The following is a 141,008-nucleotide window of genomic DNA, read 5'->3' as shown; positions in this document are numbered from 1 at the left end:
GTCATGGCCATGGCATGCCAGCAATGTGACCCACTGCCTCTCAGGCTGGAGGAGGAGGGAGGGGACCCTGGGCTATAGATGTGCTGCTGGTGGTTTCAGTAGCAATCAAGCACTGTGGATGGCCAAAGGAGAAGACTTGCCTGCCCCAAAATGCTGACCAACAGGGCAGACAACAAAAGGGAAAGAGGGCACAGAGGGGTAAGTGACTGGTCCAAGGCCACCACAGAACCACAGTTATGACCAGTGTTCACACATCCCCAGCCAGTACCAGGGCCTCCATGTGTCATGCTGGGAGAGTTCAAATCGGAACATCCTGGCTTCATCTCTGCATTTCCCAGTGTACCTTCCTGAAGTGTCCTCCTCCTGCTTAGAGATACCCATGGGAGGTCTCCTACCACTTGCCCAGCCAGCCCTCTTCTCCAAACCTCTATAAATGATGCCCAGGGGAGAGGTCCCTCCAGACACTGTATCCAGGAAGATGAAGACAGTGAGGTCTGAGCAATTAAGGATGCCTAGATAAGAAACGTGCAAAACATCTCAACTGCTAGTTGCTTTTCTTCTGTGCACATGAACTTCCCTAATCTCATAAGGCATCTCTATCTTCCATCTAGGAATCTGAGCCATAGAACACATCCAGTGACTTGGACCTGGGTCACATACCAAGAAAAGGTGATTAAATCTGTCAGCCAAGAGCCAGGGGAGCCCCCTGCAGCCAGACAGTTCTTCCAGTGCAGGGGACCTGCAGCTGATTTTGTTGGGCACAGACTTTAACCACTATCCCTTGCCTTTGTACAGGACTGCGCACATGATTTCCTCTGAATCACAGAATTCTACAGCATTTACAATCCTCAAATCCTTAAAGTCATTAGGAGGAGAGGTAAGTATGGGTGTGGAGGAAGGAGGCAAAAAAACCAGAAAAAAATCATAAAAGTGACTTCAGAAATGCTCATTACCCAAATGCAGATTCTTTCCAAAATGTGTCTTGATGAAAAGTGCGGTCAAGCTGCAAGTGCCCATTTAAAGAGCTGGGGCTGTGCATTGGGCAGAAGTACACCAGACAATAGACTCTGCTTGTCGGTCCACCCAGCAAATTTCTGGAGTCCACCAAAAAAATCCCCAGAAGGTGATTTGTATGTAAACACAGAACACCCACTCCCTTTCGTAGAGAAGGTGTTCTTTGTCTTACAGCTTTCCCTGTAGACATCAGCTTGTTTACAAATCTTACAGCAGCCCACAGCCGTGGCATTAAACAGGTGAGGAGAATAACGCTTTTTTCTTATTGATTTAGGGTCGGTTTCATTTGTAAGCAAAAGGGCAGCTGTCAATAGACTGCATGATCTAAGGCACCAATCCAGAGAAATCTTAAGCACGTGAGCGCCGCGGAGCAAGGATCGGATTCAGGGTTGTTGAATCAGGGCCAGCAGCCTAAACCAGGCTTTATTTCATGTTGCATCATAATTCTATTGTTTGAATGAGAGGGAAGCATTAATAAATGGGAGGATGGAAGGGGAAGAAGAAGAAAACATGTCTATTTCTTGTTCAATAATGTTAGCGATGTATTTATAAAAACAAAATGAGACTAATCTTTACTCCTCTGTGCTTCTCAAGGAGCCTGTCTACTTTGTCTGTTTTGTTTAGATTGTGCACTCTTCATGAGAGAGATTATCTGTATTTCGTGTCTTGGAAAACACTGGGCACTTTTATATAACAGTAATCATTTATAAAATCCACTAAAAAATTATCAGAGCAAGCAAGTGATGTTGCCGAATTGTTTCTGCCTGAAAAGAGCAACAAAATTCCAGTTAAAAATACCTATGTTTACCTTTATAATAAAATACATGTATGTGATTGTGTATGCACATGCATATATATATATGCAAGCAGTAGGGAAAGAGAGTCAAGGAGGGAATAAGTTCATTAAATCTGTAAGTATGTAGCATCTCAGCATCATGCGACTACCCTGGACGCAATCAAAGCCCTCCAATGCGCCGAGGGACTCAGTGGAAGTGTGCAGGATATTAAGAGTGACAAGCCATCAGGACTGCACTATCAGACCAGTAGGGAAGGAAAACAGAAACAGGGTGTCAGCTTGAATTGTCATTATCCCCATTCAGGAAATGGCATTGGGTGAGGCGAAGTAGTGGCAGGAAGAAAGGAGGTTGGGACATCTGGAGACTAATCCCCCATCCCTAGGGATGCTGCACCCATTCAGGAGCTGGAACCCACTGACTTCTGCATCACTCCTGGTCCTGCTTTTGTCATCTTGAGCAGGGGAACTATTTGCTCCTGATTGCAGGGAGAAGCAAGGGTGCAGATGCATCCCTGTGTCCAGGGAAGGGTTTTGGGGTGGTGGGAGGAACTGTTCAGTGCAGTGTGAGTGTGCAGCACTGGGCAACGCCAGGGATGGAGGAGAGGAAGGGAGGGTGGGGAAGGGAAGGCCTATAATCCCCTTGGTAAATCCATGCCTGAGCTATAAAAGGATAATCCATGTGCAACCCTGGCCCCACTTATAGGATTTAGCTCTTAGTGTGGAATACTAATATTTGGCTGTTTGTTTACCCCTGTGAACTAATTTGGCAGATTCTTATGATTCTCACAGGGAGAATTTATTTCGATTTTGATATTACTCAAAGCCTTGGGTCCTGGAGTCATAGGATTATATGCAAAGCTCTGAGCAGACTTTTTTAATCCTTTTTCTTAAGAAATAACTATTTGTTGTGGATGCAGCAAAAAGCTTGAAAGCTGGCCTGCTGTTCCACAGCACAATGGCATCAGAAAGAAGCCACTTGCTAATTCTCTCTCTTTTTTTTTTAACATGGTGATTTTTAAGCCAGTTTTGCAACTGTGAAAGGTCAATGGGGATCAAGTCCATGATTTTTGAAGAGTCTGCATGGTCAAGCCAGGCTCTGCTTGTAGATTCACACTGGCTTGCTGAGCCTCACTGTCCGGTCACCTGCTCCTAACCAATGGCACTGCCTTGGGAGAGCAGTCTCACAAGCAGAAATTAGATCCTACCAGCTAAAATAATGTGCAGTATTTGGGGAAGAAGGAGGCATGGGAAGAAAAGGAGCATGTGTTAGGATCAGGAATTCAGCCTTCAATTAAAAAGTAACTTTCTAACCTTGGACAATGCAAAGAATGGCTTGAAAATGTGACACACACATCTCCTTAAAACAAAAAGCCAGTACAAGAATCCCAACAATGTTATTTTTACAATCTTGCTGGATTGAGAGTAAACTCTTTTGATTTTTGAACAGTTAAAGTTCTTAATACTAGGGGAGACACAACCTTTTTTAAATGCAAAAAGCAGCTTTCATTGCAACATGTAAAGAAATGGAAGGAAAACAACAGTTCTCTCTATATGTATTTATGGCTGTTCCTCTCCCACTGAAAGAAATTAAAGGTTTCAAATGTAGTCACAGCTCGGAGCAGGGCAAGAAGATTTGACTCTCAGTTTATGAAAATACTTAATTTTAATTCTGTGCCCAAGACCATTTCTTCTGAGGAGATTTAAGCACATGCCTGATGTGGAGTAAGTGCAGAGAGACTTCATGAAATCAGGGTCTTGAGGAGAACGCTGGTAGTAAAAACAAAATTTATCATAAGAAAAGATTCTCTCCCTTAGTCAAAGCCAAGCAATGCCTAAAAACCCAAACCTTCATAAATCAGGCAAACAAGACAGTCAGATGAGAATCTTATCAGACAGTGGAAATGAGGCAAAAATAATTTGAATTATTCACACATTTTGTAACTTTGCAGGACTGAGAAGAGAGGGTGAAACCTTGGCAAATAGATCAGGGACACAAGCAAAATTTGTGCCTAGCAGTTTAACCTGGAAACACACTAGATACAGATCCTTGAAGTCCAACAGCAGAAATTTTTTAGAGGATGCATCTGCATCATTGGTACCTGCCTTACATTCCTCCCTTTCAGATCCTCCTGTGTCTATGTCTCTTGCACAACTTCAGCTTCTCAGGCTGCCTCATTCCCAGGGCTGACCGGAGAGCAAACTCCCACCAGGGCCGGTTCGCTCCCTGCCTCAGCTGGGCTCTGTGGTGTAGCACAGAGAGGGGATGCTCGGGCTCTCCACAACCTGTCTTGTGATTCCCACCAATAACCTGAAAATCTACATGTGCTTAAATACACAGATCTGTTGTCATTTTACTCCCCACTCAAATGCTGACAGCTGGTTCCATCTCTGGCAATGGCTGTTAATAATTAGTCTGCAATGGTAGAGATTGGGAAAATACATCTTTTAGATGAGTGATATTTTCCCAAATTTGTTTCAAAGACAATGGGAAGGGAAGAAATATATTCATGCAGATGAAGAGGAAGGAGAGTTTGAGTGTCTGATTTTTCAATAGTTTGGACGTATTCCTGTGTCCTCTTCTCTCTGTCTCAGCTTGTTTCCTGGTGACAAGATTGAAGAACCCCAAATATTAAACAAAAGTGGGGGCAGAAATGTACTACACCAAGGATTTAAAGGGAATAATTTATTTAGATTATTAAAAAGATCAAAAGGTGACTTGGTTTCCACATGTAAATTTCTTCCTAGAGAAGAAATTCTAGGTACTAAAATACTCTATAATTTTCCAGAGAAAGCTGTAACAAGAGCCAATGGATAAATGCTGAAGCCAGACAAGTCCCAATTAAAAATAAAGTACTGGACCTTTTTAAATTTTTTTTATTTTGTCCGAGGAAGTCCGGGTGATTAACCATCAGAGCAGGCTGTTACGGGAAACACTGGAGTTTCCCTTTCTGAAAATCTTCGGCTCAAAGCTCATATTCTTTTGAGAAGAAAGTTACTGTGTTCCATAGATAAATAAATCTCTGGCCTGTGTTATGCAAGCAATGCAGTCAAATCATCAGAAAATGTTTTGTGAGCTTAAACTGAATAAACAACTTAGCACCCCTCCACTTATCTTTAAGCAGGAGTTTTATTTTAAAAAATCAGAAAAGTGAAAATAAAAATCCTTGACAATTGAATAATTATTTTTAATACAGGGGGGAAAAAAAGTGAAAAAATTGTAGAAGCAAAGAGGGATCTGAAGCAAAAAGGATGGCAGGATCTGGGACAGCAGGCTCAATGGTGGTCAGGGCTGGTGGGGCTCTCCCCCAGCACTGCGAGCCTTTGGGGAAGGAGCTGCTCAGGCTCCATGGAGAATCCTGCCTTGCTGATTTCCAGCTGAGCAGCTTTCTGCACTCAATGACCATCCCTGCTGCTTTCACGCAGGGATGTACTCTAGCTCAGAAGAGAGCGGTTCTGTTTAGATAGCCCCCAATCCTAGCTTTACCTCATCCCTTCCAGCAGAGTCACTGTAATTAAGATTTGTTAAGGTTTGGAAGAAATCTCATTAATCAGATAAGATCTGAACTTTATTTTCTTTTTAAAGACCCAATTTGATCTCTCTTGCTTGTGGTAATTGCTCTCCTCTTCTGACATGGAAATTCATTTTCCAGGCACATAAAACAAAATAGATTTCCATTGTCAACAGCAGTAACCCCAGGAGAGTTAAAAATATTCCTCCAAAGGCTAAAAAGATCATTGAGAGCAAATCCAGACACAGGCAGAGAGTGCTGGTGCTGTGAGATGGTACTCTCCGAGAGAGATGGGGTGGGAAAAAGAGGTTTGTGTGGCCAAAAAGGAATAGGGGTACGCCAGGGGCAGGAAGGGCAACAGGACACCGTGTTCCTCAGTACATCACATTAAGCTGACAGGTCCTACCAAGAGCCCATGCATAGAGAGAAGAAAAGCTGTTGCCAGTTCTGGTTCCTGATCTGGATGGGTAAAAGCATCCTTCTCCTAAGTTCAGCAGAAACCAGTACTTCAAAGAGCGATCAGAAAAGCTCTTGGACAGCTGACATTTCACATGAGGCAGCACCAGGATAAATGACACAGTGTGAAATATACTCCACCACATCAAATCCTATCCATCAGCAGGATTCCTGGTAACTAAATGTCAGGTGTAGAATGGGAACTCCTCAGGAACATCTGAATCTGAGTGTGGATTCCTTCCCTGCACCTGCTCCCCAGCTGCCCAGATTCTCTCAGCCTCCCCTGCCCATGCCTCAGTGGGTTCTGTCTCCCCATCCAAGCCATGGGCATGGCACCATGCCGAGCCCAGGCAGCCAAGCATTGTTGCCAGACTGGAAGATGTACATGGATCAATCAAGACAGCCCTGAACAGGGCTGGGTGTAGATATAGCACCTCTTGCCCAACAGACTGCAGTCCTCAGGAAGAACAACACAGGGGCATGTAGCAGCCCCCTGCACATCCTTCACTCTCAGCCCACCATGGTGTGGGCATCAAAGCAGGAACTGGGCTTACCACCTTCCCCCTGCCCAGGGCCTTCTGCCTTGTCCCCTGCTGGCATGCTGTTCCCCCCAGCCCCTGCCCTGCTCCTTACACCACCCCATCCCTGATTTCAACCTGGAACAGGAGAACCTGAGCCCCAATTACACCATGGGGCCAGTGGCTACAAGCAGCCTCCCTTGTCCTGAACTGTCACAGGGAGAATAAGGCTGAGCCTGAGTTTTCCAGCACTTTCAGGGGGCCACACAATCCTGCAGCAGCAGCAGCCTCTGCAGCAGCTCAGCCTGGCCACCTTCTGGAGATGCTGAAACTTTGGTGGAGCAGATGGAGATGGAAACCGCTACCAAGCTCATTGTGTGCTCCCAGAAATGGGCTTTCTCTGGAATGGCCAGCCCACAAGGCTGGCTGTGGGTGACTGGGATGGCTAAAGAAGGGAGAGTCCACTGCACTGCTGGGCATGGGAAGGCAAAGACCAGGCATGGTGGGTGCAGAGGTACTAATAGAGACCTAGGGCAAACGTACCGGCCCTGCCTGCCTCTCTCATTCTCTTTGCAAAGAGAATCTGCAAACATATTAATCTCATCTCACACACAAACCCTCTGTCCTGATCCCAGAATCCATATATTAGGAGATTTACATAAATTACCAGCTATCAATAGGGCACATGAGGTGCAGGGGCTGACAGCCAGCACCCTTGCCAAGAAAACAGTACAAGAGGATTGGAAAGGAGGGAAAGGGAGGGGGCTGTAAAGAAGGGCTAGGAGCACAGACCTGGTGAGCAGAGGTCTAGGATGTCAGTGGCTGGCTGTGCTGTCTGGGTCTCAAAGTCACTTGCTGCAGCCACTGTATGCTTGGCTGCAGTGGTAGGTACATAACTAGCAGGGGAAAAGGTATGAGCTCTTCACAGCACTGCTTTGCTTTATTTGGGGCTTTGCATTTGCAGCCCATGTTAGCTTAGCTTAGCTGCTGGCATCCCCAGGTCTCAGGAGCACTGGAGAACCAAAGCTGTATGGCTCCATTGGTGAGTTCAAGATTCTTGACTCTTTCTTATTTCCACCTGAGGGGCTTTGCCTCTGCTTGGAGAGGAGGAAAACAAGCTCAGCCGCCTATCACACCACCTGGCCAGAGTTGGGGTGCTTTCCACCTTAGGTGCACTGAAAAGGGCATTCAAGCCTCTTTGAGCCATGAGAAACATAGATGATGCTTGGTGAGTGTTGTGAAGGCCATGTACAGAGTCCTGGCATGCAGATGCAGAGAAAACCACCAAAACAGACTCCCTTTCAATGTGTTTCCCAGGACAGACCTGCTCTGGGTGTTGGGCAAGCATTGGGCAGACCCAGAAGTGCTTCTACAGATGCCATGGCAAGGGCACAGCACTGTGATGCCATTTTCTTAGATCCATCCCCTTGGCATCTGGGCCTGGGGCACAGGCCCATTCCTACTACCTGAAGTCTCAGATGTGAAAAACAGACTCTGGACAAACCTAGGGCAAGCCTTGGTCCAAGAGAGGACAGAGATGGGTCCTTCGATCCCAAGTGGGCAGTGTCCCTGACCTCTCCCACAGCATCTTCTAAGCCTCTCGGGCAGCAGCCCCGGACCCACCCAGCCTGTGAAGACCCTCGAGTCGAGGTCCCTTTTGTCACCAGCCCGCGGCCACCTCGGGCTAAGCCCGCTCCTCCCGCAGTGTTCTGCTGCCCTCGTGGGTCCAGCGCGCACACTGCACCCTCGCACCCCGCACCGGCCCCGCGGCTTCCGCGCCCGCACCCGCACCCTTCCCTGCGGAGAGCCAAGGTAGAGGTTGTTCCCTCTCCTGCCGGCAGGAAGAACAAGGTGAAAAAGGCAGGCAAGTCGCTGCTTTGGGTCTGGACCAAGGCAAGTGGGAGCACAAAGAGGGGCGAGCACAAAGAGGGGCTTTAGGACCTTGTCTCAACCCTTCTGGTGGTGTAAAAGAGGGTGGAGGACAAGAAACCCCTGCACTAGAGAGGGTGCTCACTGGAGTCAGAGCATCACATCTACTTTGGAAAGTCATCTGTCCCTCTTCTTTTCTGGAGAGGCAGACATCACAGCTGAGCCTAATGTATCCACAGGCTCCTGGGGCTGTTTGATGGACAGTTGTGAGTACAGTGAGGTCCTGGAAGTTTCTTGCAAGCTGTGGTGAGATACACCCCAGTGTTACCTCTGATGCAGAGAAGGATAGAAAAGCAGCCACTGATGCAAAGAATCAAGGCAATGTCAGCCTTGGAAAACAGTCCTGGACTTGATTTACCTGCTAGAGAAGCAGATTAAACAGTGGAGAATTTTTCTGTTGTTTTATGGTAGTGGGGGGGAAAAAACAGTAAGGGAAATGAGTGACCAACATTAGCATTCACACATACAAAATCTACCAGCAGTGTGACTAGAGTTACACACAGATCTCAACAAGTTTGTGTTGATATATGACAACATATGAAAATATGGCACAATGAAAATATGACTTGCACCATATGCTTGTAATTATACAACAACTAGCACAGCAGACAACATCCTTCCTGCAAAGCCAATGTTCAGGTGTAGATACCTGGTCTCACATACATCCCCACCACCTCTATGCATGGTCTAGAAGAGGCAAACTCAAACCAGATGTGTTCGAAACTGAGACCAAAACTGCATTCAGATTCTTGCTTAGTGTATCTGACACATCTGGGCTCTGTACCAGGGGAGAGGATTTTCATGGGAAAGATGCTCGTAAGGGACCATAGTTAAGAATTAGGATTTTAACCCTCCTGATAGCTCAGCTTGAAACCCCTGCAATAATGTGGGTCCCTCCGCAGGCCAAGAGCATCTCCCTTGCAGGGTGTTCACAGCAGACCCGTCCCCCGTGGCAGCCCCGCGGAGCCCCGCACGGAGCTCGGGCTCCACGCTGTGGCCATCCCGCAGCAGCACACGGCAGCTCCGGGACGGGACTGCCAGCACCTGGTGGGTGGGCTGCGGCTGTGCCCACACTTACAGCGCCCCGTATCACTGCCACACACCCCTAGAGCTGCCGGTCCCGATCCCTTCCCTCGCCGTCTTTCCTGCAAGGTAGAGGGGTAGTTTTGTCTGTCTGCCTTCCTACTAGGAGGGCTTTTTCGCTGCTCTCCCCCTTCACTTACCTCAGATACCTTCATCAGCACCGTTGTCCCCAAACTTGAACACAATCCAGACACTTCAAAACTCGGCCCCTTTGATCTCTTGTCTCTCAGACCCGGAGGATTAGTCCCTATTTGCTGACTAACCGATTATTTGGCTGTCTTTCAGCACTTGGAAAGTGCTGCCACTGTAAGATCTTGGGGCTTTCATATACCACCACAGCCACCACCTTTCACCGTAACCCTCATGCAGGGCCATAACATGGGAATTTGCCCACCCACCTCTGCTCTTTTATTGTCCCAGTGTGCAGACACATCCAGCATCAGGTAGATATGCTTGTCCAGTGCCTGGAAACTCCTGGGCAGTTACTGTCTGGTTGCACGCTGGGTGCAAGACCAGTATTTGACAGAGCCTTTCCAGGGCAACATCTAATAAACCAGCAACAACTACCCAGGCTCTTGAATGCAAGAGGCAATCCTGGCATTAGCAGGCACTCGCAGCAGCTCTGTCCTGCTGGGGAAGGAACAAGAGAGTCTGACAGCTGTACAGCAACTGCTAGAGGTGACAGCAAAGCCTTGGACACTGCACCAAGAGAGCTCATCACAGCTGCTTCTGAGGAGCAGAGTGACCCTCAAAGAGCTGGAAAGTCACTTTGGGAAAGCCAGGTTGTCATCATGTCACTGTAGGCTGCAGACGTGGATAAAGGCAGAAAGAAGCCTGATGGCAAATCCTCCCACATAACGGGCCAGGCCAACCAGCGAGGCCTGGCTGCTGTTCAGTAAGGGTAGCTACAGGCCAAATAAAGCAAAAATTAGCACAGCAGCTGGAGCAGCATCCAGAGGTTGAAGGCAATAACTTCAGTGCCAGGAGAGTGTGCCCCTTTCCATACAGGTTCCTGACACTGACAGAGAAAGAAAACAACCTACAGTAAACACAGACAAATTTCAGTCAAAAATGAGATTCGCTAGTGGGTTTTATAAGAAGTGATGGGAGCCTTTCAGCTCTGCAGCAAATTCTTCAGATTAGCAGTAAATTTTCTGTCCCAGTGCCTTCAAACTCTGACAGGAGGCTCTATGGGATGGAGGGGTTCAGACAAAAGAAACCAGGAGAATTCCCTTAGTTACACACAAGCTTACACCAAGTGACTGAACAGCTGCTTCTTGACTTAAGTTCTCTCCCTGGCTGTATTTGAGCTGTACAACTCTTTCAGGTGTGACAGGCAGACCTGCCTCGAGTACCATAGCCTCCATGTGGGTGGGGACAATGGGACAGTGACTCAGCTGGCTTCATAATCTGTCACAGCAACAGCCAGCACACGCACTCTATCAACCCTACCATTTCTAGATTGCCTATCTGAATATCAAATCACCTGCTACAACAAGCAAGAGGAGCATTTTTCTGCTCTTGACCTCCATAAAGACCACCACCATCAGTTGCCTGTCTCAGCAGAGTGCTTGAGGGAGCAGTGGAGGTGACTGTACCTACTCAAAAAGAGCAGTCTTCTGGTTCACCTGCTAATTACAAAGTCTCTCGCACAACTGCTAATGGACTTTCTCCCCTGCTCTGATCATAAGCCAGAAGTAAGACCCATGTGTCATCCTTCAAAGGACCTTCACCAGGGTGACAGCAACTGTACTGTCATCCCTGGGCACAGAAGCAACTTCCAGTGCAGGTAGGACCTAGTTGCAATTTAGGTCCAGGAGCAGATACCAGTTGTCCACTGGGAATCATAAAGTACCCTCTCTCTTGGTCTTCCTTAGAAGTACCTCATCCTTGTAAGCAGCTCAGCAAAGCCCACATTTTCCCAGCAAATCCCTGAGGAAACTGGCACACATAAGCTCAAGAGAACAGAGTCCAGCCTCAGTCTGTTGTTCATTTGCTCCTGCAATGCCATGACTGGGAGCTCATACAGAAGTCCCTTTGGATGCCAGACACTCCAGACCACTAGCTAGGCCAATGCATGCCTCGGGAGAACACATGACAAAAAATACTTCCAAAAAAATCCAGTCATCACACATTTACTTCCACTTGCACTTGAATCCCCTCAACCCTGGACCAGAGCTCTGCTCCCTTCACCCAGAGGCTTCCTGCCTGATCTGACTCCAGCTCTAGAGCAGGATAGATGAAATTACCTCTGATGCATTTGAAATCTGGGGAATTTGAAGCAAATGTCAATCACAGTGGAGAGCTTTGAGGGGTCTGTAGGTTCTAACAATTAACCATGCATGCAAGGCTCACAAGAGGATTTATGGATGGACAGAGAAGGCTGATAGTAGCAGGGACTGATGATACCAGGGTACCCAGAAAGAGAAAGCCTTACTGTTCTATAGTCCTGTACTTTCCTGTGGAAATTGAGCATTACATAACCACCCAAATCCCAACAGACATGATCCTCTCAGCTGGCAGGAGGTAAGAGTTGATGTTCTCAGAGGAAAGCTGAGGTGGACAAATAGGTAGACAGGTAAGTAAAGATTTTGTTGCTTTGGGCACCCTATGTACTTGGTCTAGGAGACCTCTGCCTCCAAATCTATGTGCAGACTGATGAGATCAAGCAGGCAAAGGACAGGGATTAGTAACACCTTTTTTCATTTGAGGAAGGGAGGCTTAAACCCACTGGATTTAGTGCTGCAGCAGCAAGGAAATAGTCAGAGAAAATATGAAGCTGGCTAAAAGCTACAGTCCATAGCCAGTAAAGCAGAGTGGAACAGGAAGGAAGATAGTTCAATCAAATGCAGAGCCCTTTAAAAGGGAAAAATCTTGAGAAGAACGTCACATTTGAAATTGACCACAGTAGACTACTTTGCAAGTTTTCTGAACAGTCCTTGGAGGGCTGACTTTATCTGATGGCTAAAAAGATAGAGGAATTCTGTAGGTAAAGCTGTACTCCATAGTTTTAGGCATGCCTCATTGGTTTGATTTGCCAGTTGGACGATGACTTCCCTATGGTACTCATGTATCAGAAAGAGCAGGAATGCTTGTAGATGTAAACAGCATGAGTGCCTAAAACAGCAGGTGACACAAGACAAAAAATACAATCTTCATTTCTAATATACCATGTTTAAGGAGATAAGATTAAAAGTAGGAATTTCTTAAATGGATAAAAACATGTACTGAAAAGAAACATTATTTAATAACAACTCATTAAAAGCTTCTCCCACCGCTATTCTCATCAATTTCATTTAGAATTGAATATGCAAGTGTGGCAGGTATGTTGCCTTGCCAAAGTCCAGTCCTAGGCAGTTTGCTAGATGAAGCCAAAGACATCATCACACACTTGCCTATAATCTCACCAAAGTTACACTTCGTTAATGAACCAGGTACTTGGATCTCAGTTTCCAGGACTGGACCCAAGAAAAGGCAAGTTTTGATTGTTGTGTATGAACCAGTGTGAAAATTACAGATTCTGTGCAGAGAGTTGAAGAGAACCTACTCATATCAGCTTAGGGCTCTATTGTGTCCCTTACACTCACAAAAAGCTGTCATTTATGGCCCTGAAACACTGATTTTGTTTATTTTTATTTCATTTTGGCAGATCTTAGTCACAGATTAGTTTGAAAAGATTTCTCCCCAGAGAGGATTGGAATCAGCCAGCGTTTGCTGAACCAAGCTGCCAATATCCATGGTTTTTCCATTTGGTGCCCTCTTCATTCCAGAAGGTGTTCCCCCATTAACTGCTGAGCAAGTTTGTCTACCAGATCCAGGACCTCAGGGCAGTCAGTAGTCACCAAGACTATATTCCTTCTAGTATCCAAGCTGCTTTCCTGTGTCCCTTGGGAAAAGTACAGCCAAGTGACACTGGCAAGGAGCTGTCCTGTCCCTACTCACAGGTAACCTTCTTTCTTGTCAGAAAAAGGGTAGTCATCATACAGTAAGAGAAGAAAAGCACCTTTCTGGAACTTCTGTCACTCAGAAAAAAAACACTTTCACATGACAGCATGTCCCCCTGTAAGCAGCAAGATTCAAGTGAGAGGTTTGGAGACAGAACATTAGCTCAGACAGGGTCCCATGGTGTCAGATGTGAAAGATGTACGTGCAGTTCCAGCAGATGACAGAGCTCCTTGGCAAGGTACAAAATAGTTACCCTGAGGAAGGATTTGGATTGCTGTGTGCTCTGCAGTATCTGGAAAGGTGCTACCCTGGACAGCATAAGCAGATGGAGCCCAAAGACACAGGAGATGAATGAGACTCAGCTCTCCCTTTCTGGGAGGCCAAGCCAGCCATTGACCTGCAGTGCCTCCACAGCTCCCAACCTGAGCCAGGCCTGATCCACCTAGCCCATCAGTTCTGCCTCATTGACCACATGCAACCTCTTCCAAATGCTGATGTAAACAGCAGGCTCTTGGAGGAGGCTGGAAGGTGGCACTGGTAAGGTTCATGGGCCACCTCCTGGCTCTCTCCTCTCCAAGCACAGCCACATTGCCATGTGGAGGAAACCTTTGGCAGCTGTCTTCTGCTGGAAGACAGAGCTTGTTGAGCTTGGCTGAGTAATCCCAGCCACTCCCGGCACTGCAGCCACATGCATCCTAGTAGTTCTCCCAAACCAAGGATCGCTGCCTCGCTGAATCACCCCATTAAATTGCTAATATCTTATTGTTCTTTAAGATTTTGAAACTTGCTGCGAAACGTTTACAGATAATTTTTTTTGCCTGCAGTCACTGTGCCTAATGCCCAGTCATTGAGTGCCATATGTGTTTATATGCACTGCAATTTTCCAGTTGATTACATTTTACCACAAACACTTTCATCCACTCGCAAAGACAGCAGCAACACATCCATAACGCTCAGAGCAGCCCAGCCAGACAGAGCCCAGACACAAATGTCTCCACTGGATGGGCATTTCAAAATGTGAGATTCCTAAAATCAGCTGACTCAGGCTCCAATTCCAAAGTCTCCAAGAGCACAAACACCTCAGTCACCTAAAGGAACATGCAGTTAACTTCATGCTCCAGCTTTCCCATTAAGCACTGGGTGTTGTTCATATGTCTGGAACAGCTACACAGCATGGAGACACTTGCCAATAACCAAGGAGATGACCCAGGCCACTACAAGGATGCCTAGCACTTGAACCTGAAACAATCCGTGGGGAGAGCAACAGCAAAGCATGCAGCATAGACCAATTCGGAAATTAGATCCTGAACCCCCAAAGTGGAGGCGAGTTCTTGTTCAGCCTTCAATTAACTGGACATAGTCCAGGTGGCCCATTGTGGGGGATTGCAACACCTGATTGCAACACTTTCCGATTTGCACACTCAGCAAGTCACCTTGTCACCTCATCACAGCACATGGCCAGGTCAGCCTCTGCCTGGGCACAGAGGTCCCCTTAACTCCAGCTGGCTCAGGGCCACAACAGTGCTGGTGCAACCAGGCCACAGACTTCCAGTAGAGGACAAGCAACATAATTTATACAGCAACACTTGCACCCCCATGTGAGCTCATCTTTTTCACCAGTTCAGCACAGCACTGAGCAGAGAACACTGGCTCAGCTGCAGCAGTGAACCAAGCCTCAAAACTATGCTGATGTGGCAATACTGCTTTGGTTCAGCTGTCCTTGCCCTGTGATGTCCCACCCTCTCCACTGCCTGGTATGGACACTCTCTGTGGGGAAGTGACAAGCATCTGCCATGTAATGACCAGGAGCTCTCAATCCATTACCATCTACCTGAGCCCACATTACTGATGGCTCTGCAGACAGATATGGTGCTAGTTTGGTGAGGAACCTCTTTATAACCCTGGAGACCAAAGAAAGTAGCCTACAACATCCTGCCACAAAGGATTCTACATAGAGAAGTGGAATAATCTGATACTTCCCTTACATCCTGGGTTATCTGGGCTCTATGATCACTTTATGAAATGCAGCACCTCAGCTGTTGCATTCTCTTAGGCAAACCCATAGCAACATAGTGTAACCTAGGTTGGAAGAGGCCTTAGGAGATCATCTAGTTCAAATTCTTGCTTAAATAAAATTAGATCATGTTGCTCAGGTCCTAGGCCAGTCAAATTAATATTTCTAAGTATGAAGACACCACAACCTCTCTGGGCAAGCAAAAGTGAATTTAACAAATGAAACTGACAGTGAGAATCCACTGCTGCTCACCTTCACACTCCTCTTTCCATGGTTTGGCCTCATAAAGAGAAAAGGAAAGCAGACAGCACTGAGTTTGGCTTGCTGCTTATGGCTTGGGAGGGCAAAGACACAAATTTTGCAAATGCAGTGCTATATGATTCAAAGTCCTGGGTGCTCACAACAGGCAGGTACTCTTAAAAACCTAAATTTCACCATCTGTTGATGATTTAGCTTTTAGGATGGTCAGCATTAATTGCCTTGGTTGGACTTAAATTCATACATTCTCTCTGAAAACTCCCAGCCTTGAAATAAGTTGTTTAAGACCTCACCATGTTTGTTTCTTATGTTATATCCAAGAAAGAAATGTTACTACTTCTTAATGGATGTAAACTGTCCAGGGACAGGCCATTTTCTGCAGCTAAGGAACATCTTGATCCTTGACCAAACACATGGGAGCAAACATAACGACTTCACACTAGAGAAGAGGCACTAAAGCCTTTAGTGGTCCCTACTCAGGAAGCCCAAAGCCAGTGTTCCTCACCCAGGACCCATGAGCATAAATATGCAGACAACAAGCCAGATCATAAGACTAGCTGCCAAAAATGGCCTCCACTGTTCTGCCAAGCATTTACAGCCTTTCGTTCAACAACACTGATTAGCACCACCAGCACAAAATCAGTATTTCCTGAGAGAAATGCTGGTTGAGAGAAACCCAGCAGTGACCTTGGCAGAGGTCACTCCCAAGACATGGGGCAGTATGTCTGTCAGAGGGAGCACACACTGCTGGCAGGAAAGTGCCTGTTAATTCCTCTTCTGTTTGAGACTTCCTAACTTCCGGATATCTGATGCAGTCAGGAAGGGGCAAAGGTGTTTATTCCAGATGACTTCACTACCCTCTTTTGGGACTTAGGCTGTATCAGCTTTTAGGTCTGTACCTGAAGGGCAACCTTTTTTAGGAGAAAACAAACAATAGGGAGGTGTAGGAGTGAGACTGTGATTTTTCCTTAGCACTTCCAGTGAACGTATTCAGCCTGCTACTAAAACTCTGCCTTTCATGTATTGCAAGAACTCAAGTTCACATGGCCAATAGTGAGCAGTGATGTTTCATAAGAGGCTTTCTAGAGTCAGCTGGGAACTATCACCTGGCTGACTGTTCCTCCCAGAAGTGAAGATGGATTGAGCTTTAGTGTTTGGTTTTGTGTTGCTACCTTGTCCCATGTCAAGAGGTGGTAACTTCAAAGCACAGCTCATTTCATCAACTATGTTATGTGATCTACATAAAGAGTACATCACTGCTCACCATTGGCCATGTGAACTTGAGTTCTTGCAATACATGAAAGGCAGAGTTTTAGTAGCAGGCTGAATACGTTCACTGGAAATGTTAAGGAAAAATCACAGTCTCACTCTAGGGCCTTTCATCCAGGATGAGCCTATTCACTCTCTTTTGGGCTCAGCTCAGGGCTTTTAGCTTGTTTAATACATGAGGCTAGAGAGGACACCTAAGGTGACTATTTCCAGTCTCCTACCTTACCTGACCACCTTATCCATGATTTTTACCTCACATTTCATCTTACTTCTAGTGCATCTCCTACAGCTTCTTTTTCTCCTTCACTGTCTCCTCCACTTCTGTAGATGTTAGTTACAATCCATTGCTCTGCACAAAGGGTCTCCAGTCATTCCCAGAGCCTCTAAGCAGCATGGTTATTCCTGGACCTTTCCTTCCCACTATGGACAATATTGCCTTTCATGTGTAAGTGGGGAAAGTGTAACTCTAGAAGTACAGCATTCCTTGGTTCCATGATGAGGAGACAGTGGATGCTGTAAAGCTTGATTACAGAAGACAATAAAATCCTTTTCGGAACATCATACACCCTGATCTATCCTATTTTCATGCTGGTTAGGTGGTGGGGCATTTACAATTGCATGTACTGTGACCTTAGAGCTTCTAAGACTGCAGGTGAATGGAAGGCATCCTTCTGACAACATGACAATTCCAGGTGAACCATGAGAGACTCAGAAGCAACTTCCTTCCTGCATAAGACAAAAGGGATTTCCCCAGGAAAACTTCCACATCCATTTGCAAAATCATCTCCATTCTTTTTCCCTTGATGTCCCAGCCTGCTCTTCTTTCTTCTCTGACAGCTTTTCCCTCCAGCCACTCTGTTGGAGACTGATATTTTTCTGAACAGCCTGATTTCTTCTCAACCGCCTCTGCACTGAAACCAAGATTTGAAGGGGAGCCTCGGGAGAGGGAGAGAGCAAAGTATGACACACTCAAGCTATAGTGAAATGACATATTCATCACAGCTAATGGGGACCCAAATGGCACCCTAACTGGATCCTGCCCCACTGTCCATTTCCCAGCTGACTCTGCTGGGTTTCCCCCCTGCCACTCCTCCCCCACGTTTCTGGTGGTGTCACTCCAAGGAATGTGGCTGATCTGATTGGTGAGAAAACACAAGGGGGTGTCAGAGAAGGTGTTCACAGACATTTCTTGGCTGCCTCAAGGAAATAAAGGCCATCGTCGAGCCTGTCAAAATGATTAATCGCTTACAGGGAATGAGGGGGAGGAGGGAAAGGGAGGGAAAAGGAAGGGGAGGAAGGAGAAGAGAAAGACAGATGGGATGGGGAGAGCTATAAACAAACAGCAAATGCAGGAGACACGGGATTGCCTCTCTGATAGGGAGAGATTGGAAGCAAAAGGCCCCAGGCTGTGCTTGGAGTGAATTGGTGGCAGATGAATGGGTCCTTCAGAGCCCTAAACTGCACTTGGAGATTCACACCCCAGGTCTGCACCACTCCCGAACACAGGCTCAAAGAGCACTAAGGTCTGCCCTACTAAAGCAATATTAGACCTGACGGCCCAAGTAGCATGGCCTTGTGACTCCTTAGCTTTACAAATCTCTACAGTTCCCATGAGCTGACAGACCGGAAGCTTATTACCTCAAAGGCCAAGCAAAGCCTTGCCTCCATTTCCATAACCTGTAGTGGTTGGCATTTGACTCAACTACCCACCAGCACCAGTAATTCTTTGCTGCCAAGGGGATTTTGCACCAATAAAACAGATGGTTAGGAGCAGCTTCAGAATGTCAGAAGTCCTGTCAGGGGAACTTGGAGCAGAATCAGGCCATTGCTTGTGGTACTAATCTCTTCCACAGAAACTACCCTCTTGGATGCTATTATAACGCCTCTCTGTGAGCACAGGAACTGTCCTTTTATAGAAGAAAATGGTTTGACTTCACACCTTTAGATGCTTTCAGCTCAGCTCTGCATGAGGCCAGCACTGCTTAAGCAGCTCAGGGAGCACAGAGCATGCAGCAGATCTTGTAACACAGATTACCTACACACAGAATAGCATACACTCTCCTCCCTTCCTGGCTTCCCAAGAAGTTTCAAGTCACATCCAAAGATCCTCCTGTCAAGGCATTCAATAGCAAATCCTGACTATTCAGGAAATTCCCCCTGCCACCTAAGACTCTGAGATGAAAGTCACACTTGTACTCCTGCCATCCAGCACAGGGACAGTTCCCAAAGCAAGGGCAATGCCCTGTTGTGTCAAAGTCTGGGATGGCTTAAAGTTTACTGCAAGTTTGTGAGGTGAATTCTGACAGCAATCTTACTATTTCACCTTACCATTCACAAAAAGCATGAGGTGCATGCCTCCAGATGTAAACACACATTTAACATGTTGCTGTGAATGAAATGCAGCCCTTCTGCCACCTGCTTAAGAGGGGACAGAAGCCGCTACCTGACACAACTCCCCAGCCCAAGTAACGTGACAAGTGACTCTCCTAACATCTGTCATAAGATGTGGATGAAAAGCCCTGTTAGATCCTGTCCTGGGATCCACTGTTTTCTTTCATTTTGAGTTCCTGTGGTGAACAGTAGCCATGGGAAGAGGGTGAAAATCCAAGCTGCTATCATTTGTCTGAGCTCAGAGCCAGCTGGGAACGAGGCAACATGGCTTCAGCTCTCCCCTTTGTAAGTATCTGCTTTGATTTCCAGTCACAGAAAGAATAATCACCCTGATGGAGACCTTCACCTCAAGCAAATGACCCAGCCTTGCAAAGACAGGAATTGCCACTGAAATCAATGAATTCAGTAAGCTTAAATCTTCAGATGAACCAACCAACATTAGATGCCCCACAAATGGTCACAACCCCTCCAAAGTTATAGCTGTTGATTTAATCAGAGGCAATACATCTTCATGTAAACTATACCAAAATGTTTAACCTGACAAGACTTTGAATAACAGATATAGGAAAACCAGGCAACATAGATTTCATTTGTACCAATAATTTGATCAAAACCCAAACAAATGCATATACTGGATTGTGCATGATTGGATGATGAGGTAAGACAGCAAATGATAGATCAGAGCAAGTTACCATTGCCTTCTTTTCTTTATCTGTCATGCAGTCCATCAGGTTCCTCCTTGCTCTTGTAGGAAATGACATTATTAGGAAAAGAGCCTAGAACTGCTTTCACATTGCTCATCCTAAGCTTTCTGCATGCCAGTCAAGGCCCCTGCCTACTCTCTTCCACACCAGAAACCACAAGGCCACATGCAAAGTGTGGAGAAAGGAGACTGGAAATTTTAGAAGTTGTTTCGGTGGGTTTTGATGGCAGTTTGTGGCCAGACACTGAGACGGGAGTGCCAGGTGTCAATGGGGCAAGGACTGAACTCCCAGATACGCTCTCTCCCTTATTAAGCAGATAGCTGAGAATCATTGACCAGGGCTGAAAGGATTTTGCCTAGCTGCCTTTCTCCACCGGCTTTCCAACCTAGCCAAGACCCTTGCTGCTGCTCTGTACTTAGGTGGAGAGGGCTCTGCAGAGTAACGGGAGCACTCAGTTATGCATCTTGTGGACTTCACTGTGGCTCTGGTGGCTGCCTCCATTGTTTGTGGGATATTCTCCCCCCTTTTTCCTCCTTCTAACAAAGATTCTGATTAATGATCACTCATTCCTAATTGTCAAATTTCTTTTCCTTCATCCTGTGTCTAATCACCAGTGACAGAAGCCATTACGCAAATGAGAGCAGACGACTTCCCACAACTGTTCTCGTTGGTAAAAGCCTTGTAATTTAAAGCTCTGATTTGTAGAGGAAAGCTGCGTTTCCCCAAGGCGTCCGGGCATCTGTTCCACTTACATTTCAAGAGCCTCGACTTCCGCTCCCTCCCCCCACAATTAGTCCTCTGCTTGCAACAAATATTTGACTTTGTGAGGCAGTAATTAGAACTTACTTTGCATGTGTTTGTCACAGTAACAGCGTATTTCCTTTCCCCTCTAAGCATCGCCAATGCAAAGAAGTGCCCAGGGAAGATGGTGGCTTCAGGACTCCCTAGGACGTTGATGGGAAAGCTGCTTTCTGCTCCAAAACAGGAACGGAAGATAAAGACCATAAAATAGAGTGCATGGAAGTTTCTCACACACAGAAGTGTGGCAGAAGGGAGGCTTAGAGAAAAGTACTTTGTGGAAACACACGTGCAAAGGCAGTACCCTCTACTGCAGTTGCTGCTCTGCTTTCAGGGCTGGGGCCAGGCATCAATAGACACCTGCCAGGAGATTGTTCCCAGATCCTGAGTGCACTACCCCTGTTCTAGGACTTTAAGGCAGTTTGCTGTGTTGAAGGTTGGCTTGCTCACTGATAAGAACCCATGCAAACAAAAGCAGCAACAGTCTGGGGTCAGGCCTGCCCATCTTACTTTCAAGTGCTGCTTTGATGCTGAGGGTGTCCCCTTCAGTCCCAGCTGTGTTAAGACTGCCCCTGCATTGCAGCTGTGTCTCATAACTCCTCAACCCCTACAGTGATCCTGACCTGTTGGCTTCACCTTGGACCCGATTTATCACTCCAAATGTCCATGAGCTGAATATGACCCTGATCACCAAGCAAGCGAATCAGTGCATCAATCTAAAAACCCATGAGCTCCCCTTTCCACAGTAAAGATCCCGCAGCCATAATTGACAAGGGTTAAGGCCTCTTCTTAGAAAAATCCCAATTTTCAAGGAATGGGGAAGTGGAGGCAGGGGAAAAAAGAGAAAAAAGTATTAATTAGACCCAAGTTACTAAAAGAAAACAAGACTAAAGATAAAAGTGAAAAATCTTGAAGTCTGCTCTAGTTTTCAAATGACACAGGTCTCAACCCTCAGTTCTCATCTGCACGACCTGAGACATTTCTGAGCTTTGTGGTGCCAGCTGTACACGTTACCCAAGAGGCAAGTCAGTCATAGCAGACCAGCAAGTTCAGTGAAACAGAAACAAGTGTTTTCAGAGATGATGATCCCAGCAGGTACAACAGGGAAGGATGAACACCCATGGTCACAGAGGACTTTATGCACTTGTCTTTCCTACTCCCTTCACATTTACCCTGTTCCCCATGGGCATGAGGAGAGAATGCCAAGTGGGGTAGCCCAGGCTCAGACATCTGTCTCTCCCTCCCTTCATCACCGCCAACGTCTCTTATGTCTATTCAACTCTTTCCCATTTTATTACAGGTTGGACATGTGATCACATTTAGCCAACATTCCATCAATGGTTAGATGCCAAGATTGCTGCAGAGTTAATATTACCATAAAATAACTGTATCTTTATTAGTTAGAGAGAACTCCACTACCCAAGGTGGCTAAAACAGGAAGCTTCCCTCTAAAATCTCCTTGATGAGAGTTCATTAGATTTGTGGTTTGCTCCATTACCTCATCACTGAACAGAGCATGGTGACACCATTCAGGTCAGCAGGAATGGGAATTTCTCCCTCCCCACCACCAATTGTTGATGTGATCCAAGGGCACCATGCTATTCACAACTTTCCTTTCAAGCTTACACAAGTAGTATGGAGAAAGTTATGAAGACACACAATTATGTAGCTGGTAGTGCTGTTTAGAAGGCAGTTTTAGAGATCAGCAGCTTTCACCAGCAAAGAGAAGTCGAGTATACACGTGTCCTTATAGAGCTCTCTGGTACAGCCATTCACAAAATAAAAGGCACACAGTTCTGTTGTTCAACATTGGTTGTATTTAAGAACTACACTTCAGAAGGTACCGTGTGTTTGTCACACCCCACCCCCTGCACACACACCCCTAGCAGAGAACACACAGCTTCCCAATACCATGGCAAGGGGCATTGAAAGCACAAGGTGAAAAGGGAAGGGGGGGAGTCAGTCCATCAGTGCATTGTAAATGAGCTTTCACAAAGTCAAGTGCAGCAAAACCTGTTCAGACACTTTAAAAGTTAGACCTTTGGCAAATCAAAGAAAAAAATAAAGGATCCTAAAAGTTCTGCAAGTACCATTCTCTCTCCACATGGGATATGAACTCCCACCCTGAGCTTCAAGAGTTGATGGTGCCTAACAAGCAGTACTGAAGACTACCATGTGCTGAATACATAGCGCAGGGATGGGACTTAATTTGAACATCTTTCAACCAAGGGCATGTGACCAAGATTCCTGGGAAGGCCTTGCTTTTGGCCAGCCAGGAGCTTAGCCTTCTTTCCCATATGCCCAAAGGCTGACTACTGGTAAGTATCCTTCATCTGTATCTAACCATGCTCTGTAGAGTCTGCAACATGGTAGTCAGACTACTCAATGACACAGATATATTTCTTGAACAAGGACCCTGTAGCTGCCAATTACACTTCATTTGTTCTGACCAGTACAGCAGCCAGAAAACTTGCCTCAGGATCTCCTGTAGCCTTTCATCTTCACGAAAGGTAAGCCCACTGCAAGTGGTGCATGAGTTGTCCCAGCAAAAGATGGGACCCGAGGCCAAGGATAGAGCACTTCTTGAGCAGCATGTTCCTAACACTTTTATCAGAATCCCACTTCAGAACAAACCCAGAAGAACAACAAGGAAAACACTGGGGAAGTCTCAAGAAAACAAACTCTCTACTATTTTCAGGGATGAGATATATGGGCTATGAAACAGCTTCTCCCATCTCTAGCTCTTGGGACCCATTACAACTGCATCAAATATACAAGACCTTTGCACCATTCTCCAAACCAGGGACAGCAGTGCAACACACTTCAGTTTATAAAAAGCCAGTCTCCATACGAGCCTATGGCTTCTGCATGGAAGGTGAGAAGGAAAGCAAAATTATTTTTCAGAAGGATTACTGAGGACTGTTATCTGGTTTGTGTGCCCTGGTCTTGTCAATTCCCAGCCTGTCATGTCCAGTCCCGGAACACAGAAAAGATCAAGATAAACTTAATCACATTTAAACAGAAAGCCCTGAACTCCTTCACATGACTGTACAAGGAAGGGAACCACACTGGCATGGATGTAACTGATGGACAGGAGCCACACAACACCATACAAACATGCGCACCTGTGCGCAGCCACATACACTTGAGTTCTTGCAGTTTCAGTAAAAAGGGCACTTTCCTGTGTTAGTCCGAGGAGCCAGCACCCTTGGTGGGGGAGGCTCAGCTCTGTACTCTGACACTGTGTTTTGACAGTCGAGCTCAGCAGCCCTGGGGAATTTAATTTAAAAATGTGGCTTAATAATTGCAAACTTGGAGAGTGCTTGCCATTTATGCATCTCCCTTCATAATGCTACATCCCCTTTTGACCACACTGCAGCTTCAGAAGAGCAGAAGAGAAGCCTTCACTCTCCAGAGAAAGCTATCAGAAAGGAGATTTATCTAGACTCATACAAGACGGATGTTATTTGGAGAGCATAGGATTTGGTGCTCATACACTAGATAAATTCATTCTCATCTCTACCCTGTACTATATCCAAAGTATAGATGTCTTAGGTTGAAGAAACTGAATCATTTGTCCAGTTGTTCAACACACACAAGCCATCTCACAGGTTAGTTTCCATTATACAAAAAGGTGCCAGAGTTGAGCATGGACAGGTCCTCTAACAACAGAGGACTGTGAAACCTATCACTTCCCACCTTATATTCACTGCAGGCACCAACACATGAACCCAGCCAGGAGGTCCAAGCCCCATGAGGCAGAGGAAAGAATATTGCTCCTGGTTATCCTCCAAGCTCTTCTTCAAATGCCTGAAAATTTTGAAGTAACACATCCAAGTGCTAGAAGCCATGCTCCTTGTTGTGGCAAACAGGGCAGAAGGAGGAAAACAAAACAAGTTAGTGAGCATGAATCCAGCTTCCAATAAGTGCAGACTCTTTCTTGGGAGGTTCAGTTAGATGAGAGTGGAGGATGAATGGGGTACTAATGGTTTTGCAGTTCCAGTAGCCCCCTTTATTGTAGTGGGGCCAGGACAGGCCAGGAAACCCATCAGTCTGTTAAGTGCTGCGTGCAATACTAGCGCTCAGAATCTTCCATTGCTTGTGAACAAAGCAGCTCCAAAAATCAGTCACCCAGGCAGCCAGGCATTAGTCATACCGTCCCTTAATCATCATATTCAACAGGGGACCCACCTGTTCAAAGCAAAAACAGGTCATTAGCCAGGACAGTTACACAGAAATGGCAGCTGCAGAGCCTGCTCCCGCTGCATCACAGAGTCCAAGGTACACTGAATCACTTTTGAATTATTTTCTAGATAAAACACTGGGGCAACCAAGAGCACATTCTTAAATACCCTACCAAAACTGCAGGATTCTCTGTCAACACACCCAACTTCGGTTGTCACCAAAACATTACACCTAGGGTGGAAAAATGTTTGAAACATTTTCACTTCCCACCCTAGATTTGTGTTTTCTCAGAAGATGCCATTAAAAGGAGCCAATAGCCATCAGTGGTTGCTTTTTGCAGGGCAGAGAAGGAACAGTCTTACTAATTGAATCCTCTCTGGTCCTTGGGGTGACTGGAAGGGAGGCTTGGACTGATGATTTTGCTAAGGTTTTGTTTTCAGTCAAGACTACCCCTCTGTGATCAGGCAGTGCTGAGACACAGGAAAGTTCAGCATGCTATGGCAGTAAAATAATCTCATAGGAGAGGCCAAAGAGGAGTTCCTGCACAGTAGTAAGGGTTACAGACCATGAAAACATTTCTATCGACATCCTGTACTTCCCATTTCAGATCAGCAAATCTTCAAAGGGATACTCTCAAATACTTCAGTCTGACGGGTTTTTTTATATACCAGTTGGTTAAAATTACACAGAATTTGAAGATGAGCACGGCATGTGTTAAAGAGGAAGCACACGACTTAATGCAGGAGATTTCTATTATTTAAGAGATTTGAATTCAACAGGTAAAACAGTTTCTTTTTTTGTTTTTTTGGCTAAGGAGATTTTGGGAGCAGCATTTTCCTGGCAGTACCCAAAGTCAAGATACACCCTTCCCCACATACAAGAACAACTACTTCATTGTGTGTAGTGCTCCTTTTCAAATTACAATGTAAGAGCTTGCCTTTTTGTAAGCAAAGGACCTTCTGAAGACTGCAGGAAGAACCATTCACAGCAAAAGAGCAATCCTGCTTTCTCCTACCTTCACTCTTGACACCTGCAGAGCCAAGTAACTTGTCATCTCGAGTTTGGCATGATGCCTTTAAGAATTTCAACAGCAGTGACCACATGGTTCTTTTTCATACCTCTTGTGGATTTCCTAAGGCTTCTCCCAGCATCTTCTCAATGTTTCTCATTATTGCCACTTTTTGATGAGCTTTTAATGGATATTCAATTCTCTTTGGGGTTGGGGCACCCTGAAATATCAAAAAGAGCTCATTTGCATGCTTCCTGAATTGCCAGATTATTCCACCTATTCCTAGTCACCCAGTTCTTCAGACACAACTCCAAAGAGAAAAAGTAGCTTTCAGCTTTAAAGCAAATGACTTGGTACCATGAAGTTCTCATATTGACAATGCATGCCAATACATCTCTATCTGAAAAATCGTGTGGGATGTAGCTATCCAACCTGTGCAGGAAGTGACTTATACTCACCTTGTACCAGAAGTTCACAGTGATGGTAATGCCCCCATTCAGGAGAGACTCAATGTGGTGCCACCTGTATGGAGATCACAAAAAAAAAAGAAACTATTGCTGTAGCTTACAGTGAAATACCTTGGATGGATGAGTTCAGACAGCACTAGACAAGCTTTACCTACACCTCCATCATGTAGCCCTCAGAACTTCTGGGAAGCTCTCCTTATTTAAATACAGATCCTTTTCACACACAATAGTGGAGTATATGTAAAATAACATGGTGTCAGGGAGAATTACTGTTCTCATTCAACAGACAGGAATTAAAAGCAGATTGGCCTGAGATATCACAGAAAATACCACAGTTGCCAGAGAAGTCAGAGCAAAATACTCCACAGCCAACCCAACACTTTAAGTAGAAAACCTTTTAAACCTCTGGGTTTTGTTTACTGTGCAGTTCTGCCATCCTTCTTACCAGTACATAGGTATGTACAGCACATCCCCCGGACCCACGACCGTCTCATAGCCAACCACATTCCGGAAGTTCGGAAACTTCTCATAGTCAGGATTGTCAAAGTCCACCTAACAGAAGAAAACATTAAAACCTCGGAAGATCTTCCTCCAATGACAGTCCTCGCTATTGGCTCTCAGTGTCAAATCATCCTGATTTTCCCTACATGGCTTTTATATTCTCATTTGTATCTTAACTTCATTATGAGATAGGAGTCCTGCAATTTGTCTCTCAGCAAATCTGCATTTGACCAAATGATCAATGAAACAGAACGGAGAAGGCAGTAACTGCATTCCAGCTGTGCTATCAGTAAGAAGATATTCATGGCCATAGCACCTGCAAGTCAGCACCAGACACAAACAGAAACAACACTGGTCCTTCCATCTATTCTCAGTGTATTCACCACTTAACAGATCTGAACATAGGTTTTGCAAAAGCTCAGCAAGTGTAGCTTTAACTCAAGTGCAGCTTCCTCCCTCCTAGCATCTTTACAACTGCCCTTTTGTGGCATGGAACAGAGAACAGATCTGCCACTCTCACCTGGCTCTGTCTGTCGCACGGATGGTGCACAGGATAAGGGTAGAGGCATTCAAACTGATCAGGAGGGAACAGGATACACCTCTTGTAACCCTTAATCTGCGCAAAGAAGTTCTGCTGCTCATCATAATGAGCGGGTGTCACATTCCCTACACAGAGAGAAAGGATGATAATCAACACACTCTCATGTACAGGTATGAAAGAGAGAAGCAAGTTATATTCCTTGCTACAGACAGAAAATACACTCTCACATATTCAGATAACTAAACAAGGAAAATGACTACAGGAACATTACAAAATGATCACTATATTAGTCAACCTTTATTGAGCAGTTGCTACTCCACTGATTTCCATTCTAAATCCATATTCAGCAACTTATGCTCTACAGGATTAGTATTTCCAGCTTGTTTCAAAGAACAGCAGATGGTGAATGTTGGCAGGAAGCTTTTTCATAAAACACTTTGGCTAAATGACAATGGAACGGACTTTCAAAAATTATTAGTCTAGAGAAAAGGAATTACACAGTTTTATTTTATAAAAAGTCCTAGAAGTTTTGCAGGAAAACAAGTAAAGAAATCTGTGTCACTGGGGCTCCCAATAGCACCCCCTCAGTGGGATTAATTACTCTTCATTGTCCCCACTAAATCTTCAATTTAATCAAAATCTTTAAATACAGTGGGGCATTTTGTACCTCCCACAACTGTTGTTCAGGCTGTTTGCCACTCTCTTGGCTTGCAAGAATTAAGATAACAGTTAACTCCATAACTTAATTAAATAGATTATACAATCATATGCTCCTGTAAAAACATTCTTTTTTCTAGACATACTGGTTCAAGACAATTCCTTGCCTCTTGTGCATAACCTGATTTAGCATTTTACACCTGTAAAGAAGTGGTGGTCCATTGCTTTTGCATGAAGTTCTCTTTTCTTAGCTAATAAAGCTAGTGGCAAAGACAAACAATTTTAAGTTGAGTGTGATTCACTGAAAAAGGGGGAAAACATCCAAGTTGTGTAACTGAATAATTATAACTGGATGCAATGGCCATATTAATTATAGACCATCCCACTTCACACAACTGTGTATGTTCCTTGCCCAGTTATTGAGATTATTTTCTGAAGAATGTTCTGCTTCTCCACAGTGCAGTCGTACCTCTGTCTTCTAAGGCACCTGCCTATGAGTCAGGCTCCACACAGATTTAGAATTCTATTCTACTCAGGTATTTTTAGAATTTACCCATCTTCCAAGTTCCCTAGTACCCTTTAACAACCTTTCAAGAAAAAATTCAGCTCAATCAAAAAAGAATTCCTCCCCACAGTGTACCAGCTCAAATAAGAAAAAAGGCTTCGCAAAGTAATAAAATTTCTTCTTGGGCAAATACAGGACACACCAAGAAAACCCAAAAGACTAACGGCTCAACTTGCAAACCCTTTTGCATTTTGAATCTGCAGGCTCTGAGCTTTTTAAATCTACAGCACCTGAAGAATGCAAACAGTAAACAGGTTCCTGAATACAATTAGGGGTTATTGGAAACAATCCTACCAGCATCACCCAGAGCCTCTCCATAAGCAGAGTACATCAAGGCATTTCATAGTATGTCCCAGGGCAAATACAGGCTATTCCTTTACTTGTTTCCTGTTCATAACCCAGGCTAAGTTGAGATATTAGTCCCTTTACAACATGAAGTTTTAAACTACCTTCTCTGAAAGAACGTTCAAAATTGAAAGGAAAATCCATTTGAAAGACCTTCTAGAACTGAAATACAGAACTGCTGACCAAATCTTCTCCCCTTCTCCCCAAGTCTGAGAATGCTGTTTACCTTCCATGCCAATAAGAAGCAAGTTAGAAGTCAATTGGCCCCAGCCACGTTTCCCTTGCTGCTTGTTAATCCAGTTCCAATTGAAGCCAAGAAAATCCACCACAATCTTCCTTCCAACTGTGTCATTCAGCGTTTGCTGCAGATATAGCCTGTATTTTACAGAGACAAGCAGAAACCAAGTATTAAAGCTTTGTCATAAACATAGACATAACTGCCTCTTCAGAAAGATTTCAAACCAAAGAGACATAATTCCTAGAGATTCTGTTCTATCACTACACACCCATTAACACCAGTGGAAGGAAACAGTTTCCAAAAAATCCCCAAAGTCTGCTGAAAGATTTCCTGGTACAAAAGAGAACAGAACTCAGTTCTGCTCGAACAATCAAGGGGAAAAGATAATTTTAAGCAAGAACAACCCTCCTGCAGTGCAGGAGGAAATTCTAAACAGACTGGTCATTATCAAATACCAGATACACTCGTGACTAATCCCTAGGTAAATGCCACCCCTTTAACTCATCTGCAGTATCAGTTACCTCTTCTAGTAGAAGTACGTAAGGGCACAAAAGGGCTCAGGAAAGCCTGCACATTTCAGGATCAAGTTACTTTAAAGCTATGCTTACATTTAGACACAGAGGATCAGAGGAACCAACATGTGCACTAACAATCACAGTCCACAATGCCGGAAGAAAAATCCATTTTTAAGCGCAAGGACTGCCTTCTCTCTTGGAAAAAGCACACCCGAAGTCAAGAAAGGCACAGCTTACAAGTGGCCATAGACACAGCATTGCTTCCAATTAAGACACGGTTAAGCATCCCTAAGTCCTTTTAGAGGAATGGTGACTTTTGATAAAATTAACTAAGGCTTCAAGAGCAGCTGCTGATAATTATATTCCATATCCACGTGAAGCTCCGCTCAGTAACTTACAGCTTTGTTAGTGGTATAGGGCATCACCACCAACAAATATGCAGCATAACACAACTTTGCCTTGTATTTCCCAAAGAGGGTTAGCACCAACTGCCTTGGGATTCTGTGATAAAGCCTGAGTGCCACAGCCTGTAACTTTACATCAGACAACTAAGCTTCTCTACCAATATCAGAGTCTGCCAAAAGAAACTGCAGCTCAATTCTTTCTCTATCCAAACCCTGCCTTAGACGGAGAAGAAAAAATAAACTAAACTTCCACAACAAGTGTGAACAGTTTGCTTAACTAATGGTATGACTTTTTAAATCAGGCAACAGGGCTCCTATCAACTAACAGGAGAGCTATTAAAAACAAACACAAAGTTTAAAAAGTTTGAGAGACTGTAATCATCAACACTCACTGAAGAGGAAGTTAGCCCCTATGCAGACCTGAAGAAATGAAGAAACCTCCATATTCCATCTATCACTTACCTCTCAGCACTCCCTTTTTGTTGTATTTCTTTGAGTCTGTCCACAAACTCAGCAAACTTCATCTCTTCCCTGCTAGACTTGGGTTTGAAGTTCTTAAAATTGGTCATCTTCTTCTCATCATAGTACAAAAACTTGTGTGTGCTGGCACTATACACTGAGAAGTCCCCATTGCCAATGTTTTCCTGGAGGTAGTCCAGGTCCCATTTCAGAGCAGGATAAACCAGATTTGTATCTGTCAGCACCACTGGCTCCTGGAGAGAAATAGGAAGTTTATTGATCCAAGGACCTGTTGAACTTGAGAACAATCACATTCATTGCTGCACCCACACACACACTCTTTGAAAATGAGGAATTGGAAAAGGCATGTGGAATAATTAGATACCTTGTCCTGGGGACAAAAACAAGGAAGACATGATAGGAAGTTTTGAGAAAGTGGTGGCAAAAAGATATCTCTACATCCAGAAATGGAAACAGCACTTTTCTCTTATCTCAGTAGAGTCCAAATAACCTTCAGCCAACAAAAAACTGATGCCACCCCATCTCTTCTACAGCAAAAAAAGATCTATTACAAAAGGAAGACAAAGGACTTATGTCCTCATCCATAATAAGCGACCTAACCAGGAACCGTAGCACCGTGTTCCCAAGGTGTGTATACACAACCTTCCTTCTTGCAGGCTTCCCTTAAAAACCCAACTAACAATCTTACCAGCAGAACCACTACCAGAGCCACCAGTGCAAAGCTACTTCACACCTGTGCTCACCCGCACTAAGAAAACAACGCGCACGTGCCCGTGGTTTTACACAACGTTCCCACGACTTCCACTGGGACAACAGAGAGCTCAGAGCAAACGTTTCCTGCAAATGTCACAACTCAACGCTGCAGCGCCGAAGCAAAATGTCCACTACAGCCAAGAGGAGCGGGACAGCGGCAACCACCCAGCCCGCGCGGTATCCCGGAGGGGCATGGCCAGGATGGGAAGGCGAGTGCGCCCGGGACACCCCGCACCTCGTTCTCGATGAGCTCCTCGGCGCGGGGGTCGCTGTGGCTGAGCCGCGGGATGGGCCGCGTCTCGAAGGAGTAGCGGCGGAACTGGGAGTCGCTCCAACCAGGCCCTGCCGCCACCGCCGGACCCTCCCGGCAGCCCGCGGCGGCGGCGGCGGCGGCGGCGGCGGCGGCTGCTGCTGCTGCTGCTGCTGCCGAGGAGGAGCAAGAGGAGGAGGGAGAAGAAGAGGAGGAGGACGAGGCCGCCGCCATCGCCGCCTCCGCCGGAGAGCCCGGTCCCAGCGAGCCGGAAGCGGAAGCTGCGCCCATAGCAACGCCGGAAGCGGGGGCGGGCGGGGGCAGCGGCGGGCGGCGGCCTCGGACCCTGCCCGAGGATCTTGGGAGTCTGTGGGGGCTGCGAGCGCAGGCAGGGAAAGACCCACCGCGGGAATCAGAAGGGATCGTGTGTGGAGCGTCGGTGCCGCCCCGCGTGCCTTCAGCCGCAGCCCCTTCCCCTCAGCGGGCAGGGCGCGGGCGCCGCTCCTCCGGCACTTCCAGTGTCCTGGTGCAAGGAGCACGCTGCCCGGTGCCTCTCTCTGCCCACGGGAAAGCCACCGCGGAGCTCTGCGCCTCAAAAGGAGTTTAATTAACACTTACTACCGAAAAGTATGTGTGACACTGCCCGTTGCAACCAATGCCCAACTTCCAATGGCGACTGCATCGTTCTAGCAAGATTTCATGAACTGTGTGATTGGGGCTGGAGCTGTTGAAATTATTTTCTTATTGAATGTTTATTACGTGAGACAAAGTCTGCATTTGGCATTTAGTCCACAAACAGCAAGAGTGATGATTGCTCTTTCCCAAGGACGTGTGCCACGCCAGGTGTCAGCACTTGGGAGAATTTCGGTCTCTGGCATTCTGTGGTTTTCAACAATTTTACAACATATTTGCAAACACACTTGAATGCTTAGGAAACTTGAGCCATGTCTGTAGAAAACTCAAACATAAGTCAGAAAAGGGGTGAAGAGCTGATATAACAAGCAGCTGACCAATCCAAGCCTGCAGGGAGGCCTGAGCCCAGTCCCCAGGAATCAAAGGTCCCCACTCTCAGCTCTGTCCCCACATTCTTGTCCCCAGCGCTGGTGCTGCAGAGCCAGGGCCAGCACTGAATGCTGCTCCATGGAAAACATTGGCAGCACCTACACTGGAGGGTTGGGTTAATAACTCAGTTAATAACTTCATTGGATAACCAAGTGAGTAACTTCTTTGCATAGTTGGTTGCAAGGGAGTTGGCCGAATTAAGGTACTGTCTCCAAAATTACATGATTAGGCCTTTCTTTGAGATAAGGGAAGGGATGGTGTTCTAGTTCACAACAAAGCCCCCAAATCAGGCATGCTGTATCTCAGATATATTTTTGGTTTTCGTCACTATCTTCATTCAGTCAGAAGGTTTACAATTAATGTTGTTATTAGAAGGAATGGCTTTAATGACAAATTGTGTGTGGTAGTTTTTGAGCTGCAAAGATTTATAATGTAAATCGTTATAGAGACATTACCCATTATGGCTGATGTGAATAACTGAAGGAAAATGAGTTCAACTACCACCGAGTTTACATAATGAAGTAAACTGCAAAATCCTTTAATGCTCATATTGATTTTATTTAGAATCATACATTGCTTACATTTGAAGAATCTCATTGCTAAATTAACGAGCCATTTCAGCTGTCTGCCTTTCCCTGGCTCCGTGGAGATAAGACGATTAAATTTGGTGTTAACTTTAATAACACTGATACTGATACGAAGAAGGCAATTCACATAACGCCAACAGCCACGGCATCGATCCCATCGAGCATCGATCCAGCTGCTCCACAGGAGGCTGCCCCGTGTCTGCAACACAGAGCCTGCCATAAATTGCCATTTCTCCGCTTCAGACGGTGACGGACAGGACGAAATATCGCACCAATACTCTCTGCATCCATTAGCTCTCGTGTCAATGTTACAATAACAGCGGCTGATTAATTAACGCCCCGGCGGGGGGTCGGGACCAGCGGCAAAGGCGGTGCCGGAGGCGGCCCCGCCTATGAGTCCCGCCCCTTTATGGCCACGCCCATCGAACCCCGCCCCTTCGTTGGCCACGCCCCACTAACACGCCCCTCCCCTGGCACACAACGATGCCCGTCCCGTGGCCCCGCCCCTCCGTGCCGCGGCGGACGCGCCTGCGCGCTGCGGACGATGATGGCGGCCGCGCTGCGCGGTGTCCTCTGTGCCCGGGCGGCCGCCGGCCTCAGGGCAGGCCGGGCCTCCGCGGCCGCGCCCCCGGGAGCACGGGCGGGTGAGCGGGGAGGAGGCAGCGAGGGGCATCGGCCGGCGGCGGGGCGAGTGGCTCCGGGGCGGCCGGGCGGTGGCTGCGGGGCCGGGGCGAGGGAGCGGCGCGACCTCCCAGGGCTGGCTGCGGGGGCCGGCGGGGCCCGCGCCCAACCTGCCGCTTTGCTCTCTCGCAGCCTCGGAGATGTCCAAGGACATGCTGCCCGGACCGTACCCGCGGACCCCGGAGGAGCGGGCAGCCGCCGCGAAGAAATACAACATGCGGGTGGAGGACTATCAGCCCTACCCCGACGACGGCTTCGGGTGAGCTGGGGATGCCGTATCCCATAGCCGGGAGTGCGCCGGGGCCAGCTCGGCCGCCCGGCTTTGTGGGGAGGTGCTGCAGGCTTGTAGTGCGTGGTGAACTCCTGGGTGTCAGCGTAGAGCTGTGAAGACACATCAGTGTTTTAAAATGGGAACGAACAGAAGGAGTTGGAGGCCTGTGTGAATAAAATACTGTACAAGAGACTTCATGGTCCATTGTATTGCAAGGCCAAGTGGGATTCTATGATTCTATGGTTGATTCTAACTGAAAGCTATCTCTAGAATAAATTTTTCAGTAGATGTTTAAGTGGTAGGAATACTGGGACATGTGCCAAGACAGCTAGCATTCTGTATTTCAGTCAAGCTTGCATTTTACTTAATGTAGCCCAAAAAGGCCACTTTGAGGAATTCTGTTTGTTCCAGTGTCTGGTATCAAAGTGATGATTGTTGCGCTATTTGCTTTAATGCATTTTTAAAATGTATATACATAAAAGGTATAAAAACAAAGTGATGTTTAATTCTTCCATTTCCGTGTGCATATCTTAGATTGTTTCCTACAAAATGTATCTGAATTAGTACAGATTTCGAATGTGTTTGCTGTGTTGTTTGTTTCTGGCAGGTATGGTGACTATCCCATGCTCCCAAATAAGTCTCAGCATGAGAGAGACCCCTGGTACCAGTGGGACCAGCCAGACATGAGGCATAACTGGGGAGAGCCGGTAGGAATGTTTCTCAAGTTGCTCACCAATGCTGCTGTGAATACATGCACATCTTGTTAAAGCTTTCTGTTGAATTCTGTGTGTAATTGCACCATCAGTGCATGTGTGTGTTGTCTGTGCGAGCAGGGACAGTCAGTTTGAGGGAAGCTTAGGCTATGGCCATCAGGATAAATATTTTGAAAGTACTGAGGACAGTTAATAATTTATCAGGAGGGAGACTTCCCAAACTTAACCTTCCCTGTAGGAAGAATGTCTCACCCGTTTTATTTGCCTAATCTGACTCAGTACTAGAGCCTGGTTCTGAATTGTTCAGCAAATCCTTTGAATGAAGTCCTTTTAATACAGTGGGAGTATCTTATTGCTGCTTTATTACTCAAAGGCTGTTTTGAAATAGAATACAAATAAGGGTGTTCTCTAAAGAAAGCCCTTGTCAGGAGTAATTCTTCCTTAAGTGCATGTTCTTTTTGTGAATGACCACAATCTGTCTGGGGTACTGAGCTTGGTAATCGACCTGAGCTCTCTTTATTAAAAGCAGAGTTTATGTAAGTATGTGTGCATAACTTATCATACTATAACATGCCAGAGCATTTCAACGTGTACCACAGCAAAATGCGTGTTGTAATGAAAGCACATGAAAAATCCCTGTGTTGATACTGTGTTGTTGTAGTGCTTGCTGTAGGAATCGTAGAATTAACCAGGTTGGAAAAGACCTCCAGGATCATCAAGTCCAACCTTTGATCCAACTATCATGCTTGTACACAAGCCCTTGCACTTGAAGTTGGAAGTGGGGAATCCAGAGGAATATACTGGTGCATTCCGGGTGTCAGCAGATGCCTCTGTTTAGGCAACTTTGATTTCTCCTCAGTCTGGCTCTCTTGGTTTGATAGCAAGGCTCTATGGGACCTAGAGCTGGGAATCTGGAGGCAGTACTTGAGCTGCAAATTAAAAAGTTCTCATTAATGTGAAAGGAGATTATAGAGAGAGCATGGTTGGCACTTTCTTAGGTATACTTGAAGGCAGAAGTTTTAAATGCCGTTCTGCTTCCATCGGGAAGGGCATTACCTTGTTACCAGTCCTGCTCTTTTCCTGGTGTCACAGCAGCAGGTGCTCTACCTGTTTTGAGGAACCAGCTTCCAAGTGTCAGGTAGTTGGTTCTTTGTTTGAAATAACACCACTATTTCTGTTTGGGTATGTGACTGAGCTTCCATAAATGAGGCTTCTGATTTATACTATGCTTTTCCAATGGTGCTGGGGAGCAAAACAGAGGTGGAATAAAAGCTGCTACTATCCTATGATTAAGCATGTTGTCTGATATAAGCATGAGATGAAATTTGGAGTCTTTTTGAGTTTTACTGTAAGCAACCATTTGTTGTGACTGTAGGTAAATCCTGTATCCCTTTTATGTCTTTATCTCCACTTTTGAGGTAGAGATTAAGCAGCCTCTGGCAGCTTTGTGAATGTTGGAAAGTACCACTTCCATTGAGAAAAGCAGCTTGACCACTATTGGTAAATGTGTAATGGTTTTCCTTTGTTCTTCAGATGCACTGGGACTTTGACATGTACATTCGGAGCCGGGTTGATACATCCCCCACTGTAGTTCCATGGCACACCATGCGCAATCACTTCCTTATCTTTTTGAGTACCATGCTGATCATGTTTGGTCTTGGAGAGATATATCCATCTTACAGGCCTGTGGTGAGTGAAACCCAAAGGTAAAGGGAGGAAAAGGAGCTGTGTTTCTTGTTGCTGCCAATGCCCAGAGGAGTGGTTTTGCTGAAGTTGAGTGATGTGTCTGAATGCAAAAGGGGGCTGGGCCAAAAGGATGTTCTTTGGCCTTACCCAGCCTGAGTTGTTCTCTTGACTGGCTTGGCTCAGCTGTCAGATTCTGTTTCATAGGGAGCAGTTCCTCCTCACAGGGCACTAATCTTAAGCTATGCTTCTTGCAGTATCCTTTCTTTGATCTAGATATTCTCCTTTTCTGTGTGCATCTGCTCAAGTGAAATGCTTTATCTCTTCTCCTGCCCTGTGTTTTTAGTTTTATCTCATGATTGGTATCATTTGGGGAATGTAGTCTTGAAAAATGCATCTGAATACACAAACAGCTTTTGCAATATATTATCCTCATTCTGTGAGATGAACTACTGATTAAGATTAAATGCAAGACCACCTTGATGTTTCTGTTAAAGGACATGGGTTTATACAAAGAACTCCTATTTTTGAATTTATTTTCCTCATACTCTGATATTCTGGCTGAAGCACCTAAGAAATAGGAATTGAAGTTGTAAATGATAAGCCTTGATTTGGGTGGGGTTGGGATGGAATGTGTTCCTCTTACCCTTAATTTGCTTGGTGAATGTGGTGAATTTGCCACTCTTTATCTCTCTTTGTAGGGACCGAAGCAATACCCCTTCAATGACCTGTATCTGGAGAGAGGAGGAGACCCAAATAAAGAGCCACCAGTGGTGACACACTATGAAATTTGAAAGTACGAGTCCTGTCAGCTCTGCTGGAAATTGAATCTTCTCTAGTGTTCACTGTGGCATATGTTAACATTTGGTCTTCAATGTTCAACCTCTAACTGCATTGAAATATATCAATGATACCTACTGTGCAAGTTGTCCTCTGTTGGTTTGAGAAGTCTGAATTATAGCAGATGAAACTGAATGACGTTTGTCATTTTTCTAAATATGATAGTATCTGTGGGGCAAAGTTCTGAGTGCAGTCCTAGGACTGCTGCTCATTTATGTACCTTGTGCACAAACGTAGCTCTGTCTGTTTATGTAGAGGATGCTGCCTGTTACCAAGTGGTGTACTGCAGGTGCTGCTTGGAGTTAAACTGGAGTGTCACCATATACTGTGAAATGACAGACAGAACCAGACTGGCAACTGCCTTGGGACTCCTTGGGAGTCTTACACTGTGTGAATAACTGTCTGCCCTTACTGGGAGTTGACTTTGATCTCTTCCTGGTCTAGATGCCCTCTCAGGTGAAGTTTGCACAACCCGTTGGAAGTACTGGTGAGGCACAGAGCCTTGCAGTGTGTAACTTGAAGCTGATAGCAGAGCTATGTGGATAGCAGTGGTATGAAAAGGCTAATGAGCACATCCAGCTCTGGCCGTACCTGTTCTGATGCACCTGGGCTTTGGTGCCCAAGTTGCTCCTGTATGGCCTGAGCTTACCCACCTGGACTGGAGTTATATCTGTTTCATGAAGTCTTCCTGTCTTGCTGCAAACCACTTGTCTAGGACCTCCTATGGCTTCAGTGACAGTTTGCTTGAGAAAGCTATGCATATGGTTAAATTAAACTCTTAGATTTGTCCAGCTCTACTCTTCCTTTAACATGTTTTTTTTTCTCCTTTTTACTGGAGAAGATGGTACCTTCAGTAATGAACATTTTTTCAACTCACCTGTGCTGTGCCTTAGACCCCACTGCAGGAGTTGGTGATCACAGAAGGCTGAGAGCTTCCTATAAACAGGATGCTGTGCTCTGCTCTCAACACCCTGTCATGACTGATACAGTTTTGTGCATTAAGAACAGCAGGTACATAGAGACAGTGATTCATGAGTTTTTGATCTCTAAAGATTTTTAACCCCAAATACTAAGGGATCTTTGTGTAGTGGTTTGTGTAAGGATGTACAAGGGAGTTACTGGATTGAATGCTAGGACATAGTTTTATTTACACCTAAGTATTTGTAACTCCTTTGGTGGTGCTGAACAATCAGCATTTCTCTTTTTTTTTTTAAGGTGTCACCTTCTCTTCTATTACAGAAATGCTTCCTTTTAAGTTATGGTCAATTATGTTTTATCCTAGAAGGATTATAAAGTGGTTTTTTGAGCTCTGGAGGCCTTAAAACTGAATTTTGTTTTGCAGGGTAAAACATTTCCTCGGGATACTCGAGTTAGTAATTACTATTCCACAGCAGTTATGTGAAAGCACTTTATACAGTGTTAGGAGAGTGGCGAGGCATCTTCACGTGAAATGATCAGAGCAGGAGCCTTGTCTCTGTGTGTCAGTGACAGTGCAGCACTTCCACCCAGGTGGGTCAAGGCCCATCCAGGTCATTGCCCAGTGTTCCAGCGCTGTCTGCTGCTGCCCCACTGGGGGACCTCCTGTCCCAGTGTGTTCTAACTGGTAACTTAATGATGATTTTCTTCACAGGGAAGGCATAGTGGGTTGGGCAGATAATGTGGCTCAGAAATCCTTAAAAACGGTGGTTTTAACATAGGCAGATTTTTCCAAAACCAGGAGAGAGATGAGGGAAGGTCTGGACCCTTCTGAATTTTCTTCCTGGCAATTAAACCGGTTTTAGAAAAATACATTCCTTTCCCTTATGCACGCTCTCTTAGGATGGCTTAAATGTGTAGCTGACGTGAAGTTCTGAGGGGGGTGAGTGCAGGGGCAGCAGAACCCGGCTGCAGCTGTGGTGTGAGCCATCGGGGACGGGCGGATGGGGCTCATGCAGGTACATCACACCCAGCGCAGGCACCGGGAGCGCCGCGGGGGCGCCCCGGGCCGGGCCGGGCCGGGCGAGGCGGGGCTGTGGAGCGGAGCCGGTTCCGGGGCGGGGCCGCGCAGGCGCGGGGCGCGCGCGGGCTCCCCGCGGCCACCGTCGAACGCTGCGCGAAGCGAGCGGCGCGGGAGGGACCGAGCGAGCGGTAAGGGCGGCCCGGCCGGGCCCGCGCCCTCAGACACGGAGCCGGCGGGGCCCGGGGCCGCCCCTGCCCTGTCGCGTCCCCAGCCCGCGGCTGCTGTGCTGCCCTGCCCGCCCCGCTGTCGCTGTCACGACTCCGGCCCCGCGTCCCGTGGCCCCGTCCTTGCCCCGGTAGCCCCGGACCCTGCTTCCCCTCGGGCGGTCGGCAGCAGTCAGGGAGCGGCCACGGAGCTCAGCTGAGTGACCTGGGCCGCGGAGAGGCCTCTGACGTAGCCCGGAGCCTGTGTGTGACACCTGATGTCCGAGGGCAGTGCTTTCCGCCCAGACCTCTCTTGGCCACCCCAGCTGTAATGGTGTTGTGCGGACAGGCTGACGTGAGACGTGTGTGCGCTGCCGGCTGAGCAGGGCTGTGCAGCGGGCAACAGCTTCTGAAAGTGCCCAGAGCACAAGAAGTTTCCTTATATACCATGAGACCTGTCATGAAGGAATGTGCTGAGCCCTGCCCTGCAACAACCCCACCTTGCACGCACCAGTGATTAGCTGAGATTAGCGTCTCTGTGCCTTCTGTAATCGGGGTTTATAATAAGCACGTAGAACAGCCTGTTGGGGAGCTGTGAGAGCGTCAGAGCAGTGCAAAGGGAAGGGACAGTACAGAGATTTTAAACTGATGCTGGGTTGAGGCTGTAGGGGCCATTTGTGCCTTAACCATTGTGTCATGGCTGAGGGGCCTTTTCCAGGTCTTTGGGTGGCTGCTTGTCACCCGGTGCCCTTGGACAAGTCTTTTTTGTTCTGCTCAAGTTTCACTTTTAACTAAGCAGGGGGAGGTCAGCTTATCAGCAACTTTTTGTCCAATGCTGGAAGTCCAATATCAGCAGGAACTGTTCAGAGAGGAATGTTTGTATGTCCAGTGGCAGGAGGAGGATCGTGAAAGTCAGTGGGAGTGGTTTCTTGATTGACAGTATTTAGGTGGTGCAAGGGGGAGAAGACATCACTGGAGTGACACCAGGGGTAATTATCATGACAGTTTTGAGCCATGAGTATTCAAGTTAACATAGGTGCGGAATTTTTGCCTTTGTCAGTATTGTTTGTGTGGTCACTGTGCTTTGAGATCCTGTGCTTTTAATCTGCACTGTTTAGTTATGTGCTCTCTATTTCTCTGGTGAGGAGTGCTCTGATCTGTCGGGTTTTGCTTTGGAGACACTATTACCCCTTAAGGTCACTGTGCAGGAAAGCCATGGTGGGGGAAAGCTGTGGGGAAATTCTGCTTCTGTCCTTCAATTCGCTTTGGGGCTGAGATTCCTTAATACATTAGATCTGTAATCAGATATACATCTGAGGAAGGAGTGTGAGGAATTGCTATGATTAATTAATTAGACATCCTGAAAAAAGCATGAGCTTTCTCAAAAGTCTTAAGTGCTATTTTGGAAGATGACGGCAGGTGGCAACCTCTCCCTAAAAATTCTACTGTGGAAGAGTTCAATACTGGTGACTTTCTCAGGCAGCCACAAGAGTTTGCTAAAGAAGGGCTTTTTCCTGGTTTAAGGATCGTGAGTCCTGTCATGGATACATGCACAGTGTATAGAAGGATCACTTCTCTAAGAGTAAGACTCAAAGCAGACTTTTTTTTCCCCTTCCAAACTCAGAGCTCACTCACTTAAGGAGGAGGTGCTGCTGCATCTCTGCAGAGCTCCAGCTGCAGTGGAACTGAACTGATAGAAGGTTTTAAGAGATGATGTATGATACTCTGATGTTTTGGCTTCTTACACATTTTCTGTCAGACTTCTCGAGTCTGTTGGAACCACTGCTAGTTTACCTTCAGGACCATGGACACAGAGTCTACCTGTTCAATACCCATGATCCAGCACTTCTACACTGAGCCACTCTAAATGGTGTCTTGTTTGCTTTCCTGCATGTAAGTGGGTCACCATGGCCAAGACACTTTACCTTCACATTCTGTCCTGACTTAAATTGGTAGAAAGAGAACAGTAATACTGTCTTATGTAAAACTCTGTATTGACAAGAGAAGATGAACAGTTTTGGTGCCTTGTCTTTGTTTGCGTGTTAAATGCAAATTATGCCAGCCATGCTGTCAGTCCAGCACAGGGGTAAGGAGTGGGAGCTTGTACCATTCACCTGACTAAGTCTGTGATAGTTGTACTCTTCTTTGTTTCCTTAGCAGTTAATTTTCTAGAGGGAAGAGGACTCTTGGCCATTGTCTATTATGTTCACAGGAAAGTTGCCCTCTCAAAAGCCAAGAGGCCTCTATGTAGTCAGCTCCTACAACTGATGGATTGTAACTGGAGAAGGAAGAGGCAGGAAAGGGACAGGTAAAGGAACATAACAGCTGTCCTGCCCCTCCAGTTATTGGAGTCAGGTAGAGCCTTGTGCAATAGGTTGTTTGTAGCAGATTCACCTGATTTCTCCTGGGGGCTATTTTCATTCCCCTCTGCCAATGAAGGGAGGACACCTGGACAGTGTTCCTGCAGTAGTCTGGGTCACAGATGAGTAGGCTCTGAAACATCCTTGTGTAGAGAGTATGGTGAACCCCTAACAAGTATCCCACAAAGTGTGCACTGGAAGATTAGAAAGTAAGCCTGCCATGGTGATGAGGAGATGACCTTTTCACTTTTGTTCCTAGAGAGCATGAAGAAATAGTTGCACTTGTTTAATTGTAAAAGAATTCTGTTCAGATGCCTTTGGGCCTTATCTGAGTTGGGGTAAGGTTAATGTAAGAATAGCAGGAGGCAGTTTGAGCTTTGGGGGAAACTGCTGCAGGGTAAGGCTAAAAAGCGTTAAATAGATTCCAGTAAAACAGCATATGCTGATAATGGGGAGAGAGAATGTTCTTAACTTCTGACTGGTGATGCAAAAGAAACCCTAAAAAGGGTGTGAAGTTACTAGCTAGAGGATCCAAGCCCACAAAGTAATGCTTACCAGACTCCCCTTGTGTGGACCTCAGTAAGCCATAGCTTCATATAAGTCACAAGATGATGGAAGGCTTTTTCAAAACTGAATTGTTTTCTGGGGTTTTTTTTGTTTTGAATGGTTTGCCAGACAGTGGGTAGGCCACAGTGACGTACATTTATGAGCTCACTTGTGAAAAACCACCTGTACTCTGGCCTTAGTAAAGCCAAACTGAAGCACTGAGACTTGTAGCACTGCAACTGAACAGAAGGCCCTGTGATACAGATTGTGGTTTGCACAGTGTCAAGTAATCACAGTAGGCTGACAAGATGCAGAGGGTTTTGCTGTGCTGCCTGCTGATAGTTTTACTTTATTCATCATGATACCATCTGAGTGCATAGTTGACAGTTCTGTTTATCTAAAGCTAAAAGACTGCAATGCAGCCAAGCCTGAAGGGTTCAGTAACTGCTCATGAGAGTGACCCTGCTACTCTGTGAATGCTGTGTCCACACATCATTTATGATGCTTAGAAGGCCTGTTTGTGGTCAGCAGTGGAGCAGTGCTGGGTGCTATCTCTTTGACAAGAATGGGATCCTGCACAGAACAGTAATTTGTATTTATATTCAGTTTTGCAGCCTCCTGGCTGGCTGCCGTTGATGTTTGACTTTCAGTTACCCAGCTCCATTATTGCCCAGCTAATCTCTCTTCAGTGGCATGGGGAAGTTTTGTTCTCCGTTCACAGGTGTCAGTTGATCTAGTGTGAGTAAATAAAAAGAATTGTCAGTGCTGAGATTGAAACCCAGTAGTTACTTGTGGATTACTTCTCCTTACTTTCTACCATTTGCAGACTCAAAGAGAAAGTAAAATGATTTTTTTCCTTCTGCTTTTTACAGGAGCAAGAACAAAGTACATTAACTGAATTGGCAGACGATAACATTGCACTTTGTTTTCTGTTGCCACGTCATTTTTCTGCTTGAAATTTAGTCTGCCCTGAGATTCCTTCTGCTTCCTTTCTGCATGTGTGTACACTGACATCTGCTTGTTCAGAGAGAACAACTGGTGCTAGAGTAAAATAATTTGTTTAAATTAATTCCTGCAGCTGATTTAAACCAGCTTGGACTGAAGACTTGAGTATGTTGTTTCCTTTAGATCCCCTTCCTTTTTCTGAAACTCTGCTGTAGTTGGGACATATGGAAAAGAGAATGAAAGAATTGAAATATGAAAGAGAATCTGGGATCAGATAGCTGGGATTGTGGGGGTTCTTTTTTAATGAACTTTAAAGTATCCTGATTCGTTCCAGTAAAACTCTATTCACTACCTCAGGAAGCAGCAAGTAACTTTACTCTGTTCAGAACAATTTGTTCTCATGTTATCTTGGTAAAGGGAATATTTTGTGTCTGATGTGATTATATTCATGTTGACTTTATTTGTCTATTCTAACCACTGTGTGAAATTTCTTTCAGGGCCTAGAAAATGAAGCTAAAAGAAATTGAACGAACAGCTGTGCAGGCATGGAGTCCAGCAAACAACCACCCTATTTATCTAGCAACAGGTAAAGTTCTTCACAATCTGTGAATATTAAAGTATGAATCACAGAGAGATTTTATGTAGACTTGTATTGGTTTTTTCTTTCTAAAGTTTCCACCTTAAAAGTCTCTGAAAAACTTACAAGTAATATACTGAAAACATTACAGCCTTTATGTTTTTTTAAAGTAACTGGTAGAGATTTACTTTTATGCCCAACCTTGACATTTTAAAGGCCTGTGGTTTTTCAGAGGTTGAATACATGACTTTTTGATGTAATTTCTAATTAAATCCATATGGACTCCAACATCTGCTCGCTATTGAAAAACAAAATAAGTTTACATACTTGCTACATCTGGGAAGGTGGGGGGGAAGTTAATGTTCATTTAATATCACTTTTACTTGTCTGTCTTCAGTCATTATCACATGACTTGACGATCAAATAATGAAACTTCTTCTCCCTAAAGTTGCCTGTTTTGGTTAATTGTCATTAGCCAAAACAGGCTTTTTGCAAAACCTTACATTTTGTTTTGTCTTTTTTATTAATTATTCACTATTATAGTAATTTTATCTCCTGAAGCAGAAAGTCAGCCTGTTCACTGAGTTTGCAACAGGCAAGTTTATTGTCTGTGTGGAGCTGACAGCTTGGGTGGTTTTGTTGCATTGGTGTGGTAGGGTTTTGGTAGCAGGGACAGCTTCTGTAAGAAGCTGCTAGAAGGTCCCGTGGTGTCCATTGGAGCCAACACCAGCTGACTCCAAGGTGGACCCACCGGTGTTCAAGGCTGTGGTGAAGGCCATGGTGAGGCAGGCTGTCCCACCACAGCCCATGGAGGCCCACTGTGAAACAGATAAACAGATACCCACCTGCAATCCACAGAGGACTCTGTGTTCTAGCAGGTGAATGCCCAAAGGATGCTGTAGCCCTTTGGAAAGCCCATGCTATAGCAGGCTCCTAGGAGGACCTGTGGCCCCATGGAGAGAGAAGCCCATGTTAGAACAGGTTTGCTGGCAGGACTTCTGACCTTGTGGGTGACTGAGGCTGGATCAGTCTGTTCCAGAAGGACTGTATCCATGGCAGGGACCCATGCTGGAGCAGTAGTGAAGAACTTCAGCCTATGGGAAGCATTTCTATTGGAGAAGTTTGTAGAGAACTCTCCTGTGGGAGAGGCCCCAAACTGGATCATGGGAAGAGTGTGAGGAGTTCTCCCCATGATGAAGAGGGAGCATCTGAAACGATGCATGATGAACTGACTGCAACCTTTGTCCCTCCTGCACTGCTGTAGGAGGGAGGAGGTAGATAGTTAGGGAGTAAAGGTAAGCCCTGGAAGAAGGGAGGGATAGAGGGAAAGGTGTTTTAAGATTCAGTTTTCATTTTCTCATTATTCTACTCTGATTTTGATTGGTGGTTAAACTACTTTCCCCAAGTCGAGTCTGTTTTGCTCATGGCAGTAACTGATGAGTGATCTCTCCCCGCCCTTTTCTCAAACCATAAGCCTTTCATTATGTTTCTTCTCCCCTGTCCGACTGAGGAGGGGAGTGACAGAGCAGCTTTGGTGAGCACCTGGTTTCTAGTCAGGCTCACCCCACCACAGTTGTCTGCCCGCCTGGGCAGCCCTGTTTCCTGCCTGGGTTGTGCAGCACTACCAGATTGGTTTAGGGGTTTTTTTCCCAGGGATGACTGTCAAAAGAAAGTAACAAAATATCAACTGTTGCCTTAAAACAACATTGTAATTTTTGGGATAGTTAGTCTATTTTGTGTTTCCATAACAAGGCCTGAGTTTTGGTTGAGCCTAAGGTCTTGGCTTCAGTCTGCTTTAGATCAGAAACAATGTAGTTTCATAATTTATACTGCTTTTTAATAGTCTCTTGGGCACTTTTCATGCCATAGGCATCTCTGTGGTAACTGGGGGACTGGGGGACTGTTTGCCTGGCAGTGTCCCACTAGGCAATGTGAAATCAATTTTTAGCTTTTATTCGCTAAGCTAGGGAGAAGGAAGGAAGCCACCATTGTGTGACTGCTGCCTGGCTGTGGGTCAGGGTTGAAGAACTTTAGCTATCGAGTAGGTTCAGAAGTTCTGATTAAGACGTGTGGTCATGGTTGAGCAGAAATACTTGGGATCACAATTGTAGCTGGATTTCATTATATGACTGCATTTGTAATTTAGAGAAGAACTTATTATCAGAAGCTAAGGTTGCTTGAAGGAGGGTACATGAATTATATGTATCCCAAGAGAGAAAGTTATCTCTGCAACAATGACCTTGGTGAAGAATTTCTTAAAGAACTAACTTCTTTCAAAGTCTTTGTCAGAATTGTCGGATTTTTTTCAAGAAGTATTCAGACATACTCTGTCTTTGAAGAGGCACAACACCAGGCTTATGCTGTCTTTGAAAAATAAGTTTTTCAGTGCCTTTGTCTTTTTGTATCTTGTGCTTTTGATAAAAGTGCCCACTTGTGTTGTCCTTGTATTTCTGATAGGAACATCTGCCCAGCAACTTGATGCATCCTTCAGTACAAATGCCACCTTGGAAATATTTGAGGTTGACTTCAGGGATCCCTCCCTGGACATGAAGCAGAAAGGAACGCTTCCTGCCTCAAACAGGTACTAGAAGCTCATATTGATTTATCAATCAATGAAACTGAAAAGGGTTTTCTAGTATGAGAAAGGAGAGAAAGAGATAATTTTTGCAATGTATAAAGCGATCTTTTAAATCAGTTGACCTCTGTCTTCAAAAATTGAACATTTTTGTTGACAGAGATCATGTTGGGTATAAAAGTAGAACAGTTGGACCAATTACTTGTGTGGTAGTCAGTCAGTCAGTAGAGACATTATGTATAAGGTAAATTTGCTGGGACTAACAATTTGCATTAAAGAGACTGGAGGCAGAGTGAAACTTATCTCCCAGCTTTTTAAGACAAGGTGATTTCTTAGGCTGATTATTGTGGGTAATGTTTGCAACCAGTGTAAAAGACAGACTTGATTTCTAACTAGCATATTTTAAAGGAGATAAACAGATTTTCCAGATAACAGCTCTGGGAATGAATGGACACAGTCCTCTAATATAATTTTCTATGTACTGTAGGCTAGAGCATTTCAGCCATCAAATCTCATGTGAAGTCCTTAAAAGTTTTAAACAAACAAAGCAAATTTAACCAAAAATAGAGACGAGCTCTTTCTTTTAAGCTCCTGTCAAAAGTCCTTGGAAGGAAGCTTATTTCTTTTCTTGCATTTAAAAGCCCAAGTCCTCTTGCATGCAAAAAGATTGTTTAGGGTGCAGACTGATGGATATGTTTGATAGGTCAGAACATGGATGTGGGTTTTGGTAGTTCAGAGGGTGTCTTGAATTCCACTGAACATGGTGGCCTATGCCAGCTTTATTTTCTTCTTTCTTTAGGTTTCATAAGCTGATCTGGGGGAGCTTCGGAAACGGGTCTCCAGAATCCTCTGGAGTGATCATTGGTGGAGGGGATAATGGTGTGCTGACAATGTACAGTGTGCACCACATCTTGACTTCCAAGAGAGAGCCTGTGATTGGGCAGACAGAGAAACATTCCGGTCCTGTTCGAGCTCTTGACTTCAACCCTTTTCAGGTATGTAACATTAAGGTATTTGTAACTGAAGGAAAGCTAACCTTCATGTTAGAAAATATGTTTTTCTTTTGTGAATAGAGATTTATAAAGTGAAGGAACAATTTTTAACTTACAAGAGGCATGGCAGTTGTAGCACAAGCCTAGTTTGAGGCTCATATTTGGGTTCTGTTCACAGCTTTGCCACTGAATTCCCCTGTGACTTTGATCAAGTCTCTTACCTCTCTATAAAAACATGCCTTGGAATATTATTACATGGTAAACTGTTGTCCATTTGAAATTAGAACTTCTCTTTTATTTGTTTGATTGGTGTTTAATTCAATGGGGCTTTGGTCACACTTAAAGCGACTGCAGCATAAACGAGAAGTCAACACGGTTCTTGTGACAGCACAAAGGCAAATTGAAAATTGTCTGCAGTCGGCTGTGGGAAACCTGCATCTACTCAGAAGAAGTGTTCTTGGTGCCAGGATACAGGGCAAAGGCTCAGCTGGCCAGAGACAGTGGCTTCCAGACCTGTATCAGAGTGTCATCCTGAGAAAGAGCAGCCACCTGCACAAAACAGACACATTTTAAATGGGTCTGTACCATGGCACACAGAAGGCACACAGGCCAGAGATGTGCTTGGTTTATAATTCAGTTAGTATCTTTCTGCTTACCAGTGACTGTGAAATATAGCTCTCATGTGACTTTGGAAGGTTATTTTTAAGAAATCCATCCTCGTTCCCTGTGATCAGGAAACTCAGCTGAGCTTTTCCTCTTTTTTTTTTTCTACAGAGTAATCTCTTGGCTTCTGGAGCCAATGATTCTGAAATTTTTATCTGGGACTTGAATAATTTCAGTGTGCCTATGACTCCTGGGACTAAATCACAGGTAAATGAGTTTTTCTCTGGGAAATACCCCTGCAGTTTTATATATCAGTAAGCAAGACAAAAAGATGTGTGTGGAGACATCCCAGCCTAGTCAGTCTGTGAATGACTTTGATGTCTGTCAGGAGAAAGATGAATCATAAGTGACTGATTGGTTTCATTCTGGGGAGGTGAAAGAAGTGTTGTAAAAGGAGGGGAGGTAGGCTGACAAGCTCTGGAAGGATGCACTTTGCATGGATGGGTAAGCTCTTCATGGATTTGAATCAAGTAACTGACTAGTTTATCTTGTGATCCAGCTGGAGCATGTGTGATGGATTAAGCAGGTTTACTGGACCTTCTCTGAGGAATGAATTTATGTCAGGCTTCAGCTGAGGCTTTTCATATCTCATGAAAGTCATATCCCTAGCACAGCCAGTGAGCCATTAAATGCATCTTGCCTATTGCTCCCAGATAATGTTTCCCAAGTTTGAAGATGAAGAAGCTTCTGATCTTCTGATGCTGATTATGTTATTCAGGGCAATCAAGATCTGAAAGTAGAAAAATCATAGTAAACCTGCCTAAAAGCAGGCCAAGTTTTTCCTTCAGTAAGTCTCCCATTTCTTTCCTTGCCTGACTCCTACATTGCAGTAGATACAATAACAACAATTAGCCTTTAATACTCCATCATTTTCCATCTCACTGCACTCCTGAAATGTTGCACAAGGTCACCTTTCCATCTAAGTTCATCTGAGAAGTCGGGGTAGAAGCATCTGTGTTCCCTCAGCTACAGTTCTCTCTGGAGTGGTTTATAACACATTTAGCCAATGCAGAAGCCAGAACCTGCTCTCAGAATGCTAAGGTGCTTTTCCAGGTGACATTGCTCCACAGAATTTTACTGTCCACTGTACTATCTGAGTAAAGGACTTTCTCTAGTCTTACTGGTCAGTGCTGCTCATATTTCCAGTTAGCTTGATCAGTGATTAGAGAGAGGAATCTATATATCGTCAAATCCCAAATCCCTTAGTTAAGCTAGTGACAGAATCCTGTGATTGATGTTTCCTCCACTTGGGAATAATGGATGTGTGGCCTTTCCTGTCTTTGCAGCCTCATGAAGACATCAGTGTGGTGGCCTGGAATCGGCAGGTGCAGCATATCTTGTCCTCTGCTCACCCCAGCGGCAAGGCTGTGGTTTGGGACCTCAGGAAGAATGAGCCTATCATCAAAGTCAGTGACCACAGCAACAGAGTGAGTGTTGAAAAGGCTGTGATTCTAACTAGTTTACAACATGCCGCATGTGACTACCAAGCAGTGGCACAGACTCTTGGGAATAAGTGTTTGTATTCTAAGAGCTGTTGAGACTAGTTGTCTTGGAGCTGTAGCATCAAAGCAACCTCTCTTTTATTTTTCCCCCTAATGAAATGGAGAAATAAGATGCCTTACTGCTCCTAAAATTCAGGCATTCTTGCATTCACTTTCTCTGTTCACAGCTCATTTATGGGAAGCCTCCTGTGTTTTAATCCCAGATGTCTTCTTAAGTCGACTTTGAATTTCAACTTTCTGTATGGTTAGTGGGAGGTTTATTGCTGTGTAGGGAAAACAGAAATACTTGCTGCCCAGAGCAAGACATTGGTAGACTTGCTTTCTGTCAAGCACTCTAGACGAGTTCAGTACAGAATGCCATGGCTCTGGGCCATTTGTGCTACTGCCAGCTTGCTTTGCTGAATTTTCAGCCTCTGCTATTTTTGTCCCTAGATGCATTGCTCAGGAATGGCCTGGCATCCTGAAGTTGCAACCCAGCTAGTCCTTTCCTCTGAGGATGATCGTTTGCCAGTGATCCAAATATGGGACTTGCGTTTTGCTACCTCTCCTCTGAGCCAGCTGGAAGGGCACACGAGGTGAGGGCTTGCATGTTGTGTTACCTTTTTCAAGGATCTCCATCTTTTAAATGGAGACATCTGGGAGACTGAACTTAGGACAACTGTGATTTTCTGTTGGGCCTGCTTTGTTTCACAGATGAATGTGGTTGAAGGCAGAGATGCGAACTAGCATTTCTGACCCTGGGTGCTGGTGCATGGTGCTTTCTGGATGACTGAGTGGCAGAGTGGATTGGATAGGAGATATGACTGACTTCTTCCTGATCTATTTTAGGGGAGTTCTCTCTGTCTCTTGGTGCCAGGCTGACCCTGAACTTCTGTTGAGTAGTGCCAAAGACAACCGGATCTTGTGCTGGAACCCAAGTATGGGGGAGGTACGTAACCACAGCTGTAAGGTCTGCTTTATAAAGTTGTGTGCTATCCGTGTGTGTGTCCCTCCTCTGTATTCCTACATTGTTCCAATATAATTTTCTCAAGTATGTCTTTCGCATTCTTTCTGTCTGGAGTGAATGAGAGTGTTGTCTGTATGCAGGCTGAAAACCACCCAGAGACAGGCAGAGATTTTCCTGGATATATCTGTGTTCAGAGATCATAAAGGGAAGAAAGCTTTAACTGGAACTTAAATTCAACTGATTATGATTACTCTTGCTAAGCTCACACATTAGTGTTCTCTGTTTCCATGTGTTTCTTATTCCTTCTCCTAGGGCAATAAGTCTTGGGAGAACAAGGAGCATTAGTTAGGATCACTAAGAGGGGAATAATGCAATTAAATAATGTGTGTAAACTTAATTCATAGTACAGTGGCTTCACGTGTATGTGGTTCTATAGTTATGTATCTCAGAATTACCATCTCTGGAATATTTAGGTATCATTTGAGTTAAAATAGGACCGTGTAAAAACTTTTTTATGCACACTTATTCATTCAGTGCTGAATTTCTGGATAAAACTGAATTTTGCACTTTGAACAAGATTCATGCAGTTGATCTTGTTGATAGCACGGGCAAAGTGCTCTTACAGTACTGAACAAAGTCCAACTGGGAGCCCACGGCTGGATTCATTTCACAGGACAATTTCACTTAGCTGACTGCTTTTGGCTTGGATTAAGTGCTGCCGTTACAATTTTATGGGATTTGAGGTTCACTTTGTACAGATCTCTAGTTGTTAGAAGAGAATCAGAATCTGAAATGTTCCTGATGTGCAATTTTTATAAAAGTACTTTCACTGTCTTTTAGCAGAAAAATTAGGAAAAAAACCCTGAACAATATTAGTGGAGCTGACTTGTTGTTATGCATGCTGCTGCAGATTTGCAGAGCCCAAATTCAAGTTAGACTTTCATGGATAAAATACTGTTATGGGTCTCTTCTTGACTTGGTATCAATTAACAGATAATTTTCCGGTGATCCAAAAGCTGGGAAGGTTTTCAGTAGTAAGGATAGTACAGTTACACAGAATGGCTAATCTGGTAAGTTTGGAGGAAGGGTTGGTTTCTTTAGTTTTGTGGAATATTTGGGTTTGGTTTGGGGGATTTTTTTGTTTGTTTGTTTTTCAATTTGGCAAACTAGATTTTAATATAAGCAATTTAAGCAAATTATACCTGGAAACAGAAAACACAGATCATGTTACCACAGAAAACAAAGCTGTGATTGTCTATGTTTTGTTCCAGTAAAGCATAAAGGAAATCTCTTAATTTTCCATACTGGAGGTTCAAAGTCAAGATTATTGTGTTAATGAGTTGCCCAACATAGGTGGGGAAGTCTGTGGGTAGGCCATGAATTGAACTTTACATTTTTTAGTGATAGACCATAAACTTGTTGGCTGCAATGACTTTCGTACTTCATATGCAGCTATGACAGTCCTCTCTTCTTGTATTTTTTTTTCTGTAGGCTCTTTATTTTCCATGTAACATTTGTTATTCCAGACTGTTCTTTCTGTTTATATGCTCTTGCTTATGACATCTTCTTGCCTCTTGACTTCTGCTTTGCTTTGTTGTTTTCTGCTTAACAGCAGATGTGGCAATGCCATAGTACTCTGTTACAATAGTACTTAGAGCAAAAGTGACTTACTGCTTTTGGATTTTGTTCTACAGTCAGAATTCTGTTTTGCAGGAGCTTTCTGTGGCTTTCTGCTGTTTGGACTCAATGCGCTATAACTTGGTTGCAAATGCATCCTTCAAGAAGTGAAAATAAGATATTTGTATACAGTGGTGATATGTAAATAAAGTATGACATGCTTGCTGTGGCAAGTAATTTGGGGAAAACCAGGGACTATTTGTGCTTCTGTCTTTTCTCTTTCTGTGACAGGTAGTTTATGACTTGCCCATTAGGAGTCAGTGGTGCTTTGATGTCCAGTGGTGCCCTAGGAATCCTTCAGTCTTCTCTGCTGCCAATTTTGATGGGTGGATCAACATTTATTCTGTTATGGGTGGGAACTTGGAAGCTCAGCAGAAGACACAGGCTGAGAAGGTAAAGTTCTGTGAACGTGTTACCGCCTGACAGATTGGCAGTTTCACACTGGCTGCTCAGAGCAGTAGAAGCACACTTGTGTCACAGTAGGATTTTTAAGCAGTACAGTCTGTCCCATGCACCAGGACGTATGACTGTATGGTGTGGGAACCAGACACTGCCTGTGTGGGGACTTAATATCCCACTAAATCCCAAAGGGACTGCATTGCTTCTTGACAAAGTGTGTAAAGAGAACCAAGATCAAGTGGAGTTTTGATGTCAGGTATATTTTATGGTTGTTACTACTAGAATAAAAATAAAGCAGCATACATATTAGATTAACAAGCTTGTCTTGTCATTAGGTTAAAATTAAATACATTAATTGGATATGTTATTCTTCATTAGTTTAGAAGATAATTTTATCAAGTAGCTTATAAGACACAATTAGTGATTTTCCTCAAGTCTATTGATTATAACTTGGAGTAAAGTAAAATTTTTGATGCTGAAACCCATTACTTGCTAGTGGATAGATGGACAAACTCTGAACAGACTAAATGCTACTACTGTCTAAAATTTTAGTTTTAATCTGGTGTCTAGTCTTTTAATTCTCTCCCTCTATGCCAGCCAACAAATGCCTTACAATACAGGTTTTAAGAGAATACGTATGAGCCAGCTTAAGTGTTATTTATATAGTCATTTACAGCTGACTGAGTTCAGTTTCACAGGATTTGCAAGAGGCAGAAAATACTTTGTGAAGCAACAGCTGAGGAAGATTAAGGATTTATTTAACCCATGGAGATTTTTTCTTTCTGTGCATTTGCTACATTTCAACTGTTGAAAATTGCAGAACAGTAGTGTAGAATAATTCCTAGATAAATAGAATAACAAGTAAGAACACAAGCAGAAGGAAATAATGACAGCTACAGTGGCAGAGAGCTTGTGACCAAGAGGTCTCTCTCTCATGAGTTCGGTGGTATAAGGACAGAAACTCTGTTACAGACCTGGTGGTTGATGATACTGATACCATGGTTGTGTATATTTATTTTTTTAAGGTTTAGGGTATTTGATCTCTTAGATATAAGCTGTTCCTCAAGAAATAGCCCTGCTTGCACTCTGGATCAGGGGCTACTTTTGACACACTTTCTTGTCTAGACAAGAAAGTTTATTTTATCAGTCTCATATAAGCCATAAAAGCTTGAGACAGTCTTTAAAACTAACCCATTTGAAAGACTCACGCAACTGAAAGGGAGTCAAAATTCCTCTGTGAGCAAAACAAGAAAAAGTTGGATAACTTTTGACCATATACTGTCACTGTCTTGCATAAAAGAAGTAATTTTGTAATTGCTGTGTTTAAGCTGGGTGCTGGGTCAAGCAGTGTTAGGAAATTTGCATCTTGCTAAGAAAAACTACTTGAAAATTTCTCAAGGTGAAATTTTCTTGAGAAGTGATTTCTGAATCTGTTTGGGAATACAATTTCTCTTGCATAGAGGCTTGGTGGTATTCCAGGAAGAGGTAGTGTACTCATTCCTCATTAGTGAGGAAAGTAACTAATTCCTGAGCAATAGGTTTTTGTCCATACAGAGAGGAATTGAATTGTATCTTTTTCCTATCTCCATATGATTCTAGATCTCTTCCTGCTTCAACAACCTGGACCGCTTTGGCACAGGACAGAGCCTCCCTCCTCTGCAGGTGCCAGAGCAAGTAACTCAGACCACCTTGATTCCACCATTAAAAAAGCCTCCCAAGTGGATTCGCAGACCTGTGGGGGTTTCATTTGCAGTAAGTGAATGGAGCATCCTTAGCTGAAAATGTAATAAATGTGTTGTCTTGTGACATAGTCCTTTCCTTTCACCGGAGAAACGTTTATCTTCCTGTTGGTAGTTGTTCTAATGTCTATTAAAGGTGCAGGGTGGTGTCCCAGGAAGTGAAGATCTTATACTCAACATTTAGGTATATTTCCATTAAGAAAGAGCCCTGTAACAGAGAATGGGAGACTGTAAGTAGGAGCTAAGTCTGGGGAAGACTCATAAAAGCTGTCCTTGTAGGCTGATGTGCATTGCCATTCTCCTCTGACTTTTTCCTATCCAGGTATTTAATTTTCTTGCATTTTTGCTCCTAAATTGAAAGGCTGAATTGTTCTTTTAGCCTGTGGCTTAACTTGTTCTTTGTCTGCCTTCTCTTCACCGGATGGTTTCTGTCATTGTAGTCTGTCTTTCCATGTCACAAAAGAACAAACAGTTCCAAATGTTACTTTCTCCTCTGTGCCTCTCTGGCACTTGGATTTGGCTAGACCTGATAGGATATGCACAAGTGCCAGTTTATCAGTTTTGAGTTGAAAGTCTTGTAATGTGAACTCCCTCCATGTCTGTCCCTACCATCCATACACATTAAACTCTTGGGTTCCTTGTGTTTATAGATGGCGCTTGAGTTTGTTGTGCTAAATGAAGAACTAAGTGAGTTGCTTTTACTTGTGTTTATGAAAATGCTTACTGTGTCTCCTTTTGTCTTTCTCAGTTTGGAGGAAAACTGATTACCTTTGGTCTTACCAAAGCTTCTGGACAGCAAATGCAGCAGACTTACCCACACCAGGTATTCATCAGCCAAGTCACTACTGAAACTGAATTCCTGCTCCGCTCCAAAGAACTGCAAATGGCATTGCAGTCAGGGAACCTCCTTGATTACTGTCAAGGCAAGATCCAGACAGCCAAGCTGCCATTTGATGAGAACGTTTGGAACTTCTTGAAGGTAGGATGGCGATGCTGAAATACAGAGGTCAGTTCTTTTATGGTCATGGAGAGAGTGTGTTAATTATGGTCTTCTCTAGCTCTTTATATTCCTGTTCTTTAAGATATAAAATGGAATTGAATGACTAGGCTAGTTACTTGTCTAAATAAAAGTTTTTGCAGTTAAGGTCTTGTAGGTTGTCTTGTTTTTCAGTAGGAATGGTCTTTTCAGTGAACTTGTTTGGGCTTCCTGAAACAGGATTTTCTCATCTCAACACACTGCAAGCTGTATCTGCCTGCTACCTGTGGAGCTCTACCATTATTATTTCTCAAAAGGCAAAGTCCAAATAGGCAGTGAGATTCCTCAAAATAAGGGAGAGAGCTGTGGTGGCACGAGGACTGACTAGCCCTACATTGACAATTGGTAGTACGAAAAAATTAAGTAATGGGGACTGGCCACCCTTCTGAAAAGGCAGGGCTTAGTCTTGGCGTACTCTGTGCAGGGCAAAATATTGGGATCTTTTTCATAGTATTACATTTGTATGGGGAATCTTGAATAGGATGGCCAGGTGTAGTCTAGGTGGTAACAATGGTGCTGCAATTGTCTGCAGTTGCATCGGATGAGATACATCAACGTGTCATGTTAGTCTCGGCACATGGTGCTGAGAGACCACTCCAGCACATACAAAATCTGTTATGATTGATTATCTTAAACTGCAAACCAGGCTTCTGTACAGAAGTGTCCTGCAGGACAATTTCTGCCTCTGCAGGAACAGTTTCTGAAATGGACTTTTTACAAGTATCTTCTCCATGTACAGTTTGATCAGTTTTGCAGTAGGAACAACATAGGACTTAACTTTGAGACAGACAGGTTCTCCTTGCAGAATGTTAATCATGCATTGAAGCATACAAATAGCACCTATCACTTAGGCTGTGTGCAGTCTATGGGAATCTTTGGGGCTGTCTGACCCAGAGAACTTCTGTAGAAAATTAGTTAGCTAATTCTTGTGAAGCCAGTTAGGAGTTCAGGCAACAACCTTGTCTCAGTGTCATTCAGACTCAGATCAGTCCGTTCTCTCTATGTAGAGACTAGCTTGGCAATTCCTAGACCATGCAGGGAATTAATGACCAAGTACACCAGGTATGTATACAGTCATAATCCCACAGTTGTACCTCAGTTGTAACTCTGGCATACTTGAATTTTGCTCCTTTGTCATGGTTATAACTTAAATTCCTTAAATTTTCCCACAGCAGTCATTAAGTAGACTTCTTGTAGTTGAGTTCCTTATGTATAAACTGAGCTCTAAACTTTGCTGCTACCAGAGGCAGCTAACCATTGGCAGTGTGTGGATGTCTGTGATCTTACATATTTTTTGTCTTTTTAATATCCTTTGGGACTCAGGTAAATTTGGAGCAGGATTCCAGGACTAAACTCCTCAAGCTGCTGGGCTACAGTAGAGAGGATCTGCAAGAAAAGGTAAGGGATCTTTCCAATAATGAAAAACCTTTAAAGGACTAAAGCTGCTGCAGGAAAGTTGTAGGGTCCTTGTTGGAACTCAGCAAATGATCTTATAGCACACAAAAGACCATTGTGAAATTTCAGCTGGGAGTCACCTGAATTATATCCCTTTAAAAAGCAAATGCAAGAACTTGCAAGGGCGTAACTGGTCTGAATCAAACCAGAGGGGTCTTGAGCCCAGTTATCTTGCTCTCAGTTGTTGATGTTCTGGGAAGTGTGTAACAACAGTGCAGTTGTGAGAGCTTCTTTTAGCATTCAGCTCTCTGCATCTAAGAGGGTTTTTCAGCCAAGAAGAAGGTGACAGGTGGAAGCAGTTTGGCATAGCACTGAAGGATGAATAGCCTCTGATAGTCAGCTGTACAGGAATAGGGTGAGGTGAAAGTTTTCAAACAGGTGGAAAAGGTGGGGGAATTGTGTCTGGGCCTTGCCAGTCACTTGGTAGCTTTGCTCCCCATGTGTTTACTTTGATAGGGACTTCACTGTGTGCATGTCTGTTACTTTTCTAGATTGCCTCATGTTTGAGTAATGGGATCCCAGATAAACAGCCTCTTTCTGAGGCAGGTGATACAGATGCTGCACAACCAGATCAGGTATGTCCTGTACATCTTGCTAGCCTGGGAGAGAAGAGGAGGGCAGAATGAACAGGAAGGTTTAATTCCAACCACAAGTTTTTGGGCTCAGTGCCAGCAGAGGACAGTTCAAGGGGCCTGTCAGACCCTCACAGGGTCAAACTAAATGATCATAATGGTCCCTCCTGCCTTTAAAACAAATGGGTGAATGATGATGAAGGACTCCTGGCTGTGAACACTGCAAGAAGGCCTGCTCCAACAGTGCTGATTTCTTCAGTGGTAGAATTAGCCTCATCCCAGCTTAACTTCATGGTACAGTTCTGGATTCCCTCTGTAAAGCTTCTGCTTTAGTATTACTTTTGCATTTCGTTCCTTTTCTTTCTCCTTTGAAGTGTATTTTCACATAATTTTAGGGTGTCCGTCTTCAGATGCCTTCCAAACCCTGGTTCACTGTAAACTTTGCTCCTCCAAAACTTAGATGTTCAAATCAGAAAACTTTATCCACAAACCTTAAACACTGCTGAGATAGTGTAGGGGTAGCAGTTGTGTCCTCCATTTCAGTAGAGCATGAGGCATGGCCGTGATCCATCCTATTAGTTACAGATTTCTCATGCTGATCTTGTCCCTGTTCCATCCAAAATTGTTCAGCTTACTCAAGGGCTGACAGTTGAGTTGATGAAAGCTGGCCAGCAGTTCTGTTGGCATTACATGGCTCACATTGCCAGTCTAGTAAGCTTTGTCAGTAGCAGCCCTGCTCTTGTTGGTGCCTTGGTGAAAGGCTAATAGAGCAGTCACAGGAGGCATGATGGGTTTCCAAGTTAAAATCAAATTTATATAAACATGTGCAACCAAAGGGAGAGCAGCCATATCCCACTCCATAATCCACTAAACTGTTTAGAGTACGATCATGGTATTCAGTGAATTAATTAACCTCTTTCATTTTTTGTACAGCTTTTGATGAAGCCCAGCAATGATGTAGCTGCTGTTTCCTCCTGTTCAGCCTTTTTTGATAACCTTATCCCACAGAATATGAGCACATTGGAGATTCCTGTCACAGAAGGTATGTTACTTGAAATGTTTTTCTGCCCTCTTAGGAAAAGGGGAGAGGAAGGAAACACAGAAAATTAAAGAGACCAAGAAGAATCTAGTCCACTCTAGCAGATGGATACTTTTAAAACACATGACCTCTCCAAGTGTCATGCAGCATATCTCAGCACTGAATAGAGAAATGCTTTTCCCAGATAAGAGATCCATTAAAAATATAGGAGAATATTGTAGATGATGGAACACTTAGAGTCAAGTCAGTGGGGTTTTTTCGAAGTGCAAAACCTAATTTGGGGTTCTTAATTTTCTTTTATCTGGTCTGCTCTTTAAAACAATCATCATCAGTGCATCTGGGTGGTGCCCCTTTGGGTTGACTCTGCTTCTCACCTCTGTAGATACAGATGGACTCATCAGCCAAGCCCTTTTGTTGGGGAATTTTGAGGGGGCAGTGGAGCTGTGCATGCAAGCAGAGCGCTTTGCTGATGCTATCATCTTAGCTATAGCTGGTGGGGAGAGCCTCCTAAAGGAGACCCAGAGGCGCTACTTTGCCAAGCGGAAAACAAATCTCTCCCTGGTAAGTGACAGTCTTGCGTGCCTTCTGAGCAGGGGAAAGTGTGCACTATCTTGAAAAATGTCTGTCTGATTATATGTGGAAATGCTTTAGCAGGAAGTAGAATGGCAGCAGAATCTCTGCATCCTCTCTTGATGTGGTACTTACTTTAATATCTTGTTTTATGACAACTGTATGTTGTCCACATAGAATGTCTATGTTCCAGGTTCCTTTTTCTTTCTAATGATTTCTGTCTTGACTCTTCATGCTTGTAGGAGCATACTGCCCCTTTACAGCGCAACTATGAAGTTTTTAGTTTATTAACTTAAAAATGAGGAAGTGTAACAAGAGGTTGGGATATCCTAACACTGTGTTTCCAGTCATTGATATCAGCTGCTCTGAAACAAGATATGTGTTAGATCTTTAGTCCTGTCTAGTGTGGCTGTTTCCATATTCTCTTAAGTGCTTTGTTGGACTTTTTTACTCTCCTTAGAGGCATCAGGTTCCAATTACTGTTAACATAGGGATGCTGAGATTGGTGGACCTTAATGTACAGTGGGGTAGTTGCTGTACAGTGGGAAGCATGCTTGAAAGTGAGCTGTCACTGTGGGTGCTCTTGCTTAGGCTGTCAGCTTATCTTTGGCTTCAGTGATTGACAGGCCTTCTGCTTCCCTTACAGCTGCTTTCCTCCATTGTGCAGCAGAACTGGCAAGACATTGTTTGCACATGTGATCTACATAGTTGGAAGGAGGCACTGGCCATCTTGTTAACATACTCAAAACATGAGGACTATTCCCAGCTCTGTGGTATGCAGCATACTATGTTTGATACAATTTCCCTTGGAGGGGCACCTCCAGACTGCTTACAGAAAGAACTGGATAGAGTTGAGGAAGGAACGTGCTTCTTACTCATTACAGCTAGCTGGAACTTATTGAATAAATGTGGACTCTTAAGTAAGGAGAATGATTGATGCACACTAGCTGAGAATCGTGGTGTAAAGTTGTATATGCAGATATTTCCTGTCACCTCCAGAAGTAGCATGGTAAAAAACAGGATAGGCTTTAGGCTGAGACATGAAGAAGGTGATATTTTCTTTTATTCTGTGGAGAAAGGTATTTCTTTGACAGTGAAAGGTCAGGTGGCGTCACTCCATCTTAAAATGGTATACCCTTCAAGGAGCCTACAATTGCCTGGAGATTCCCACACCTCTTTTGATTAAAAAAAAAAAGTGTTGGATTTTTTCACTGAATTCATCATGCGGGGAGACACAGAAATTGGCAGATATATAAAAACACTTTTTTTTCAACTAAGTTGTCTTTGGGAATCCTTCATGATGTCCATTTCTCTGTGTTATCCAAGAATTATGCAGTGGAGCTGTTGAGCACAAGTCTTACAAGGAGCAGCCAAGGGAACTGGGGTTGTTTAGCCTGGAGAAAAGGAGACTCAGGGGGCCTTATCACTCTCTACAACTACCTTACATGAGGTTGTCCTTCTCCCAAGTAGCAAGTGATAGGCCAAGAAGAAACCAGTCTCAAGTTGTACCAGGGGATGTTTAAATTGGGTATTAGAAAAGCCTTCTACACTCAAAAGGGTTGTCAAACATTGGAACAGGCTGCCCAGGGAAGTGGTGGAGCCACCATCCCTGGAGTTAAAGAACATCTAGATGTGGCACTTAGGGACATGGTTCAGTGGGACTTGGCAGAATTAGGTTTATAGTTAGACTCAGTCTTAAACATCTTTTCCAACCTAAATGACTCTGTGAGTCTAATGAAGTGCAAATCCAAAGCTGTCAACAGTTTTTCATGCTAAGCCAAAGTAGGAATGCTAAGAGATGAGCATTGTAGTTAATGAGCTCTTCACAAAGGGATGTGTTAAATTGCTGCATTTTTTCCTCTCTAGACATGCTGGGTGCCCGCCTGGAGTTGGAGGGAGATGGAGCTCTGTCCAATGATGCCTGCCTCTGCTATATCTCCTCAGGCAATGTGGAAAGGTTGGTGGAATGCTGGGTAAAAAACCATGAGACTTCATCACCTCTTGCACTCCAGGTACTAGTGCTATAATGTTGTTTTGACTCTTTAGGCTGGTCTGGTAGACCTGAACTGTTTGCATTATCCCATCAAACAGAGTATTTGGCTTCCAGCAGATGGTGGAGACCTGTTTGTACTCACTAAGGTGTCTCCTTCTAGCCTGGATTACAGGCTTACATCAAAAGGAGGCTTGCACTCCTAAACGTTCAGGGTCTGAGTGCTTAGACACTACTGACCACGTTGCACATAGATCCAGCCATGGACAGGAGTTACGGCCTAACCACCTCTCTTATCTACTGGTGTCATTTCTGAGCTTCCTTTTAGTCAGGTTAGTTTCACCTGTACCTGCCTTGTTACTGGTAATAGCCTGGGAGTACATTTGCTGCTGTGCTTATCGTGTATAACTTAATGCTCCAGTTATCTGGCTGTACCTTCAGAACAGCCTCTGGCAAAATAAAATGAAGTGTAAACTGTGTCATTCCCACAGCAAGTAGAATGAACATGTACAGGAAGTCATATGTTACAGTTGAATCAAGGCTTCCAAGTCAGTGGTATTACCTGTCTGTTACACTTAAACCAGTCCTGGCTAAGTTACTAACTCCTGTTGTGTGTCACTCAACAGAATAAACAAGACAACTCTTCCACTTGGATATCTGCAGATAATGCCCTCTGCTGCAGAGTTCCCTGGTTTTGCAATCCCACTAGAGAATAATAGCAACAAAAAGGCATCTTCAGGACTCCTGGTTATGTTTGAAACTGGCCTCCTTCCACTTAGCAGTTATCAGCATGTTTCATTCTACAGCTATAACCATTACTTTGGTTTCTAGGAGTTGAAGGATTCTGAAATAGCTAAAAAAGCCTTCTGATCCTTTTGTCCACTTGTCCACAGTAGTAATTTTTTGTAATTAAATGCTCCCAAGCTGACAGCTTGTAACTCCCAGAGTTAGTAGTAACTTCATAGTAAAAAGATCATAATTGATTGGGATGTCCTTGTGGCTTCTGATATTCTTTTTTTCCTTTACTATAAAAGTAGCAGTGTCAGGGTTTTCTTCCTGGTTCCTGGTTTTCTCCAAGTGTATCTGAGGAACTTGTCATCAGTGACAGTGTTTGGTAAAGAGTGGAGTAACTTCTGTTCTCACTGGACCCGATATCAACTGAAACTGGGGAGAGCCATCTGGTATGGTTTCAGCATACAGTGGACCAGTAAAACCAGTCAGATTCCGAGTGGTCTATTTCTTCCCTCCCCTGGCTTATTCAGGATCTCTTAGAGAAGGTGATGGTGCTGAGCAGGTCCATTGAGATGCTTCGAGGCACAGCAGCACCAGCACCAGGCCCTGTCTTGGCAGAACGCATCACTCAATATGCCAGCCTCCTGGCATCACAAGGATGCTTAGCAGCTGCAATGAATTACCTACCCAGCAGCTCTAAAGAGGTGAGTGAGAAGCAGGTGGTTGTGGAAAAGAGTGGCATATGGGGGAAATGATACTCTGTATGAAAGATCTTGGGTTTTGACATGCATCAGGACATGAGATTTCACCTTCGTTATGGTAACTTGAGAATAGAGGTGGGAGGGGGAGGCTCGAAGATACAGCTTTTATCTTCATTTGTGTTTTCTTTGTTGCATCTTTTATTCAGGGAAAAGGAAAGTAGCTATAGAACTGTAAAATGGTTGATAGGGAACAACCCTGGGAAGCAGCTTTCTAGGGAAACTGCCTCTTTTCCTGAAACCAGCTGGTAGAGGAAAGGGAGGTCACCTTGCAGTTTGAAGCAAATCCATTTAGTGCGTAAATGTGGGTACAGTTTGGGGAGGGAATACAAAAAGACTGGGGGAAGGATCAGTGAGACTGCATCTGCCTGGGAATATGGCAGGTGATGTCTCAGATTGTCATTTACTGTTGGTTGGTGTTTTTTTTCCAGGTGGCTGTTGGATAAGTGATTAGTTTTGCAGGTTGATTCACAGTGCTTTAGGTCAGGGTCTGCTTTAAATGCCTCCCCAGCATCTTCCGTCTGGGTCTCTCAAGGCACTTCTTCTAAAGCATAATTTGTTTCAGCTCCTGATCGAACAGCTCCGAGACCGGCTCTTTCACGCTCAAGGAGAGACTGTGGGTGATCAACAGCCACCCCCTTTTCCCTATACTCGTGTCAATGTAGGGGTCATTAAACACACATCTCCAGCAGCCAAGAGTGGTTCCACCTTTGAAGGAGCAGCCCACAAAACAAGTCCCAGACATCTAGAGAAGGTAGGCCTTAAGCTCAGGTGTTTATAGCTTGGGCAGAGGGAGGAAGGCTACTGGGTTGTGGAAGGCATGTGAAGTAATACGAGATGACACAGACTGCAGGCACTGAGGAACTCAGTGATGGCCTTCACTGGAGCAAACACAAGCTCTGTGATAATCCAAAAGTAAGCTTTCTGTCCTCTTTTCAGAAAGTACTGTCCTACATGGAGTCCCTGGAGGTGGCTGTTACAAATGTAGCAATCCACTGAGATCTCAAATCTGAGGGTAAAGGGGGCTGTGGTTCGCTCTCTTATACCCATCTTACCATCTTATCTTAATAAAATTAGTGCAGTCCGGCTTCATCTCTCTTCTTGCACAAGAAGACTACTCAGGAAGTTTTGCTTCCAGCCTCTATTACTTCATTATTGTTCCTTCATTATTTCCTCTGGTTGTGCTTCCAGGAGGTCACTATATGGGAACTGGCTCCTGAGGACTAATCCTTTTGAAAGCCAGAGAATACTCTTGAGTGTGATGCTCATCTTGTTGAGCAAGTTACGTGGTGGGAAAGATCCTGTCCATCCAGAGCACTGACAGCAGCAGCATCTCCTCTTGCCTAAGAAGTGACAAGGATAGAAAGTGCATCAGCTTGTGTGTGTATGCACATGACTCTGTTGGCCATTTGCAAGTTCTTTTCTTTTTTTTTAATTGCAGCCCCACTATCAGTCATCATTTGCCCCTTCAGCACCATCTCAGTCTTCAGTGCCTTCCCTCTTCACACCTCAGCCAGTGCCAGCCATGTCTGTGACACCTCACCACATTGCTGCTTCTCAGACCAGCACGGGTCCACAAACAATTGTCTATCCCAGAGGGCACCCATACCCACAGCACAACTTAGGCTTGAATCCAGGAGCTGTTTCAGGGCCAGGTGAGCATTGTTTGATAGTTGTGTCCATTTCCTACATTTTCTAAGACTAAAGCCTTCAACATGTATGGCTGCTCTACTTGCTTCCTCACAGGCCTGATGTACTGGCAAAGAGCAGGTCAGCTGTCTGAGAGGCTTCTCAGTGCTTCTGACACATCTAGTTCTAGTAATTGTTGCTGCACATCCGCTGATTCTAAACATATGTAGGGGTGGAGAAGCCACAGCTAACTTGGTGGCAGTTGGACTGATGTAGCCAGGATTGTGGGGGGATATGCCTGGCATGGATATTCTAGGGTGTGGCTCGAAGAAGGAAAGACTCACTAGCATGAAAGACAGCAAGGAGTAGTTTGCACATGAAACAAGCGATGCTGATACACTCTCTTTCTTGTCCATAGCTGTGTCACAGTCTCAGCCATTTGGACCAGTAGGAGTCAGACCTGTTGGTTCTGCTCCTTTCCCCAGCCAGCCTCCTCTGCTAGGACAGTCTATGCCCATGGCACCTCCTGCTATTCCACCACCCAGATCTGCTCTCTTCACTCCAGCTTCAGTCCCATCAGCTCAGCTTCCTGCAGCTTGTCCTCTCCCTGTGGCAAGCCAGTCTCCTCTAGATTTCTCTTCAGCACCTTTCAACTGCCCCATGAACATTGGTTACCCTCAGGGAGGTCCTGGAGCTCCATCTGCTAAACCCCTGCCAGCAGCCATTCCTCCTCCTCCAACAGGTAAGTACTGGTTGTGACTTGTGTGCCCAGGACATGCCTAGATGGCGTTTGCAGTACATAATGGGCATGGATCTTTTGAGGTCTGGTCTGTCACCATAAAGGCTGGATGTGGTGCTGAGGTAAACCTTACAGGCACATGATGCTGAGTCTCTTGCTGTGGTGGAGAAACACAACAATGATGACAGTTTCATTCAGGGTGTTCAGTTGTTCTGTCTCCCACGCTGTGGTTTTAGTGCACCCTGAATAGTCATCCACTCCAAAAGCATCTGCTCTGATGGAAAGGGTGGTGGTTCCCATGGAATGCCTGGTGGAAGGCTTGCTGATCTCACCCCTTCTTATGCAACTTACACAAGAAGTGCATTTGAAATGCTGGGAGAGCAGGATGCTGCTTGCCTGTCCATGAGGTACCCCTTGCTTACCTTCAGGATTAAATGCTGTGCTCTAGTTCTCCCATTTTTTGCTGTTGATATAAAGTGCTTGTCTGGGAATCACTTCTGGATTCCTCTGTGAATGCTTTAGGCCTTTCTCAGTCTATAGTTTGAATCCAGCCCAGTGTGCAAGTACTGTGCAGTCCTTGCTAGCTTTATGAAGAAAAAGTGTGTTGTTGGACCTAGTTCCTGGTGGATGGGCATTCCTTCTTTTTATTTCCCACAGTATTACCATGTCTGGTGTTTCTAAATTTTTTGCTGTCTCAGGGAACACATTTAGCCAGGCTGTGGAGATCCCTAACAACACTGACAATCCATAGAGGTTTTAGCAGTTGCTTCTCCAAACCACATGTATTCTGAGAGTGAAGGAGCTTAGGATATGAGGTTTACTTCCACCTGGAATCCTTTGCTGGACTTGTTTAACCAAGGATAGCAAATCCCACAGTGTGAAGCCTGTGGGGACTACACACAGAGGCTCTAAGCTACAGCTGGACGAATTCCTTCCTGAAGAGCTATTTAGGATAGTAGTCCAAAGACTCAGTAAAAGCTGTTGGTGATGATGACTTTTCCACCTTGCCTTGATTTTCAGGTTTCTTCCCTTGGCTAGATCCCCACGTGGATCATGCAGGTAGTATTGAGAGAAGCTTCTAGACCTGTGGGGGGAGGCAATGTTGCTGCTTCCAGTGAAATGTGGTGGGAGTGTGCACGTTTTGATGTGTGTGCATGCATGCATGGTCATTGCTATTTGTTGTTTCCTTGCATGCCTGGGGACCTCTACAGCTGGCGTAGGGAACATGCCTGTCCTGAGGGCTAGTAAGTGACAGCTGGGGATGTTGGAAGTGAAATGAAAGCTCTGTGCTCTTAATCGATATGGGTACAGAAAATGAGGTCTCCAGCTTCTTCCTTTGCTATATTCCTCCAGTTCTGGAGGAATTAGACCATTCTCAGTCTGTCTTTTCAGGCAGTTGCTGGGGCAGCAGGATGGGGAAGCAGCAAGTTTTCCTTGGTTCTTTAGGCAAGGAACAGACCAGTGGATGTAATTCATCTCTCATTTTCTCGTTGTAACACTCACAGCCTTGTGCATGGCTTTACTTGCACTTGTGCTTTCCCCATGTGGTTTGGAGGAGGTGAGTTCCAGCAGAAGCAGTGGTGGAGTAGAGCCTCCCAAGCAGAATTTGTGGGCTCTGTTCCAAGGGGAACTGGAAAGCCCTTTTGGCTTTAGTTGAAGTATGAAGTTTGGCTTTGAATTTTAGTTCATCTGTTGGGGAGAATTTGGACCATATAGGTTTCCTGTCCTGATTTCTCTCCTTGGTATTTAGTGATGTGGAAAGTATTCATCTTCTAGTCTACATTGTCAGTAGGGTAAGGCTCAATGTGTCAGTGGACTGTCACTGCTTGTTGCAGAGACCATCTGACAGAAACTAAACTCTCAGCCTTATTTAGGGAATCTGAGTACTTGATAGGCACTCACATCACCAAGTAAATCTGGCTGTGTGGAGTGGGATTCTAGAAAGGGAGTTGTCTGTTCAGCAGAGAAACAAAATACCCTTATTTTTTCCTGTTGAAGGAAAGATGATTCTATGGCAGAGATTTCAAGGACTTCCTCAGGCTGAAGATGCCCTTTGGGAATTCACTGCTGGGAAATTCCCTTCTCCTTGGCAGCATTTGCAATGGCAATGTATGGCATGCCCAGTTCAGGCAGTGCAAACTGTCTTCCTTGACAGTGCTTTCTTGCCTGCTGTCTTTGTTCTGTTTATGACTGGTACTATTCTTAATGTGAAAAAGGACTGTAAAATCACCCAATCTGACTGGCCAAAATTGATTGCTTTGGAAATTGCTGTCTGTGACCTCTACAGCTCATGAACATCATTACTAGTGCAATGAAGAGAGATACCCACTTGTAGGAATCCCACTTTCCTGGGGAATGACAGGGACAGGGTGAAGGACAGCAACTTGTTGGCTCATTTCCTTTCTGGCCAGGATAATCCGTGACTCCAGCCTGTGCTGGTCTTGTTTTTTCTAGGACAGACATTGCTGGAGATGCTGCCGTGGGGCACGCCTTTCAGGGGTGGTGAGAAATCCTATTTCACCAGTAGCATAGGCAGGATAGCATTTCACTCCAGCAAAATGCAGCAGGGTCCTGTTGTCTCATGGCTGATGATTAAGTGCCTGGGTTACAGACTGTAATTTAAATAGCTGTTTCCTGTGAGGATACAGAGTGCCACTGGGTTGGAATAATGCCAAGGACTGCTAGGCCACAGGCTCAGTGGGGGCCAGCAGAGTTCTAGGGCACAGAATCCCCAATCTAGAAAGAAGTGCCAACTTAATTAAAGTACTGATCCAAACTCATCAGAGAACAAGTCTTGAAATCATGGGAAAAAGGAAGGCAAAAAGAGGCTGCCAAAATGTTAATAATAAAGGTAATTAAAGTAATGAAGCACCTTTTCCATCTTTCCCCTGTGATTTTTAAAGCTCAGTTCAGAATCAGTGGCTCATTGTGTGTCACTGAGCTCCAGCAATTCTGATATTGCCTCTTAAAATTGTTCTATTTTCTCACAGATTATTGCTGTCTTATGAGTTTGAGATTATTAATACTGGGGTTTTGTCTAAAGACACAGGTACCTTTACAGGACAACAGCAGACAAGGTAGTTGCAATTTGACCTTTGCAGATTGAAGTGTGGAAGTCTTTTCATGTCATGTTGTCTGATGGATTTTTAATTACCTGGAGTGAGGTTAGAGGTTAGAGACACCCCTCTGCTCCCAAGGCATTTACTGGTTAAGTCTATTTCCTTCTCATTGGGAACTCAGCAAATTTTGCTAAGCTTTGGTTCTGAACATGATTTTGGAAGGACAAAATTTCAATGCACCCCTAATACTTCCCCCCGTTATCAGAGCAGCCTGCATTGCTGTGAGCTGCCACCGTGAGGCACTCCTGTAAGTAAGTGCTGGTGAGCAGCCCTGTCACCAGCAGCACGGCTCTCACTCTGGTACTGCAGTGCTTGGTTCTCTGGGGAACCCATAGAACACTCTGAACACACGTGCAGGTCCTGACCAAAGCTCAGGCCTGACTGAGACTCACTTCTGGAGCTTGTGCAGAATCTGAAAAGCTTCAGATAGTTGCAAAAGAGTTTTCTGTGTGGGAGTGTGTGCCAGTTCAGTCTGATCAGACATCACCTTATGAAGGCTGTGCAGATACTTGGATGCTAAGAATGCAGTTAAGAAAGAGAAAGAGAAGCAAGAGCAGTTCAGGAGACTGTGAGCTGGATCTGAAATTCCTTGGTTGAAACAGTCTAAAGATGTCATAATGGGGGAATTGGAGCCAAGGGCCCTTTTCCTGAAGGAAGTTCTAAACTATGCAAGCAACCATGAATTGTTGAACCTTCTCAAAATCTGACATTTGTGTCTTGTTCTCTGTTCTAGCAGCTCAGGAATCTTGGGGTGATCCCTCTCCTGGAAGAGGAGGCCTTCAAAAGAAAAAGGTAAACTTTCAGCTACAGCATGTGTTGGTTCTCTTTTAGCCAAGTAGCTTCATGTAACCGATACATTCCTATACATGCTTCCTGGCAAACTCAGCAGGTCTCTGTCCATGTTGGTCTGTCTACTTCTGCACTTTGTGCTTAGACTGGAGTCTTAAGTCATCTTGACTCTCTGCCATCCAAAGTCACATGCTGTTCTCCAGGGTGACTGTTTTGTAACATGGTTATCAGCTCTGATGTTGCATCCCCTGTCAGTACTTCCCATGCTGTGTACAATTGTTTGTTGTTAGAAATACAGATTTAATCTTATGCCCTCGCCTACACAACTTTTTTGACAGCAGCTGAGATCATGCTCCCTTGACACCTGACAGCTGGGGGCAGCATTTCCTCTCAGGACAGTGAGACCCACAGCGATTTTCCTCAGATGCTGATACCAACTGATGAGGCTCTTCTGCTAAAAGAAACCAGGACAGCTGAAGCTGAGAGGTGCCTGCTGTGTTGGTCCTGCAGCTCTCAGCCTTGTTGTGATTGCACTGGAGGACCTGTGAGCTGAGCAATTTTGCAACAAATGCTCTCAGTACCCTATTTCTGTTACTGCTGCCTGCTGGCAGGTGTGACAAGAAGCTTCTTTGGCACCATTCCCACCCCCCACTCCTCTTCTTTAGCTTGGAACAGACTTCTCACCCTTTTTTCTGGCACCTTAGCTGGGAACCTGCTTCAGGCTGTGCTCACTACAACAGGATTAGCCTCTTGTTAAAGCCATCTCCTTTTGATCTAGTCCCATTGGAATGAATCTGTCATGACTCTCGGGCTTAGCAGGGGCACGATGAAGTGTTTGCAAGAGGAATCTCCCCCCATGCTGTGGGATTTTCCCCAACACTTGCTCAGTTGGACACTTTACTGTTGCTAATCTCTACATTCAGGACTCGTGCCATTGCAGAGCCAAGGCAGCATTCTGAGGACCATTGCTTTCAAGGGTAACAGATCTGTTTGACTGAACAATTCCAGAGGAGTTTTCTTGTCGTTGCTTTGACTGTTCATCTAGGATGCAAGAGGAAGGGCCCCATTCTCTGAGTTAGGGGGCAGAAAGAACAGGGATGTGTTACACATCATCTTGAGAATTGGACACTCTTCAAGTTAGAAAGGAAGTTGAATCTGATTGTGGAGAATATAACCAACCTCTCTTTCTTGGACTTGATTGTCTTGATTTTTTTTCCTTTCTTCTTTCTAACAGTTGCCTGAGAAATTTACTCCTCCAGCCCCCATCACAGCTCCAGTAATGGGCCTGCCTGCTGAGCCCCAGGGGATCCATCCTCAGCTGTCCAGGTTGCAAGAATTTGGCCAGTCACCCCCAGGAGCACCCAAGGAAGGAAGCCTGCAGGTACCCAGGGGAAGTGGGGCATTCCTCAGCCACCAGCTTCCTGTCAAGTAGAAAAACAAGTCAGCTTTTGAGGTTCTTACCACTTGACAGCTGCAGAGGGCTTATGTTTCTCCCTAGTCCTTACAAGGCATCTCTGCCTGAATGTTAGAGGAGTTACCAGGTTGGAAAAATGACACTTGGGTATGGCTGTGAGAGAGGGAGGGAGGCTAGGCACACTATCAGCCTGTTGGGAGTTGAGAATCCACAGAGGCTTGAAGCTATGCTACAGTCTGAAGATGATAATCTAACTCTGTGCTTCCAGATATTCTCTGGGTTTGTGAAGGGGTGAAATCGCTTCTGTTCTGTAGTTTCAGGAGAGGAGTCTACCTGCTCTAGTTTTTCATGCTCCTGTTGCATTCATTCAGCTGCTTTTCTCTCTGTCAGTATCCCCAGCTACCCGTGGAGAGTGTTGAGAAGAAGGAGCTTCCTCCTGAGCACCAGGCTTTGAAGGCCACATTTGAAGGGCTGGTGCAACGCTGCTCTGCTGTCGCCACTGATCCAGTAAGTTCTCCCTTCTCTGATCTTTGGCTTTTTGTCCCTTGTAGATGTTTGACTGGTGCTTCCTTATTTTGTTTGTGTAAAGAGAGGAAGAGTCTTGTCCCTATAACCATCTGCCTCCTTCCTTTAGGCTGTAAGCTTTTTCATCTTTGGGAACTGAGATGCATTCTCTAGCATTTATCCACTGCTTCTCATTGCCTTTCTGCAGTAATGGTTCTGTCCTCCTGACTCTTTCTTTTAAGGAAAGTTGAAGAATTTGCTCAGCTAATTCAGCTTACTGTTTCACTGGCTTGATCTGCAGATAGTTCTTGCAGAGCTGGTATTACCAGCTATCCTCAGAGCTTGTAGGGAAAAGATGAGATATCCTGGCTGGAAGAGAAAGCCAAACAATTTTTGTGTCTGAGTAGTTTCTCCACTCTGGTTCTTGGAAGGTTGTTGGCATACACGTCACATGGCATGAATGTATCATGCCAGACTGTCTGGAAGCAGAGGAGCAGTGTTTGCACATCATGTTAGGTTGCCAAGTCTTTGCAGAGCTTGGGGGGACCATGAAGCCTTCCAGAATACTTCTGCTTGATAGGTGTTGGGATGAGCACTGAGCCCACACTGCTCCCCCATAGTCAGGCAATCTGAGCAGCATCTTAAGCAGCTTTGCTCTGTGCTTTCTGAGAGTGCAGTGTAGCAATTTCTGGGAGATAATCTAAAGTTTCCCTCTATGGACAGAAAGGTCTATTGATTTGGGCTTAAGCACTTGACTTTGGGAGCAGTTGAATGGCTGGATTGGTACAGGAGTGAAATGCACCTGAACTCCTCTGGCTGCCAGGCCAGTTCCAGCACTGTGCAGAGCCAGGCATTTCTATCCATGGAATAATTTACCTGTGAGTGGATTATTCAAGGTGGGCTTTGTGAGGTCAGTCCCACCAGAACTCCAGTACTCAGGCCCTCTCCTTGGTGATTACCTAGAGTGGGAAGGATACTCTCTTTTTTCCTTAAAGAGACCAGGAAGAAGCTGTTTCTTTGGTCAGTCAGGGTGAGGCTGTCTGATTGCCCCATGGGTCAGCTAGTGGATAATTCTCACACTTTGGAAGTACTCTATCCTGTGGTCTGCAAGCACATGGGAGTTAGGAAAAGGGGCAATCCAGCTTCCTGTCCTGGGCTGAGAATGTATGTATATATATTTGCATGTACATATGCAGAGGGGACATTGGCTGGCTTGTATCACAGTCCCTGGCTGCCAGAGGCTGAGATGCTGCTGAATTGTAAGGTGCTGTGAAAAGAACAGAGGAGGGGGGGACTGAGTGAGGATACCTTGGTTCTGGAGAGGTGGCTTTGAAGCTCTGGCAGAGCTAGCAATACCTGTTTCACTTCAGAAAACCCGAAGGAAGCTGGAGGATGCATTGCAACGGTTGGAGTGTTTGTATGAAAAACTCCGTGAGCAGGCGGTAAGTACACACCACCATTCCTAGTGGTCCAGCTGAGTTCCTGATCCCACCTTTGCTCTGGATTGTGGGTCTTAGTGTCTGTACCAGTGTAACCAGCCTGTGTTCTCTAGGGCCTTGTAAGGACCATGAATCCAGCCATCCCTCTATATCTTCTTCCTTGACTTTGTCCCAGACATAGTGTAAGGAAAAACTGGGGAGGTATTTGCAGGGTGCTTTTACCTCGCAAGAAGGGTAGCACATAGACAGTCCAGATGGAAAGGTGCAATTGGGTGTAGTTAAATGTGAAGGCAGTGTAACCTCTGGCTTAGAAAACTCTGAAGCTGCTGATGCCAATTGCTTATGCCAGCTGGCAGTTATTGTAGTCTGGGAAACCAAGGGAAGAAGCAGACTATCATTCCTGCCAGTGCTTGACTGTGTAGGTGCTGTTTGATGAAGTGGAGAACAGTAGGGAAGGGTGTGGAGGGAGAGAGACTTGTATTACAATTGCTGAACATGCTGACTCATTTCTGCTCCCTCTCCACAGCTTTCTCCAACTATCCTCATGGGTCTCCATGAAATTGCCCAGTGCATTGAGACTAAGAACTACCCACAAGGTCTTCTGGTTCACACCCAGCTTGTGAGCAGCAGCAGTTTCAGTGAGGTGTCTGGTTTTATGCCCATCCTGAAAGTCCTCATGACCATTGCAGGCAAGCTGAATGTGTAAAGTGTGAAGCAGCTGGAAGAGTGCACACCAAGAGCTGGTGGACGGCCTCACCTGTTGACATGCTGCAGGTTGTGGACTCTACTTCTGACTCTGGAGAAATAGGTCTGTGCCAGTGCCTGGAACTGTGCTAGGCCAGCATGCCTGGCTGCATCCACTATCCAGACAGCCCACTGGTGCCTGCAACTCCTGGAGTCTGTTCTTTCTCTCTCTTCTTTCTTACTAGCCTGAGGCCACTTTCCAATGGAGGAATCTCACTTTCAGGCTCTCCTGGTTGCACAGAGATCCTTCTTTCCTATCCCTGGCACAAAGGGGAAACTCATCCCCTCCCAGGCTGACATTGCTTTTTTTTCAGAAGACAAACAGGGCTGGCACTTGCAGCACCACCACCACAGAAGAGCCTTGGGCTCTGTTCCCTGGCACAGTGTAAACCTGCCTGAGTGATAGCTCGGCTCTCCTGGGACCTAAGCTGGAGTGTTTCCACTCTGTTGGGCCTGCAGCAAGGATCTCTCCTGGTTCCTTCTTTCTCTTCATTCTCATCCTTGACTCACCCTTCCACAGCACCCATATCCTGCTACAACTAGAGTTAACTACTAGTCTGCTCTGGTCCAGCTTTGGTTCTCTCTTCACCCAGCCCTCTCTTTTTAATAGTCAAGTCTCCTGTTTACTCACTGTCTGCCCTCCTTTATATCTTTTCCCTCCTAAGCTGCAGGCTCAAACCCATTATGTTTCAGGCCCAGGGGGGATTCCCCCTTTCAATTTCTTGGACTCTCCCATTCAGGAATGTTGGCAGGTTGGACTGCTCTGCACGCTTCTCCCCAGAACCAGTCATATCCTGTTTGGGGGTTAAAAGCTGCCCTCTCTGGTTCCTGGACTTTTTCACTTCTTTTAGGTTAGCACAGCTGGACTCTTAGCCACTGGTGTTATCTAAAGGCTTCCTACTTCAGGCTTTTCAAATGGCTTAGGGCCTCTAAGAGCAGCAGGGATTAATAAAGATTTCTCTTGAGCTACCCTGACCAGCCCAGACTTGAGCCCAGAGAGACACCTCATTGCTCCAGGTGTGGTTCATTCACTCTGCCTACAGTAACAGATACATGCAAAGGTGGTTCTCAAAGACCCGTTGGCACTGTGGTGGTAGGAATATGCTGCAGGAGGCGATGCTGTCAGAACTTGAAGATACGGATTGTGCTGAGACTTCATCACTGTGGCATTTCCTCTGGGTTAAAATAGATGAATGAAGTGTATCTATCCTGGGGAAGAAGTCTGGGAACACAGATGGGCTTTCAGGGCACATTTCTGTGTGTGTATATTTCCCTCTCTTCCTCCCTTCTTGCCTTTCTCTCTCTCAACCTCCTTCTTACTAACCAGGCAGCATAATTGTTGAGCCCTAGCTGGGAGCAAGGCTTCTTCCCAACATTTGGATGCAGCCAGCCCCTGCTTCCTCTGCTTGCTGCTTGAGTGGTAATGCTATCATGGGCCTGTGGCTCAGTACACAAATCAACCTACTCTACCTTGAAACTTAAGAGGGAGGAGAATCAGAGAAAGGAGGAAGAGGATGCATCTCATTCTCCTTTCCAGGTCAAAGTGCCTCCTTGTTGCTGCTGTGTTGTTTCTATTGCTGCGGTTTGATGCACTGAGAGATTACAGAACAGTGAAATAAAAGCGGTGTTTTGTGATGCTTTTTTCATAGACTTGTCACCTCTGGCTGCAAGGGACTTCTGCAGTCTGCATAGCCACCCGCTGAGAGCTGAGTTCTCAGCTTTGGTAAGGGGGCAGTTGAGAACTTTGTGGGCCAAACCAGATTCTGGGCTTTGCTGATGTGGGCAGCATCCATCCTGCTGTGGTGAGACCTCAGGTCTTACATTACCCTAAGGCTGCAGGGTCAGAAAACTGATCTTCTTGAGATCACTTGCCTCAATTGTGACTGTTCATCTGTATCAGATACAAGAAGGTTCCCAGACTGGCTGAGGTTCTCTTGGGGAATCCCAGCAGTGATTGAGGATTTTGCACTTTGACATCAAGGTGGAAGTATGTCAGTAAATAAACAGGGAGCCCTTAATGAAGTCCTCTCCCATTGGAAATAAATGTTACACCACTGAAGCTATGCAGCTTAAACTAGGATAAGTATTGGACCTGTGTGGAAATTGATACCATTGAATTGTCAGTTCTTACCATTAGTTAATAACTTACAAATCTGTTGGCTGATTTCATTTAAGCTTTTAAGGAGGTAAGAAGGCTGAAGTGAAAAATCAGTACTGAGATCAAGTCAGGGAGACTCAAACTAGCTTCTGAAAAGAAATTGTGATGTAATTTCAATATTTTTTTTCTGTCAGCCAGCTAGTATATATATACAGGTCTGCTGTCAGTCAGCACAGTCTGTATACAGGATTGTATTACTTGGCCTGAGGTTGGAGGACTTGGGAGGAAACAGGCTCAGAAAGACTGGATGATGAAGATTTGAAGGGCTGTTGCTGGGAAAGGACCAGGATGTATGAGAGTTCTGAAGTGTTAGGGACAGAGCATTCAAGGAAAACCAGCCTTTTGTAGTTCTGCTGCTGGCAGAGGCAAACACCAAGTGGGACGGAGTCTTGGAGAGCTTTTGCAGCCTGGTCTGGGAGCAGTTAGCAAACAGCCTGGCCCAACAGCTGTCCCCCACCAGGGAGATGCAAGCTGATTTTCAAAGGCTACACTTGTGCTGCATCAGAAGGGGTCATAATGCAGGTAGGTGACATACATTTCCATAATAAGTCTAGAAGTGAAATCCCAGGTTTCTGAGATCACTTAACAAGCCTGGCATTTCTTAGATTCTGCCTTTCTGGTTCCAGTTAAGAGTACCCTGTGCAGTCCAGCCCCTTGCTCTCTAACTCAGGCAATTTTTACTACTGAGAAACAAGGACAGATATTCCATGTACCTCTCAGATGCATTTGACTTTAGTTCACTCCGGCATGCATGGCTCCTGCTCCCCAGGACTTCTGCAGAGACTGGCTGTTTATCCTAGCTTTGCTGCAAGTCCTTCCCACCTGCCCCTTTCTCCCACTTGTTGCTCAGTTTTGCTCATGTTTCCCCCTACAAGCACCATCCCTGAAGTTCTTGGGAAAACAGGCGGGGGAAAGTGAGGTAATCCACTTGAAACTGTTGGAGCAGCTTGTGGCAGAAGCCCTGCGTCTGTGTTCCTGGTGTAATATGTTACCCTTCAAACCCCGCTGGAAGCTGCACCTCCGTTTATAGCACTGGCTGCTGGCTGGTAACAGCTTCTGGTCTATGGGCAGCAGACCCTCTGTATTGCCCCTTGTCGTGTGGTCACATGGCATCGCAGCCCCCCAGCACTAGAGAAAGCATTTCCAGTTGGGTGAGAAGGTCTTTGTGTTGATAAAGAATTTGGGGGAGGTGTGTGGGGGTCAGCAGGAAAGGATCGCTGGGTACAGAAAACAGCTCTCTAATCCTGTCGCAGATAACATCATGTCTGCAGGCTAGGCTTGTGTGTGTTTGGGGGAGCTGAAGGGGCAAGGATTGTTAGGCAGTATTTGTTTGTAAAGCCACTTGCTCTGAAGATAATGCTTGCACTAACTTCTATTGAGGGAGCAGTGTGAGTCCCCACAAAGTCCTTTCCCAAAGTGTCTTTGAAGCCAAGAACCCATTGAAAGGAAGAAAGGCCAAGAGAGGGGATTAGTTTGTTCAGCAGCTGTGAATTTCAGTGGGAGGCTGATGAACTCCAAAGTCTTTGTTGAGATTTTTTTTGTAAGGAGCCCTGCTGGAGGGAGAGACCCACACGGGGGCCGCGGCCTTAGACAAGAAGGAATCTGAAGCGGCGGGGAGCTGTAAACGGGCCACAAGGACTTTTCCCAAACACTTTTCGGAAAAGGTGTTGTAAAGAGATCGGAGGGGGATTAGCATGTGAAATGACACTTTCCATTGACTCCACAGAGGGGAGGGGAAAAGGGCTGGCTGGCTGATTTATTAGCATTTTGTTCCCTTCTCTATTCTGCTCCCCCAGCACCCCCCTCCCCTCTCTCCCCTCCTCCCGAGCCCTCTAAAGAGGTTTGGATTGGAAAAGGGAGCGGGGGGCTGCCTGTTTGTGTGTCATCTGGGCGAAGGTGACCACCTGGGAAGCTGAATGTAAATATTTCTCCTCTGAGGAATGCGCCTTCATTAAACCGAAATGAATACATGGAAGCATCCAATCCTGCCCACAATGCCAGCGGGACCTTTACCGCTGGGGGCTCCCTGCGCCGGGAGGGGGGACCCGCTGCTGAGGTCAGCACATTTTGCAGCTGCGGTGCCGCCGCTGTCCCCGGCGGAAGCAGCGTGGGGCGATGGGGCTCTCACTTGCGGTGCCCCGCGTGTACCCTGCACCCACAGCCCTCGCTGTGCCCAGCGGCACATCCTGCGCTGTGCCACGGCCCTCACACGGCAACTGTGTGTGGCAGCAGGACCGGGTGGGAACGGGAGGAAAAGGGACGCGGCTCCCACATATTTTCATGTTTCCAGAAAGCTGTAGAACGGGGTGGAGTGGGGCGGAGCGAGGATGGAGGGGACGCTGAAGGAAAAGAGGATAGTAGTTGTCCTTCCTGCCTTGCCATGGTCCTCAAGCCAGCCCGTGGTGGGGCTTTCCCCACTGGGCAAGAGGCTCTTGCCACCTCTTTGCTCCTGCCCAAGGATGCATTCCCACCACAGGAGGAACTGCTGACGGAGAGGCAAGAGAGACCTAGGACAGGGTCATTTTATTAGTAAGAACTGTGGAAACAGCTGGTGGTTTGTGTGTGAAGTGGAAGTGTTTGAGTTTTCCCTGAGAATGGGCCAAGATTGTTTCTTGCAGTTTTTGAAGGGCCAGATTCTTGCTTGATTTGAATGCTCTGGCTCTAGTGAGACCCTGGATTGCCCTAGGTCCAAATTCCCACTCCCTATGAAGCAGTCCTAGGATCGAGGGATCTCTTTGATAACAAAGGGACACATGCGGACTGCTGAGTGTCTCTAATATATCAGCTATGAAGTGGGCAACAGGGCCCCTGCCTTCCCCCCCTCCCATTCCATTTCCTCGTGACAGCTGCATTACAGTTGGATTCATCCTCAGGCAAGCTGGAGGAGAGAGCACACCCTTTCCCCTCCTGGTAGAAGCTCAGGTTGTGCTGCATGGAGGGAACTGGCCAGGTCTTCCTGGGCTCAACAGATGGGTAACCAGATGGATTTTAATCTCCAGGACTGAACAACAAACATCCACAGGTGCAATGAGATGAAAGAACACCCAGCTACTTAGACACAACAGCATTTTGCAAGCACTTAGCTACTGATTTATTGCATTGGCTATTAGTTTACAAATATTGGCTACAAGACAGGTCTAATGGCCAGTAACATAGTTCTTCTGGCTTCTCATCTGGCTAAAGGATGCTTGAAACAGCAAGGTAGACAATAACAAAACAGCCCTGGGGAAGATTGCTGTGATGGTGCAGTGAGCTTCCCCAGGTCCTGCAGCTGGCAGCTTCTTACCTCCCTACCCCAACCACAGCAAGGGAACAGAGATGCATCAACCAAATCTTGCTGCTTGCTTAGCCTATAGAATATATACAATAAGCAGTAGAGGAAAAACTTACGTATATATCACAGTAACTGTGCAATAAATTAAACTTCAAAGTGCTTCACTTTCCTATTTACACCACCATTAAATAGTAACTGACCTTATTTTCTCAGACTATTTAGTTAGTTAGCTGACAGGGTAAGAGTGCTTGGTAAGTACACCAGGAGGTGGGGAATGGGATCAGCTGGCAGCTCCTCTCTGGGAGAGATTCAGGAGGAAAAAGGGACCGGAGAAGTAAGTGTGAGGGCATCTTTATGGCATCAGTCAGGCGCTTTGGCAGGAATGGTGGAGTGAAAATGAAGACCAGACCTGAAGGCTTGGAAGACACAGAAAAAAAAGCATGGAAAACCCAAGTCATGGGGCACCTTTTTTTGGGCAGCTCTTTAATAGCCAGGTCAAGCAGCAGCTTCAGTCTTGCTGCTGCCATTTCAAATGCCAAGTAGAGCTTAGCAAAAGAGCTTAGCAAAGCTGTCAAAGGAGGGCAAGTGACTCTGTGGGCCTCCTGGAGGCTGGCTTGCTGCAGGAAGGAGTTGCATGCCTTTTCTGTTCCCTCATAGTGTAAAGCTTAGGCAATAACAACTTTATTTTAGTGCCTCTATTTTTTTAGGGTACTAAACATCTCTTTTCATTTAGGGATTACTGCTCTGAGTTGCCCAACTCTGTTGGTGCCATCTCAGTTTCCTTGTGCTTCACTAACTTGATCTCATTCAAAAGCCCAAAGCAGGTGCTTGTTTGGGGAACAGACAAGCTCAAAAACACAGAAGCCACCAAGACCTTTAGTGTCTTCAGAGGCAAACCCAGATAGAAACATTGGATAGAGTGACTGAGTTGAAGGGACCAAACCTCACCTTGTTTTTTGAACACTCGAATGTCTCCCCAGAAGTCTCCACCCACTGCACTAATGCCCTGTATGGTCAAGACCTGGGACTCATACAATGCTCTTTTGCTTTGCCCAAGCCCCAGGGAGGCAGCAGTGGGAATGAGACAAAACTGTGCCAAATGGAAATGGTGCTGGGGGCTGCTGGGGAGGGCAGGAGAGGAGAGGGGCTGACAGGACTATGGACGCAAGTCAGAGCTTTCTCTTGAGCTTGCGGCTGGCCCCACCACCTCCACTCCGCTCCCGCTTCTCCTTGCGGACACAGAAGTACTTGGTGACCCTTTTGCGGCACTGCTCACACCGCACGGCGCAACACCAGTGGAACTTGCAGTTGCAGCTGGACACCATCTCAGCTCGCCTCTCTTCCACTGCCAGCCCGCAGTCCCCACACAGCCGCCGGCAGCTCCGTTTCTCCCACTTACTGAGTGCCTTGCCCCTCTTCAGGCACTCCCTGCCCTCCGTGCCCAGCAGCCCCAGTGTCTTGTTCTCCAGGCAGTAGTCAGGAGAGTCTTCTAAATGGACCAGTTCCTTCTTGGAGATGGAGCTGAAGGTCTCAGCAATGGCACCCCGGCTGGCAGCACTGTTCCCTGCCCCCTGCAGCAAGTCCACCTTCAGGGCTTTGTGATACCTCTCCTTGAGGTAAGTTCCCACCTCCCGAAACTCAGGCAACTGCAGCCAGCAAGTCTGGGTGGTGCAGCTCCCTGATACACCATGGCATTTGCAAGTCCGCTTCATGGTCCCTTTCACAGCCTACAGGATGAGGAGAAAGAGAGGATTCAAGAAAAAGCCCAGAGGGGTCATTTCTATACTGCAGTGCATGCAGAAACATGGCTCCAGGCCTGTGGAGGAGTTTGCTATCAACCTCCCTATGCCATAGTTCTGAAGCTCACAGATTTGCTTCTCCACAGTACTCCCCTCCTGGAACTGGGAGCAGGAGGACTGCAGGAAACCATTAGCACTGTGATAACAGAAGCATTGCTACCTTAGAGCAAACACCATGCATCACATTGTACTGCTGCAATCCCCCTCCCTAGAAGTTGCTTCTTCTGGACTTGTGTTTTTAGCCACAGCAAATTGTGATTCTTCGAGGTGAATGGTCAGAGCCAATCTGGTATGCATTGTCAGGTCTGGAGGAAGAGAGAGGCTCACCTTTCTACCCGCCTCGTTGTTATGCAGGTTCATAGCAGCTCTGGCATCTTGTCCAGTCTCCAGGGCATCCACAAACTGCTTGGAAATGGCTTCCCCAAAGCCCACGTTATCGCTGCAGCCTCCCCACAGCCAGCCTTGCCCCCCTAAGAGAGTAGATGAGATGTGTGCTGTCAGAGAACCAGCCCCTTGCCTGCCTGGCTTTTGGCTCTGGGGTGTCAGAAGTGATGGGAGGGAATGGAGGCTGTGAGGCAAATCCAGCCTTTAACCTCAGATACTCCCAGATTCCTTCCCTCCCCTTGAGCTCATCACAATTCTGCTGAAGCCTGAATAGTATGTAGCTCAGGCAGACAGCAAAGCGGTATGTCCTGTACAACACATGCGGAGATTTTCAGGCTTTCTATAGAGCAGGATTTAGAAATAGTCAATTATCATGCATTAGCAGCCATACAGATAAGCCTTTGGGTCTTCAATCACCTTCTCTCAAACCCTGACATGAGCTGGTTAGGTCTGACTCATAGGGACAGTATCTTGCTAACTTGGATTAGCAAACTGGTGAAGGCATCTGGTTAGAGGGAACAGATTCCCCTTCATCTGAAATAACCTAAGCCTGGCACACATGTATCGAGAAAGCCCTCCTGTTGGCACATCCAGAGTTCTAGGATGATGTTTGGCATCTTAGAAGGATCTGATTTCCCAGTTACCATAAAGAAACAAAGGAGTCATTACAGAACTGTGAAACTGTACAAAAATATATGGAGGGTACTTTTTCTAACTGTGTGGGACCTTGATAACTTAGTTTGGCTGACTGGGAAAATGTCACACAGTTTGCTTCTTTTACTCCTAGAGGAAAATGCCAAAGTATTTATGAAGATTTGAACCCCTAACAGGTCTTGGCAGTACATCTTAGGAGTTGTGGTTTAATGGCCTTGTGCCTCTCTTGAAAGGCTGGACTTGCCCAGACTTCCCCAGGGCATCCTCTCTCGCAGGGAAAGTCAGGAGTGTGTCATGGGAGGAGGATGATGAAGTCCAAATGAAGAGCTGGGACTGAAGGGAGAATGGAAACTTTTCACCAGCTTTGATTCAGTGCAATGAATGAATTGAATCACACCGTTTTGGTCAAGCCACAAAGTTTCCTATGCCTTACAAGGTTTTAAGTTCACAATGGAAAATTTTCATGAAAAACACTATATGTTTGGGGGGAAAGAAATGTAGCATGATGAACTTGGTTTTCCAGAGAAGATAAAATTTGGTGTGTCATTGACCAAAAGTCTTTCTCTTCTAGAGACAGGCATTCCCAAACTTTGGACTCATAAGCAGCAGTGGCTGCTTTCAAAACTATTAGCCAGTAAAGTGAATTATTAAATACTGGACACTCCAGAAGAATTTGTCATAAATTGACATATACTGACTGCCCAGTGTGGCTGAGCAGGGCATGGCCTTTAAAAGATTTTGATAATTTGAAAATTGACCTCTTTCTATTCTAAACAAAAAAACTAAATGTTATTTATCTTCTGTGAAAGCTGAGCAGGGAGCTGGTGCAGTGCAGCCTGGGGTTCCACACCCTGGGGTGTGCAGTGGCTGAGAGCCTGGGTACCACTCTGGCATGAACTCTCATGTGCTTTTATGTGCCTGCCACACTGACAAATGGTGAAGAGGTTTATGAATGCCACCCTGCTTTCCCTCCTGGTTATTCTGCTCTGGGGCCACCCTGGTCCTGCAGACTGCGGGAACCCTGAGGTCCCTAATCAGCACTGCTCTAATAGGACCTGCAATTTAGATGCAAGGCATCAGATCCACTCCTCTGCCTATATGGTACTGTCATTGTCTCCAGCAGCTTGAATAGAGTTCTTCTTGATTTGAACCAGGGAAACTCCAACCCTTTCTACTTTCCTGCTCATTTAGAAAGTAAGGAAAGCATCAAGGGCTTGGCCTCAGCTGGTGTAAACTGGAGGTGCCTCCATTATCTACAATATAGCTGCTTTGGTTTCCTTGCTTCCAGCTTCCTCAGAGTTACTTTGGTTTGAACCAGGCAAAGCTCAGCTCTGGGCATTATTTTCAGGTGCATGGACCAGGAAGGGGAGCTGTTTCTGCAGGCCTCAGTGGAGGAGAGAAATGCTTCTCCAGCTGCCTGGGACATGAGTGAGGAGTGGCAGCTCGTCTCTCCTTACCCAGCTGTCCATTGCGGGAGTCATCACAGCCACAGTTGTCAAAATCCCCCAGGCTGCAGTTCCGAGTCAGCGTGTACATGACACCTGCAGAACTGATGGCATGGACAAAGGCAGTTTCTCGGTTTGCTGTCAAGTGGGAATACAAAGAAAACAGATGTGCTAAAGATTTCACGACAAGACCACTGTTAGAAATTACTCCTGCCATGCAGGAGCCTGCATAGGAAGATCCGCAGTGGGGAGGGTTTTGTGGGGTGAAGAGGAGGCCCTAAGATTAGCTTAGTTTGGGCTTGAACTGCACGAAGACAGAAGCTCCCAAATTTGATCCAGACTGACACATGCCATTTCAAAGGGTGTAGATGAGATAGCACGTGGCTGACCTTTGGGAGCTCAGCAGTGGTGTGACATAGCACAGACAGCCAAATATCCCCCACTTCTTACTAACACTTCCCAGAGGGAAGGGGCCCTCTCCAAGGATCAAAGAGCTCTTTCCCCACAGCACCCTTAAGCCTTACCTTCTGCTTGGAAGGGCTCTGAGCAGTGACCATACCTACCTACCAGGATCGATGTGCGGATCATCAGCTGACTTCACTGAGCCTTTGGCTTTTGTTTAATAGCAGCAAGGTGTGGATCTGAGCAGATAGCCTTGACAAGAATGATTCAGGAAGCTGCACCTGCTCCCAGAGAGGGACTTGAGCTGGAATTCTCTCCTCAAGGCCCACTTTGAAACCTCTGTCCACTTCTGCCAGGGGTCCTGGTCCCTTGTCTACTGCCAATCCCACCAGAGGCCTGAGGCTGTCCTCCACACCCCAGTTCTGCCTTTACAGGGCAGGTATGAGCTCACCCCAGCATCATATGTGGGTCTAGAGGGCCAGATAGGCACTGAAATATTTCCTGGTTAAGGAATGGGATACAGTGACAATGACCACAGCCCCATGCCCTGGAGCAGCCCAGGTCAAGGATGCTAGATTTCTGCCCAGAGTGACTCTGACGTCTGGAAGCTGTAGGAAGACTTTTCTGCTGCTTCTTGGCCAGAGCACAACCACTGATGAACTCTTTCCTGCTCCCTTTAGCCATATCCCTCAGCTTGCCACACCACCAGCCCGTGCTGGTTCTTACCCTCACTGGGATACCCTGGTAAACCATCTAGGCATGGTGTGTCCAGCAGCCCATGCACAGGTCAGGGTGCTGCATCCTTGTGCGAAGGCAGTTGTGTGATGTTGGTCCTGTGCAAGCTGGGGGTCAGCAGCTCTGGAGGTGATGCTGGCATTGCAAGGCTGCCCTGTGTTGAAGCTAGATCCCAGTGTGTCTGGGAGCTGATGGGTGAAGGGGTCTCCTGGAATGATCCCTCTGGGGGATTCCTGGGAGAGGAACATCCCAGGTGGGGATGGGGAAGAAAAGGAGGCACTTGGGAAGAGAGGAGGGGACCATGGGCTCTAACCTGTAGCAAGGGGGTCCCAGTAGTGGAATCCAATGCTTTCCTTACCGCTGCGCAGCCCACCATGGCTGGAGAGCTGCAGTGCCCTCTCAGGGCAGTTCCAGCGGTCCCAGGCAAACTGGAACTTGCACTCCTCGATGCCGCTCTGCGCCCCGGCTGCCACGCTGCTGGAGTAGATGAGGTAGGCCTAGGAGCAGGACAGGGATGATGTGTATTTTCATCTGAAAATAACCTGCATGTCATCTTACAGAGACAAGACATGGAGCTGAGGTCTCCCAGGCTTGGCTTCCCCAGGAAGTGAAGCTCACTACCATCAGCAGCAAAGGTATTTCCTGCTGTGCTGGGTTGGAGCCTGAGCCATTCAGGGAAAGAAGGCTGAGCTCCTGGCTGTTAGCCATATTGGGAGATGTGCCAGCCAGCCTCCGCCATGGGGAACCCCTTATCTCTCCAGCATTAGAAGAGGCAGAGCCTTCTGCTCAGAGATCAGGAAGCTCCAGGTGCCTCAGCCGGCCTCCTTCTTCACTGCAGCCCCAGCGGGACAGCCAGTGCTTTGGGGCAAGGTTGCTCCACCAGTGCATTGAGAGCTGTAGAAAAAACTAGATGAACCTGGAAGTGTTCCTGGGTAATAGCCAGAACAAAACCAGGGTAAATTTTACAACTGGTCCTGGTTAGGAAAAAAAGCCTCTGAAAGAGGAGAGCAAGGATGAGGGGGGTCAAAAGTACTGAACAAGGTCCTGTCAATTCTAGTTGTGCTCCTTGAGGGAGTATGTTTTACAAGGCCTACAGAAAGTACTCTCCAGCCAGATCTGTGTGGGTCCTGATGCCAACCTGATCATCAGGACACAATACATAACAGGTGAGAGACTCAGCTGGTGCCAATAAGCAAATCTCCAGAATCTGGCCCTAACCAGCTTAAAAGAACACCAGGTCAGTATTGTTTGAGGTTGATGCAGCCCAAGGAATTGCAGTTCATAGCAGATCTTTCTTAGTCCTTTTCTGCCTTGATGCTGGAAACCTGGGGTTGAGGCAAGCTTTGGCCAAGGCTGGGTGTAGGGGGAAGGAGGAGCTGCCCTTCTCCCTCCCTCCTTGGGTTTAGTGGAATCAGGGACAGAGATCAAAAGGATTTCTCTTACCTTGGGGCCCGTCATCAGGAAATTATTCACTGACCTGGAAGACAGAGACAGTGTCAGCAGGGAGGGGTGATGGTGGAGGGGTCTGGGGAATGCCAAGCATCCCAGAACTCTTCTCGCACTCCTCCCCAGTCTGCCTGTCTCCTGGCTGCAGGCACCTTTATTCTTTCCCCCTCATCTCCCCTTACTGCTCCCTGAGAGACAGGAAGGTGCCATCTCCTTCGTCTAAAGCCTGCTCCCCTCACTGCTCCCTCCTTTTGCTTTCCTCTGCTTAACTGTCCTTTGTATGAATCCCCACGCTGTTTTAATATTTTCCTCTTCCTCCAGCCTTGCTCTCCACCTTATCAAACTGCTCAACTTAACTCAGAGTAGCATTTCCCCCAGCTTCAGGAGCTGGACCATGTGCCAACATTATTCTCCCTGTTGGAGGACCGTGCTGAGGGAAGCAGGAGGTCACACCACCGCTCCTTTGCAGTGTGTCCCAGCTGCATCCCTCAAGATCACAGTCCCTTGTTTTCCTGTAGTGCCACTTCTGACTGCCCACACTCTCCTCTTGGTTAGCTTATGGTAATGGCTGAACACAAGCATACATATCCTCTCCCTCCTGCTGGACACTGTGCAGAGAGCCCTGGGGGTTTGGAATGGGTGGGGCTAGCCAAAATTAAACTTTCTGGTGTTCCCATTGAAGGTGTGGAGGGATCGTTTCCAAGGGTCAGACAGTGTGGCTGGTCTCCAACATCATCCCCACAGCACAACCAGTGCTGTCTGATCTGAGTCTTTCTCCAGCACGAAAGACTGTCAGTGCAAACAATTCGTCAGTATTAGGACTACACATGGTGCAGTGACCACCATACAGATCCTGGAGGATGGCTGGGTGAATCCTGCTTTTAGCCATGTCATGGCAGAAAGGACTGACACTTTGAAAAGGCTCAACAGCCAACTCCAAATATCCCTAGTCAGAAAGGAAGTGAGAGGAGATCTCTCCTACGAATACCTAATTCCAGTCTCTCCAGGTTTGCAAAATAACTCTTATCACTGTCTCTGGAGCATCTTCCCTGCTGGCACTCCAGAGAAATAAGTGGGTGAGTGCTGTTATCCTGTGGGGAGGTTACTGAGGCCAGAGGCGCAGCATGAGTGGATCGAAACTTTGCAGTGAATGGGTAGTCTGGGTAAATGATAGAGCATGCACTGATAGAAACTGGGCTGTTCAGCTTCAACTCGAGATGATGTTCCGCTTCAAATGAGCTGCAAGTGTCTCCCTGGTAAGGGAGAGAGAGGTACCCTCCTTTTGTGCTACAAATCTAGGACAAACAGTGTGGAAGCATCTGTAGCAATGCATCCACAGGCAGAAGCAGGCACTTCTGTTCCAAGCGGAGGGACAAAGTGCAGCCATGCTGCAGCCCTGCCACAGACACAGGGACAGACACGGCAGCAGGACTGGTGCCCAGACACTAGACATGTGACAAATTGAGAAGGGATGTTGCCCTGCCCTTGAAAACTGCTCCTGCAATTAGTGAGCCCATTTTACCTCTGCTAGAACTGCCCTCATGGAGATCCTATCCAAGGTAGAGCACAAAAATCACAAGAAAGTTGATCTTTGCTGTTACAGTTTAGAAAGAGCTGAGAGAATGAGTTTGTAATGTTTCACTTGGGCAAGTCTAATTATTTTGGGGGGTTTTTTGGTTGGTTGGTTTGGGTTTTTTTTTGTGAAAATGTGTTCATATTGATGAAGTTTGCTTTGGGAAATATTCAAAATGACAGTGGGCTGTGCAATAGCAGGAGATTCTTTCCCTTTGTTCCAGGCTTGGGATTCAGACCCGTCTGTACTCCAGCCCTCATGGGAACTTTAGCACAAAGTCGATGGTTGTTTTGCAGAGGAATTTTTCTTTCGAAGCTGCTTCTGCATTGTACAACTAATTAAATATTTCCTGGGACTTGGAGAGACGGCATCTGTAGCTGAGTGATTAGAGCATCGGGTGACCTGAATCACACAGGGCCATGAACCTGGGGCTAATCAGACTGTGTAAGCTCCACAGGTCCCCATCCTAATGCAACTGGATAGCAGCATGAACAAGTCATTTTTCCATCTGGTTTCCCTCCTGTCCTTTGCCTTGTACTTAAGTGCTTTGCTGTGGGGACCACACTCAGGAAGGTGTCAGTGTGAATCAAAGCCCCTGGTAGCAGCTGTGAGAAAACTCCGGTAAAATGCCCCTGTGTAGGCAAGAACTAGAAAATTGCAGGTCCTCTCTTATCTTGTTTTTCTGGCCAAAACAAGAGTTACATGCCATTGATGTTGCTTCCTATGTGTGTAGGAAAACCCAAATTCACTGTGTACAAGAGGGATTTGCCTCAAACCCTTGCTGGCATCATCTTGTACTGGGAACATCTGAGCAGTTGCAAGGGTGGCTTTAGGAGGAGGATAGTAAACCACAAATTCAAGGGTTACAGCAAACCAGCCAGTTAGCAGAAGCCAATTGACATGACTGCATTGAAGCAGAGGATCTGTTCCTCCCAGGACAAACCTCAAGGTTCATAAAAAGGCCAGGTTCAGAATATGCCAATTCACCATCTGCAGCTGAGCAAATGATACAGTAGCAATTCCCCAGCAGGATATTCTAAACATTTTTAAGCAGTTGGAGAGACAGAAGGCATTTTCCCTGAGCTCTCCGACAACAGGCAGGCACGCTGCCAGGCGGGTTTGTAGGACTTAGACTAGTAAAGGATTCACTTAAACTTGGTACACTTGACACCCCAACATTTAACTCTTGGAGCTACAAGTGGATTCAGGAGAAAGGGAGCTGGCACTGTCCTGTCGCTGGAAGATAACTGAAATTCTTTTTATCATTGAGAGGGAAGGAAAGATTAATAATGGAGACATAACCTGTGTGCTTTGTCTTTGCTCTTATGATTTAGCTAAGAAAAGTGCATCTCCATTCTGTATATTCTCCAGTGAGGGCAGACAGCAATGAAGCCACAAGTTTCACAGGTGTGCAGTATTGACAATGCCACTTGAATCATCTCTGTGCTGCAAACAGGAATCACTACAAAACCTAATCTCTCTTGTTTTCTTTGTAGTGTGATTTTAAAAAAAAAATATTTATTTCTACTACATTTTCGTAGCATTGTAAAGGAAAGCAGAATGTAATCCTAAATAACTAGCTAGCTGCATCCTCACCGGGTGTTAACCAGTCCAATTCCCATGACTTTGGTGACATTTTAAAATCCCACACATAGAAAGAAACACTTGAAGTCATTCTTTTTCTTTGAGAAAGGTCACAAAGTTTTGAGATACATAAACCCCTTTCCTTCCACCTTCAAACTCCAGGACAGTGTTACAAAGACTGAAATGGAGCAGACTCAAACCTCAGCAGGTATAGAGGGGAGACCCACTGAGTTCCTCAGCCCCCTTCCCAGCCTGTGCAGGGCCCTGGCTGGGCTACACTGCGTCCCTCACTGCAAGTCTCCAGGTAAAAACTAAATCTCGGGCAAGAGATTTTCATTACATCTGATATTAGGAAATTATCTCAAAGCTAATGAATATCTATAGCAGGAGTTCTCTATCATAGTTTTATTGAATCTGAAAGCAAGGAGCCCTGCCAAGCAGCTGTTCCATTATATTTTACACATATCAAATACTAACAAGCCTCTGATAATTCCATCTCAGTTAAAACTTTAACCAGTAACAGCATCCCACTCCTCAGTTTAATATGCCCTAAGAGCATTATCTAATCTTCCATTAAAATATTTGATAACTTATTACCCACTCAGGCTACTGTGCTGCTGGTTCAGCTCTTTAGAAAATTGTATTTACATATTTACCATCATTACTCTAAATACAGAAAATGGATAGAATTTCACTTTGGATCTAAGTTTCATTCTCAAGTATGAACTCCCCAAGGTTATTAGAAAACCAAGGAGGCTGGAAACAAACTGCAGTCCCACAGCTGAAGTGTCAAAAAAATCAAAACAAACCAAAAACACTTAAAAACAAAATGCTGCATTAGAGATTGTTCCATTATTCCCACAGGATAGGAGACTGGGCAGCAACTCAATAATACTTGGAGCTTTACTTTTTTTTTTCTTCATTTCTCTCTATTCTGTTATCTTTATTTGGGGGGTTTTAGTTCCTAAATGCAACCCTGACATTTTGATCATCTAGAAATACACCGGTTGAATGGTCAATTAAATGGTAGAATTTAATTTCATGCTCAGAGAAGGGAAGTGGCCACATATATATATAAAATAATTTTTGTTGTTCTATATTGTCTCTCCCTGCCAACCCGCTCCAAATTCTCGTTATTAAATCACAGGAAAAAAATTAACTTGTGTTTTAAGTTGTTGAATTAGATAAAGAAAACCAGCACAAATTTCAAGCAGAATTATTTTATGTGTCCACAAACTTTGCTTTTTTTAGTCCTCAAGAGTTAAGGAACAGTGTCTGTAAAAAGATAATTTCAAATAAAGGTTGCAATTTTCCTTTCTCTCAGGAACCCATGATCTACAAGCAATATGCAGAGAGAAGCGGGATTATCTTGATCTGTACTTTTCTCTTAGAGAAAAACTTCTCAAAGGCAGATAGGGAATTTAAACATGTAATTTTGGATTGAAAATTCTTCATATTTCCATATTTAACTCTACTTTGTGCATGGAAGTTTCTTTCCTTTGAAACTGTCTTTTAAAATGTTGATTATTTTTTCTTTAATGTATTCTAAACCTGTTTTTATTGAGGAAAACAAGACACATTCTTAGGAAGAGCAGAAAAATTACAATAAAATGAGCATGAGCTCTTGCCTAACCTTTCTGCAAAACATAAATATTTCCCTTGTTCCAGAAGGGAGATGTATCTTGAGTTTGCTGCTTTATAGTATTTAGATATACACAAATTGTTGCACATTCTTTTCATGAAGGGAGTAGGAAATCTCTGAAAGAACATAAATTTCATTCCCAGACTAACATGAACTAGTTCCCACTTACTTTTTGGTTTCTCCTTCTGTAATTTTGATTTCTCCATCCATGGAAATACCCCTGATTTGCTTTGGGGAAAGCAGGGGATTTTAGTCATTGAACAGGAAAAGACTTTCTTTGCCATTAAAGATAAGTCTGTAACCCATTTTGCAGGTTCCTCGGGGCTTCACAACAATGGAGAATAAAGTTTGGGTTCTTACTAAAAATCATATAGGAAAAAATACTAAGGAGCCCATCTCCATATGGGCACGGGACTGATATACTCTGCAAGGAATGATACAAGACTTGATGCAGTATAATCTCTTTCTGCTTACTCTTATAGAACTTTTCTGAAAAATAATATAAAACCAGTCTTAGGACAGAGCAAGAGGTCCACAGGAGATGGCCGCAGGTTTGTGCACACCAGAACTGGTCTGACAGGACTCAGGTGGTTGGAAACCAAACCATAGGTATCTCCATACCAAAAGCTTCTCCCCAGGAAATCCTAATACATTAATTTCAGATGTGTAATTCTGACCCTGTGTTTGCCAAGGAGCGTGGATCTCAGGCTGCTCATGCAGAGTGACAGTCCTATGGATTTAATTCACCCCTGCTGGCTCTGAGCTCTTAATCAAGGACTTTCTTCTTTGGGGAGTGTGAGAGCAGCCCCACTTGATTGATTAAGACAAGAGACAGGCTGTGAGCCTCTGGAAAAACAAGTCCCTGGCTCTTCCTCTGGGTTATCTTTCCATTTGGAAGTGAGGGACTAGGTCCTCCGCATTTGCTCTCCTCTATTTTGCCCCAGCTCAGGATTTGGCCCATAGTTATTGCTGGAGGCACAGGGGAAAAGGGGGACTGTCATAGATCTAACCTCTCTGCCAATGAGTGTGTCAGGACTTAGTTAAATATCTGGTTCCATTAAAGACAGAACTGAGCTAAATGGGAAAGAGGCGACATTTAGGAAGGTGAAGAGGAATTTCCTTAGGGTATCTGGGAAGAGCACCTGTCTGTGACACAGACTGAGGTGCTCTCAGTACTCACCAGGCACAGCAGGATTGGAAGAAGGGAGTGAGGAAGAAGATGCCCAGATAAGGGTCCATGTGAAATGTAAAATCCAAATAAAGAGGGAGAAAGAAGATCCTAAAAAAAACCCTCAACTTGGGTACCACCACCAGAGAAAAGGAAAAAAAGCAAAAAAACCACAACTAAATTAGGGAAGGGATGGAGTTATTTTCCACCCAGCAGTCCTGGTGTGATGAAGAGGCGTATGTCTCCTGAATCCCAACTTCTGCAAAGGGTAACCAATCCTAAAGTAAGAGCTAAAGGGGGTTGGTGAAATGGAGCTGCAGAACTTCCTTAGAAGAGATTATCTACTTAATTAAAGATTTTTTTTTCCCTAAGTCCTTCAGCCAATCAGGACTCAAGTGCCAGAGAGAGATTGAACTGATGAAAAGAACACCCCAGGTTCCTCGAAGACAAATGCACCACGAAAGGGATAAGAGGGAGGGAAAAGGGGAAAACAAAACAAAACAAAAAAAAAAAGAGAGAGAGGGATAAAGACAGAGACAGCAAATCCCTTAAAGTAATCACTAGATTCAATCTTCACCAGTCAAGCTCATTTCATCCTGACTCTCCATTCCCCGCAAAGGGAATTGGAGTCCTGTCACCTCCTCCTGTCTAAGAGACACTGCTGACGCCAGGGTGTACTGGGTGCTCTGGTATGAGGGCTTGGGTTCAGGCTGTCTGTGTCACAGGTGGTTAAACACCGTCTCTGCCTCAGTCTCCTCCAGGAGTTTAAGGGAGATCAGGGCCAGTTTCTACCTGCATCTGCTTTATCATGGCAACCTGCTCTTTATTCCCACCTCCTGTTTGCATCATGCCATTCTCACCCCAGGAGAAAGACCTCTGACTAAGCCTTCTGATCCCCCCTTAATTTTTTGCTATTGGGGTTTCCCATGAAGTCCATAGAAGGTGGTCTTTGGTTTGGGAGGGTTAATGGTCTCTCATTGAGGGCTTATCCCTCAGTCTAGCACCCAAAAACTGCTACAGCTACTTAGAAGTGCATCCAGCCTGTGCCTACTGGCCATGTGGGACACCCCAGTACTGTCACACCACCTACCACAGATACTCTGACTGGCCCTAGATCAACGTGACCAGCTGTATCACTGTGTTCCAAAGCTATAGAAGGACCTTCTCCAAACTGCTCAACTGGATTTTATGCTGTGGACATGATGAGCCAAAACATGGGCTGAGACCAGTCAAACTCATCTCAGCTGGGGTGCAGCTGCCAGGCAGAAGGGCTGGACCCAGGCAGGATTTGAAGAGGGTCGAGACCCTGTGGCTGAGCCAAGAGGCAGGGCTGCCTGGAGGCTGAGTTTTTCTTGGGCACACATCAGGTGGACAAAAGTACCTCCCGAGTCACACAGTCTCAGGGAGAAAAACTTGCCCAACAAAGATGTGCTCTCAGATAAACTTTGGGGACCTCACACTGAACCCAGCTGTGCCCAGGTCAGGGAGCCCTGGCCAGGCATTAGCTGGGCATAGCACGTAGGACACCACTGGCAAAACATTACCCTTGCCCAGACCTATCCACCCAGCCAGGGCAGCCCCTCCCACCAGGGGTGACTGGGCAGTTTGTGGGCACCTAGTAGAGGAGAAAATACAGCTGCCAGCAATTGATCCCAGGGCCAGCTGTGCCTCTCAGCTGTGTCCTGTTACAGCAAGACTGATGGTATTTACACTCATTAAAGTCCCAGATCCTGGAGCTATGGGCTTTTTGAGAATGAATGTGCTATGAATACTGAGAAAAAGCTTGAAAATTTATCTAGTAGAGAATAAAATCCCAGAAACCAAAAGGTGGGGGAAATAAACCCTTTATTTTTTTAATTAATTTTATGATTAGTTATATTGAAAAAAAATTCAATGCTGTGATTTTTAGCAGAGTATAATGGGTTTGGTGGTCTAATTCAGGTAGTGGGGGTGGCTATGCTTCCCCTCCCAGGCTGTCCTGGACTTGGTATGGGGAAAAGCAGTAGAGGCTGATGCTGCCCCAGGGAACTGAGAGGCTGCTGTAGGATTCAGTCCCACTGGGTCAGTGCTATTGGGGTACAGGGGGTGCCACCACCCTCGTATCTATTCTTGATGGTAGGAAGGGGAAGAATTTCCAGTTGTTTCTTGTAAGTCTCCAACTGCCTGTGTCAGGACTTCGAACAAGAGTTTTCACATTTCTCAGGTCTGGCAACAACAATATTTTGGAATCATGCAGCGCTTCAGACACGTCTTGACCAACTGGAAAGGAAGGACACTATTGAGTTCACTGGGGTGAGCTGTTTTTGTTACTCCAAGACAAATGAAGTAAGAAGATTGCAAAAAATAGGAAAAAATTAATTGTAGGTGATTCGAAACAAACAGGTGGAATAGATTTTTTTTTAATTAACTCTTACAAGAGTCAACCAGGACTTTTTCCAAGCTCACAGAAGCACCAGCAGCTTCAGAAACAGCAGCCTCTCCTTTCAGCTTCTAATTCCTATTAAATGGAACAGTCACTTTTCTGGAAGCAAGCCTGTCTGTCAAACAGAAGAGGCTGGAGGCAAAACCTGAAAAGAAACTGTCCCAAACATGTTTCAAAACATTTAATTACAGCTCTCAGAAGCTGCTTAAAAGAGGCTCTATGAAGCACTCTAAAGAAGTGGGATGCAAAGTTGATGTATAATGTTCTTCAAATGTTGTTACTGTTACTGACAAGAGCTCTGTAAATTTACTAAAATGAACCCAGAGAGCATTAAAATACATTTTATAGCGAGAACTGGTACCTTACCCCAGCTGAAGCCCTGGCCATTACAGATCTCTTCTGACCTTTGCAGTAAGTGATGTAATGTGTGTTTGACTATTTGCCTATCTCCCAGAACGGCAGGCTGGGCTTGAGGACAACAGGAGATAAAGAACCTACCACCACCTGTGGTAATTGCTTCAGCAACCAATATTTTAATATAATATGTCTACATTTAATTTCCAGAGTACAGAGAAAATCTGAACTGTCCTAAAAGAACTCATACAAGTAATCACAGAAAAAGTGAAAAACCCAAGGCCTCTAATGCTCTTGCTACCTTCCACCCTGTTACAAATGCAACTAATGGATGTAAGAAAAAGAGGTTAAGAAATGGGGGTAATAATTCCAAGTCTGGGTCACGGATATCTCAGGGGATTCTTGGTGTCAATGCAAAGGGATCAAATGACAGATTTGTTAAAACAAAATGGCCATTAAAAAGGTCAAGAAGGAATTCAAAGTCTCTTATATTGAAAGGCATGAGATCAAAAGAAAATGAAATAAATGTTGTCTAGGCAGCACTCAGAATTCCACCCTGAAAGAGGTGGAATAGTCTTAGAAAGGTCCAGCTTCGCCTGCAGGAAACAGATTTCAACTGACTTGATTGCTTCTCTGCCTTTTGCACAAATACAGCTAAATACAGCTTCAATAGTGTCTAAAGCCTGTCAAAACCAGCCCCCCAAGAAGGTGTAATTGTTGCTCGCAATCCTGTATTGAACATGCCCTGTGCTATTCTGCTTCTACCGTCAAGTGGCTCCAGAAACAAAGCCAAATAAAGGTTGGGGAAATGTAATAGCTTTCATGAGATCGACTGACATGCAATGAAAGCAAACATGGGGGGTTTTAGCATTTTGGCTCTGAAAAGGCAGGAAAGGTGCCAGTGTGCCCAGAAGCCTCTCTGTTTATTTTTGTGTTTAGCTGTATCAGTTGGAGACTGTGCCATTAAAGACAGTATTGACACACTAGGACACATGAATGGCTGTGTGACCTCCTCCCCATAAGCTTGATTTTGTAGTCTTTATGCTCCCTAATGCTGTTCTCTGCATGGGTGACACATGCTAAGCAGCCTCCTGCAAGGTCTTCTTGTGCATTATTGAATGCACCCTCACATTCATAGGTTTTCCTTACAGTTCATGCAGGGACAGCTAGAAGATTCTTGACCACTGCAGTGAACTGTGGAACTGGACAAATCCATTACACATCTCATAGGAAGTGACTTCTGCCCAGTTGTGGGGAAGGCAGAAGGGTCAGATGTTTATGCTGTTCTTCAGTTGCTGCAGAGAATCTCAAGGTGTGCACAAGAAAACAAGAAAATTTTTTCACATCAGAAGGGTCAGAAATGTTGCAATGGCTATGGAGGTTTGGTCCTGCGGTTCAAGGCATGGACAGCTACAAAGCGTTTTCCACTTCCAGCTCTCAAAGTGCCTCAGTGAAACAGCTCCCCCACTTCTCCCATTTTACAGGATGCAAAACTGAGGCCTGGAGTGAGCCAGGCAGTGGTCTGGGGTAGATCCAGCGTCCTGCATCCTAGACTGACCCCAGACTCCACCTGACTAGTCTGATGTTCAAGGCAGCCAGTTTCAAGGGAAAGGCAAAGATCTTTAGGGAAACATCCTCTTTAGCCATGGTATGTAGAAATTGGCTGTGCCCTAGAATAAGTGAGCTTAGAGCACTTCAAAAGCTCTGGTTCATTGAGTCATGGGCTACAATGATTCCTTTATCACATATTCTCAGTTACAGTACTAGAGGAAGTGACCTGCACAGGCTATGCTGGTTGACTTAAAAAAGTATTTCTTCTGAGTGTTCAGAAACCAGTTTTGGATCCAGGGCATCTTTTTCCAGTAGGCACAAAGCAGGCAACTGAGGGCTCTGAGAGGGAAAGGGACAGAAGTGCTGAGAGGTGGGTCTCTGGAGATGAAAATCAAAGAAAAGTGAGGACGTGGTATGTCAAGGACAAGCAGGATCAGTTTGGAGAAAAGGGACAGTGAGAATGGGAGGGAAATTATGTATAGCACTCCAGGAAGGGTGTAATTAGGATGAGCAGGACTGAGCAAGTTGAAGCACATTCCTGGCTGGCTGGCAGTTGGTGAGATAACCCCTGGAGGTGAGAGGGACCATAGTGAGCTCCTAGGTCTAACAAACAACATACCCTGGCCACTTGCCAGCCACATCTTGCTCCTGTCCTCACGCGCCCTAAAGAAAAGCCTGAGTCCCATGTGAAGTGGCATTCACAGAGCTCCCCAGCACAGCCCTCTGAGGTCCAGGAGCCTAGGCCATGTGCTACTGCTCATCTTGGACACAGACAACATCCTTTAAAGAGCTTTGCTTGGGCCACCACAGACAAGATCAGAGTCATGGAGTATAAATGTCATGGGCATCAGTGTAGGTGGCCACGCAAAAGGAGCCTCCCTTCAGCACCCACGAGGGCTCTCCTTCTCAAGGGGGAAGTGTATTTGGCCCTTGGCCTTTGCACGTAAAGTTTTTGGGCATGGCAAAAACAAACCAACCAAATAAACAAATAAATTAGTAGCTGGAAGGGGGAAGGACTATGAATTTCAGAGATGTGCAGAGCTCTGTGGACCAGAGGATGAGGCTGGAAGATGGTTCAGCAATGCAGTGTAAATAATTGCTACTTTGGGTCTTTACAGACCTGAGGAACCTCAAGAAAAATCTACATGGGAGCTGCTTAAATGAGTTCACTGTTGAAACAGAGACATAAATTTTTTTTCCCTTTCAGGCTCCCAGTGCTCCCCTCAATATTATTATTATCAGGAATATTTGTAAACACAACTGCATTTCAAACTGTAAGAATTAATCGTTAAGAAGACTTCCCAGAGACATGCTTTGAACTTCTTTAGTTGAAACTGTTCACAAGCTCTGCAGGAGCTATAAAGAGCTCCTGCCAACTTACAACTGCATCCTCTTCACCCAAGTCAGTTTGCTCAGCTCTAGTGCAAAGAGACTGACTGGTTTAGAGGCCTTTTTGTGAGGTTGACAGGAGCAGGTTTAGCTGAGGAATTTTCGCATCCCTGTGATCTTTTTCATCTCTAATTTGCTATGCAGTCTAATGATCGTGCAGTGGCACCCGGAGCTTTGAATTACCCTGTAATTTGTGCCTCTGACAAGCCAGCCTGCTGCGTCGAAGCCGGCAGATGGTGCTCCCAGCTTGGCCTGCAGCCGGGCTGAGCCTCAGCAATGCTGCACAAGAGTACTCTTGGATCACAGGAGTGCGGGGAAATGTTTCTGTGCTGGACATAGCTATGTCCAGCACAGACAACAGGATCTGTAGGGGATTCAAGCATAAAAATTCTTCTTTTCTCCCCCCTGCTTCTCCAGACCAAGTATCTTGAGGCCTCAGCATGGGTAAAGTCCAAAATTTATTCTGACTGCTGGTGTTCACAGCAGGGGTGTGGAGCTGCCGGTGGCTGTGCCCACAGGCAGAGGACAGCAGCACCCTGGTGTAAGCTCCCTGCTGCACAGTGCCACAGCGCAGCTGCCACTGTGCACACGCTTCCCACAGACCAGCCACCATGGAGCCGATGGGTCTTCTACCAACACCCGGCCTTAGCTCTGGAAAGATCAAAAGCTTATCAACTCTCAGTAGGGAGATGGATGTAAAGCTGTCAACAACATACACAGATCTGTATCCAAACTTTTTCACAGGTCCTAGGACAAACCCCAAGGTCAGGGACCTGCAAATCTGGCTCAGCTCAGCCCTACAAAAGCAATAAAAACTGCTCTGGGGTAAATCCAGGGAGGTCTACCCTTTGCCTACAGGTAACTATCATGATTAACATTCTGCATTTACCAGCAATGAGTCAGACCTGCAAAATCATGAGACCAGCTTGAAAATAATACACAGTGCCAAATAGTTGTGTCCAAGCCTTTAAGGTACTCTTGGGGCTTGTTTCCTCTAAAAATGGCAGGGCTGGGAACATACTGTTCTCTTGGATGAAAGGCAAGCTGATAGTCTTGGGCTCCGAACAACTGGGCTTTCCAATAAACACCCAATTGTCAAAAGGCTTGCCAGAAATTACAGGGGGTAGTGAGGCCGAGCAGGCACGTAGAATCTCTCTGTATTGACCAAAACTTGCTGAGTGTGGGTCCTTGCTGTTTGCTCAAGAAATCTCACATATTCAGTGTTTGTACATTAAAATACTGGATCTATTTTGCTCTGGCCTTGGCCAGGAACTTCTTTTGGCCTTCAGTGTAATACTTGTTGCTACTCTTCACTTTGGGAGTGGTTACATTTTAGAGGTGAGCATCAAATCAGCCCATAGGGTGCGGTGGCCCCAGCGAGCTGTAAGGAAAGCTGAATCATTTCCCAGTAAAACCCAGGATGCAGGATTTGGCTCCAGCTCTAGCGTACTCCAGTGTCATGTGCACTGACTAGGACCATCTCTTCTGCCAGAATAGTCAGACAGTCCGAATAAATGGTGATTATGATGAGCTTGGAGGCTGAATGATGGCCAAGATGAAGAAACAGCTCCAAGATGGTCAGGATAAACTGGCACTACAAAATCATTCACCAATCCTTCATAAATGCCATTGCTGTCAGAGCCACTACCCAGCTTTCTGTCAAAATCTTAAACACAAAATACTTTTATTGATGGTTGCTGGAAAAATGTTGCAGACACACTATTGTTGGACAACCCTGACCTCTTTTATTAGTGTCCCAAGAAACAAGCATCACTTTTGTTGGCCTGTTGGGGACAAGCCCCTTGGCTTTCATATTGCCAGCCATGACAAGATTTCACCAATGATGAGGGCCACCCCAAAGAGGTGCTTTATTGAAGCACAACATGCTCTGAAGGAGATGTTTCTTTTCCCATCTAAATGGACCAGATAATCCGGTTACAGGCTAAGAGTATTGCTTGTGTCCCAATCAAGATTTTCTCTGAGTCCGAAAAAACAGAGATCAAAAGAGTGAAGAAAAGAGAATTGTGGCTGGAAATGATACACCTTTTCTGATTGCCACCATTGAATCACAGGTAGGAAAGATGGCTTCATGTTGGTCAGATGCTGCTGGAGAGTCAAACTTTCTTCTGGCCAGTTACATTCATTTATCTCAACTGACAGCAGTAAAGTTTGCTTTGTATGAATGTTTTACAAAGGCTTCCTTATCTCACCGCTGTCACTGCAGCATCCCAGGACATGGTCCACTGCAACCTCTCAGTGCATTTATGAAGTGTGAGCTGTTGACTAGAGGCTGGTAACTGAGGCAAAGCACAGAAAATGACTTGCCTAGACCCAAACAGTAAAATGTTATCTCATATGGTACATCTGAGCAGAAAACAGACCATAGTTTAGCCTGCTACTAAACTATGTGAGTGGAGAGTACCCATATAATATATCACTGCTGAGAAGAGTATCTTACAGTAGAAAATGCAACATCCTGGCTTCTGGCCAGAGGTTGCTGGGGGCTGGTACACTGGGATGGCACTATCTCAGGAGCAAAATACTGTCCCATATAAAGTCAGCTCTTCCCAAACATTGGTGTTTATATGGGGACCTGCATCTGGTGTCAGAATGAAAATCAACAGCGAAGTTTACACTGGTTTTGCCTAAACACATGCAAAGTAGGAATGAGCTGTATGTTTAGAGGACAAAGCATTCATTGCAACACCAAGAGAGAAGGCGGCAAAAACCCCCAACCACCACCACATTAGAAGAAACTAATGTTCATATTTATCCATCACTGGGTGGTATTTTCTGGAATGATATACTTTAGGTAGCTTTATCCTTACCCATTGTCACTGAGAAAGATGTGCTAAATCCCAGACTTTGTGTTGTCAGACTACACTGAGGTACCTGTTTGGAGACAAGAGTCCAACCCTTCCTTCTCCTCACTTTTCAGAAATATGGCAACATGACTCAGACCTCATGCCATCAGGGTGACCAAAGAGGAATCTGTAACACGCTGTGGTACTGCAGGCACCAACCTCAGACCCACTGCCCCTGCAGTTCCCTGTCTGACTCAGGGATGTTGATGCTGCCTCAGCTCTTACTTCAGCTAATAATGTATACTGTGAACTCTGCAAAGGAATTTTTTTATTAGCACCGCAGGGTGTGCTGATAGATAATTGCATATGACAGGAGTCATTCTTACAGCCACAGTCCACTTGCTGTTGCTATGTCCAAAGCCTTGCATGCAGCTGCTGGAACAGCCCTTACCTGCCCATGGATTGTAACCAGGGAAAGAACAGAATGTCCTCAGAAATTATGCATGGCTTGTTTCTGGGATGCTTTTCATTATGAGCATAAATAAAATTACCATGTATCATTGGTAGGTGGTTATGCTAAGAGGAGATAATAGATCCCACCCAGGACACAGGCTCTTCTATTTCCAGCTTAGCCTTTGATCATGGATAAATTACTCTTCTTTTGCATGCCTCTGTCTCCCTCCCCATTTAAGTGTCCACTTAGACTGTAAGCTTTTGGAGACAGTGGGTGTATCCCAGCATGGAGGTACAGAATGTAGTATAGATACTTTACAACACCCAGAATAGAGATCTTAATCCTGATGGCAGCCTTCACACATTATCTTAATAGAAGCATCAAAGTCTATGTATGAAATAATTTACCTGAACAATCTTTTGGCCATACTGGTTCCAGATCAGACGTGTGATAAGAAGTGACAGAGAAAACTGTGTGTGTATAAAACCACTTTATGTGTTTGGAATGGCTGAAGGTATAACATATGGGTTCTGAGTGGAGGTGACTGCCCTCCAAGTGACAGCACTGCACCTCAGACACGATGTGTATGCTGTCTCCAGAGCCTTTTAGAAGCTTTCTTCTGTGTGGGAAAAAGGAGTCAGCTCCAGATCTTGGATCCCAAAGGGCAATTTTTCAACAACTGTTGTGTTTCCCTGCAGGGAGCAACTCTTTAGAGAGCCGACTAATACCATGCTGGCACCAGAGAGTGAACTGGTATCTCCATTATTCTTGATCCATCTGAAGAGGCAGCGAAACCCAAAGGCTTGAAGACAGTGGACCCTCCAGCCCTCTTGACCCTTTTCCATTTTTAACTACCCACTAGAAACACCACAGGAGGTAGAAGGCATCAGTTCTTAAGGAAAATTTCCTTTTGACTAAAAATTCTCAAAAATTTGAACAGGTTTTGACCACAAGTAATGTGAGGACCACTAATACTGCTTGACCTGCCATTAATAGAGTGAACTTCCCATCTCGTGTGGCAGAAGAGCAGACTCCACTATGCATCTCACTTCCAAGGGTGTCTTCCTGTCTTCCAGCTTTGCTGGGCTGCAAGGGGCAGATCTGTGTGCAGCCTCTACCACAGAGAGCATATTTCATTGGCGTACTACCTCTCTTGACCAAGACATCAGTCAGTCATCCATCCTAAAGAACTGGTGGTATTTTTCACTGTGCTTTCAGGCCAGCTTTGTGTTCTTTGTGTTTCCTCTGTCCCAGCTGGCAGATCCATATCCACACTGTGCAGGATCTTTCTGGCAGCACTAGGCATCCTGAAGCAAGAATGAACCTCTGTTACCCGTTTGCCAGCCATTTTCTAATCTAAGCCTTGCTATTTTTATCCAGTTCAGATTTCTTCACTCCTTTAATAAATATATAATGTGGCAATCTATCAAATGTCTGGCTGAAGGCAGAGCAGTTTGCAATAATTTCTGGCCCTACTGCCAGAAAACAACTAACTAATCAAGTGGCATCTTGTTTGCTGAGTTAACCCCAGTAACAAAGTCTCCTCTCAGAGGAAGGATCTGGATATCAGGACTCTCTCAACATTTCCACCACACTGGGTGTTTCTCTCCCTTCTCTCTCAAATCAACTACATTAATGATGTAGTAGAGGAGAATTCATGACATCTCATCATGTCCACCATCTTCCCCAAACACCAAAGGAGCAAGTGCCCTATGTGTCACAAGGAAAGTTGTAGGTCCTCCAGTGAAGTCACTCAGTCCTCTCAGATTTCTGTCCTCAATGTCCCAACAAACAGCAATAGCATCTACTGCCATGTCCCTCTTGTGACCTCAGGCCCCGTGTGTCCTAGATGTAATACCTCTCATTGAGAGCTGAGTGACTTTTTTGGTTTGGACCACTAGCAGACACTGCTGGGTCTTTATCTGAGCTGAGTCAAAGTACACAGATTCAAAATGTGCTGTCCTATAATAACAGGGAGAGAGTGGCTCCAAATATGTTGTTTGTACCATCAGCTAAATGCTAATTTTGGAGCTGTTCTCCCTCCCACTTTGCTGGGTTATCTTGACAGAACAAAAGCTAGAATTTCTGAAGAACTAGCAATTACTAGCAAGTTTCTAAGGGCAGAACTAAAATATGTCTAAGGAAAAAATAGAAAAAAAACTACAGTCATTAAATCGTCTCTGATTTCCACAAAAACCCCCAACAACAACAAAAAACCCCCACAAAAACAAAAAAAACCCCAACAAACAAATAAACAAAAACCCCCCACCAAAACCCAGAGCTTCTGCCCTCTGAAAACTCTGTGCTTCACAGTATCTTTAGCAGGATTTCCAAAATCATTTGTATATATAAACCTTGGTCTGGGTGTCCTTTATGTGAGGCTAAGGTAGTGGATCATTCTCTCATGCTCAGTCAAATACATTAACAAATTTCTTTTGGGCATAGATAGGGTCTCACCCATTTTGGAGACTTTGTGCTGAAATGAGCACAAAGTCACAACTTCTCTGCTGAGGAAAGGTGCACTCACCCCTTATGAGCCTCAGTTGTGCCTGCTACCCCTTCCAGATGGGGAAACTTGTGGGGAATAGAGGGCAGCTGAGCAGTGGGACTTGCCTATAAAAGGAGCCTTCTGAGACAAGAACTGAAAGGTTGCTTGAAGGATGTGAGTGTGTAGGCTGTTGATGATATATGCTTGGGGAATGATGGACTGCAGCAGAACTGCAGTGCAGGTTTAGAGATTAAGCCTCAGAAACTCTGCTTGTGGTTTAGGCCATTGTTTAAGGCTGGTAAAGCAGCTGCTAGAGAAAAGAGGAAGCAAATGGAAACTATTATAACCCCTACTGTGTAGGGGACAGGGAGCAAAGCAGTGCATGGTCTGCTCTCAGAGAGGAAAGTATGCTTTTTTGAGTAGAGACTTATCTTTTTAAGTTTTCTTTTGTTTCTATCCCTTTCCTGTAATTATGTATGCTTTGGGTAAAGGGAAGATTTTGACTCTGATACTGGGAAGCTGAGGCTTCAGAGCCTGTGTTTCTCACAGTTTAGAGTCCCCTGCTGTTGAGCAAAGCAGTGCCCTTGTCTATAGCTTAACATGTAATGAAGGCATGTGGAAGCCTCTCTTCTGGTGATGAGGCAGCCTGGCCTCCCATGTGACATTTCTCTGCTTATTGCTGGGATATCATCAGGGTCTTGAAGCTTATGAATTATTTCTGGGGGCACAATTGCTATTTTAAGTGCCTTTGTGCCCTCTTCTAGAGGCACAGCAAAGCTTTGTTTTTCAAGTCTCTGATCATCTTAATAGTTGATTTGTAGGCTCTTCCACTGCTGTGGGATCTCTTTGGCCAAGCGAGGAATATTTCTCAGCTGATGACCTCACAGATAAGGGGGTGGAAAGTCAGAGCTTTGTGACATGTCATCTGAGGTGCTGTAGACTGAGGTCATCCTTCGATGAGGTCTGTCCCTGAGCTGTTATCTTGGTTGGGTGATGTCAGCCTTAGCAGGTGTTTGTGTGCTGCCAGTGCCTGGTAAGGACATTTCGCTTAAGTAACCCCTTGCTCCTCACGTCAGACAGTGTGGGTTGTGCACCAACCAGCCCTTTGCCTGGCATCAGTCTTATCTGAAGTTTACTGTTCTGAGGTTTCTGTGGTCAGCCAAAGATTCAGAAACTCTCTGGTGCTTGCAGGCAAACAGAAAATCTGGCACTTTTTTTAGTTTGGTCATGTCGCTGCAGTGGTTGACAGGATGTCCCGTCTGAGGGAAAATTACAGATGTTTTATCTTCAAACAGTGTCTGTAGGGACTCCTGCTAGATCTGAACAGCTGTCTTATCTTCTCTGATATCTGAAAAGCAGATCCTAGCTGAAAGGCTTCCAGTGGCTGTATCTTCTGCTGTTTCATCACTAAGCAAATAAACCAGTTGCAAACTTTTTTATTACTTAATATGAAATATTTGAGGGCTTTTTGCTCTGGAATTGACTTTTTTCTTCATCTGCAAAAAGATCTTAAGCAAGAATGTAGAATCAAATAGACTGTGGGATGGTCCAAAACCTTTGCCAAGCCTCTGGTCATCACTGATAGGTCCAATTTTTCCTTTAATGGGTACAGCAGTATCACAGGCTGCAGCAAGGGTTTGTTGCATAAGACTCAGTGCGGTGGGGATTAGTCCTTCTAATGAAGAAAGAATGAGAAGACATAGCTGAGGCTGAATAGTAGCAGAGTGGGAATGAGCATCCAAAGTTCTTAAGCTCCCATACAGTTCATGTTTTATGCATCAGGTGAAAAAACTCACATTTTTTAATCTTCATGAGACTAACAGAGGGAAAGAGGAATTAGAAATTTCTACCCCATTGATGAAAAGGTTGATATGCTTACCTTGTTCCATACAGAGCCAGACCAGAGACACTTCTCTGGGGAGAGGGAATGGATGTCACTGGAATTTAGCTTAAGTAGGTGTATAAATTACCTCATACAGTTCCCTCACCCACTCCATCTGTACTGTAATTAATTTAAGTCCTAAAGTGATGGGATTTGATCTCAAGGTTCTTTCTGGCTCCTCCCTGGCATGTCTAGTGATACAGACTCGGAGAACTCTCACTTGATACCGTAAGGCTTTCTAAATGCTGCAAGAGGTGGCATCTGTTTGGGTCAATGGCAGCATCACTTTAGAAGCTTTAGAGGGCACTGGAGCCACACAATCAGCCACCCTACTTGCTGGTGCACAGAGGAAAAAGCATATTGCTTTCTGAAGTAGGAAGGTGGCTTCTTGAAGTGTGGGGATTTGACAGCGTTTTGATGCTGGTTCAGAGGATTGGAAAGGCAGTCCTTTAGCTCTACAGGTGCTGACACCCCCCAGGCTTTCCTTGAAGTCTGAGATAGAGGTGGAGGTAACAAAACTAAACAAAGTTTTCAGGACTGTCTCAGCAGGGCTGATATCACTCGTGCTTCATGCAGATGAAAGAGATAAGAGGAAAAAGGAAAGGAAGCTTTGAGAACATTGAGTAAAAATTCATGACTAATATCATTAAAGCGTAGCTGAGCCAGCTCACTTTCCCCCCTTCTTCAATCATGTGCAATTTGACTGCTTTTACTTGAGCACTAATCAAATCCAACAGCAGTAGGCAATGTGTGGGCTCAGAAGGTCACAAAAGCAAAGCATTTCATTGTCTGCCTGTGCAGGCAGGTGACAGCAGGAAGTCAGCTGCTGATTGCAAATGTTTGCTGACCACAGTTTGTCTGGGAGTGCCAGCTCTGGCTGCCAGTAGCCAGAAAGCTCTCAAAGCCAGGACCTCATCAGTGATGACAATGGGGCGGGGGGAAGGAGCAGGGAAAGAAACAATGGAAAAACTTTGCTTCCTTTCTTAACAAATTGTGATGTTGCTGCTATCAGTGTGCTGGTATTGAAGGAGTTACTGGAGAGAACAGGAAATATGCTCACCAAGCAGAAAGTTTTGCTTGAATGGTGTTTCAGCTAGACATGTATTAGTGCCGTTCTCATGCACATGCAGAGGTCAGATGTGCATGAGGAGTTTCAGTGATCAAGTTGAAACAGCACCAGAAAATCTGGAAAGAAATTTCATCTTTCAAAGCCTTTGTTTCTTTAGTTCAATCATTCCTATCATGTTTAGGACAGATAGTTTGAAACTATAACTTTCTGGCAAGAGACTGCATTTGATTCTCAGCTTCCCCATGAATGCTTGGGGCTTCCTCTTGCAAGGCAGCTCTGTGCCTTCATCTGTATATGGGGGTTTGCCTTTTGGGTTATAAACTCTCTGCAGGGTAGGAGCTGCAAGATCATGTGATCTGCTCAAACTTTACAGCACTTACATGAAGGAGTGCTTCACAGAGGGTGAGATTGTTGGCAGTCATTGAAAATAGAGGTCCGGATATAATCTGACTATTCGATAGGGCTCAAAGCAACTGCTGCTGGCTGTGGTTAGTCAGAGGATACTTTTGGTCTGACTCAATAAAGCTAGTTTTGTTGCAATAGTTACTCAACCTCACATTCTGTTTATAGATGGAGAAATCTGGCTGTTCCTTAATTGGAGGTACAAACTTGACAGCCTTGGAGAGGTGGAAATGCAGGTTACCTGGAGGCAGATTAAGGGGGAGGCTTACAAGATAAAATGTCCTGGGTCTTGTTTATTTGCAGCAGTATGACTTGCAACACTTGCTATTTTAATAGGTTAGAAGTGCTGACTTTGCATCTCTGGATATCTGTGGCAGCCACAAGGCATTGCCTATGGAGGTACTTCAGTAAAACGACAGACTCGAGCAATGCCCTGTGTCTGTAAAGTGACTAGCAGAGCTGAGTCTGCCAGCTCACAATCCCTTGCCATGCATTAAAGCATGTACAGAAGACAATGCATTGGTGATGGAGCAGGAAGTACTTAACTTACATGGGACCATCTCCCTTTGAACACATCCTGCTCTTACAAACATGCACATGGTTCCTGTCAAGTGTCTCCACAGGGCTGAAGTTGACTGAATTTCCTACAGCACATGTTGGGAGGAGGGGCTTTGCACAATCCATCTCATGGCTTATTTGTTCAAGGAAACTGTCCTGTGCTGACACTGTCTGTTTCAGGTGGGTCTGCAGGTCCCACCATGAAGTATGAGTTCTGCACTGTCTTTAGCATATTTTTCCCAAACAAGTGGTATAAATTCGTTTGTCCTTGATATGGAATACTGTTCAGGGAAAACACAGATTACAACTGCTATTTCTTAAAATATCTTTTATTCATTACCTGCTGTTGTTAATGGAATCAAGGTGTTATTAGTAAAAGCAGGTAACTACTCACATAACACACTGCTCATTCGTGTTCACTTATTAGCTGGAGCAGCCGTTAGAAGGCCAGCCCCACTGTGCACGCTCTGAAAGCAGATGATCATCCTGATGCACCACTGCCTTCTAGGTAGCTCTTTAGAAATTCCTTCAGAGGGCACTTTGTTTCACCACCTGTATACATAACTCTGTATTCTTAATCTGCATAGAGCAGCCGCTGCCCTTCTGGGTGTGATCCAAGTTATACAACCTGTTGCAGATGCTAATGTGTGCTGGCAGCCTTGTACAGCATTAAGTTCTGGTGGTCTAAATTGATCATTTCTTGAATATTCATCAGGATTACTTATTTCCAAAGCTTATCAGGCCCTGGAAAACTTTCCCATAATATCTTCCTGCCATATATCTATCTTGACTTTGGCCTGTAATATTTTCTGGTCACTATTTCTCTCTCTGAATCTACAGAAACATACAGAACTTACAGACACAAAGCCTGACTGCTGATGAAGAACAGAGTTCCTTGTAGACACTAGAAGGGTTAAGATGAGCAGTGTTATTTCATGGCACCCAGCAAATAGCAATTTACATCTCTGCCCTATAGGGGGACTTAGCAGAGCAGGATGGGCCAAGCTTTCAAACCAGGAGAGAGCTCTCTGGGATTTGAGGCTTATGGCATGCAGTGCTGGTTCCTGGTGAACAGATTCTCTTGGCGCTTTCCTATACACGTGGTTAAATGAGAGAGTCTGCTCCTTCAGCAGGTCTCAATTAGTCTGGGTCCTTTTTTGAGCAGCACTGGCTTAGACTGGTGGCTTTCCTAGTGCTCTTGGCTGGCTTCCCTTGGTCTCATCCAGATGAGTCTTGGTCTCCAGCTGCTGAAAGAGGGAACACCATTTCTGGCTGCACAGCAAGGGTCCCCAAAGAAGTCTGGGTTGCAATCGATGTGTAGCTGGCAAGCCTGAACATAATGCCAGCTAGTAAGTTTGGAGAAAGGAGTGTTTATCATCTTCTGTGTCCACAGAAGAGAAAAGGAGTGAGTGCTCTGGAACTCTTCCTAAATCCAGCCTTGTCTTTTCCCCTCTGTGGAGCCTGCCCCTCTGCAGAGGCTCCTGTCCTGAGCAGCTAAAGTGGCTGGGAATAAGGGCTGGGTAAAAGGGCACTGTGTTAGAGAAGTCTGTGGGCTTCTGATCACCATTATATGGGCCCTTCCCTACTGTAGGATCACTCTGATCTTATTCCCCATCTTACCAGACTGCCTTTCAGGGCAACTGGAGCAGACAGAGATGACCCAGCCAGTTTGATCTACCAGCAGCCTGATGCCCTGATACACCCCGCAGTCAGCAGCAGGGGAACCAGGATGCACAGGGGGTATCTGACTAGTGTAATCAAGGAAACAGGAGGAGTCAGCTTTTTAGGAGGAACCCAAATGGAGAAACACTCTGATTGAATAACTTCATTCACCACATAACATGCTGGAGAAAACTGAGAGAGTTGTGCTGCTGTGCTTGACAACTAACTTATGAACTTACAAATTTAAAACAGGTGGTAGTTTATGGTTCATATGATAAAAATTATGAACCAGGAGGAAAGTGTGAAAAGGCTGTGCTGACATGTCAGTGAAGAAGAGTCACTAGATGTGGATTTAAGTGCTAAGTGAAGTGCTATAGGTTGTTTCACAAAGCCAAGTTTCTTATCCAGCTTACTGCAAAGCTGTCATATGGGAAATCAGAGGCACGTGCAGCCCTTATTGACAGTGTGTTCTGCATTGACTTTGCTGGGGGTTTGAAGTGCTAAGTGCCTTCTCTTCTTTTTTATTTGTTTGCCACTGTGATAGACAGCTTGCCAGCCATGGCAACTAAACCATTTATTATCTGCCATGCCCTTAACTGTAATTAGCTCCCACCTCCTTTTCCCTGCTGCCTCGGTTGAACAGCTTTTCAGCACCCAGGTTATTTCTCAGCTTTTGCTGCCCATTTCTTGTCAATCGTACTCTCGCAATCGCTATCTTGCAGTAAGAAGGATTTTGTATCAGTGTCCCTATCTCCCACAATGGGAAGAGCTGCCTAACCCTGTCCTCTCAGATAGGGAAAAGCTATTTGCAAATACATGAGGAAGGAGGCACTTTTTCAGCTTTTATTGGGAGATGTGATATCTATGCCAGCTAATCTGGAGTGTCTCAGTACTTTTCACTAAGGGTAGGGGTAAGTATCTTTACACTAACTCACTTTCTAAGTGAGCGTTGCTCTCTCTTATTACTGCGCTGAGGACCCCTTATGACCAGGAATGGATTCTTTCTCCCCAGTAGCCTTTTACAGAAGGGAAGTTAGCACATTTAATAGTCTAATGCGCTCTAAAGTGGGGTTTGTGTTAAAGATGCAATGCCTGATCCCAGACTGACCTTTTAAATATTTAAGATTTGATATGCCTTGAGCAGTCCTATGCATGTAAACATTGGCAGTGAACAGCAAGCACATTTACAAGCATGTGTGTGGTATTACCCTTTGTGCTAGAGCTGATGCCATGAGGCCAGGAAAGCTATCTGCCCTATCTCTTGGTGATCAGAAAAGCTTGGAGGCCGTTGACACTGACACCACATGCTATGGCCAGGCAAACATTTAGGTTGTAAGTATCTGTATGTGCTGACCCTGTGGGAGGGAGGTGTATCTTTGTGGTGCAACTAAAGGGCAAAGAGGCTGAGCTTAGAGTCTGCCTGTGCCCCAGCTCAGTGACTTTGCTGCTGGGAGGCTGAGCAGGAGATGGAGGAGGGTTTCTCCAGCTGAATGGAGATCTGTTACAGCACACCACATATTGCGGCTGAATGAAAGTAATTCATCAGGGCAGGGAAAATTCAGCTGAACTGGTTACTGACAAAAATGGGTCAGACAATTAGTGATACTGGCAGTATGTCCTGTACCATGCTGTTAAGAAATGAAATGTGTTCAGTTCCAATGGCAGAAGCCTTTATTCTCAGTCTGTGCTGTTCTGTTAGCTCAAGACATGCAGATAAGGATGTAGGCATAGAACAAGCTAGGAGAATTGTACCTCAACCCATCATCATTCAAAGCACTATATATTTAAATCTGCAATATGAACTGATTTGAGTCTCTTAAGAGACAAGCCAGTGCATACACCTGGGAGAGCGTGCTTTAGTTTCAGTGCCTCAGTGTCTCATTGCACAGGAGTTTGGTTATGGCAAGGGTTTCTGCAGTAGCAATGGATGGTATACTATGATCTGGTTTTCCTTAAAGACTGAGGGATGACTGAGGACCTGCCTTGTGAACTTCACAGAAACAGGAATGGCTGAACTCAAAATAAAGCAGTAAGATGGAAGGTTTCTCAGTTGGCTCTTTGTCTTATACCTAACCACACTCTGCCTTCCCTGTGCTGGATGTGAAACATGCAGTCTTTTGTCCATAGAGCACAGCAGAAAATCTGAGAAGGAGGAAAGCAGCATTTTTCCAAATTCCTGGATCATTAAGAGGCCCCCAAAGCATCACATAAGAAGCCAACAGCAGAGTGAGAACCAGAGAAATTAATAAGTAGTGATTTGGACTCCAGGCTGGCCCAGCCTAATCGGTATAAAACTGCATCATCCTTCTGACTGCTTAAATTCCACTGAAAGGGCCACTTGCCAGCAGAAAATGTGGTCAACATAATTGAAACATTGCCTGAAACCAGAAATATCATCTTAGAGGAGAAAAAATGTTCTGGCTGTTTTGAGATGTTCTGGTTTGGGTATTTTCAAAATGAAATGCTTCTAGATGTTGCTTGGAGAAGACTTCAGCTGTGTTTGTGTGCAAAGGTGGTGATCATGTATACTACTATGTGGAGTGGAGGGAGTCAAATCAAAGATAAAGGAAGGCAAACACTGTTCAGGCTGAAAAACAGAACTGCCTCATGAATAATAAGCCACACAGGAAAGTTGGGTGAACACACCTTTTTTGTCTGTTTTCAGATAAATCCAAAAAGTTTGCAGTTTTTCCTTCAATTTCTTACTTTTCTGAATCCAAATGAAAGCTAGCTGTGAAACAAAAATTTCCATTTTTGATGCTCCTCTAATATAACCCCTTATGCTCTGCCTTCATATGACTCAACTTAGTTGGAATTAGAGAGACTAGAGACAAAGAAAAATCTCATAAACACAGAAAATAAATCCCACACAAATATTTAAACAAAGCTAGTGTGTTGTTACTAGCAGTTCTAAAGAGTCTTGATATTTCCTAAAACCTCTCATGTGTCTGCAGTGTATTCCACAGCACCAATCCCAGCCTGTTTTGTGGTCATTAGTCCAAAGAACATATTTGAGTTTGAGATGGACTTGTAAGTCAGAATGGCATACTCAGTTATGAGCTTCAGTCCCAATGATTCGATATTTATTGTGTTCCATCAAACATCTTGATAATTTAATGGCTGGCTTTCTCAGAGGTTTGGAGTATTAAAAACAAAGCCTGGGGAAGAGATCTGGGAGGAATGATATGGAGGAATAGGAGTGCTTCCTCCAAAGCTGGGTGGGATTATGGGCCTATGATTCTAACCCTCTGTGTCCCTATGCTACAACAGGGGCCATCATGAGAAGCAGAATTTAGAGCAGGCTAACTACAGGCAACTATCCTCATACTAATGTACCTGCGTGATGTCATATTTTCTATCAGTGGCAACCAGAGAGGTTGTTTAGCGGGTGCTTGCAAGCTGTTTGAGGCTGTTTGAGATTGCTCCACTCTGATCTGTGTCCACAGACCTTTTGTGGTTTTGCTTTAGAGGGCACATCTCTGCTTTTACTACCTGGTTATAGACCTTGTTTGCTGTGAGTCTCCCTCAATTCTTGGCGCAACTGTTGATGCTGTCTGCCACCATGTCATCCTATGGAAACAATTTCCAGAAGTTTATCACTTCCAGTATGAAAAAAGTGCTCTTATATGCCAAGTGCATTCTAAAATTTTCCTGTTTAAAATTTCCAGTAGTTCTGGGGGCATTTTGAGCTTCCTTAGCTTTGAAGTAGGAAGTTTACTCCCAGACCAAAGCCACCGAGATGCCCCAGATAATGTTTCTCACTCTGATCACTCAGAGCCCATGCTTAGAGTTGAGGGTCTCCTCATTAAAATCCAGGTGTGGAACTCATTGCACCAAACTCATGATTTCAAAGACAGGCATCCAAAACTAATGCAAGTATCTGTATATAGAAGTTACAAATGCACCACCAGCAGATGATTCACCCTTTTCTAAAACAGGTATCTCAGATTACTGCTGTGAGTCACTGTGGGAACCGCCTCCCTGTCTCCCTTGACTAGAGGATGCTTATTTAATCAGAGTAGATTTCATACATTTTTAAAATTGCTGAAGTTAGTCGAAACCTGCCACCCCCATCTTTGCCCTGTGAAAAGAGACACCTGAATTCTAAGTCATCTTGAAAGACCTTTGCTCAAGGGGGATAGTGGGCAGGTGAGTGCAGGGCAGTCTGATGCTCCGTCACCTGCTTGAGGGGAGAAAACATCTCGACCTCAGTGACAGATGTCATCTTTAAGGGCTTTTAAATTAATTATGTTGGTTTTCTAATGATGCACTTACCAGTGCTCACCCCAGAGTAAGGCAGCAAAGCATAGTTTCTTTAGGATTCAGGGTCAGGCCAAGTCTATTTTAAGTGATAAAGTGGTAATAAAATGTGTGATATTTTAATCACCAGTATTTAATTAGGCAACTAAAAAAGACAAGGAAGAAGAGTAATACCATGATTGTGTAAGTCTCCTCCTGTTTCTGAATGTTAAAAATTACATGGCAGGGGCTACCAGAATTGTGTGATTAGCTTAGAAACCTTTAATTTTATATAATTGTGTAAATGCGGCAGAATGTCAAACATCTCTGTAGATGAAGGAAAAAGTATTTAGGATCATTTTGTCAAAACGACAACTTCACTTAGTCAGCATATTAAGTGGCTGAAGGTCACAGGCATTTTCAAAAAAGGATAGGCATTTCTTCTGTTTGAGACATAAATACCAGAGTTTTGTAAAAAGCTATTTTAGGAAAACTGAAAAAAAAAAAAAAGTAAAACAAGCAGCTGTGTTTGTTACAAAGCCAAAGTGGTGTGTAAGAACTGTCGTCACTGTGGTCTCTATTATGAAATACTATTTGTTCTGCAAAGTGCTGTATCTTTCCATGCAGTTTAAAAAGATATAAAAGACACAGTTTTTCAGATTGCTTTTTTTCATTTAAAAATTCCAAATTAGCATGCATTTGTTTGTTTTCATGGAATGCCAACTTTCAATATCCAGTCACAAAATGACGAGATTATAACACAGCTAACATTTATAAGTATGGAAATTGTATTTTTAAGCCTCCCTCCCAAAGCTAAGTACTCTCCTTACTTGTGTGATGTTCACATATGTTACATGTACATACTTGTGTGTGACTACGTGCGTGCACATACATACTGAATTGCAATTTTTTTTGCCTCCTGGATTTTTTTATACTTTTAATACTTTTGTACTTTTGTACCATAGTATTTTTAAAGCTAAATCCGGAGCTCATTTTAAAATGCCAAGTTGAAGTGCTCACATTTCCCACGACTGATGTTTTTTTGGGAAAGCCCAACGGCGGGTGGGGCTGGGGCAGGGGGCGGGAACGGGAATGGGGCGAGGCAGGGGCTGGGCTGGGAATGGGGCAGAGCTGGGCAGCGCCGGGCGGGATTGGTCAGGCGCCGTGGGCTGTTGCACACACGCGGTTGAGGCCGCGGGTGATCGGCAGTAACCCCGGGGAAGCCCAGCCCACTGCGGGTGTTCCCCGCGCTCCGCGCCGGGCACCGAGAGCCGGCCGTGCCCGTGCCCGTGGCTGTGGCTGTGCCCGTGCCCGTGGCTGGGGCCATGGCTGTGGCCGTGGCTGTGCCCGTGCCCGTGGCCGGGGCTGAAGGCGGAGCGAGGGGAACGGCCGGGCATGGCCTCCCCGGCTGCAGCCCGCTGTGCTGGGGCATGTGCTATACCCGCAGTCCTGCTGCTGCCCAGGGCTCCCCAGAAGAGGTCCGTCGGGGGCAGGGCTGAGACGACTCGGCTGTGCGTTCAGCAAATGCCACTCAATCCATTCATCTGCTATACAGGGCTGCTGTGGTGCCATCTTCTCCACATGCTCTCCTAGGGCTTTGTTCAATCCTTTACGAGATCTCCACCACCTTCCTGGAGTCCTGGCTCCTCACGGAGGGTCAGCAGCAGCTGCTGGTTTCTCGCTGTGGTGGGAGCCTATGGCTCACTGCGGCGCTGGTACCCAGCCCTGCTCCTGGGGCACCTCCCGATGGGGCAGCTCCCGGTAGGACTCCCTAGGGCACCCTTTCCCAGTCCTCTCTCAGGGTCCTGGGCCGTACACTGGGCTCCTCACAGCTGTAGTCACTGCATCCCAGCTCTGGGTAGGGGATTGCAGCTGGAACCCGGTCTCCCCTAAAGGCCACACAGATCTCCTACATGTTGTGTTCAGAGCAAGAAAATGCAGCAAACCCTTCCCTGACAGCCTGCAGCCCTCCCTTCGCTCCCTCCCTTGGATCTGAACAAGCAGGCACTTGTTTGCCTGTCCTCTCCTACCCAGCAGAGCTTCCTGGTATATTAACTCTTTCCTTTCTTCCACTCTTCCTGGTGGGTGAGAAACCTTCAGAGGAGCAAAGTTGGGGTGTGCTGGAATTGCAACCCAAATTTGCAGATTATATAGGAAACCAGGAATAATAGTATGTTAAACACTTTCAGGCAATGAACTAAAATGCTGAGCTGGCACTGCTAAAGAGCTTGATAGGATAGGAAAACATATTTTGGGCAGGGAATTTAATAACAGTAACAAAGAAGGAGAGGCCAAGATCGGAGTTGCACTCATGAAATCCAGACAGAGGGATCATTAACTTTATTTTTAGGCTTGGCTGAATAATCAGGAGATTTGAAGATTTGTCTCACTTGTTTTAGGAGGGGCTGTGCTAACATAGCTGGGATCAAAAGCACACTGCATTATCAGAAGCAGCACCACTGTCACTTTCAGGGACGTACTTCTTTGACCACATGATGAGCATAGCTCAGAGCAGCCACACATCAAATTGGCTGGGCTGGTCACACACTTCCAGGTGGAAGAATAGAGCTGCTGGAAGAGCCTTGACCTTCCTCCTGGGTAACCCTCTTCTCCCTCCCCTGATAATCCACTGTCCTCCATGCTCCAGTTTGCAGTGCACTGGCTCTGGTCTTCCCACCCAAAGGGACTTCCAGCAGCAGTAGCTGCAGCTGGAAACCGAAGTATGGGCCTGTTTTGCCAAGGAATTCAGTATGCCAGCTGCAAGGGTCCAGTGGTGCCAGCAAACATGGGCTGGATCAGGGGTCCTTCTGTGCTGCGGGTGGCAAAGTTGCCACAAACAAGGCCATACCCTCTGCCCACTGGTGCACAGAGCAAGCTGGTGCCATGCGGAGATGGCCTTATTCACCACTAAGACTGGATGTTCAAAAGGTGTCTGGGTGCAGGAGCATGAAAGCTACTATCAATTAAGGTGAGATTTGGTCAGGGGATTTCCCCCTTCTCCTTTCACTTCCCTCCAGCTGCAAAAAGGGTGGGGAGAGCAAGACACACACTCTCACATGAGGAAAATTCCCCTTGCTGAGGCTGATGAACCCGCCTGACGGGAGAGCGGCTGCCAGTATTACGTGTTGTGCTGCATGTGTATCGCCAGCCGCAGGGCCTGGCAAGGGGCCCTGGCTGGAATTAACCTGCAGTAACCCCCGGCGCAGGGGCAGCCTTGGCGGGGTGTGCCTGCCTGGCCTGCGCTGGAGTATGAAAGCTATTATAATCCACTCATTCATGGTGTTTAAAGAGCCAGAGGTTTTTTTCCCCTGGTTCTCCTGGAAGGGAGTGGGGTTTGGAAACTAACTACAGCATTCACCATCCTGATGGACATGCTGTGCTTTACCAAGCCCAGCACACCATGTCATCAGTCCAACAAGTTTTAAAGTAACATTTATCATTTTTATTATGAACAAATAAAATATCAGATCAGCACAACCAGATGTCTGTTTCCGTATTAGTAGAAATTATTTCGAAAAGGTTTTTTTTTCTTTTGCAGTACACAAAACAGAGATACTACTACACAGAAATCCCTAAGCTGTGAAAAATCATATCCTACTCACATTTCAACAGTGACAGAGCTCAGAAAATGTGCAGCTTCAACTTTCCAATCCTTCCCTGAACACCTAACACTTGGACATCTGCTTTTCACAATACCAGCAGGACTGAGAATGGTTTTGGAAAACAAACCAGTCCATACTTCTGACAGCAGCGGTGTGTGTGGTACATACAGCTCCTTCCTCTGCTTGGATGGTCAGCAACAAGCCTCAATACACCTCTGGGAGGCAGGGCATAACTCCCTGTTACAGACACAGAAACTGAGGCACAGAGAGGTTTTAAGTGATTTTGTCCCAAATCACACAGTAAGCACAGTGAGCGAGTTGCTAAACTGAGAACAGGTCCTGGCTGCTTTAGCCATGAGGCCCCACTGCTGCCTTCTCTGCTTCCACCTTTCACCAACTCATTTAAGCTAAACATACAGACGATGTGTCCAGGATACAAACATGCCACCAAATATATATATATATATATATATATATATATATATATTTTTTTTTATAGAGGTGTGTATATATATATATATATATATCTCAAACAAAATTCTACTTAAAGTGTTGTATCTGCTTCTTAATCTAACAAAAATTCTAACTCAAATACATTCAAAATCACCTGCACCCACAGTTCAATGTAGGCAATTAAATAATTAAGAAACCCCTCAAATGTTCATAATAAGGAAAAAAAAAAAATACGGCAAATAGCTGTCAATACTTCTATGTATATTAAAGAAAGATTTAAGGCACCCAGAGATATTTGCCAATCTACCTTTAAAGTGACTGGACAAACACCAGGACTGTTTGGTTACTGCTCCTCAACTTACACTAATTCCACATTCTGGACCCAAATCAGCACTTGAAATTTGAAAGGAACCCTTAATGACAAGCTCTGCTTCTGTGCTGAGAGGATGTGAATATTGCAGCATTTCACAGCATCATCTCTACTTTTAGGGTGTGTCACTCTACACATTAAGGGCTCCAGGAGCAAGAAAATCATTCTCCCCTTTTCCCCTTCCCACACCCCTTTCAAATTACTGACTGGAGAAAATTTACCCTCTCTGGGGACTTCCATAGGTTCAGAGGGTTTTAGACTAGTGAAGTCAGCCCACAATTACAGAGCTAACAACGTCTCTCTTTTTTTTGGAGGGCTTTTGTTTGTTTGTTTTTTAAATGGTAGGATACAGCTCTGGCCACAACCACCTTTGCCCCAGCCAGCACATAGGCAGTCAAAAGCCTCCAAGCAGTAAGGACACTCTCCTGAAACCAGGAGCTGAAGGACTCTGCTCTGTTCCTCCTTGTTCCTCTTGGCTAAAGACCACATCATTCCAGATAGCTTAGAACTCTTGAAGGGCCCCATTGCTAAGCAAGAACAAGGTCATGGTGGTGGCAGGGAGGGGAAAGTGAGGAGAAGGACTTATTTTCTGAGTAACAACCATGTTCTTGTTAAGGAGAACATCACAGAGCTGTCCTGGCACCCGGTGAGTTTCACAGCAGCACAAGGAAGCAAAGCTGCAGAGACTCACTCCCAAAAAGCTTCCCTGGCTGCCACGTGGCAGAGCTGAGGTGAGGAAGTTGGCATCTCCTCTATCCCTGCCCTCCGTGGCTTGCCTGAATAAGGGAGATGCTGCAAACCCCACTCCCACATCTCTTCATTCTGGCTATCTCTTGTGCTTTCCTCCAGCTCCAACTGATGCATTTAAGCAACAAAACCACTACTATTGCTACAACTACTAATAATAATTAATAATAACTGGGAGAGTTAAGGGGGAAAAAAGCACATTCAGCCCAGTGAAGGGCTTGAGGCCATGACATCCAGAATCTAACCGACTGCCTGAACTCAAGCTGGTCTCTGAAACTTGCAGGAAACAACACCCACATGGACTTTTTTCCCCAGCACACCTTCCAGCTGCGTGCCCATATCGGCTCAGTGGTGTAACTGACCTTTCAGCAGGCTCAGCTGCCCTCGCTGCCTGTCTCACTGGCAAAGGAGTGAGGTGCTAAGATGGCTTGCCAAGGCAGCTGGGAGACAAGATAAGGAAGTAACAAGCTGTTTTTGCCTCTCCTTCCCACTCCCTCTGAGCAGCAGGGAATGGCAAACACAGTGGACTCTCAGCAGGAAAGCCTGGAGGTAGCTCACACTGGTGACACAGTCTTATCTCGAGGTCTCAGCTTCCTTGAGCCCCCTGTGCCACCTGCCCCCATGCTGGTGTTTCTCAGGCACTTGTTGAGTGGAGCCCTCGAGGATGAAAAGACCTGCTCTTGTGCTCCTGAAGACACCTTACTCCTCCCTACACATGCAGGGACTCCCTTGTCCTGTCCCTGTGCTCCGCACAGGCTGTGAATCTGCAGGGCAGGCACACACATCTGCCTGCCACCCAGCACGGACCCTGTTCCTCCGGGACACAAAGCAGCTTAATTCAGAGGTGGAGCTTTGGTTTGGATCCTTCTGCCCCTCTCCATTTTGGCAAAGTCCCATTTGCTGGCAAAAATCTCACTGGTGAAGGTGAACAAAACCACTCCAGGCTGGTGCCGCCCCTCAGCAGCCAGTGGCACACCCTTCCATCTGCCTTCCTCCTCACTGTGGCTCTCCAAAAGGGCTGTGGAGCTTGAAGCTATGGTTTGCTTTCAGTCCCTGATGGCACAGGGCACAATGGACAGCACAGAGAGGGAGGCTGTGACACCAGAGGGAGTAGGAATTAAGGCCACCAGCGCTCCCTTTCCAGTGGCCACTGCTGCTACACATCCCCTGCCACCCATGAACCTGGCTGGAGCTCTCAAAGAGTTTGGGTGCTCTTCTATCCCCACCCAGAGTGGCTGTGTGGTGGGGAGCAAGGGAGAACACTTCCCAAGAGATGTCTTGGAAAGACACAACTCTCTTTTCAATGGCAAGAGAATGGGATAGGGCTGCTTTTCCCAAGGAGAGCAGTTTAGCCATGCTGCATCTGTCAGCAGCCTTTGAGAAAGAAGGAGGGACAGAGGCAGGAATTTTGGGGGGAAGGTGGTGGGGAGAGGGTCACTGACTTTGTCTCAGCTCTTCATCTGGCTGGTACAGGCATCCCTTAACAAAATGGTACATAGCCAGTTGCAGTGGGCCTCCCCAGGCCACTTCCTACCAGCTTCTCTGCCAGGGAGAGACTGGGACGATGTAAAGCAGGAAATGGGTTAAAGGGGCTGAAGAAAAAAAACAGAAAGGAAAAGGAGAGGAGAGAAAGGGTGGCCTTGCATTATAAAGGCAGAGTCCTAAATCTTAAATACATCACATAAAATACAGCATGGGAGGGGGGGCATTAAAACTCATTATCATTATCTTAAGCAAACTGGTAGCATTATTCAGTAGTTAGTAAACAGAACATTAAACCTTTGTCCAGCGTGTTTGGAGGGGTCAGGAAGGGAGAAAAAAGGAGGAAGGACAGGTGTGGATGTGTGTGTGAAAAGGAGCTGGAACTCAGCCACTCTTGTGACTCCCATCTCCAGTCCTCATTTTCCGAGCTAGGATGACCTCCTTGGAGACCTTCTTGCGGTCGCTGGCCAGCCCCAGGAGGCACATGAGGTCAATGAAGGCTGTAGTTAAGTTGAAGCGCCAGCCAAACTCACTGGTGGAGTAGTCATAGGGGAAGGTATGGTGGTAGTTGTGGAAGCCTTCTCCTGAAAAACACAATCAGGGAGAGGATGTTGCAAAGCTCTAGGCGATGGACCCTTTATCTTTACCCAAAGTGTCACATTCCTGTAACAGGCTCTGAATTGAGTACAGGCTCCTCGCTCCTCTCTCCTCTCAGCCCAATTTCACCTTTCTACAATCTACCCCATTTCATTGGGGCATAGTCCAGCATGCCAGGTCTGTTCCAAATGAGGCAGTGACAGTCATAGAGGACTTTTGGTACTTAGGAGAAAAACAAGCATGTGGCAAGGAACTGAGAAAGGCCCTGGATCCTTGACAGCACCAAGAAACCAGGGGAATCCTGGATTTTCCCCTGCAACCATGGGAAATCTTGTAGTATTGGTTTAGCTATCAGCTAGACCAGCAGCATCTCCCCAACAAAACAGGTCAATCAATACTACCACACTGGCAGTCCTAATGCCAAATCCAAAGGGAATGCCAAATCCCAAGGGAATCAAAATGCAGATGGGAAAAAATGCAGACACATTTCAGCTAAGCAATCTATGCTAGCCAGCCACCATCTGCTCCAGACACTGTCAACATTGGCTTCAGCAGTCACCCCCTCAAAGGCATTGCCTCAACTTCTGCTCCTACTCCCTGAATCTCTGCAGTTCAAATCCCTCCTTACTAAAAATCCATGAGCAGATCCTTTGATGGTGAACGTCAGTGCAGCCCCAGTGAGGTACAGTGATACAAGCTAGATGAGGATTTGGGCTTGGGAAAACAGGTAAGAGCAAATGCTGATCCTGGGATGTACTTTCCTAGGTCCCCAAAATTTCAGTAAAACACACGAGACCATCTAGCTTGTCTCATTCTCAAGTACCTCCAAAATTACCAGCTGCCCTGAGAACATGTCAAAATGTGCATCTGCTGGTTTTCTAGTTGACAAATCTCAGATAGATATGCAGCACACATTTTTCAGTCTGGTTAATATGGCAGAGAGAGACCTTCGCGCAGGGCAAATAAAATATTGGCATTGAGATAAGAAGGTGCTAAGTAGCAGAGTCCTTTCCAGCCTGGAGAGAATCTGGTGGGAGCTGATAACCCCACTGCCCTTATGTACTCACTGGCCAGCTTGGGAAACATATCCAGATGCAGAGGCTGGAAGGGGAGAATACAGGGGAAATGGGGACACCTGAATTCACAGAAATCCTAGAAGCAGTTTTAGCCCCAAGGGGTCCCTGCTCTACAGTCCACCCACAGCAAAAGACACAGATGCTGAACATACCTAGGGCCCCCAGGCTGACAAGGGGGTTCTCCCGTGGGTTGATGTTCTGATCATATGGCCGGTTGCCAAACATGTGAGCAGCACTGTTCACTAGCCAAGTGGCATTCAGCCCTATGGTATAGCGCAGGATGGCTGGAATGAAGAAGCTGATGATGATGGATTCATCCCAGAAGTACCAGGGCACTACAGTTGGCAGTATGAAACACAGCAGCACCACTGAGGGCTTGTAGTATCTGGAAAGCAAGGGACCAGGAGGAAGGTGTTCAGTGGCAGAGACGACACAGGAAGGGCTGATTCAGTCCTCAGTTTGGAGGATTCACATTCAGTTAAATGGGGGAAATCAAATCCAGAAATGCCTCCCTCCTGAGCCTTGTATCTTTTGCCCTGGATTTGCAGAAGCCATGCCTGAAGACTCCCAAGTCCTACCAACAGGCAAGAGACTCGAACTAAATTGTGCTTTCCTGACACATGCACAAAACAATGTCCCCATCACCATGAGTCTGGCCTCATCTTTCATTTGCTTCTCAGCTAATTTGTTGCCCATAAAGGTAACCCCATGCTTCTGGAGTCCCACAGAATGTCCCTTCTCTGGCCCTGGCCCAGTACTGAAACTCTTCCTTGCAGACTTGGCTCTGCCTACCAGTACATTCCACCAACAAACGCAAGCAAAGGGCACTTGCACCACCAAACACATGGGCATGTGGGCTCTCTCACACTAGAAGAATAGGAGTAGAGGAAGCTGAATGACTCTGATGACCTACAAGAAAAATCAGTCTGGAAGTGAACTAGGAACCTCCTGAGTTAGGCTGGTTACTATATGGGTTCAGTCTCTCCTCCCTGCAGCCCTGGTAACAGTATAGCCCTAGCCAGCTGAGAGACACCTCATCCAAGAAGCACCAGTGAATCCATACTGTCCTTCACAGTTAACTGCCTTTCTCATATCCCCATTTCCAACCCTTCTTTCACCATACTATTTCCAGAAGACTGATGGAAGAGGAGCACAGACATGACCGGGAAGGTGTACAGCCTCATCTCCAAGGATGGCTTAGAGGTACCTGTGTGTGGGCTCGCTCTGGACCAGCCACAGTAGCAGCTGGGCTGTGGGGCAAGCAAGATTGGAGGTGCTTTGCAGTGGGAAGCTCAGCCCCCTGCTGAAAAGGTGCTACAGGGTAGGCAGAGAGATGGGTGTGGGAGGGCTAGAGGTAGCAGTAGCCTCTAAGTACTTCTCATAGGAGAGACACAGCTCATTTCTCACAGTTCACCTCACAGCAAAGCCTTGGGCACGCTGAAGAGTCACATTTCTCACATAAGAATCCCCTTATGTTCCATCAAAGGCATTTGGGATCCCCAGCCTATTTGCAGAGTCCTTGCTCCATCCCACATGGCTCCACACTAGGGCTAAGTCCACCACTCACCTGCGCTGGAACATCACCACTTTGTCAGCCTTTATGTCACTCAGGTCCAGCTTCTGGCCCTTCTCGATGACATCCGGGTGCTTGCGCACCAGCAGCCAGCCAATGTGGGAGAAGAAGAAGCCCCTTGTGGCGTTGTGTGGGTCTGCGTCTGTCTCAGAGAACTTGTGATGGACACGGTGGTCCCGGACCCACTCGTAGATGTCATTCTGCAAGGCAACAGGAGTGAAAGCTTAGAGACAGGGTTGGAGATGTTCCCTTCAACTTACAGAAAGGCCTAAAACATTTAGATGCCTAAATCCTACAGTCCTGAACTCAGTCATGTTAGGTTCAGTTATGGTATCTTTCATTAGGGCTTGGGGTTTCTAGCCTTTAAAACAAAGGTTGGGTCTTCTTTGCTCCACCACCAATTTTCTCTGAAGTCCTGGTGCTTTGATGGGCTGTCCCATCTCTGCTTTTAACTGGCTACTTCAGGCTTTGGTTTTCACATCACCCACAGCATCACCAACTCTGATTGATTCCCCACCCCTGCAGCAGCCAAACCTCATTGGCAGGGCAGTGTTCCTCCCCCACATGCTCAGCCCTTGTTGTCTCTTGTCCTTATCCCTATGCAGTGCCAGCTGGGACTGACTGACCTGCCCCTTCCCTTCACCTGACATTTTCCACAGGTCATCCTGCCTTTCTTTTCCTGGGATTGCCAAATCAGATGTTTAACTTGGGGGGTGACTTTTTTTAAACTTTTTTTTTACAGTGGAAATCAAACAGTCTTAAAATTAAGTCCCCTCTTTAGAAAGAGAACAAACACACTGTTTCAATGGCATTTCTCCAAAATACCCCTCTTCAGTCCGATAGCTGTTCCATTTAAGCAGAAAATCAATACAGTTTGGAAAATGACAACACTTTTATCAATTGTATTCGGAAATGATTGTTTTGGCCACTTTTAAGAATAGATTTTAATAAGCCTGTGATCATTCCTTTGTATCAAGATTTAGATGAGCTTAAAGCCATGTGTCTACACAATCCTAGAAAACATGAAATAGAGATCCAAGCATGTGTCTATTACCTGTATTACACAAGAGATTCCTTAATCTCCTAAGTACACAGGACTTTTCCTGAAAACACTTTGAAGGTAGGGAAATGGCATAAACAGGCCTATTTCTTGCCTCGAAAGACTAAGCGACTTGTCCACCCAGGGAACCTGTAGCAGAGACACAATTCCTCAAATCCCTCTCAAATGTTGTAACTACTCCTCCTTGAACTGAGATAAAATTATTTACCCGCAGGCCATACAAGAAGGCAACAATAGACAGGGGCCAGGATTAAACTCTCGCTTGTTTCCAAATACTGGGAACTGCTGTCTTGCTTACAGCCAAATCCATCTTCAAGTATCATCAGCCCTCACTGATGTTAGCCAGATCTTGGTCATCCAGCATTCCACCAGAAGAGGGTGGCCCAGCTGCCCTCCCTATCTAGTAAGCAGCCAAACTCAACTAGTACATATGCTAGAAATGTTTCACCTGTAACCCAAAGTCTCTTCCACATTCCAGACCTACACAGCACCACATAACATGAGAAAGCCCAGTCTGAAAGTTGACAGACAACTTCATAGGGGAAGGTTTTCCCCATATTGCTGGAGGCAGGAGGCACAAATGTGCAAGGAGACTGTGTACTGCAGCTGGAGCAGGATATCACATCCACCACACCCTGTCTACAAACACAAATCAGAAGTCTCAAAGCGGAAAAATCGGTATCTTGACCGAAACTTTGGCACATTATCTTTTCTACAGATCTTATTTTGAGACCACTTCTAATTGCAATCCTGACTTAAAATCATGACTTTCTGAAAAGAGCAAGCACAGCCAAGGAGAATGGCTTCTTCCTTGTGAGTTTCCAGCTAGAGGTTATAACCAGGAGAGGTGTTGCTGTGCTGCAGCTGCCAGGTCTTGCAGGTAGAAAGGCCAACTAGAGGCAGAATTCCCAAATTCTCCGAAATTAAAAGGCACAGGTCTCTGAGCAGCCAACAGGCATTTTCTGGAGGACCTAAGATAAGATAGTCTATAGACTTCCCTAACCTTTAAAGTTACCAATCTCCTCTTCTGCCACTAACAGGAATGAGAAAAATTCAACATAAACCCTCTCTTGATCTCACTGAAAGTAACTATTACAAAAAAATCCATGGGGAATAGTACTGAATTTTCAATGAAACTTTGGATTAGTTCCTATTGAAGCTGAAATATCTGTCTGTCTCCCATCTTTGTCTATTCCTATCCCCTACAGCAATAGCTCAGCACATTCTTTCCCCCTCTGCCCTATAACCCTGTGAAAGATGGTCTTTGTACAGGACTAGCCAATACACACCAACCTATCCTGTTGCCTTGCTGAGTGCTGGACCAGTAGCTGGAATCAACAGCTTTGGTCCTTCCTCTTCCTCATGAAAGACTTGGTTTGGTTTGGTACTAACAGAGAAAGTCAATGGTGTTTTACAAAATTTTTCAAGGTTAAAAAACCCATACCCAGACTGTTCTGATTACATGTAAACAAAAGTATATCGTCTGGAGAATTACTTAAGGGCACAGCATTGATACTTCTCTGTTCATCGTCTTCCAGCAGAAAATTCTGCACCCTACCACCCTCCTAAGTACTTCCCACAGACAAACAAGCCTGTATGAAGTCCCTTCAGTACAGCTGGAGGATGGAATGTTGCTGGAGCTGCCTCACAGCAGCAAACCTGAGAGACCACCAAAATTTTTCTCTGCCATGCGAATCTGGGTTTTCACTCTGACTTCTGTAGATTTCCAGTTTTGTTTGCTTTGTGGACTGTGAAGTGCTCTCACAGTGGTTAGGCAATATCCTGAGGTTTATACTCTTTGAGAGGCAAGGCAATCTCCTGAGGTGCTTAATAGCTGCCTGCAGTCACTTGTGCCACTCTGAATGGGCCCAACCCTTCTCTCCTTAATATATCACTGACCTGGGATGACTCTCTGGAAGCCAGTGGTGTGACTTATAACATGGTTATTCCTAAGTATCACTATTCTGAACCAGAGAAACATCCCCCTAACTGCATAATTTCAACAAGTTCTTGGCCTTTATGCATCAGCAAATTTCACAGCCTGGCTCCCTGAGCTTTGCAGATGTCTTCCCCCTTATCAGCCACACATCAAGAGAAGAGTGAGGCCAGGAGAACACTTGGTGCAAGCACAGGGAGACCACACCTGGAGGGAAAGCCACATTCCTGCTTTGGAGACTATTGGTCTTGGCCAGTAGTCCATTCCCCACTGGGTTCTTCTCAGAGTTAACCTCTGATAGGATAAGGTAAAGCCAATGAGACAGACTCTAGCACTGCAGTGTTAGATGGAAAGGGCAGGCTTTCTGCTAACAAGATACAGTGGGAGAGATGAACCTATTCATCTAAATGTGTCCCATACCTGAGACAAGAATTCATGGGAGTGCTTCCTTCTGAAGACCAGTGGCATACTGAGGAAGTGCTTACCTGGAAGGCCATGGAGTTTGCAATAGTCAGGAAGATCCTCAGGGGCAGTGTGGCTTTGTAGGACCGATGACTCCAGAGGCGGTGAGATCCAGCTGTGATTCCCAGAGCACTCAGCAGGAAACACAGAATGGCTACAGAGGAAAAGAAAGTGTGGCAGCAGTTAGAGCAAATCAGCCTTCAGCAAAGTTTCAGGCAGAGCAACATAAAGGTGGGCTTCCCCAAAAGCTGTGTAAGCAAGAGAGGAATCCATGGAGAGAACAGATTGGGGCAATAAAACTAAATGTGAAAGTGTCCAAGCTAACACAGATATCCTGAACAATGTGGGGCAAATACTTCAGCTCTTTGTCTCTGACAAGCAAGAAGGCTCCCCCATAGAAGACTTGTCACAGGGATTGGTTCTTCAGTAGTGCCATCTGTCATGATGCAGGATAGTCAAAATTGTATAAAACAGCTGCTTCCATAAAGCCCTATGGCAAAAACGCTGAGATCCACAAGGGAACAGCTACCCCTTTCCTCTCACCCTGCATAATCCAGGCTCTTGTTTTCCTATATCACCACTCCAGTAAATCTCTTCTGCATTATTTTTACCTAGAAATCATAGATGATCTTGACATTCTTCAGGGGAACAGCTCAATCCCAGGCTTCTCTTCTAATCCCTTTCTAAAAAAAAGCTCAAAAGATCTAACCTACCATCCCACTGAAACTTAGGCTTCACCTTCAGCTCCACCACTGACTTAAAATCTGACCAGAGGCTTGTGTTCCCCGGAGTCTTTTTGATTCCCCCTGCCACTCAAATCCTGTACCTTTCACAGAAGGAAACTCCAAGGCCAACAACTCATTGCAGGTCATGCCCATGGCAAAGGCAGATGTTGCTGGGCCCAGCTGAGCTGCTTCATGTGTTCTCTCTCCATATAGGACAGAAAGAATTCCCTGCCTCTCTGGCAGCTAGTAAAAAGTCACATCCCTCTCCCAATATGTCATGTGTTCATATCTGCCCTGGTCTGTGTGTTCCCACTTGTCCTCCTGAGACCTCTGGAATTTAACCTCAGCTTCAGCATCTGAACCTGGAACTAAAATAGAGAAAAGACCCCAATAGGTTCACAGCAGCATTCCACTAGGAATCCAGGGCAAAAAGAAAACTGGTTCTGAAAATTAACTCTTCCTCTAGGAAGGAAGGGTCAGGAAGTCTGGCAGAAAGAGAGAGCATTCAAGTTGGTTTGCCCTGCAGGTGCAGACACAAAGAAGGAAGGGTGAATATCTGTGAATAGGTCAACTGATCCATCTTCAGTCCCCTGTGGGAAGAGATGCCTTCTTAGCAGTTCCCCAGGGGAAACTCTTTCCTTGGCATAAACTTGCACATTTCAGCCAATTGCATCAATCATAAGAAGAGTTCCTTATTCTTACACGTAAGCCCATGGATAGGAGTTGCTGGTATGCTTGGCAATACCACTCAGTTCAACCAAATGGCTCTAATCAAGCTTACTTTGAACCAGAAAACTAGATACTCTGCCAGAAACTTGTCAGGAATCAGAGATCTGAGACACGTGCAAGTCTCTGCCCTGTTCTTTCATTCAAAGTAATCCAGGCTTTATTTGCTATCAACTCCTGCTCCCTCTTCCTTCTGTCACCTCCTTTTTTGTTTTTCTACATTTCCAACCTAATCTCTTATCCACTAAAAGCCTCTTTTGGCTAATACAAACCCTCTCACTCCCATCCCGCTACACTGGAGTGACCTTCCACATCTGCTGATCTCACCATGACTCCCCATCTTCATCTTCCCCCTTGATTTCCCCACCTGCTGCCGAGTGCAGTACAAGCCTTGGACTAGCACACCTCTGCCTCGTGTCTCCCAGCACCTCTGTGGTCTCTCAGCAGAGTGAAGCAGTCCCTGGTCATAGATGATTTATACAGCATGAAGAGGGATGAAAAAGCATGCAAATGCAGCAGGATCTGGCCTTTGCAAGAGACGGAAGAGCTGAGCAAAGATCACAAAGCTGTCTGAACCCAGAAGGGGAAAAGGGAAGGATGCTGAAATAGGGCATTTGGTTCAAGTCTCCCTTTGGCCTTGCTGGTGCTAGACACCTAGAAGGTCTTATCCAGTTCAATGACACTGTCTTGAAAGTTATGAACCAAATCATGACCAGTTACCTGTTACTTTTATATTTTAAGACTCATTTTAAATCAGTCCCTATTCCCACAGATAACACCAGACAGGGAGTCCACGATAAACAACAGCACCTTGCAGTGGATATGTGGGGCAACTTGCTAAGGAAAGAGCCCATCTGTCCAGGTAAACAGGCTCCATAGATTAATGGTGCACTGGGGACAAAAACAAACTATACAATATTTCATAATCTTCAATAGCACTAGAAAGTAAATGCCAGGTTAGGTGAGTTGAGGCCCTATTGATAACTCAGAGTTTTCAGCTTTCCCCATCTGGCTAATCCTCACATGCTGACTGGGAATTTTTTTGGTAAAAGAGGCCTCCAGGAAGATGACTCTGGCTGAGGACTGTTGTATTTAAGCTTTGCAGGAAGGAAGCTCACCTGTATTTCTTTTATACAGGCAATTCTCAGAATTTGCCCGTGGATAGCCCTGCTGGGACAAGATGACACCAGCAACAAAGATGTTATCAGCAAGCACAGGGAATCACCAAAGATTTGGTGGGGACACCAACAGAACCAAAACCCAGACAACCCAGTACTTGCTTTTGGGTAGCCTTGCCTGGAAGCTTTTGTCAAAAATTTGAAAGAGCACCCACTGCTTTTGGGTGCCCTGGCATAGAACAGTCCCAACCTTCATCCAAAGCCCATGAACCTCATGTTGAGTTATCTTGGAGCCACATCTCAAGTCACTACAAAGGCCACAACTCTCAAATTATAATCCTGTGATGTCTGGCCTTTTGCTCATAAGCAGAAGCTGTAGTTTATCTAAGGGGCAGACACCTTCCTTTGGAAAGGAGCTGATTCTCAGTCTATGCACAGATGGCACCAGCCCCACAGAAATCCAAACCCTACTTTGAGACAATTAGCTCTATCAGCCATACCTAAGAGTTGTTGTGACAGTGACAGGATACAGGCAGTAAGATTGAAAAGCCTTGTGGAATACAAAAGAATCCAGAACCCTAATGATCCAGAGGGTTCATCCCTGCAAACAGGTTCAGTGATGATCGTTGCATAGTCAGGGAATCAGCATCTCACAGAGAAGAAGAAAAACTCCTCCAAGATTGTCCACTAGTAATTCAATTGGAAAGAGAGTAGAGAAGATGAAATAAAGTGACACAGCTTTGCACAGTTGCCCTGTGATGCTGTCCCAAACTGAAAGACTTAGGGACTCTTTCAGCTGAGGATTCAGAGTTATCTTCCACACCGTGCTTTGAACTATACAAGATGCAAAAGATTGTGAACTCACAGGTGATATTCCCAGTGACCCATTCAATTGCAATACAAAGAATTATGACCACTGGCAATAATAAGCACTCAGTGCTACAAAAATTAAACACAAAACATTCCAGATTCAGTCATATCTATGATTCACTAGCCTTTACCTCTTTAAGGCCCAGATTCAGATCCCAAGTTATGATGGGAAGTCAGGAATGTGCTAAAAGCATTGTCACCTGCAGTCAACACCAAGGGTGTTTACATGAAGAGGTAAACATCTGCTCCAGAAGGTGTCCTTGGGCTTTTGCTCAGTGTAAGACTGTTTCCTCCTTGCTGTCCAGTCCCTGCTAGCCAGGTGAGTCCTGCTACTCTTAGGAGAAAGATACCAGGAGGAATGATGCATGCAGGCTGTGTAAAGGGAACAGTGTTTAGGAGAAGCAATAGGAGCTGCTCTCACTGAAACCAAACTTTCCTGCCACACTCGGAAGAGGAGCATGCCACCTGCTAGTTAAGTCTGGAGACAACACCAAGTGGGAAGGTGTTGCCAGCAGTACCCTTGATGGGAAAGTATCAAAAAACTGTAAACACTTTGCTGGACACATCCCTGTGGGTAGTGTTGGCTGAGATTTTCAGACCGTCAGAATTGCCAAATTATCCAGCAAGATTCACCTTGGTCCAAAGATGATACAGGAGCAACAAAAACCAGTATCAACCCATGTTTCTAGCACTGCTGGCACACAGGGAACTGAGGTGTTGACAGAGAACCATGTCAAAAGGAACCATCACTGTTTTACAGACACTGTTGGCCAGGCCAACATAACTATTGTCAGTCTGCTGTCCCTAAGAGCTAAGAAGACTACCCACAAATCACATTTCCAGGGAGAATCTCAGCAATTAGAGAAGAAACTGTCAATCACCTTTGCATCTTGCCCTTCCAGACTCAGCCTTTGGCAAATGATGTAAAATCTGCCCATGGTCCTTGAAAAGACTGCACAAGACTTTGACAAGTGCAGTGGAGAAGGCAATAAATAAAAGGGGAGCTGGCTAGAAAGCCAGTGCTGGAAGGGCTCGGAGAGCTCTTGTTGTGGTGAGCTCTCACCTGATCAACAACCCGAGCTCGTTCTAGGAAGCTCTGTACCAGAAAGAGATCAGTGGATACAATGCACACAGCAACGCAGAACAGCAAACAATGAGGAAGGCAGGGCTAGAGAGCTTGAGAGACAAAGAGGAATTAGCACACAGAGAAATGAAAACAAAAGAGAATAGTCACCAACATAACTGGTTTCAGAGGGACAGGAACATCAAGGAGACGGTGGCCTGGATGAAGTGGGTATAAGCAGAGGATTTCTTCTTTTAATAGAATATAGAAGGTAGATGAACTACCAGGCACCACAGCTGCCTGTTGCATCACAACAGAGAACATCTGGGGCCATGTCAATTTTGTATTATATGTACACAGCCTAAGGAAGGAGTGATCTGAAAAACAAACAAAGAAACAAGCAAAAAGCCCAGCAGCTCCAGAACTACCACCAGTAGAGCTGCTCTGCCATGAGCCCACAGTGTACTGCCAGGAGCAACATAAGTCTCTGCAGTCCTCTCTTGCTAGCGGAGGGCGCTGGGAAAATAACAGCAAGTCACTGACATGAGAGTCACAGATGCCTTGTATGTGCTAAAGAAAGATAGCTGAGAAAAGGGCAATGCAAGGAGCCTTTTGGAGAAGGTAGACCTGTGGAGGATCAGAGTATCCCAGTTCCAGGCAGCACTGGAGAAGAATGGACTCCAGGGGAACACTGACTCGCCTGTAAGGTGCCATGAAGGGTGTTTTTTCCCAGAAAAGGGATGCAAGACAGGGAGCTTTGTGGAGCTACTCCAGCTTTGGTAAGTCAGGAATCTTCTGCCAGACCAGAACAGTGCAGTTCCCCCAAGCCCCCTGCCCTTCTCCCATTCCCAGAGCATGTCACTCCAGAAGCCATCAAGGAATCTCGCAGTGCCTCACAGTGGTGGGAGAGTAACTGGCACTTCACATCAGAGTTGACTAAGCAAGGAGAGCAGGAAGGAGTGACATCAGATAAAAAATGAGGCAGATTCCCATGAAAGGCCATGGGTTGCCATACAGACATCCCAAAGAGGCATGTGGTTGCAAACACACTGCCTCAGAGACCATTTTGGGGTATGATGAGGTTTAGCAGAATGCAAAACAGCACTAACCTTCTGGATGAAGATGCTCAAGCTCACTTGAGTATCCCAGGGAACACAAGGGAGAAGAGCTGGATGGATTTGGAAATCATGGTGCATCTCAGCAGCTTGAAATTAAATTAGTAAACTCACTTTTTCCCTTCTCCTTGCCCTAGTGCCCTGAGGATATTTGACTGGGGTTAGAAGACCAAGGCTGTCAGCTCAGTGAGTGAAAGAAGCCAGCAGTTCTAGCCTTTGGCTGAGAGTTGAGGGAAGGGACACACAAAATAGAACCAAGAGCCCTGAAGCCCTCCTCCAAGACAGTGCTGAGGCTGTATGTTCTGCCCAACCCTGCCAGTCCAGGGAAAAGTGCAGCCTGTCAGGTTTTCACGTGAGAAAGGCCCAGCAAAGTCTTCTTTCATAACATCCCCATGAAAGGCTGTGCTGGCTGCACAGGGAACACATCAGTGCCTCTGCTTTTCCAGATGCTGTAGCCAGACTCTGACTGTGGCCTCCAGTGATGTTCATCCCTCAGGCCTCTGCCTGTGAGAGGCTGAAAAGGTCCATGAGGAAGAGTCAGCCTGGCCATCCAGGAAGCCATCTCCTTCCCTGTTCAGCTGTAATGCTCGTTGCACACAACCATCAGGAAGACACACTTTGACTTTGAGAGCGTGACAGAGCTGGTGGATCACTCCAGGACCCATCCACAGTCAGGCTGGCCAGGAAGCTGCTCCCAGCCAAGCACTTTGCAGGAGCACCACTGAAAACAAAAGCCACATCAGCAGGTCTCAAATTAGACTGTTGCTTTTCATTTCAGGATGCTCTGTTTCACAGGGAGGCAAGGGGCTGGATGCAATCTCTCAGCCTCCCCACTGGGAGCCGTTTGTCTTCTGGACTCCTCCAGGGGTCCACACAAAGGCTCATGGAAAGTGAGGGCCCCTGCAGCGTGGGCCCCAAGCCCAGCTGTCTTTCAAGCAGTCAGAGGAGACGTTTGGTTCCTACCCAGGGCAAAGTCTCTCAGAAAATGGAGCTTTGCCTAGCTACCTTGTGCGGGGTTGTGCTTTCCACTGGAATTTGCTGCCTGGAGAGATGGTTATTTATTTTTTGAAAGCTGTCAGGCTTGGTTCCGGGATGATGGTGGTTAATCTGTGCTTTTTTAAGAATGATAATAAAAGACCTGAGCTTCAGGCTTAATTCTTGACTTTTATCTACATCACAATTGTATTTTGCCTCTTTGCCCTCACACACATGTGACAGCTGTGCAGGATTTACCTTTCCCTGGTAAGGATGAGAATGGTTGCTATCTCTGGACAGCAGTCTCATGCCTAATAGTGCCCTGTACCTTGCCTCCTCAGCCACCCCTTAAAAATGCTCTTGCTAGCATCTTTCCTCCAAACTTTATAGGACTGTCACAGTGTTCCATCAAACATTTTCTGTGCTTTACCCTAGAAATGGCTGCACATTCAAGTGTGGGCCAATTCCAATCCTAATGTCTGTGAATCAAGTTTGTTCTTTGAGCAGCCAAACCAAATCCCTGCCAAATCCTTCCCTCTCATGTATGACCTTACAAGAGACACTAGCAAGCCCTTCCACAGCTTTCTTCGAAATTGGCTGAATAGCTTCTTCTAACAGAAGACCTCTGCTTCCTTCTTTCTCATCCCCAAGTCTGTGGGCCTGGAGGAAAACAACAATGCCACTCAAAACATCCGGGTTTTGCAGATGCCAAGAAACAGATAGAGGAGTGTGCTTACCCCATGCCAATGTCTGAATCTTTGCAGAAGGTATCAGCATCAACGCGATTATGGCCCCCAGGTGCAGCAGGCTCATGAGGATGATATTCCTCCAGACATATCGCAGAGGGGGCTTGGGGCCCTCTTTCTCCCGGTAGGTCTCATCAAAGAGATCATCTATCATGCCCCGGTCTCCTGCCAAGTCCTCATGGTTGAGTAAGTCTTTCTGCACAATGGCATTCCCATTCCTGGTCACCCGGGAGGTGACGGTGCCAACAGCAGTGGTGCTGGAAGTGGAGGAGAACTCCTTGGAGAGGTGGCAATACATATTTTCAAGAAAGGAAAAACAAAACAAGAAGTTGATGGTTACCAATGTAAAAAACATGAGCACAAGCATCTAGGCTGGTAGTGTGAAAACAGTCTGTAGTTTCCCTGGAAAGCACCACTTTTTCATCTGAGCACCGAGACTGCTCTGGCTTCATGGAGTCATGGCCTGAGAGACTGGGGGCCTGATCTTTCTGGGGAGAGGAGATGAATGGCAGATAGGGTACAGAAAGTAAAGAAAAATACTTGAAAGCCAATCTCTTTTACACCAGTGGCTTTGGTGAGATCATTTGCAAACTGCAAGGATTTTCACTTTCTTCAGTTTGATTAGTGGGTGTTTTTAGGTGGGTTTGTGGTCTGGGCTTGTGCATAAACAGACAACAATAAAGGAAAACTTGTGAATGAACAAAGAGGTGGGGGAGAAATATTGACTGAAACACAGTTTTATAATAAATCACTGGGCTGCTCCTGATATCCTGCCTTTTTGTGTCACCCTACCAGGGATCACAGGGGGGAACATCAGGAAGATCCACAAGGGGATTCCTCTGAGGTGCCTCCTTATGTACCCTGGAATGTGGCAAGATCAACATGCATGGAGGTCAGTGGATGGAAGCAGTCAGGTGAGGTGCTTCTAGCTGAACCTACAACTCCTTATCCCATGCCTGCTGCTAAGCCTCTTATCCCTCTCCTGCTTCCCACCCACAGGCAAACTGAGGCATGGGAAGACAATCCTCTGAGCCAGCATGCAGAGAGGAAGCTTTAAGCAGCAAGTTGGCTCAGTTTGGCTCCCGGCTCCTTTCTGCAACTGTGACACAACATTCCTTCTGCACATGCTTGTTTGCCCTGGCTGAGTGACAGCCTGCCGGATCAGGCGTGCATGACGAAAGGAGCAGGCAGGACTGACCCTAATGAGACAGGTCACTGAACCCTGAATCACCAATTTCCATCTCCATCCTGACAGCCGCGTGCTTGCTGGTACTCGCAGCCCTTTGTCAGGCCAGAGCCCAAGTGCCCAACAGGGCTCAACCCTGGGAGTGCCAAGCACGTGGGATACAAGCAGTGAGTCCCCCACACATTGCCCCCTTCCCCTCACCTCCCGGGAACCTGTATGAAGGACACATCCCTCTGCCACCCACACTGCTGCCTCCACATGTGAAGGGGCACTAAAGGTCAGCCAGCAGGAACAGGAGAGCTGAGACGGTGGGAGGGAGCACGGTCAAGCTGGAAAAGTTCCTTTTCCAATAGAAATCTATCCTGAAATAACAGCAGATTCCCACCCAGATGCAAAGGATTCATAAAAGACCACCGTTCTTCTGTGGCCTAGTTTCCTGAGAGAAGCCTTAAAATCAGGCCAGGCAGCTTACGTGGCCACCCCAACTCCTCCCTTTCCCAAGAGTAGAAACTAGAGGGTTACAGACATACCTTCCGATGGGGAGGAGCTGGCAAGGCTGACAGATTCCCCACATTTGGGAAGTCAAATGATCTTTATAGAGGGAGCACTTTTAAGTTTTTCCTTCTGGAATGAAATGTTAAAAAGGAAAAAACCTGGACAGAAAGTATCCTGCTGCTATCACTGAACCAAGGCTTGGGACCTGCTCCTATGCATCTCTACCTGCTTTCCTAATTAATGATTTGAGGGTATGATCCTGTCAGCTGCTGGAGAATTTAGACGCAGTCCCCCCACCAAAAGAACCATGAGAAATGGCTTCTAACCCAAAGATTAGGCAAGGAAAAGTCCTGCCCATTCCAAAGTGTTAGATATTCTCATCTGGTATTTTGGCAGAAAGGTACAAGTTTCTTTCTTGGCTGCAAGACAATCTACCGAAAAGACCTAAGACTTGTCTATGCAAGAAAAAATTGCAGCAAAGATTTGGTGGTATAATTAGACGGGTAACACTCCCCATATGGACATGCTGCTTTCAGAGTAAGAATGTGGGGTTGGAGTTGCATTTTTCTCCTCTGTGATAGCTCATGTCACTGTCTAAGTTACACTGGGGCAGAGGAGGAGGAGGGAGAGTGTAAAGAAAACAGCAGAGAGGAAACAAATCTCTTCTTACAGAGTTGAAGTAGCACATGAGGAATTTTACCAGCATACCTATGCTGCTGGAATTACACTATATAATGAAACTGGTAATTTCTCACACATAAACTAACATTGAAACAAAAGGGCTATAAAGCTGTGAAACAGCTCCACCGTTACAGACTTGGTGGGAGGAGCATGAGGGGAAGAGTGAGGGTGGGCAGCTATTTAGGTAGAAACAAGGGAAATGGGGAGGGAAGAAAGAGGATTTTTATCCCCTTATGGCCATAGTGGCTCCTGTGGCTTCTGCCTAGGAAAATGGAATGGAGATTGATGTGGGCTCTAGGGCTGAGAGAGGGAGAGCCCAGCTAAATCATTTTCATGAGCTCTCCCTCATTTCTGAATGACTTTGCAGCTCTCATCTGCAGAACAGATGTGTTTCCCCATCTACACCCCCACGCCCCCAGCACTGAACATGCCATAGGTGATCCTGGCACCCAGCCAGCTTATACAACCAACTGCAGCTCAAAGGCTCCGTGCTGGGTACAGCATAGGGGCCCCAGGGCACTGAATCTGGGGTCCAGTATATTTGAATACGCCCAAGGACAGGATTCTTTCCGGTCTCCAGGATATGACCCAAAATACATGCCAAACCCATGAAACATGGTCTGAGCACACTGTCCTTGACATCCATTTCGGGAGGGCAGAGGAGTAAAGTTCTTTACATCACAGCATCCCTGGAAGGTCATGGCACCTGCACAGAAGGACCAGGGGAGACCCTGAGGGCTGCCGACAGGAAAAGAGCAGGGCTGTGATTTACTTCCACTGCTCAGCATTGGCAAAAGGGGAAGGATGTAAAGGTGAGAGCAGAAACACCAGAATCAAGCTCCTGCCTCCCCGTGGACAAAGGGTGGCCGCTGGAAGAGGAAAAATTAAAAATTACATTCTTTATGATTCAACAGCTTTAAGTGTCTTCCTAGTGTCAGGCTGTTATTCAGACCTTCTTATGCCAAAAATGGGCAGTCTCCCCATTGTATGTTTGCATGGCTCAGGCAATGCAGACACAGCCCCTCATTTCATCTGGGCAGCCAGTCGCTTTCACCTTGAGTCTGTCCTAGAGACGCTCCCTGCTGCAATATTTGGCTTACAAATGCTGTGAATGAAACCCCTTTCATATTAAAATAGAAACTTAATTAAAAAAAAACCAAAACAAAAAAATCACAGTCTTAGCGTTACCAAAACCCCCACAACCTCTTGGGACAAAAGACTTTCCTGAGCAGCCCTTACCAGGGTGCTTCGATGAGTGTTTTCAAGATAAACCTGTATTTTTTGCTCAGTCTACTCGGGGGCACAGGATCCATGGAGATTATCTCGGAGGCAGATGTTTCTGCTTCATCCGTGGGCTCCCCATGAGGCTTGGGTGATGCCCTAAGTTCGCCCTGAATACCTTTCCCTGCCGACTGAGAAGCGGTGCAGAGGGGACACACGCACACACGTGTGCAGACGTGTGTGTGTGCGTGCACGCACAGACACGCGTGGGTGCCCACACCTTTTTTCCCAAGACAGCAACAGCGCAGCGCTGCCGGAGCCGCGGAGATGAAGGAGGAAGGGGCGAAGGGAAGACAAAGCACCCGCACCCCCGGCTCCCCTCTTACCTCCTCCTGCAGCAAGTGCGCCGGCATGGGGTGGCCCTGTCTCTGCTCCTCGGCGGCGGTACGCGGGCGCGCAGGTCCCCGGCGCTGGCGGCGGCGGGAGGCTGGCTCTTGTCGGCTCCTCGCCCGGCGAGCTGTGGGGCCCGGGGAGGCGGGTGCGGAGGTATTTAAGTGGGACTGCTTGTTTGGCGGCTGGCGGGGCCGGGCTGTGCGCTCCCGGCCTCCCGGTGACCCCCTGCCCGGGCTGGGATGCGCGGGGTCAGCGCGGAGGGCGGCGAGTCGCGGCGGGGGCTCGGCTCTCAGCGTACCCGGGGGGAGAGGCGGGGCGGGGCGGGCCAGGGGGCGGGAGGTAAGAAGGATGCTGAGGAAGAGGAGGATGAGGAGGGCCAGGCTCTCTCATGATGCCTGGCTGCTTTTTTCTTTTCTTTTTTTTTTCCTTCCTCCCCCTCGCGAGCTGATTGGTTGAGGGAAATTTGGTGCCACCTCGGCTTGTCGTCGCCATTGGCTGCCCTCAATCTGCTGTTCGCTCCCCGCGGCGCGCACCGTCCGCGCCCCGCTCCGCACAGGGCTCCGCGTCCGCCGCAGGGAGCGCCGACTGTGCTGCGGCTGCCCGAGCCCCCGCTCCGCCGCCCCGGGGGATGCCCCGCATGGAGATAAGAGGCGCCCGAGGGGTCAGGGGTGTCAGGGAGCGGCGGAGGAGCCCCATGCCCCTTCTTCAGCTGTCTGCGGCTGGGGAAGAAGGGGCTTCAGTATGAAACATCTGCTTTACACTGGGGATCTCTTTGGGGAGCATTTTACGGGTATATGCGTGTACATAAATCATATAGTTCTGCAAGGAAAAGCACCCCACAACTTACATCCAGTACGCATGTATGTCTATGTAGGTGTTTATCTCGATATGCAAAAACAGTCTGGAAAATGTTGGTTGTGTCGTTTTACAAAGAATCCTACCTGTTTTCCCCCAGGAAACCGTGTCTTCAGCAGAGATTGAAGGAAAAACAAGCAGCTCAGCCTGCCATCAGCTATTTTCTATGACAGCCTTCTCACTAGCCAGTAATGCCAGCAATGTCCAAGCTCTATCCAAAATCCAAGCTCTATCCAAAATTTAAGCTATATCCCATGGAGACCTTCACCATTAAGATGAGAAAGTGGACCCTTACAAATTGGACCTTGCTGGTGGCAGAGCGTGGAAGGAGCTCTCCTAACTCCACTGTGGGATCCCCGTGCCAGGCACCCTTGGCCACTCAGCACCAAGGCTGAGGGTGCCGTTGTGGCATCACCCTGGCCAGGACCTGTTGTTGCTCCTTTCCACACTAAGTAGCATGTCCCATGTACAGTCTCAGCCACCTACTGACACATGAGTCATTTGGGATGGGGAACAGGGATGTAAGAAGCCGTTTTGAAGTGTGCCCATGTCCCCTGACACATATCCTGTCCAGCAGCTCTCCTGAAGTGAGCTTGACCACATGAAGTGCAGACAGATCTTGCAGCAGAGTCCATCCCTGGGCTGATCCCCTCAGACGTAGGGTGGCTGATTCAGTGGCAGCTGTCAAAAGTGAGTCGCATTGTAATCACTGGAAGGGAAAAGTGACAATGAAAAATAACAGTAGCCCATTTGTTCTCCAAATTTAGAGGTGTCCAGCAAAGGAGGAAAATACATCTCTACTTTTTCATTTCACTGTGATGGATGAAGAGGTTTGTGAGGAGTATGTCTTTCAATTTTATATTAGGATCTCAAGTCATGCCTGCTTTCTGAGACACAGTATTAAAACAGAGAGCCCACATCAGAAGGTGTTCCTAGATGGTGAAAGCTAACATGAGTCTGGGAGAACTTTTAACCTTCCCTTTTAAGACTCTTCATTACATGTTTGGTTAACAACACTGAGGGTTAATGAACACTGAAGAAAAATTGTGTTTTAATTAAAGATTCTACCTACTTCCTATGGGAGTGTTGGAAGAAATATAAACTGAGCTAAAAACTACCCTAAGGATATCCGACTGCTGCTATTTCCAAAAGAAAACCAGAACGGAAATAAATAAAAGAAAAAAGAAGAATGTGATACTTGTTAATTTTAAAAACGTCATCTCCAGCTCATGCCACATGGCGAAAATAATCTCACTGCCATGAACCAGGGGGAGACCTGTCAATGCTACTGGTGGGTGACAATGAGGCTTTGGGGAATTCAAGGTTTGCAGTTTTGCAGATACTCAGACCCACCAGAGCCCTTTCCCTCCTTCCAGGGAGAGCTGCCTAGCTGAGCCTTCAGCAGAATTACATTGCTGATGGAGTACACCAACACTGCATCACAAAGATTTGGCTTCAACCATCTTCTTCAGGAAACTGATTCAATTCTTCTGCATCTGGTGACTGCTGCCCGAGGTCATAGTCTTTCACAAATGAGCTGATGCAATGCCAGGGTTGCGGTGCAGGGCAGTGATGAGCAGAGCTATGTCATGGGCACCACAGGCCATGAACTTCAGCACAGATTTCTTTAGAAATACATGGTTTAATGTAAGACTTTCCACCTTCCTGAAAAGTCCTCCCCGCCGATTCATGAGCCAGCTGAGGTGCTGGGCTAGTAAGAAGTTCTTGCAGAGTACTTTTTGACAGAGGGTCTCACAGTTTTTTATCACGGTTGGGGAAAAGAAAGGCACAAAACAGCATTGGGGTTTATTACAAGACACTGTCTGTAAGCACAGCCCATATGACAAAACCCAGAAAGAACAGTCACAGTCCTGGGATGGGCTAACAACCCTGGTTTTGCTACCACAGTGCCAGGATGCAGAAAAAAAGCATCAAGGCTAAGCTAAGGAGCTTTTACCATAGTATGTTCTCTCCTATTCTCCCCTCAAGAAAAGAAAAAAAAAAAGGTACTGCTTTTCCATATGGCAGTACATTTTGCAAGGGGATTTCATCTGGTGTTGACATCTTGGAAATTTTAGTGGATCTCCTCAGTTACCCCCTTCAAAACTGCTGAAAAAGCTGCACACAAATAAAAAGCTTGCTGCAAGGACTTTGCAAGGTTTGTTTCATGTTGTTTGTTTATCTTCTTTAACAACATTCACTGTCTCCCACTTTTTCTTCTATTTCACAACTGGAAGTTGAAAACAAGAAGAGGAGACTGAAGTAATGAGGGAATAAGCTGAAAACTGGGGAAAGGCATGAACCCTATGCATTCTCCTCTGCTAAAAATAAAGATTTGCAAAATTTTTCCTAGGATTATTTTCTGCATCTCTTGCATTGTTTTCCTGAAGAAGTATGAAGTAATTCCAGCTTTTTAGAGGTTTTTTCTAGGAGAACCATGCCATGGGCCTTTCATCCAAGGAGAAGTGCAGGGGTGGCTTTCTGTCCTGTCACCAATGCTTTCTTTCCTCTTACTTTCATAAAGAATCTGCTCTTCAAAGGCATCAAGCCGACTCTGGAGAGCAGGTGAACATTGGCATCGTTCACCACCACTGCCAGTGGTTTCATAGGTTAATGGTGCCCCTGATTTTGAGGTTGACTTCTGGATACAGTTAACGTGTTGCTGAGAAATTAGGTGGGGAACCATGGCTACAGAATGAGTTGGGACAGGACCTGGCTCAGACTACAAGAGTTCAAAGTTAATGCCTGTTTCAAAAGTGATGGCAGCTGCTGGTCTTTCTGGATTGTCAGTCTCTGGAGTTCAGGTGCCAGAGTCAGATGCTGGCTTTGGAGTCACCATCCTTGTTTAATACTGCTTTCTCTCTCGTGCTTTCTTTTGAAATGTGGTGACCCTGTGTTATATTTTCACACATTCTTACTT

The 141,008-nt window shown here is 45.7% G+C and overlaps 5 protein-coding genes across 11 annotated transcripts; 2 read left to right on the top strand and 3 right to left on the bottom strand.

The window, feature by feature from the left end:
• Positions 1 to 22,364: 22,364 nt before the first annotated feature.
• HIF1AN (hypoxia inducible factor 1 subunit alpha inhibitor) lies at positions 22,365 to 31,875 on the bottom strand. 2 transcript variants are annotated; one of them, XM_071563955.1, is made up of 9 exons: positions 31,580 to 31,858; positions 30,574 to 30,824; positions 29,181 to 29,329; positions 27,367 to 27,512; positions 26,791 to 26,897; positions 26,337 to 26,400; positions 25,988 to 26,098; positions 25,807 to 25,899; positions 22,365 to 24,875 (listed from the first exon to the last, which is right to left on the bottom strand). In XM_071563955.1, exons 1-8 carry the CDS (start codon positions 31,826 to 31,828, stop codon positions 25,852 to 25,854), a joined length of 1,125 nt encoding a protein of 374 aa, XP_071420056.1. In that variant the 5' UTR covers positions 31,829 to 31,858; the 3' UTR covers positions 22,365 to 24,875; positions 25,807 to 25,851. The 2 variants fall into 2 exon arrangements, with proteins under 2 accessions (XP_071420056.1, XP_071420057.1); XM_071563956.1 differs by lacking the exon at positions 25,807 to 25,899 and having other exon boundaries at positions 22,370 to 24,875; positions 31,580 to 31,875.
• Positions 31,876 to 33,746: 1,871 nt separating this feature from the next.
• NDUFB8 (NADH:ubiquinone oxidoreductase subunit B8) lies at positions 33,747 to 37,509 on the top strand. Its single transcript, XM_071563426.1, has 5 exons — positions 33,747 to 33,887; positions 34,057 to 34,183; positions 34,803 to 34,902; positions 36,442 to 36,597; positions 37,293 to 37,509. The coding sequence occupies exons 1-5, from the start codon at positions 33,788 to 33,790 to the stop codon at positions 37,383 to 37,385; spliced, it is 576 nt and encodes a 191-aa protein (XP_071419527.1). The 5' UTR covers positions 33,747 to 33,787; the 3' UTR covers positions 37,386 to 37,509.
• A 1,988-nt stretch (positions 37,510 to 39,497) lies between these two features.
• Positions 39,498 to 74,658, top strand: SEC31B (SEC31 homolog B, COPII coat complex component). 5 transcript variants are annotated; one of them, XM_071564479.1, is made up of 27 exons: positions 39,498 to 39,558; positions 43,922 to 44,010; positions 46,459 to 46,582; positions 47,376 to 47,571; positions 48,343 to 48,438; positions 49,518 to 49,658; positions 50,166 to 50,308; positions 50,562 to 50,661; positions 52,588 to 52,749; positions 54,355 to 54,507; positions 55,243 to 55,473; positions 56,854 to 56,928; positions 57,477 to 57,560; positions 58,491 to 58,599; positions 58,979 to 59,157; positions 59,813 to 59,939; positions 61,033 to 61,178; positions 62,419 to 62,592; positions 63,212 to 63,400; positions 64,088 to 64,301; positions 64,694 to 65,017; positions 66,035 to 66,073; positions 68,870 to 68,925; positions 70,157 to 70,303; positions 70,727 to 70,843; positions 72,211 to 72,282; positions 72,806 to 74,658. In XM_071564479.1, the coding sequence occupies exons 2-27, from the start codon at positions 43,932 to 43,934 to the stop codon at positions 72,983 to 72,985; spliced, it is 3,657 nt and encodes a 1,218-aa protein (XP_071420580.1). In that variant the 5' UTR covers positions 39,498 to 39,558; positions 43,922 to 43,931; the 3' UTR covers positions 72,986 to 74,658. The 5 variants fall into 5 exon arrangements, with proteins under 5 accessions (XP_071420580.1, XP_071420577.1, XP_071420582.1 ...); XM_071564476.1 differs by having other exon boundaries at positions 68,867 to 68,925; XM_071564477.1 differs by lacking the exon at positions 39,498 to 39,558 and adding an exon at positions 40,170 to 40,562 and having other exon boundaries at positions 68,867 to 68,925.
• Positions 74,659 to 79,624: 4,966 nt separating this feature from the next.
• Positions 79,625 to 91,358, bottom strand: WNT8B (Wnt family member 8B). Its single transcript, XM_071563676.1, has 6 exons — positions 91,300 to 91,358; positions 85,318 to 85,351; positions 84,233 to 84,371; positions 82,750 to 82,875; positions 80,582 to 80,724; positions 79,625 to 80,182 (listed from the first exon to the last, which is right to left on the bottom strand). The coding sequence occupies exons 1-6, from the start codon at positions 91,356 to 91,358 to the stop codon at positions 79,625 to 79,627; spliced, it is 1,059 nt and encodes a 352-aa protein (XP_071419777.1).
• Positions 91,359 to 115,980: 24,622 nt separating this feature from the next.
• Positions 115,981 to 137,603, bottom strand: SCD (stearoyl-CoA desaturase). 2 transcript variants are annotated; one of them, XM_071563240.1, is made up of 6 exons: positions 137,227 to 137,603; positions 133,249 to 133,534; positions 125,943 to 126,073; positions 122,456 to 122,661; positions 121,041 to 121,273; positions 115,981 to 119,799 (listed from the first exon to the last, which is right to left on the bottom strand). In XM_071563240.1, the coding sequence occupies exons 1-6, from the start codon at positions 137,251 to 137,253 to the stop codon at positions 119,600 to 119,602; spliced, it is 1,083 nt and encodes a 360-aa protein (XP_071419341.1). In that variant the 5' UTR covers positions 137,254 to 137,603; the 3' UTR covers positions 115,981 to 119,599. The 2 variants fall into 2 exon arrangements, with proteins under 2 accessions (XP_071419341.1, XP_071419342.1); XM_071563241.1 differs by lacking the exon at positions 137,227 to 137,603 and adding an exon at positions 134,974 to 135,817.
• Between the last annotated feature and the right edge of the window lie 3,405 nt (positions 137,604 to 141,008).

The sequence above is a fragment of the Pithys albifrons genome, chromosome 9 (assembly GCF_047495875.1).
Source record: "Pithys albifrons albifrons isolate INPA30051 chromosome 9, PitAlb_v1, whole genome shotgun sequence".
NCBI classification, from domain to species: Eukaryota; Metazoa; Chordata; class Aves; order Passeriformes; family Thamnophilidae; genus Pithys; species Pithys albifrons.
The sequence above is the reverse complement of the archived record's forward strand: the minus strand, read 5'-3'. Positions and strand labels throughout refer to the sequence as shown.

Excerpts from the sequence above, each read along its gene's own strand:
- HIF1AN (XM_071563955.1), bottom strand. The coding sequence starts at position 31,828 with ATGGCGGCGGCCTCGTCCTCCTCCTCTTCTTCTCCCTCCTCCTCTTGC. Across the intron at positions 30,825-31,579 it reads AGGAGCTCATCGAGAACGAG|GAGCCAGTGGTGCTGACAGA; the intron begins GTGCGGGGTGTC and ends ATTTCTCTCCAG. Across the intron at positions 26,898-27,366 it reads CGTGCGACAGACAGAGCCAG|GTGGACTTTGACAATCCTGA; the intron begins GTGAGAGTGGCA and ends TTCTTCTGTTAG.
- NDUFB8 (XM_071563426.1), top strand. The coding sequence starts at position 33,788 with ATGATGGCGGCCGCGCTGCGCGGTGTCCTCTGTGCCCGGGCGGCCGCC. Across the intron at positions 33,888-34,056 it reads GCCCCCGGGAGCACGGGCGG|CCTCGGAGATGTCCAAGGAC; the intron begins GTGAGCGGGGAG and ends GCTCTCTCGCAG. Across the intron at positions 34,903-36,441 it reads GGCATAACTGGGGAGAGCCG|ATGCACTGGGACTTTGACAT; the intron begins GTAGGAATGTTT and ends TTTGTTCTTCAG.
- SEC31B (XM_071564476.1), top strand. The coding sequence starts at position 43,932 with ATGAAGCTAAAAGAAATTGAACGAACAGCTGTGCAGGCATGGAGTCCA. Across the intron at positions 49,659-50,165 it reads TCAGTGACCACAGCAACAGA|ATGCATTGCTCAGGAATGGC; the intron begins GTGAGTGTTGAA and ends TTTTGTCCCTAG. Across the intron at positions 50,662-52,587 it reads GGAACCCAAGTATGGGGGAG|GTAGTTTATGACTTGCCCAT; the intron begins GTACGTAACCAC and ends TTTCTGTGACAG.
- WNT8B (XM_071563676.1), bottom strand. The coding sequence starts at position 91,358 with ATGGACCCTTATCTGGGCATCTTCTTCCTCACTCCCTTCTTCCAATCC. Across the intron at positions 84,372-85,317 it reads TCCTGATGACGGGCCCCAAG|GCCTACCTCATCTACTCCAG; the intron begins GTAAGAGAAATC and ends TCCTGCTCCTAG. Across the intron at positions 82,876-84,232 it reads CCATGGTGGGCTGCGCAGCG|CAAACCGAGAAACTGCCTTT; the intron begins GTAAGGAAAGCA and ends CCCACTTGACAG.
- SCD (XM_071563240.1), bottom strand. The coding sequence starts at position 137,253 with ATGCCGGCGCACTTGCTGCAGGAGGAG. Across the intron at positions 133,535-137,226 it reads CGCACTTGCTGCAGGAGGAG|GAGTTCTCCTCCACTTCCAG; the intron begins GTAAGAGGGGAG and ends CACCTCTCCAAG. Across the intron at positions 121,274-122,455 it reads GTGGTGATGTTCCAGCGCAG|ATACTACAAGCCCTCAGTGG; the intron begins GTGAGTGGTGGA and ends CTTGCTTTCCAG.